The sequence below is a fragment of the Ochotona curzoniae genome, unplaced genomic scaffold (genome assembly GCF_017591425.1).
Source record: "Ochotona curzoniae isolate NIBS_2020 unplaced genomic scaffold, NIBS_Ocur_1.0 contig_66, whole genome shotgun sequence".
Classification (NCBI taxonomy): Eukaryota; Metazoa; Chordata; class Mammalia; order Lagomorpha; family Ochotonidae; genus Ochotona; species Ochotona curzoniae.
The window spans coordinates 6819887-6960400 of NW_024466512.1; the positions used below are offsets into that span (position 1 = coordinate 6819887).

Genomic DNA, 140514 nt, shown 5'->3' on the forward strand with positions numbered 1-140514 from the left:
GGGCCGAGCACGCAGGGAAGCTATGAGACCTAAGTCATGATTGGTGTGCTTGCCACATGATGTGAGGAGCTGTGTATGGATTGGTTTGTGTAATGTAAAAAGGTCTGGGTGAAAAATAGTTAAAGGAGAAGATTCCACCGGGTGTGCTGCTAGAGCTAGAGCTATCACTTCAAGGCTATTGCTAGCTAGCACTAGGCTGCTTTTGCTTTACTGTAATAAATCTTGCAAGTGCTGTAACTGCTTTCACTTTGCCACAACTCTTGAAGTCTTATCCAATAAACATTTCAAAGAATCTTTACAGTATCGGGGTCTTGCTCGCGGGACGAGGGACCCCAATACGTGGAGAAGGCGCACTGCTGTTCAGGAAGCTGGCATGCAGTGTGCTGCAGACTGGCTGGGGAGAGTGGGCCCGAGTCCTGTCTTTCATGGGGCTCACCACAATGCGAGTCAGAGGCTCTGGGCAGGCAAGCCTCTCTGGTTCTCGTCTCCTTGGCCCCAGGTCACAGCAGAATGGAAAGTTCACAAACCCACCACTACCACACTGCAGCCCCATGCACAGTAAGTGGTCGATGACATGAGAATGGGGATTCAGGAAAAATCACCCTCTGCCTTAGAGAGAATCACGCGTGTGGAGCCACAGCTGTTTAAATACGAACACGCCAGGAAGGCGCAGTGTGACACTCTTACAAACATGTCATGGAGGATGGCAGTGACAATGGCAAGCAAGGGAACAGGCCTAGGAAAAACAGATGCTGATAGCCCTGGCCGGGTGAGCCCACGGCTGCTCTGGCTGGGCCAAGCTGCACGAAGGCACAGGGCTCAGACCTCAGAGCTGAGGGCACACACACCTGTAGGTGAGATTTGCAAAGCTGTCAGAGTGAAGGACACACTGGGCTACTCCAAAAGAACAACCCGGTGTTTCTACTCGTCGGTTGGAAGTCTGAAATAATAGACTCCACCGAAAGCACAAAATTACTGACAGAGAAACAAGTGGTGAAATTATTCAAGGTAAACATAAGAATAGAAGCTGAGATGGCGGTAGGTTGGAGACAACAGTTATGGGGAACAAAGGGGACTCAGAATAATGATGGGCTGGTGTCTCTGAATTAGGGATCCGACAAATGAAATGGGGGAAAAAATGTGCTCAGAGAAAGAGACCGTGAAAAGTGAAGTACAAATCTTTAGGTCACGAGCGCATCAGAAAAAAAAAACAAAAACAACAATGATATGTAAGGGCTGACATTAAGCTGTATCCTGGTTAAGATATTGAACTTGGAAGATAAACAAAGGCTCCTTCAGAATGCAGGCAGAGAAAGCCTGCGAGGGAAAAGGGTCGGGTGTCCGGGGGTTGGGGAACAGGGGACAATGGAGCAATGTCTAGAATGTTCCAAAGGAGAGAAAGCAAAAAGCAAATCTATTGCACTGACATGAGCTGTCACAGAGGCAGAACACAGGATGCCAGCACCCCAAGGCTCTGGGCAAGGGCCCCCCCGCCAAGCCCAGAGAGGAACTGGAACCCAACTGGGGAAACCCTGCAGCGAGCAAGCGAAAAGGCTTAGGCGGGGTGGGGGAGTGAGTGCGAATTTTCTTTTTGTATTTAAGAGGAAGAAATAGAAAATTGGAAAAAGCATCTGACACAGTTTAATGGCTTCAATTACTGGCTTTTAGTCTGGGGATACTTGATAAACACTTAATTTTGGTGGGGGGGAGTAAATACATACTAGAAGTTTAGAAATATCTTTATCTTTTACACGTTCTGAAGAAAGTTGGCCAAAGTTCTGATTCTAGTAGAGCATTGTGGTAGGGTAGTGTTCAACTCAATCATTCTGCAAATATTTGCCGAATCTTTGGTGTGCCAGACTGTGTTCTGGGCCCAAAGACACGGGGAGGAAGTTATGTCAGAGTGAAAGTGTCAGAGTGAAATTATTCCCACCCCTCCGTCTCTGAGTGATGCTCAGTGGCTGATAATGGTGTGTCTTTGAACATACTGATGATAAAATGCATATGCAGCACTCTCCAATTAAAAACGGTTGTAGGCTTTAATGAATTGGAACCTGGAAAAGGATTTCTTTTCATGTATTCACCTTTCGACTCAAAATGACTGGGGGTGCTGAGTGTTTTTCCCGTATTGGAGAGTCTGTTATGTCATTTTCCACCTGCTTGTGTACTAGCATCTGCCGTCTCCCGTTGGTTTCTTCCTTGCTGCAAGTGTTCTGCCCCGTCGTGTTGATTACACTAATGCTGCCAAAACATCAGATAATATAAATAGAAGAAAAGATTTTATAGAACAGTCGCACAGCCCCTCTATTCAGAGACACGTCCATGAACGCCGAGAGCCCTCACGTCCAGTGCCCGCCTGTCTGAATGCCGCTGGACACCTCGCCGGCTGGGAACAACTCCGTGCTATTAAATGTCTGCCCAACGTTTGGTGTCTGTGTGCTGTCTCATTGTTCGTTCCTTGTAGTTAATTTGCCGTTGGGTGTGTAGATGGCTTCCTGCTAGAATCCTTAATTTGGTGAATGTGTTGTATATGTGACATTTTTTGCCAACCCCGACTGCTTCCCACAGGACAGACCCTAACGTTGCCGAAAGGAGGCTCACGGGTGTGGAAATCTGCCATCTCGGAGCTGATGGGATTTCAGTCCCACAGAAGCAAATGGGTGTTTGTGTCTGTAGTTTGTTGGGGAAACACCCCTTCAGTTTTGTAAGCCTTCTGCTAGGTGAAAAATTGTGTCTGAAAGTTGATTTTGTGTGAAATTCTTTGATTACTAGAGAGCTGGGCTAGCATATCAATCATTCCTTTTCCTTTTGCTTCTCTCATTTAGTTATTTACTACAAGAATAACTGGGCCTCTCTTTTCTCTTACTTGGGATTATTTAGCAAAGATGGTAATCCTTCATTATGTATTTTATAAATTATTTTTCCTGGTTTGATATCATTTAGATCATTAATTTTTAAAAAAATTGTATTTGGAAGGCAGAAGAAGAGAGAGAGAGAGAGAGAATCTATGTGTTGGTTACTCCCCAGATGGCCACAGCAGCCAGGGCTGGGCTGGGCTGGAGCCAGGAGCCCAGAACTCCATCCTAGCTGGCCATGGATGGAAGTGGAGAGGCCAAGGGTCCCATCACTCACTCTGAAATGGGACCACACACTCTAAGGTGTAATGCAGCCATCCCAAGCATGACTTCAGCACCATGCCATATGCTTGCCCCTGTGCTCTTTGTATAGGAGTTTTATTTTATTGTGTCTGCTCTCAAGTTTGTCAAAAGCTTCCAAAGAAGCACTGAGGAAGTACCTAGTGCAACAGGTAAAATTTTCTCCTTCATTGCAATGGCAGTAGAAAAGCCGGGGCCTCTGACTTCCTTCCCACCAAGACCAAATCTGGTCCCCACACACCACTCCACCTGCAGAGGCTTCTGGTCCTCTGATTCCCCTGTGGGTGCTGGCATCTCTTCCTGGTGCCATGCTGTGACCCGTCATAACTCAGTCTTCTTCAGGGGTAGCTGCCACTCACCGTGCTTTGTAGAGGGAGGCCCAGCTCTGAGGGTGAGGGGTGAGGTTCCTGGGTTGTAAACCAGGTTGGCAGAGCTGCCCCTAGGTACAAACAGAAATCCTCCTGCTGGCAGGTGTACACATAGGGATGGCTGTTTGGGCCTGCCCCCTCCCTACCGCTCCCCAACCCCCCAGGAAGCCCCAGGGGACCGAGGCCTCGATCAGTCAGTTCCTGTGGGAACTGGGGAGACCCCAGGTACTGCTGGACCAAGGGCACGAACCAAGTCCTCTATTAACGATGACTGTTAAGTCTGCTCATCACTAGGAACAAAGTGACTTCCCAGGTGCCCAAGCCAGGGGCTAGTGCCCATGAAGGACCCTGAGAGCTTTGCCCAAGAGCTGCTGGTCCTGCAGGCATTTCCCACCCTTGATTTCTCCCTCTGCAGACTCGAAGCTGTCTCCTCCCTTCTAGGAGCCTCCAGCACTTTGCCTTCTATTCTTGGGCCCCCAGAACCCCCGCACCACGCTGGCTTGCAGTTCTACAGAACAAATGCCCCTGCCTGCAGATGGAACAAATGACTCCCTGGCCACTGAAACGGCCAGAGTAGCAGCAGTTGCCACCCTGTTCCCAGTCATCCCTCAGAAGTGTGCTGCGTAGATTACATGACTCACCAGAGTTGGAAATCACGATTAACCAAGATCACTAAAATATACACAGCAGGTGCGTTTGAGCTGAGGCCTGGGTGAGCTATTGGGTTCTCGCTACAGGGTCACACTCAGAAGATTATTTCAAAGCCACAGAAGCCAAGTGGGACCACAGGGGTACATGTGTGCCCCATTCTGAATGTGTTACAGCTTTCCAGCTCCTGCCCTGGGGGGGCTGTGGTCAGGAAGCTGTGGGCCTACCCACAGGACCCCTAGGAAAGGCAGAAATTCCTCTGAGTCTGCCAGTCTCCGTGTCCAGCTTTTGAAAGATGCTGTTGCAAGCAAGTCCAAATTATTTCTTTTCCTGCCCAGAAGAGGCCCTGCTTGCCCTTGACGCTGGCCTTGTCTAAAGCTGCCAGCTGCCAGAAAGCCTTCCAAAGGCGGAGTGTCCACCACGCTGTGCTAACGTGGGGAGCCTGTGGGTCCCCTGTCCCATGGTCCCCCTGCAGCATGAACCTGAGCAAAAGCCCACGTGAGCAGGTGTCGACTGGGGAGAAGAAAGCCTGACCATACAGCCAAGCTGTGAGGAAGGCAGGAGTGGTGTTGTCTGCTCTTCTCCTGCATGTGTCGCACAAGCGTGGGGCAGGTCACCCCTATAAGATGACCACAGGTCCTGGTGAAGAGAGAGGGTAAAGCTGACTGTTCACAGTTGGCCCTGTTTGTTGGACTTGACCGATGGAGGACAGCTGAATACTTGACATTCTTCTAAAGCAGAGATGCTGATGTGCTGCCAACCCTGTCTCTGGGTTAGGGAGCTGGTAACGCTCTGCCTGGTCTGTCCTCCAGGCGCAGGGGAAGCAGCTGACCCACATCCCCAGCTTGGGGCCCCGGTCAGGAACAACACTGCCCTAGGCTGAGCCGGGGCGTGCACACCCGGCTCCTGGTGTGAGCATGGCTACTCTGCCGCAACGTGCCTGTGGCATTGCCAAGAAGCAGAGATGACCAGACTTACCTGGGGGAAAACCTTTCCTTTAGGGAAAGCTTTGCTTTATTTGAAAGGCAGAGTTACAGAGACGGAAAGAGAGGCATCTTCTATTTGTCGGCTCCCTTCCCAATGGCTATACCAGCCAGATGTGGGCACGGCTCAAGTCAGGAGCCTAGAACTCCATCCGGGTCTCCCACATGGACACAGGGGCACAAGCCCTGGGGCCGTCTGCTGCTCTCTCAGGTGTATTAGCAGGGAGCTGGATCCGAAGCGGAGCTGTCGGGACTGGACGTGGTGGTGCTCGGATGGGGTGCTGGCCTCACAGGTGCTGACTTAACCAGCTGGGCCACAACACGGAAGCCCTGGGGGAAAATCCTTAGTTCAGGGGCTGTGAACAGCAGCCCGCGAGCCAGACCCAGCCCACCGTGTGCCCCCGAGACAGGAGAGGTTCTCACATTTTCAAATCATTAAAAAAAAAATCAAAGAATATTTTATGACATGCAAAACTTACATATGACATCTTAAATTATGCTAAGGTGCCATAAGCTAGACACAGGAGGATCCTTGTGCATGATTCCACTTGCACGAGTTACCTAGGATGGTGAAGGTCAAGGGGATGGTTCCCAGGCACTGGGGGCAGGAGAGGGCTGTATACATTTCACAGGTTAGTTTCAGTTTGGGAAGCCCACAGAGTTCTGGAACTGACGACAGTGACAGCTGCAAAGTGGCGTGGGTGTGCTTACCCCCACAAGCTGTGCACTGGAGGCCGCTGGCGTGGTAACGGCGTGGGAGTGTGTATTTTTGCCCTAATAGAAACAGTGACATGAAATTCAAATTTCAGTGTCCATAAATCACGCTTGATAGGGCTGGCTTGCTAACATACTCAGTCTGTGGTTGTTGTTGTGGGAGCTGTTGTGACAGAGACCACGTGGCCCCACGGAGTCTGAACAGTTCCTGTTGCCTTTTGCAAAAGCAGCTAGCCAAACCCGAGCTTACAGTCCTAGCTTAGGGTCCTAGCATGCTTTATGCCAGGGGGCGAGGTGGGGTTGGCATTGTGGAGCACTGGGATAAGCCACCACCTGTAATCTTGGCATCCTATATGAGTGTCAGTAGGAGTTTGGGAAGCTCGGCTTCTGACCCAGCTCCCTGCTGATGTGCCTCGGAAGGCAGACAATGATGGCACCACGTGCCTGGATCCCTGCCACTCATGTGGGAGACTTGGAAGAGTTCTGGGATTCGGGCTTCAGCCTGGTCCAGCCCTGGCCTTTGTGGCTAATTGGGGGAATGAGCCAGTGAATGGGAAATCCCTCTGTGTCTCACCCTCTCTCTCTTTGTAACTCTGCCTTTCAATTAAATGAAATAAATCCATTATTTTTTAAATAAACATGTGAAATGTGCTTAGAACTACACCTGGTATGCAGTAAGCACTCCATAATTATAAGCCATCTTTGCCATAAAGACGGGAACTAGCTGGCGCTCATGACGGAGGGGTCTGCATTTCCTTGGCGCTCCTGAGGCCATCCCATGGCCGATCGCATTGCACACACACCAATTCCTGAAGGCGTTTACCTGCTCCTGCCTGCTGCCAGAGGACTGCTGGCAGCGACAAGCAGGGGAGACTCTGAGGGTGCTGGCTGCCTGGGCTTGCTTCTTCACCTAGGTGTCCAGGAGGTTGAAACACGCCTGCTAGCCCCAGTGGTTCCCTGGGGGATGCCGAGGTAGACCCGATAAGAAGCCATCGGCAGCACGAGGCAGAGCCTGCCCTACGGTAAACTGAGGGAAGCGGTAACTGCCCAGGCCCTGGCTTGACTTCCTTCAGGGCTGGGAGAAAACAGTTTCCATTAGAGAGGATGGTGCCCATTACTGCTGTGTAATTAATTGTCTTAAAATGCCAAGGGATGACGGCTGGCTGCTGGGCTCCAAGGGCTGAGGCACAGAGCAGTGGCTGGCTTGTCTCTGTGGCCCAGCTCAACAGCTTGTCAGCAGTGTGAACTCTAGCTGGATCTTTGTAGGATAGCTGGGTCTCCATCACACGTGTGTGATGCTGTGCCATCAATACACGCAGGCAGACAGCCGTGGCCCATGAGGCATTTACATATCATACATGACCAACCCAGGATCTTGACTTACCGCTGACAGGCTCCTGGTCGACCATCGCACACTCAGACTTGCAAGCAACCTTTTGGGATACATGGAACAGATGCCAGGATTTGCGGTTATAGTCAAGGGCACCTCCTAGCAGAGGCTTCTCACGCTCTTGTAGTGGCTCTTTCGACCCCTGAGTGGTTGGGAGCATCTTGCTGTGTTTACTGCTGTCCGTCCCTGAGCAGGGCACACCACATGCTTGATTGAGTGAGCATCTTGACCGGTCATGCACATATGTTCAGACAATCATTCCTTAGCAAATGCTTTGATGCCCTCCCAGACATGCTTCTCGGGAAGTGGGACCCTCTGTCACTTCATGGCTTTATTCTATTTGGGTTTAAATTTTCTTCGGGAGCATCTTGCAAGAGGAAGTGGAAAAGAAAGTGAAAACAGCTGACTGGCTGCCCCATTAATCAGCACGGTAACCAGAAATGCCTGAATGTGGTGTTGATCCGGCTCCGCGTGAGGGCAGTTTTCACGTAGCTCACTGGAGAGGCATCCGTGGAGATTGCCAACACCCACGCCCGTCCCCGTGCTTGCCCAGTGAATTGGTAGAATTCACCAGTCTAAGGTGTGTGGGGTCCAGCCTGGAAGTCTCTGCCTGGGTAGAGATGTTGCAGTTGGAGTTGCTACCCATGAAAGCAGGTAGGAATGAGTGAAGTGAGTTACAGGACAGACACAAGTGTGTCTCTTTCCTGCTGGTTCTGGGTGGGAGGAGCTGGGATGTGCTGCTGCTGAGCGGTAGAAAGCCCCAGATGAGGCCCTTCCTGTCATGTGCTAGATGAGATCTGGGCCAGCTCCTGCTCCCCTGGGTGGGAGCCCACTGAAGGCAGGTGCCGTGTTGCTCTTGATGTGCGTCTGGTGAGGACCAAGAGCTAGGCTGGGCCCCAAGTGAATGCATGTATGAATGAATGGTAGCTGCCTGTGGGAAAGCCCTGTGTGAACTGGCACCTTGGAAGGCATGCGGCCTCAGCCCTGGGATCGGTGGACTCTCCCAACCCACGTTCCGGAAGCACATCTTGCTCTTCCTTGAGGACAGGGGCCGAAAGAGACGGAAGATGCCTGAGAGCCACAGTGAAGAGACGATTCTGGCTGAAAAACCTGGGGCTGCCTCTTCTAGGCTCAGCTGCCCGCACCTGCCTTAGCCCGAGGCAGCAGATGCTGGCAGCATCTCCTGGGTCACCTGCAAAGTCACAGGGCTTTGTCACCAGGCTTGTCCCCCCACTGACATGACACGGAGCCCTTCCTGCGTGCAGGCTGGGAAGAGGGGCCTCCCAACCAGCAGGCTTATGCAGCAAGGAGGGGAGGGGGAGCTTGGGCCAAGGCTGAGCGCCTAGGAGGACGCTCTGGTCGCACACCACGCAGCTGTTTATTTCTTCTACATTTCTGGGTGAATGTATATTTCTGCATGTTTAGAGATTGGCAGCCCTGCAGAATGTGGTTTATTTATGCACTAGACCCACACCCTCTGAGCAGCCGCCTGCAGCCTGCCCTCCCTGTGGCTGCCGCCCTTGGTGCTGACCTGTGGGGCTGTGTGCTCTGCAACGGAGGGGTGGCTCCCTGGCCCAGGGCTTGGCTGGAGCCTGTGGGAGGTGGACAGCCTGCTTCTGGGAGCTGGGGGCGGGGTGGGGTGCAGAAGCAGCCTGGGTTTTAAGTGAGAGTGGCTTCTAGAACCTTCTCTGGTGAACTCAACTCATTTTGTTTTTCTGTCTATTTCACAAAGCATGGCCAAGCTTTCCCGGACCTGGTGATGTCATGGTGGTCAGACTGTCCCCTGGGAGAGAGCCTCAAAGGGTGGTATCCGAGGGGGGAACACTGACTGCCTTCTGGGGAGCCTTCCCACCCAAAACCATCCTTTGTCGTCCCAGTGGGGACAGCTGTCGCTCTTCCTCAAAGCACTGTTCCCATCTGCCCCCGCGAAGACAAGGTAAGGCTGTTTCTTTCTGGAAAGAGGGGGAGAGGTGATGAGAATGGTAAGGTGTTTGAAATGGCCCTCGGCCCTCCCCTGAACTCCACCTGTGGCTGCAGTCTGCTCTCTGCCTGTGATCCAGGGAGCTAACCATGGTGGTCCTAACCAGAGAGGGGGCTTTCTGCACTGCTGATGGAATGTCTCAGGCCTGTCAAGCAGGACACATGCCAGAAATAAAGTGTGCTCCTCAGCCGACACCCAGGTCAGTGGGAAACAGGACCCTTGGGGTCGCGGCCCCTGGACGGCCAATGTGGCAGGAGCGTTCAAATGCCATCGCTCCTGTTCATGCAGGGGATTGCCAACAGACAGGGATTGGCAAAGGCTCCGTTCCTCACTTGAAAACTTGCTGTTCTGAACCTATCAGCTGGTGAGTTAGCACTCGGCTTTATCTGTGTTTTTCCCTGTCTTTCCTCTGGAGCAGGTGCTCGGTGGTCAGCACCCGCTTGGCCAGCCCAAGCTCCCCGTGACCCACCGTGAACACCTCCTCTGTCATAGCGGCAGCACATGAGGGCCTCCTGGAGCAGGTCCACCCAAGCGGTGGTCAGACTGTGGCTCTGCAGGCCATGGAGGAAGGCAAGGACAGCGGAGGCAGGGTCCCAGGCTGAGGTCAGGCTGAGCCCAAGAAGCAACATGGACTTACCGTCCATTCTCTGCCACCCCAGTCCAGCCTACAAGGCCGCCATTGTAGCCTCTCCCAGGTCCTCTGCTGACCCAAGGCAGGGAGGAAGAAGCAGGGTGGCTCCTGGGTGACACAGCTAGGCTTCCTAATAGAAACAGTTGCCAGAGTCCAGTGGTCCAGTGGGTGGACTGCTCTGTCTGGCTCCTGGTGGGATTAGTTGGTGCTTTCATGGAGTCTCAGTAAGACTGTCCATGGCTCTGAGGCACCAGAGGCTGTGACGTCCCTCAACAGGAGGCCTGCGTTTGGAGCAAACAGTGACAATGATGGCTGAGTTTTCAACCAGCTGTCAATGTGGACCCAAGTGGCTTTGGGGACAAACCCCAAAGCAAACAAGGTAGGGCTTCAGGTCAGGCCTGGCCACCTCCGGTTGGGTGTTCTCTCTCTCTTTCGAATAAATAAACATTTAACATAGTTTTGAAAAATGCAGAAGACTTAGAATGAGTTTCAAATCAGTAATGAATAATTTTAAGTATATGTGCCATGCAATACTTTTTCCTATAATATTGAGTGCAAATTCATATTAAAGCTTACTTGTTTATCTGACAGTCAGGTTTAACCGGACATCCTGTATTCTTATTAGTCACATTTGTCACCTTGAATACTAAGTGTTTGGAATTGGTATCTCACCTTGTGCGGAGATGAGGCTAACGACGGTCTCTTTTTCCCTCTAAATATTTATGTGTGTAGTTATGTACATATGCATTATTGATTTGAAAAGCAGAATTACACAGAGACAGAGAGATTGTCCATCCACTGACTCACTCCCCAAATGGCTGCAACAGCTGGGGCTGGGCCAGGCTGAAGCCAGGAGCTTCACCCAGGTCTCCCATGCGGGTGCCTTAGCCATCTTCTGTTGCTTTCCCAGATAATGGTTTAATTCTCTATGCCACAACGCCAGCCCAGGACTATGATGCTAATTCCTGCCTTGCACACAGAGGATTTTTATAAAAATGAAGAGACTTTTTGCTGATCCACCTAGACATGAAGGCAAGCAGGCATGAAGGCTGCCAGCCCTGGAAGGAATCTGCCTTGAGCAGCAGCCCTACCCTGGGCAGCCTGCGTGGCTGCTGCGACCCACAGCATCCGAGGTGAGCCTGAGCAGGGTCATGGTTGAGTCGCTCACAGCTCAGGAGGGAGGAGGAACCTGCCCAACGTCACACAGCAAAGAACACAGCAGAAAGAAGACCAGGGCGGGACAGGACTGCCGAGACGGTGGTCTGGGGGTAGCATCAGTGCATCGGTCACAGGAAGTCTCCTTGGCCTTCTGCAAGCAGGTGTCCACTGTCCTGACATCCCAGGACCCGGAGAGTGTGCCCAAATCCTGGAAGGCCCAAGTCCCCTTCGGTAAGTGGAGGAGTAGTGTGCGCATGGGACCTACACACGTCTCCTACACTTTAAATCGTCTCTGGAGGACAAACGCCACAGAACTGCTACAAGAAGAGTCAATTTGTGTCGGTTATAAAGTGGTGAGGACCCAGTGTGATGGCATGCAAGCCTCTGCTTGCTCCATTTTCAATCCAGCCCCCTGCCAATGTGCCTGGAAAAGCAACAGAGGATGGCCCAAGTACTTGAGGCCCTGAACCCTCATGGGAGACCCAGACGAAGCCCCAGGCTTTAGTCTGACCCAACCCTGGCTGCTGTGGCCATGTGGGGAGTGAACCAGCTGATGGGAGGCCTCTGTCTCTCCCTCCCTTCCTCTCTATATCTCTAACTTTCAAACAAATACATCTTCTTAAAAAGAAAGCAACGAAAAGTCTGTGCTTGGTCAGTACATATAACTAGCCACATGTTTTCAGCTGTGGGGAGTAGGGTGGATGCTGGGAGGGTAGGGAAGACCCTGGGCAGTGGTTGGTGGAGCTGCTCAGTGACTAGATGTCACTGGTCAGATTCCCAGTTGTGGACTGGGGGCAGAGGGCCTGGGTGCGTGCAGGCCACAGCCTCGCTGTCCACTGTGCCCAGGGTCTTCCCTACCCTCCCAGAGTCCCTGTGCGCCTCCCCTGGGTGAGCTCAGCCAGACTGGTAAGCGGGGTTTCGTTGAAGCCCACTGCATGGGTGCTTGGGACTCACCCTGTGCTCGGGCAGAAGAGGCCTGTGTCCATACTGCGCTTCCAAGGACAGAGCTACAGGTGAGAAAACAGCCCGCCCCGCGGGGAGTGGTGCCCTGGGGTGCCCGAGCTGAGGAGGTATACCATGGCAGGAGGCTGGGAGGTAGTGGCCAACCTTCCGGTGCTGCTGCTACGGGCACAGGTGGACGCTGAACCTGACCTCTCACCGCCCCCCACCCGGTCTGTCGCGGAGGATGCCGCAGAGGTGGTCTCGGCTTGGTTGTTGATCCAGGTGGGGAAACGCCACCGTAAGCTGGAAGCGTGGGAGGCCTCCAGGAGAGAGGAAGCCTGAGATCGCGACAACCAGGCTCGAGCGGAGGCGCGCCTGGCTGCGGGACTAGTAGGGGGTCGGGGGCACCCTGGGGACGCCCCCTCCTCCTCGCAGCCCCACACCTGCCCGCCCGCCCTTTGCGCATCGGGGCGGCCGCGGCCACACGAGGGCGCTGTCGCCCGCCGCGCGCCTCCCGCACAGCCCGAGAACAAAGGGCCCCGCGCCTGGCTCACCTGGAGCCACCTGCTGCCCGGTGCGCCTAGGGCGCCGCGCTCCCATGCTCTGTGTGCGGCTTCCCCAGGCCCCCAGCTCTGCATCCTGTCCCCTTCCCACCCTCCCGGCTTTTGCGGAACGCCAGCCGCTTCGTGTCGCTTTCCTGTGGCTCATTATAGTGAGGTGTCCTCGTGAAGACCAAGTCGGTCGCCCCCGCACCTTGTGCAAGAAATCCTGCCAACAGCCAGGAAGAAGTGCGATGGCCACGCACGTGGAAGCTGGGAGACAGTGGGGCACGAGAGCCCTTGCAGGGTCTGCCCTAGCGAATCCAGCCCCGAAGGCTGCCTCCGGTCAGTCCAGGCCGGCTTTGTTGGGGACCTCCACGGAACCCCAATGCCAAGCACTGCTGCTTGACTTCTGCCCCGGGCATCTGGGCTTGTAGTGTGGAGGGCACTGCCAGGAGTGGCTGAGTGTGAGAGGGAGCAGGGGTACTCACGGCTTTGGAAGCCCCTCTGTAGAACCAGCAGGGGCAGTGGTACCCAAACCAAAAGTCCTGTCCAAGCCTCCTTGTAAGGATTGGAACCCCACAGGTAATGCAAGATACCCCCAGGACCACGGCCTGGGAGCAGTCAGGGGAAGGCCAGCATAGGGACCTGAGGCAGGCAGCGGCCACTCCTAGGGCCCTGCTGATGAAGGAAGACTTCTTGGAGGAGGAGGTGGGCTGCAAGGATGCTGTCCAGCACAGTCCTACATGGCATACACGGAGGCTGCCCTGTGTGGCCGTGGAGCCCTGGCAATGAGGCTTCAGTTACACCAAACCACAGTGTCACGTTACAGGTACACAGGGCTCCTCACAGCCCAACGGGACAGCACAGCCCTGGGCAGTGATGCAGGCGGCCAGGGTGCATGGGGACGGGGCGGGCAGCAGCTGTCAGCTCGTCCACACCTGGCTACAGTTCCCTGCCCGCCACTTGGAGGCGCTGTGGTAGTGAGCTGGTCCCGACGCGTGGACGGTGGCGGGTGACAGAGGGCAGGGCTTTGCTGCCCAGCAGTGACGCACCGTGAGTCACCCTCCTACAGCAGCAGGCCGGGATTAGAGGATTTTTCTAGCAGACACTTGTGGCTGACAGAGGGCTGGGGGGGGTCTACAGCAGGGAGCCTAGACGGAGGCTAAAGCAGTCTTCAGGGTGGCCGTGGGAGCCTTCCGCATGAGGGATACCTGGAGGTGGGCTGCAGGTGGCAGATAAATGATCTCATCTGGGCGAGAAGGGAGCAGCTCGGCTGTGCAATAGAGAGTGAGGCCAAGGGCAGGGCTGGCAGAACCCCTTTCCCAGAATTCCAGTCAGCCCTGCACCGGGCTGAGGTAAAACAAAACACCGGGTCTTGGATGCCGTCCAGATTCCTGGGGACTTTGGGCATTGTTGACATTACTGCTGGCTGGTCCGAGCATGCCGGGGCATCTTCCTTCCTCTGATGAGGTGGGCAGAGGCTGGAGCCGAGAGGGGGATCTGCCCGTGGCCACAGGGCTGTGGTGCTGAGGCCAGGGCAGCAGGTCTGCTTCTGCAGTTCCCCCCACTTTGTAGTTTGAAATCATTCAAACTTTCGGGATGGTGCTGTAGCCTCGCAGGCTGAGTGGCTGCCAGGGAGTGCCCTGGCCTCCAGTCTTGTCTCTGCTGCCGATCCAGGTTCTCACGAATGCACTGATGATGAACCAGGGCCTTGGGTTTCTGCCACCTCCCATGGGAGCCCCAGGTGGAGTTCCTGGCTGCTGGCTTCGGCTGGCCCAGCCCTGGCTGACACAGGCATTTGGGGAAATGAAGCAGTGGATGGAAGATGCTCTGTCACCTTGCTTTCCAAATATATGAACAAGTCTTTAAGAAAAGACTACATCTTGACACTGTTGCTGTGTCTATGCCTGCTTCTTCCCCAGAGCCATTTGAAAGGAAGTTCCAGAATCAAGACAATTAAGCCCTTCAGCCGGGCATCTATTTCCTAAGAACACAGCAACTTTCCTCCAAAACCAGGCTGTTCTAATCTTTCCTAAACAAATGAACAATCCATACTGTTGCCTTCCATCCAAAGCAAAATGAGAAGTCCCAGTTATTCCTCCACCTGATTGTTATCCATCCTTATTTTGAGACACAATGTTGCTAAGATTCACAAATTGCTCTCTGTTGCATTTTGGGCAACAGACCCAATTTCCTGTGTGTAAATGATAAACGGGTGGCAGATTTTTATAGCTGTGCTCCCATAAACACAAGCTTTAGTAATTCTTAAACCTTCTTAAAAATCATCCGTTTACATTTGTTCTCACACTAATGATCAGAACCATCCAAAGAAACGCAGACAGGGTCCGAGTTCCGTCCCTGTTTCGAAGACAGTGCAAATGTCACTCTCGCTGCTGACCACAGGTGACAGTGGCCTGAAAAAGGACGTGGACTTGAGGCTGCTTGCGATAGCAACTCTAGGCAAGTCCTCTCAGAGCGTTTGGGGAAAGCGAAGCGAGCGGTGGCTGGACAACTCTTCCCTGGGTAGCGTGCTCCTCCCAGTCTGTGCCACCAGACCGCCCTGTCCCACGGCTGCAGCAGGGATCAGCACGCCGTCCATCGCCGAGCCAATGGGAAGGTCAGAACATTCAAGCAGCTGACCCCCAGACCTGTGGCTGGCCAGTGGAGCCTCTGCTGCCCTGCTACCCCGCTTCCAGTGCCTCTGTGTGCAGCCACGTGCCCTCCAGGACAAGCTGCACGGGTTTGCAGGGAGCCTGGGTCCACGTGGGGAGGCCAGCGGTTTTCATTTATTTTGCTTTTTCTTTTCTCCTTAAGATTTATTTACTTTTAATTGAAAGGCAGATTTGCAGAGGTAAGAAGAGACAGTGAGAGACCTCCCATCTCTGGTTCACTCCCCAGATGGCCACGACCACCGGAGCTGAACCAATCTGAAGCCAAGAGCTTCTTCTGGAACTGCCATGTGGGTGCTGGGGCCCCGAAAAACCCAAGCCATCCTCTGCTGCCTTAGGCCATATGCAGGGGGCTGGACTGGAAGTGAAGCAGCCGGGACACGAACTGGTGTTCATCCGGGATGCCGGCGCCAAAGGCAAAGGATTGGCGAGTCACGCCACCATGCTGGCTCCTCATGCCGCTTTTCTGGAGCGAGAGGAGCAGCTGCCAGCCACACAACAAGTGAGGAGCAAGGAGACCCCTGGGCTTTAGAGGAGAGCGGCCGGGGGCCTCTGTCTGCCCACCAGGGTCAGGAACGGCCTTCCTCCTCCTCCTCCTCTTGGATGTATCATTTCTCCAATAAGAAAGAAAAAAAAAAAAAAATAGAAGGGCGTCTCGAGGGCTTTGGGAGAAAAGGGGGCCCGGCGGGGGGCGCGGGGCGGTGAAGGTGGCCTTGTGTGGCCGCGCTCCCGGGCAGCTCAAGCCGCCACCTTTAGTTCTTGCTGGCTTTTCTGCCCTGTCCCAGAACCTCCGCAGAAGGCGCCGTATTCACCTATTCACACCCGGGCCAGGGAGGTGCATTTAAGGGCTGATTAGCAACACCATTCACGTGGGGCCACTGACAAAAGCAGTTCCAGCCACTTGAAGAGGGAGAGGGGAGGGGGCTGGCCGGGACATTATTTTCTCATTCAGAAGCCTGGCTGCTCTCAGCCTTGCCGGACCCGTCTGAGGTCACTCGAATCCTCAATCTGATGACAGAATTGATTTTTTTTTCCCCCAAACATGCTTTCACTGGGGAGTGTGCGGGTGCGGGTGCGGGCTTCCCTGGCCGTCTGGGGAAGCAGCGGCTGCAGCCGCGTGGGCACAGCAGAGGGGGTGTGTTGCTATTTGCCACTTTCAGGCCTGTTTTGCTTCCCATTCAGGGCCCAGTGCTGAATGGCAGGTGGGGGCGGTAAAGACGGGGCCAGTAAAGACGGGCAGGGACTTGAGAGCCACCGCAGTTGTCCTCGGGTGGGAAGCATCCACCCAGCCGCTCCGCCACATCCTCCGTCCCGGCAGGGATGTCTGGAGTGCAGAATATGAAAACCCACGGTCCGACCCGAGTGGCTCTCGGGGTGCCTTGGCTGGGTGTCACCTGCCTGAGGTGTCTGCTAATTAAAAGGCTCAGGGACTTCATCAAATGCTTACCGCCTCCACCCCTGCCTCTCCACAGACCCTGTAGCTCTCGCTTCTGCCAGCAGACTCCCCAGATGCAAATGCGGAGCAGTTTGTCCCTGGCCTTAGAGAGGCACGCGGTGCCCCCGGGCTGGAAGCTGCGTGCACACAGATTTTCTAGGCTGCCGCATGAGTGAGTCTCCCAACGAAAAATTACGAAGGGTTTTTATCATCTTGAGATGGCCCTGGAATTGTCTGGACCTGCAGGGACAGAGGGTCAGGGTTAAGGTTAGAGATGTGAAAAACAAATTGCCCAGGTATAGCCAAGTGCAAACCCCCCAGCCGCAGCGTGGGGTTCAGCGTGGAAACGGATTGCAAGGGTGTGAGGTTCGAGGGAAGCTGTTCACCTATGCACGGCCTAGAGCTCTCTGGCAAGGTTAAGTCTTTGGGCTCTTGCCAACTGCTTGTTATGTATGACTCCTGGTATTGGTAGATGACCAAATAACGCACTTGTTGTTGCTGCGCAGTTTGGGGGCCTTTTCTAAAAGGACCTGCTGTGTGACCCTGAGCCAACGCTCAACCTCTCCGAGCCTCAGATACTTTCCGGAGCCTATTACGGGTTTCCCTTCTATTCCTTTCCTGGAAGGTCAGCAAAACCCAGGATGTTCTGCCAAACATTTGCAAGCTGCTTTTCCCGTCGTCCAAACGCGTTGCTCAACGTGCGTTTCCCTGCCTCACGCGGTGTAGACTCGGCTTTACAGCCCCTCTCTCTTTTCTTTGGAGGGGGGCACAGCCATTTGTTTTCCAACTCGACCGGAGGCAGCGTCAGGCCAGCCGGGGCCAAGCTCTCCCCGGACGGGCGGGCTGGGCGGGAGGCGGCGGCGCGGGCCGCGGGAGCAGGCCTTATTCGGAGCACCCGGCTCGCAGCCCCGCCGGGCCCGGGGCGTCGCGGGCGCCTCGCAGGCGTCGGGAGCCGCTCGGGGCGGCCCGGGCGCGCGGCGCTGATTGGCAGAGCGGGCGCCACCGTCCAGGAAGCGGCTCGGGTTTCAGCGGGGGCGTGACCCGCCGCGAGGAGGCGGCGGCGGCGCAGCGGAGAGCGCCGCGGAGAGCCGAGCGAGCGGGCGGCCGGCCGGAGGCTGCGGAGCTGGGCGAGCCAGCGCGCGCGGCCGCCACAAAGCTCGGGCGCCCGGGGAGCGGCGGCGTGCCTTGGCCCCGCGCGGTGACTGCTCTCCGGGGCTGGCGGGGGTGGGGAGCCGTCCGCGCGCCCCGGGGAGCCCCGAGGCCGCGGCTCTCTCTCTCTCTCTCTCTCTGGCGCGCGCGCGCTCCGGGCGCCTGCAACTTGCAAGCGAAGTTTTGGCGGAGCGAACGATCGCCGAGCTCCGGAGTCCTTTCTTCCCCCGCGCTCCTCGGATCCCAGGGCGGCGGGCGGGCGTGATGCCCGCGCGCCTCCGCAGCCGGCCGTGCGCGTGAAGCCGCGGAGCCTCGGCGCCCGCCAGCACCCCTGGACCGCCGGTCCTTGGTTTTGAAATCTGCCACCCGCATCCCGAGCCACGCCACGCCGTCCGCGGAGACTGCCCGGAGCGCGGAGCGGCGTTGCCATTCAAGGTAATCGGCGCGCCTGGCGTTTCGGGGAGGTGAGGGCGCGGGCATCGGACGCTCCCGGTTCTCCCACCTGGGCCGGGAAGGGAATGGGGGAACAGGGCGCGAGCTGGCGCCTCAGGAGTTTGGCTCCTACCACCCATTCTGGGTGCTGACGCTGCTTCTGGCGCTGCCACCTCTTCGCTGTCAAACGCTGGCGGGCACAACCCCCGCAGGCCGGGGTTCTGGAGGCGCATCCTCGGGGTTTCTTGTCCTTGGGCCCGTCCCATCCAGGTCTTCCCCGGGAGGGAGCCCCTGAAGCAGTGTGTGAGTGTGTGCATTAGGGGTGGTGGTGGTGGCAAGCAACCTCTCTTAGGGGTGTCGCCTTGAGGGGCGGTGTCTGGGGTCTCCTGATTTTGTTGCGGGGTACCCCTGGCCACGGCTGGCGCTGGGCAAACTCAGCGATCCTGGGGCTAGGGGGCGGACTGAACCCACATTTCTCCTCCGCCCGCCTGCTCGGCTGCGGATGTCGACTGCGAGGCGAGTTCCGACCTGCGCGTCCATTCCAGCAGCCTGGACCCGGGACGCCGCCGAGGGCGCTGCGCTGTGCCACCCCCGATCACCGCGGCCCCGGGCGCTCATGAGCTGGTGCCCGGCGAGCCTTCCACGTTAGCTCCCAACTCCGGGAGACCTGCCTTTGGAGAGACCTGCTACCCTGCTAGGGGCTCCCCGTGCGCGTTTGGTGTGAAATGGCATCAACATTTAAAACTCCATTGTCCCCCGAGTCCCAAATCCGGGTAAATCTTCCCCGGGGTCTTGAACTCATTTTTATCTGAAAAGCCTGTTTAGTTTGAATAGAAAATCAATCAGGCGCCTCTCTCCCTCTCCCTGGAATGTCAATTAAAATGCAGATTTCCCTGAGCTCTTTAGCGCCCCGAATTGGGGGGAGAGAAAAACAGGATATTCCAGGCAAACTAATGAAAGAAGCACTACAATGAAAGAGGGAGGCGGTGGGAGCGCGCCTGGCATTGCAGGCGCTGGCAGGGCAGGGAGCGGCCGGTGGGCTGGGGCTGCAACTGCTGGGATTTCCACGTCCTGAGGTCTCCTTCCCATACTGGACCTGGACCTCCGCTCTCCTGTGTTCCGGGGTGAAGCTGGAAGGCTGTGAGCAAGGGTGTGGGTCTGCCCTTGGCACTGCTGACTTTAGTGCGTGAAGTCTTCTCGGGCACGGAGTGTCAGATGCCCTGCGTGGGAGAGCCGGCGGGCCGCCAAGGCTGCTCTTTAGGCAGACGCCTCGTGGGGTGGCCCCTCCTGCGGCTTCTTGGAGCTTGTGGGCTTGGGGATGCTGTGGCCAGTGGCTTAGACTAGCGCGGGAGCGGTCCCTCCCCGGCTGGGCTGCTTCTGCTGGTCGGAGAGCCACCTCTTGGGGATGGGGGAGGGCAGGCTTGTGCCTCGGTGTGTGTGTGTGTGTGTGTGTGTGTGGAGGGGTGACCGAGAAACGCCATCTATCAGAAGGCGGGTTGACAGCTCCTCCGCGCGCAGGCTGAGCCGGAGTTCCCTTTCAAGGGGAAAAATAAACACGCCTGGGCTTTCACTGGGGCTCCAACTGCAGGAAGGATTACGGTCTTGAAGGCAGGAAGCCGGGATTGTGGCCGCCAGCGGCATGCTGGGTCTGTGTTCCCAACACGGAGCCTCGGGACCTAATTATCCCGCCCAGGAGGTCGCGTCGGACCTTTGTCCACTCCGGGGCAGGAGCTGTGCGGACCTGCCGCCCGCAGGCCTTTGCGCAGATCAGAGATCTGGGGCAGGGGCCCCGCCGTGGGGCTTGAACCTGGAAATGGCTGAAATTCAGGTTTCCCCTGGGAAGCAAGAATGGGGCTCCGTGTGCCTTTCCGCGGCCTGCGGCTAAGGAGGCCCCTCCGGGCAGGGACAGGTGGGTGAAGTGGCTAGGACAGAAGCCTGGGGTCACAGGCTGCTGCCCGGGACGTGAGGTTGCTCAGGCCTGTTGCAGACGGAGAATTCCCCTACATTCTGCGGATGCCTAGGGTTGTTCTTGCGCTGCCCTCCCACATGTATGTAGAAATAGATACAGAATTATCTTAGGAGCTCTGCACTATAAGAGGAAGGAAAGAGAGTCCCTGAGCGATGCAACTCGTGCGCGCGCACACGCGCGCACACACACACACACACACACACACACACCCTTTCCCCACTTCACCCTTTGGATGTAGGCGTTCTCTGCTTGCCCCCGATTTTAATCTTCAGGTGGGACTTAAAGGAGCTATTTTTTTTTAATGGTAGAACTTTGGGGAGGCCCCAGTGCTGTTGAAATCCTGTGTCATAAAGTTGGCACAAGTGCGGGTTGGAGTTTTTGTATGAGAGGTCTCCCCGCCCCCCCACCCTTTGCGAAGTGCCTGCCGGGGGTCGGAAGGGAAGGCTGGGCGTGCTTGCACCCTTTCCTGCGATTGCTTCCAGCAGGTTCCCTGGAGCATGGTCACCGGCTCTGTGAGTGCATCTCAAGTTTTTTGGAATATTTTAAACTTGTTGGGGAAGGTCTTTTTTCCACGGGTGACTAGTGCTTGCTGTGCCTGTGTCCCGGCTAGAGCCCCCTGGCTGTTGGGAGCCTCAGGCTCCCGACTTCCGCTTGCTGCTGCCGCAGCGCCTGGAAGGCAGTGCAGATGGCTCCTGTGATTAGGTCCCTGCACCCATGGGGACACCTGGATGCATTCCTGGCCGCTGGCTTCTGCGGGCTTTGTGGGTATCTGGGAGGAGTGAGGTGAGCAACGAATGGGAGTTCTCATTGCTCTGTCTCTTCTCTGCCTGTCTCTCTCTAAACTACTTTAAAAATAAATAGGTTATTGGCCTGGCCAGCATATTACTATCATTTATGCCATGGGTTGAAGACATTTAGCCATGCGGTCAGGGCCCAGGGGCGCTGGTCTTGGCCCCCTGTGTGCGTTGCTGCCCCGGATGCCTTCCAGCTCTCTTCGTGGCTGCCTGGGGAATGATGGAAATCTGCTTCCGTGTTTGCAGATGAATCCTGACAAGTGGAAAGTGGGGGGAATTTTCTGGTAGCTTTTCTGGGATCCTTTGGATTTCACTGGGTCCCTCCCACTGTGAGAGTGGGAAGCAGCCAGCTCCGCCGGACTGGTCGCGTAAGCAGATGCTGCCTTCCGGCCGCCCGGCCAGTTTTCCACAGGATGGGGAGAACCTAAGAGCATGAGCCCACCGGCCAAGCCGACCGGCTTGTTTTCCTGGTCGTCCGTGAAGCTGAGGTCAGGTTGCTCCTGCCTGAAGGGTGGTGGAGGCCATGGGTGATGGGTCACAGAGAGCTTACTTCGCTGCACTCAAGTGGCCACGCCTGAGTCCTGTAGCTGCTGCTTTCCCTCTCGCTTTGTGTTTCTTGAAAGGATGGCTTTTCGGAGGTTAGCCTCACACCTTTGTGGACGGGTCTGGAGGACACGCCTAGTGGTGGGCAGATAATGAAAAATGCTCGTTGTGCACGTTGGGCATCTGGAACTTTAAGTGAGAGGTACCGGGTGGAAGACAGCACTAACTCGCCTTGATCTCCTTTTTGTGGCAGTGGTAGCGACGGAGCAGCAGCGGTGGCTAGACCAGCTTCGGCCCAGCAGCACCCTGGTTCCCGAGAACCCCCCTCCAGGCTGAAGGCATTGCAGGCAGTCCATGCTCCCCGGGGACGTGTGCAGATGGGATTAACGTCCACATGGAGATACGGACAAGGACCGGGGATTGGCACCGGAGCCATGGTCAGCTGGGGCCGCTTCCTCTGCCTGGTCATGGTGACCATGGCAACTGTGTGCCTGGCCCGGCCCTCCTTCAATTTAGTTGAGGATACCACCTTGGAGCCGGAAGGTAAGGGGTGTCGTTTCCCTTTCGTTGGGGGTGCCGAGTTTGTTTTGGGGGATTTGGGTGTGGGCGAAGTGGCACTCACTGGAAGGCCTGTTGAGTTTGGAAAGGAGTCTTGGAGAGGAGGTGGAGACCTTGTGAGGGGGCCTTTCCGAGGAGCCCTGCGGGCAGCAGGGTGCCTTGCTTGGTGGTCCCTGGCTGAGTGTGTCCCTCTCTGTGCTGGGTGAGGGGAGGGTTGCGCCAGAGCCGAGGGGAGCCGGGGGGAGCCAGGGAGAGCCGTGGTGGCCCGTGCTGTGTCTTGGCACCCTCGCTCCCAGGATGGATTCCTACCCTGTAAAGGATTGCTGGTTTTAAGAAAAGGAGCTGGGAAGGGACGTTGGCTTCTGTGTGAAATGCTGAAGTTTTCATAGTTTAAGGACGAAAGATTCTGAAAGTGAACATGGAAACAATTGACTTCCTAGGGGTTCTTATTTTTATTTTCATTAAAGTTTTTTTGTTTCATGCTGCTGTAGTCATCTGACCTTGTAAGCCACGTGCCGTGGAGTGGCATTCTAGTTCAGGTCACCTTGCATGTGACTCCACTAGGGGTCTGCCCGCTCCGTGAGAACTTCCAGATCCTGTGGGGCCGTGCTGCTCTGGAGACTTCCTTGTAAAGGCATCGGGCCACTTGCGAGGCCTTGACGAGGCTCAAGTTTTCCACTGATTTGGACCCTGTCTCCCCAGGTTCTTCCGAGACAGTGTGAGCCAAGCGCCTGCTTGGTACAGCCCCGAGACCTGTCATCAGCAGGGAATATTGGTAGCCGAGTTAGTTTGCGAGTGGTAATCTGAGACTAGCATGCCAGATCCCAACACTCATCACTACTTAATGAACCTGCTTGCTGAGAGCCCACCTGGTGCCTGCCTGGCTCTGGGGGAGCCTGCGCCATCCTTGGTGGCATCTGGGATTAGCTGAGCTGCTGTGCAAGTGCGTGGGGAGCCCAGGCCCTGGGTTCACTCTGTTGGGCTGGGTGGCTGGGTGGGGACAGGGAGCCGACCCAAGAGGGGTCCCGGGTAGTGCCTTCACGCTAAGGGTCTCTGTGTACTTGATGAGAGAGGGTAAGCCCCTGGGTACAGAGCACCAGAAGTGTGCTGGGGAGCTTGGGGAACTTTCTGTTACACAGAAATGTGACCGCTTTGTCATGAGCAGGTGTGGTGACATCCCCGTGACGATGGCATCCCGAGGAAGGGAGTCTGGGTGTCTGTGTGAGTGAGTGTGTGTGTGTTGCGGGCAGGGGTGTGGGTGTGTGTGTCTGTAGCTTGTACAGTCTGCACCTACAGATGGCTTCTGGCATTGCCTCGTGGTGCCTCATGTTGTGACATCAAGATGGAAGTGATTGGCAGTGGGAAGGCGGTGGGGGGTTGGGTGGGAGGGAGGAGGTTCCAGGTTTCTGAAAGTTGGGACTGCGCTTCTTTAATTTTGCTAATAATTAAAATGGATGTTCCCGTAATTGTCGGTTTTCCCTTGAGTGCACGGCTCAGCGCGGAGCGGGCAAGCCGAGCCGGGAGTTCCTACCGAGAGGTTAGGAGCAATCTGCCGTTTTGCATTTGGATTTTCCGGGCGGCCTGGTTGTGACTTGATTTCAGTGTGGAGTGGTCCTGGAGGGCTCCTTGAACCTTTTTTAATTACTGAAGGAAGGGTAGGATGCTGTGGGTACCTGCGCAGTGGGACCGGGCAGCGGCGTAGGAAGGCATTGAGTGCCCCACACTGTTCCCTGGGTGGGAATTGCCATTGGAGGACGTGGGTGTGGTTGACAGCTGGTCTTCCCACGCGGGGATGTGGGGATGTCCTGGGAGGAAATCTGAGAAGTCTGGCTTTACCGGTGTGTGTGTGTGTGTGTGTGTGTGTGTCTGGGATCATTAATTTGCCTCTAGAATCCCAGGACATTGGAGTAAGGCAGCTTGGAGCCCTGGGCCTCCTGGGGTTCCGTGCCTGTCTGTCTTCAGGGTCTCTTTATGGATACCCAATGGATGTTCATGCCCCCTGCCTAGCTGCTTCTAAAGGTTGAGGTGGGCGTAAAGGCCAGGCAGTACGCCTGTGGGCACCGGCCCACAGAATGGCCGCCGGTGGGCACCACTGTGCCAGCTGTTACCAGTGTCCCTGGGCAGGCTGTACCCGTTCCCACAGTGTCTGGCTTTTGGGAGAGGGGCAGTGTAAAATGCTGCCTGTGGAAGGAGGAGGCCCCTCCCCCACTCCAGGTCTTGAGGGGTTGCCCACCTCCCTCTCTGCTACCCCACCCCCCAATACCAGCCACCTGAGAGCAGATCTTTCCTAGGGGGGAGTTTGGTGATAAGGAAGGGATCGGGCTGGGGCTGTTTGTCTATCTGAGGTTAGGATAAGCGCAGCTGTCTTCCTGTATAACTCTAGCTCGCTTCCCCTAGCAGTTAAGGTCTGCTTTGACTTTCTAAAGCCTTATCTTGGAAGACTTTTGGTTTGCTAATAGGGAAGTTCAGTTTAGATCCTGTGTGGTTGGATCCTCCTGACAAAAGGGTCACGGAGGAGAAGCCCCCCGCCCCACCCCAAAGCCCTTTCGTTTTGGCCCTTCCGGAGCTTGGGGCTAGCCCCTGGATGGCCTTGGCTTTGTGGCTGGCAGAGTGGATGTGGCTTGCTAGCCCAGGTCTGTCTTTCAGGGACCCTGTGCCTGCAGGCGGGGGCTGGATTCGGCTCACATGCTGCTGCTCTTTGGTCCTCATGGCAGGGATGCAGAAGGCCTGGGGTTGATTGAGACTGGAGTAGGCCGCAGTGCCATCCTCTGTGGATGAGTATTGTGAGCAGTCAAACACGCCCTCCTCCCCATCTTAGCCTGGTCGCCTCTGAGTGGGGGACTCTTGCTTTCAAACTCCTTGTGCTGTTTGCACCTCAGGTGGCTAACAGCCACGGGTGCCCTTACCATCATCTTGGTTTACCCCAGCCCAGTAGGAGCTGGGATAAAAGGGCATTCCCAGCCCCAAAGCCATAGTGACTTGCCCACCCTCCACAACCTGTGATTCCCGGCCTGTAACAAGGCAGGCAGCGGGGAGAGGTTTGCCTGTCTTCCTTAAACTGATTTGGGGAGCAGTCTGGCTGGCCAAAAATTCGATGACAGAGAAGAGGAGTGGGGTTCTTCGTGGGTACCCCCTCAGTCGGATTTTTCCACTAGCCCTTTGTTGGAAGTGTTGTGAATGTCATATCGGCCATATGCATTTAATTGCAAGTGAAAAGAAAAACAGAACATCTCCACATACCGAGAGTGGATGCTTTAAACTAATCTTCTGTTTTATATTATCTGCATCTTTCCCGCTCAATATGGGTGTTAATATTTAAGAGTTGACTGTAATTTGATCGTAAGCTTAGGAACGAGGACTTATTCTTGGCCAATTAAACCAAATGCAGGCTTATGCAGTTAAATACACAATGAAGTACACATTCTTTATTAGTATATAAAGTATTTCACAATTCATGCACAAAGAGCTGTGTTTAATATTACTTCTGGAGCTCAAATCTGGCAAGCCCAGAGAACTGGTATTTGTATACTTTCTATACTGGCTGCCTCTAATCCGACTTTGGATTGTGTGTTTGTGTGTGTGTGTGTGTGTGTGTACACGCGTGTGTGCACTTATTTGAGCCAGTTGAGCACTGAGCGTCCACGCAGCCCAAAGCTCCCCGTCCATCGTCTTCCCCCGCAGGCCAGAACTAGAGATGTGCTCCCTTTGAGTCTTTTGACTCAGTCGAGGGTGAGAATTCCAATAAGTAGGGCGATCGTACTTGAGAAGTTTCTGAAGGGAGACTCAATGAGTAATTACAGGGTTAGGAAATAGCTGGGGTGGTGTTCAAACAGGAAGAGTTTTGTTTAATATTCACATTCTTAATAAAATCTGCCCCACAGCCCTCCAGTACAGACTACTGGTTGGTCGTGGGGGGGCGGGCGGTGAGAGCCCTCCTCCCCCTCTATCAGCGTCAGGCCCTCCCACCTTTCCCTTCCAGCTATTTTTGTCCCTGCTGGAGGCGGCAGGGAATCGATTTTTTGGGTGCTGGCGTGTGGGTAGGTGGGAAATCTCGAGGCTGCTGCTGGATTCCCCCCTCCGACACCCGGACTTCATTCTTGGCGGGGTGACCTGCTGCGTGCGAAGTGGTTCTGGAGTCGTTTCTGGGGCGTTCTCATCAGGCGATCCCCAGAGAATTCTGAGCAGGTGCTTTCGAGGGCCGCCCTCTGGTTCCCTAGGTCTTGGTGGTGGTGGTGCCATCCCTGCCCCGTGTCCCGAAGTCTCCTTCCTGGCATCGGAAGGCTGGGCATTGTTCCAGGCCCAGCCCTTTGTTCCTCGATTTGTCTTCTCAGTGTTGCTGCCTTTTTTTTTTTCTTTTGAAGATTCCTTGGAATATGAGGGGGTATAAGAGGGGCTCAAGTTCTGTCCCTCCCTGCTCTGATTCGTCACTGCCTCCTTTTAGGGGACACAATAGAAAAATGCAAAATGGTGTTTCCTCATCGCTGGAGGCTGGAGATGATCCTGTGATGGTGGATACACTTGAAGCTTTCACCATCTAGCTGTCCCTACGGGGTGTTATTAACCCCTGGGGAAGCCAGTGGCGCACCTGGAAGAGTCGATGTCAAGGTCAGGGCACCCTGCAGCTTTCACTCATTTGGTTTTGGGAGACTTGTCTCCCCAGGGATTGTGAGGGTGCGGAATGTGGCCTTGGCGCTGCTGTGGAATATGCCCATTGTGGCCTGGGAATATCAAACATCCCTGATTTTTTCTTTTTCTTTTGACTGGACTGAGTTAGGGACCTGAACTGTGGCGTATATTCTCCTTGCCTTTTAATGCCTGTCTGACCCAGGGTGGTGAATTTCAAGTCCCTCGTGAATGGAATGTTCTCATATAGAATTTCAGGCTATGGTGAGCGTGTTTTATGAGGTTAAAAATAGCTTATAAGGCAAATGCTGATAGGTCCAGCAAGGAGAACAAGAGAGCCCTTTATTTGTGTGATTTATGCTTCACTTTTCCTTAAACAACTTCATTTTGAACTCTAACAGTAGTAAAGTTAACATCTGTGTAAATTGTTGTGATACATACATATATATATATATTTTTTTTCCACTCAGAACTCTCATGTGACTTTACCTGATCTATTTTTATACTTGATAGTTTGCCATGAAGTTTTTAAATATGTGACCAATTGTAGTGATTTGAAAGTTTTCAGACATGGAGCAAGGCCAGCTTTGGGTTGGCGGTGTCTGTGTGTGTGTGTGTACGTGTTTTGCTGGGGTGTTACGAAGTTGAATATAAAGATTTTGGGTCATGGGTGGAGCTGAGTCTAAGCTCCCCTGCGTCTTGGGCACCGAGGGGTTGCCCTGTAGGATTGCTCCCAGCGGCCTCCTCCTCCTGACCCTGCTAAGCCTGGATTTCCACTAGGATTGCTAAAATGTTCTGGGTGTTGTCAATCCAATCAAGAATCACCAACTACACAGTGAATCCAAATTCTGCCTAAGACATTTATTTTTAGAATGGAAGTGAGTCAAAGAAAAGAGAAGTAGATCAAGTTGTCTTGGATGGCCTGTGCTGCAGGAAGTCTGAGGGACCTTGGCCTGGGAAGCTGGGTTCCCTTTGCAGGATCTGCTGGGCTGTGTGATCTTAGACCAGTTAGATAACCTATCTGAGCCTGAGTTTCTCTATCTGGAGATTTAATGCAAATGGCCAGCCAAGCCTCTGTCTGCTTTCTGACCCAAGAAGGGTACTTAGAAAATGCTAATTTCTTCCCCCGCCCCACCCTGCTTGTCAAACTAAATTTAAAACCAATATTTTGCAGACTGATAAGATGTTTGTCCTTCAGTGTACACAGGAAGTCTTCTGATGAGAGAGGTGAGATTTTTTTCTTGTGTGTGTGTGTTTTTTTTTTTTTTACTATCCTGGGCTTTTGCAAGCATCCTGGGTTGTAGAAATGTGATCGTCTTTCTGCTTGCGGTTCAGATGGCTCAGGATTGATATTTTTTCCCCTCTTTTGTTAAAAAAAAAAAAAAACAAACTCAGTTGTAGATGTGCTATAGCTGTGGGATGCATATGTCATGAAACACAGCAGGTTTTGGCAAGGATGTTTTCTGTTTGAGGTTTCCAGGGCTGGGGTGGGGTGCCATTAGGCCCTGATTAGAATGGTAATGGGGCTCCCAGGTGATTGCTCTTGCCTCCGTGGCTTGTAATGACCCAGCCTGCTGCATGTTCCAGGTACAAAGGGAGGGGGCTGCCTGGCAGGGAGCGCGAGCTGTGGGGCCTGTGGGAGTGAAGAGGGGAGGAGCCGACCTGTGTGGTCCTGTGGCGGTTATGGGATGGGACAGATGGGGCTGGGATGAGCTCACCTTCCTGGCCAGTGGGGAGCCTCGGGAGGAATGAGGTCAGGTGCCCTTCACCCATTCCTTGAGGTTGTGATGGTGACGACGGCTACCGTGTATGAAGTTCCTGCGTTGTGTTGGGTACTTAGATGGATTGTCTTGAATCCTGTAATCCAGAGGGTTCATGTGTTCCTGTTGTTGTGATATGACAAGGCAACCGTGCCTCTTGGGGACAAAGTCACTCTTTGGCTGTGTCACATGGACCCAGCTCCTCTGGAGAAGTTTTTGGAGCTAAAATGATTTGTCACTTGATTGCTTCTGCTTGCTGAGCAGGCCATCCTGGGGCAATGCCCCGCCCCTGGCATGGCGTCCTTATTCCTCCTAAATCTGTCATTGACCCTGGCGGATTCTGTGATCACTGCTTCTTCCTCTGTCTCTTCCCGTCACACCCATACTTGTCCACAAACCTGTGTCTTGTTGGTTAAGATTCTTGGGGTGGTGTGGCAGCCGCGGTCTGCTCTGGTGCTGGCATCCATATGGGTGCCGGTGTGTGTCGTTGATGTTCCGCTCCTGACCCAGCTCCCCACCTTTGGCCTTGGAGGAGCAGCAGAGGATGGCCCAAGTACCTGGGGCCTGGAGCCCACACGGGAGACCCGGCCTGAGCCCCCTGGCCGTGGCCTGGCCCCGTGCTGGCCATCATGGCCATCTGGGGAGTGAGCCAGCAGGTGGGTCACTCACTCTGTCTTTTCTGCCTCTCTCTTTTTTTTCCTTCCTCCCCTTTCCTTCTCTGTAACTCTGACTTTGAAAACCAATGGATAAAGCTTTGAAAAAAATAACAAGAAGCCAATTCTGCCTTAGGAGACCCGTGGGGCGTGCTGCCCTGGGTCCCAGCGGTGACTTAAACCACAGGTGGGTTCTGAGGAGGCAGAGGGCTGGCCCAGCATGCAACCACCTGAGCTGGGCTGGCTGCCCCCACACCTTGTCTGTTCCAGACGCCAGCTCTGGAGGTTTGCCCCGGCTGGTACCGAGCAGTGGCCGCTTTGAGAGTCGCTTCAACCCTTTGCAGCATTTCTGACTTGCGAGGGGGTGAGAAATCAAGCTCCTCGCCACTGCCCCGACACCCCTGCGGCAAGGCCTCCCGTGTCCTTCTAGGGTCACTTCTCAGCAGAGTGCAGGAGCAGACTTGGAAAGCTGGGAAAGAGAACAGGTCCAAGACGGAAGGGCAGAAGCAGACACACCCAGTCTCCCGTCCGCCGTCTGGGGGAATGGAGCCCACTGCTAAACAAAAGTATAGTTCAGTTTGGTGGTGTTTTTTATTTAAGGTGATCTCTGATCCCAGCAGCTGCAGGGATGCTTGGGGTCAGGCTTGGTCACTAACCTTTGCTCTGGTGCCCCATATGGGGTCACCCAGGGGTTGGACATGACAGCTCAGTGTGGGAGGAAGTTGTAGAAATCTCAGCTGGAAGGAGACACCGTCACTCCCCTCCGAAGCTTGCAGTCCTGGGTGAGACGCGCACCCTCGGAGCTCGGCAGAGGGGCCGTGGGCCTTGGCAGATGCTCTTAGCATTCCCAGGGACACGGCTTTGACTCCTTAGGCTGGCTCTGCTCATTTGTCCCTCGCCCCCTTGGTTATTTCTAAGACCCCGGCTCTGGGCAGGTTGTGTGAGGGATAGAAGATGGGGTGTGGGACACGTAGAGCAGGGTGTGTCTCAGAGGGGAGCCCGAGCTGGAGGCACCTGCACCCTCAGGGTGTTCCAAGGACATGGGCTAGGTTGTCCCTGGTCCAGTGATGGAGGTGGCCCCAGTCACAGGGCGAGAGTGTGCAGCCCACTTCTGCTGCTGGGCGCTGCCCCTTGAGGGACCCCTCCCCGGCCCGCCAACAGCTACTAGCCTGTGCTTGAGCTGGGTCCATTTCAGCTGGCTCCTTACTGTCACTTCCAGCACTACCTCCAGGGAGCAGACTTCTTGCCAGGCTGATCTGGAGGCGGGGAGAGGGGCTAAGTGTGCAGGCATCCTGCAGGGCAGTGACAACGGGTCTGTGGGTGGGTAGCCAAGATGCTTGGGAACTTTGCCCAGCCTCTCTAAGATCAGATGGTTGTTTGAAAAAGGGCTCTGCCGGGAAGAGAAGACCCTCGTGGGTGGGTGGGTGGTCGGTCCGAGGTTTTACCTCTGTGCATGTGGGCAGGGTTGGGCAGGGTGAAGGTTTCAGCGTGGTGGCGCCTACGTTTAATTTGGAATTTCCTGAATTGATGTGGGTTTCACTCCCCTGGCACGGGATCCCAAAAGGGGGGAGGTTTGGTGTTCTCTGCACAAAATTGGAGAAAAGTGATCCCTGGGGTCCTGGCTGACTGATTCTGGGTCCTGTGGGGGCCGAAGGAGCTGGGTCAGCAGCATGCCTGCCCCAGGCTCCCGCCCCTCCTCCACAGGACTCTGGGCTGGCCTTCCAGCCCCTTGTTGCATCCTCCTCTGGCCAGGAAGCAGTGCCAGAGCAGGATGTACGATCCAGCCTTGCCCGTTTGCCGCGGCTGACCGGGCTGACCGGGCTGGCCGACGGGGCTCACGGAGCCGACCACATTGGGAGGAGGAGGAGGGCTGGAGGAAAGCCATCTCTGAACCAGCTTGGAGCTGGGGTCCTGCTGAGAGGAGCAAGGCCCCAGGCCTTTGTATAGACTTGCTGGAACAATGCTCCTCCCAGATCCTCACCCCTGCCCTCTTGGGAAAATTCTGCCAACCCCCCCCCACCCCGCCCCACTTCCACTTAAAAAGTTTTTCTCTATTCAGAAAGTACTATGGCCTGGGGAAAATGTCAACCAATGTTTAGACATTGATCCGACCTTTAATGGGACTTAAAGGGCAAAAGCGCCCACTTGAGGCTGCATCATTCATGAAGCGTTTGTGTCAGGCTCCTGTGCAGCTTCTGGGGCCACAGGTGATGGGATGTTCGGCAGGGTGGCTGTCCTTGAAATCTTGCTCCTGGAATGCATGTCTGTCTCTGCAGCCCACGGGAAGGCACGTCTCCGGCTTGGGGACCCTGGGAGGCACGACGCCAGCCCCCAGTTCCACCTTGCTCTGTTTTGGTGTCTGTGAGGCCATTCCCAGCATGCTTTGGGGGCTGTCATTCTTTGTCCATGCCCCTCTGTCCGAGTCTTAGGAATTCTGTGGGGTCTCTGCACAGTGAAGCTGTGAGGTCCTGAGAGTTTGTGGGAAATGGAATGGAAAAATAGGTTTGTTCTGGGGCCGAAAGAATTTTGAAATCCATGAATATGAGGGATTACCAAAATGTTATGAAAAATATGGCTTGGAATTGATAGTTTTTTTGCACCATCTTTGAATTCTGTTTTTGTAGAACTGGTTTTTCCTAAGTCCCAGGCCACACCCCTCACTAATTACCCAGGTGGGTGGGGTCTGTGGGCGCTGATAATGCCACTTCCCCATCTTTAGGTCTTCAGTTCCCTTTGGGAGTGTTTCTAAAAGTCCCCCACCTCCTTGGGTAACCGACAGAAATGTGCTGTGGCAGGTTGGTTCCTTTGAAAGAAAATCCGGTTTTGAAGTCAGGAATGCGAATCGAGGTTCTCCTGGGGTTGGGAAAGCAGTGTGGTGACTTCAAGCATCTGTGTTGGCACCACCACCTGCCAGCAGGGACCTAGGGGAGCCCTGGGGCCAGGGCTGAGCCGCAGGGCCACCTCCTTCCCTGGGTGAGAGGGTTTTTGCTCAGAGGTGACCCTTCATTTAAGGTACACGCAGAGGCCTTCTGGGGTAGCTTCTGCTGTTGTCCTTGCTGTGACCTTGAGGGCTGTGTGTTCCATGGACCGCAACTTGGGCCAGGCACGTGCAGTGTGTTCCTGGCTGAAGCGGCTTTGAAACACTGCCTCCTGGCCACCAGAGGTGAAGGTCTGCCAGCAGGACCTCGGGCTAGCACTAGATAGACACTTGCTAACTCCGGAGTGTGCTGGTCATTGTGCCCAGGGACGCCCATGGGAAGCAGGATGTACAGACTTCAGCTCTGCAGAGACTGGAGGGGCACACAGAGCTGCGCTGGGCAGAGGCAGCGGTGCCCAGGGATGCCCATGGGAAGCAGGATGTACAGACTTCAGCTCTGCAGAGACTGGAGGGGCACACAGAGCCAGCGGTGCAGGCGGAGAGCGGTGAGCCTGGCTGTGGAACCTGGGCAGGAGCTTGCCAGGCAGGGGAATAGGGCAGGTGTGCTGGTGGGTGGGGGGAGGCAGGAGGGAGCAGCCAAGTGTCTGTGTCCGCTGCTCTTTGGGTTTTATTTGGAGCATTGTGAAGTCCAGGGGTGGACAGCTGGCTAGCAGAGGTCCAGGAGCAGCTGTGTTCTCAGGGGCATCGGAGTGGGCTTCGTAGGAAGGGATGCAGAGGTACCCAGAGGGGCATCGGGTGAATGGGGAGCTTGGGCTCCTGGATGCTGCCAACAGCAGCGGGAGGCGGCGGCCGGTCCCTGGCTGGTTCTGCACAGGGCCTTGTGAGCTGTCCGGGGACACTTCCCTTGGTTAGGAGTGGGAGTGGCTGGGGCTTGGAGAGTAGGGTGCACCCATGGGTACAGGAGGGGCGTGGAAGGAGACATTTCTAGAAAGGCAGGAGGTTCTCTGTTTAAAAAAAATATGGATTTAAAAAAAAAAGCTTTATTTTTATTACAAAGTCAGATGTACAGAGAGGAGGAGAGACAAAAGAGGAAGATCTTCTATCTGATGATTCACTTCCCAAGTGACCACAACGGCTGGTGCTGCGCTGATCTGAAGCCAGGAGCCTGGAACTTCCTCTAGGTTTCCCACGCGGGTGCAGGAACCCAAGGCTTTAGGCCATCCTCGACTTCCTTCCTAGGCTACAAGCAGAGAGCTGGATGGGAAGTACAGCTGCCGGGATTAGAACCGGCGTCCATATGGGTTCCTGGTGTGTTCAAGGCAAAGACTTTAGCCACTAGGCCACTGCGCTGGGCTCAAGGATTTATTTTTATTTTTTACTTGAAAGAGTTATGGAGAGAAATGGGGAGAGGTAGAAAGATATTCCATCTACTGCTTCATTCTCCAAATGGCCACAATGGCCAGAGCTTCGTCCATCTGAAGCCAGGAGCCATGGATCATAAGCAGGGAGCTGGGTCGTAAGAGGAGCAGCTAGAACTAGAACTTGCACCCCATGGGATGGCGGTACTGCAGATGGAGGATTAGCTGGCTAAGCCACTGTGCCAGCCCCGAGAAGACCTCCTTGACAGGTGGAAGGCAAGCCAGTAGCTGAAGGTGCCTCGTCTCTCTGCTGGCAGCTCCTGGGCTCTTCTCACTGGCCCACTGCTTCTGCGTGATGATGATGATGGTGGTGTTGATGATCTGGCCTGTCATGTGGCCATGCAGGTGTGCTGTGAGCCATGGGTCCCTGTGCAGGTTGGTGATGGGGTCTGAGTGTTCACCAGGTGCCCAGTGTTGTGTGGGTACGGTCCGTGTGCTCCTGTTTGGTGCGGGGAAGAGGCATGGCAAATGTGGGCGCTGGGCCCAGTGTCATGTGACTTGTAGGTGGCAGGCAGGACTCGGCTCCCTGCTGTGATTTTATCCAGAGGAGAGTGACCCGGGGAGGGACACACCTCGGCAAGGCCACTCGCATCCTTCAGGACTGGGCATGGCCTGTTGAATGTCCACCTGGTGCTTGGTTGTGCTGTCATGTGGGGCAGGAGTGGCCCAGAGCGTGAGCCCTGACAGGCCCTGGAGGGCTTGAGATGTCCTCTGCTGCGTGTGGCAGGCGTGTTTCCAGGGGCGGCAGGAGGCTGCGTTCCGGGGCCACCTGACGGCCGCGCACACAATCCCTCTTTGTGTGTGGGAGCTGTGGAGTGCGGGCCCGTTGACATACTTGCTGCGCAAGTTTCTGCATCCCGGGCACGCTATAATCTACTTGTCTGTCTCTTGGGGGAAATGCCTTTGGAACAAAGGGCTCGATTCTGGAGTTGTTGTGTGAGCAGAGTGGCCAGTATTGAGGGATTTTGTGCAAAGGGTGCTTAGTCCCTTCATCTTACTGGTGAGGTGGGAGGTTTTTGCTTTAAGTTATTTATTTTCATTTTATTTGAAAGACAGCATGAGTTCTTCCCATGCACCAACTTACTCCCCAAATGCCCATAGCACTCTGGGCTGGGCCAGGCCAAAGGCAGGAGCCAGCAACTGCATTCTTGTCTTACCTGGGCACAGGGGCCCAAGGACCTGAATCGCCACTAGGGCCTTCGAGGACATGCCCCGAGGCAGGGGCGTCCCAGCTGGCACTTTAACTGTTCTGCTCCCCGAAAGGTCACCTTCCCCCCCTCTCCCCAGTGGGAGTTTTGTCCTTGTGAATCTGAGAGTTGAATGTGGCCATGTGACCAGGGAGAGAGGTGTGCTCCACTCCTGCTCCATGATGTCCCTGTCATTAACAGCCTGGGACTAAAACTTTGGGCTGGAGGCAGAAAACACTGGGAAGGCAGGTTTGCATTTTGAATCCCCGCACTGGGTGATCTGGGCAACTCAGTCACAAACGTTCGTGTTCTTAGATGCTTTTCCAACATTTATATTCTCTTGGGCGCCACAGTATGATTTCTCTACCCTGTGGAGAGGTGCACCCCGCCGTCCTCCAGGACAGCCCTGAGTTCTGTGGAGGGTGTCGTTGGTCATGGCTCCCATCTTAGAAGTATTGACCCTGAGCCTCTGGGTGAGGAGAAAGGGGAGGCAGGAGGGCAGGCAGGCTCTAAGAGGTGGCTCTTAGGGCTGTGAGCCGTAGAACAGCTGGGCACTCAACTGGAGACGCAGCTGCAGCTCCTGCGCCTGCCCACTTAGCTTGATTTCTGTCTGTCCCCTGCTTTCCCATGGGCAGTTTTCCTTGAGGTCTGGAGCGTACGTACGTCCTTGCGTCGTGCTGTAACCCATGCCCCCAAGGACAGATAGACCCCGTGCCTTCATAGGCCTGTGTGTGGCTGTAGTAGGTGATGGTGGCGTGGCCACTGTGGGATGGCTGGGGCAGGCCAGTGGGCACCGGGAGAGGCCCTGCCACCTTTCTGCCATGTTTTCCGTGTGGCTCAGCAGGAACATCTACCTCTGGCTTCTCTTCCGCCAGGAAACTTGATCCACCCTTGCTGCATGTGGAAGCCTGGGATGTGGCCCTGAGACCCACCTGCTGTCCTTGTCCGTCACCTCCTGCCTGCTCTTCCCTGTTTCTGCACCCCCCCCACCCCCGCCCTGTCTTTTCTCTCCTGTTTTTTCAGACGAATCCATCTGGGTTCTGTCTCCCTGGAGGAGTGTGTCCAGGGCTGCCCTCGGTGGGGAGTGTCCAGGGACCACCTCTCTGCATGCCCGGACCCAGGTGTGGTCTGCGCCATTACAAAGGCCCTGGCTTTCCTTGCGAGAGGAGCTCAGTTAGATTCCACCCCCACCCACCCCAGCGCGGCCTGCCTCCTGGCTCTGCAGCTTGAATCTGTCGTCCGTTCTCCCCCGAAACGATCAGATGGGGCAAGACGTGGGTTCCCCATCTGTTCTCTGTTTGCGTTTGGGCTCCATTTCAAAAACCACACGGGAAAGGTTTATAGGCAAACATTATAAAAAATGACAGGCTGAAGTGCTGCTATCGCTGGTTTGGCAGCGTCCAGCGTTACCTGAAATAGCTGACCGTTCCCAGCCCTTCCGACGACACTGGCGTGGCGGGGAGCTGGGCGTGCCCAGCAGGTTGAGGTGTCCCCATGGTGTTTATTTACAGAGGGATCACCTGTAGTTCTGGGGTGACATCATCATCTGTGTGATGTCACGGTGAGGTCATGGGCTCCAGCCTGACCTGCCGAGGGGAAGGGAGGTCCGGATAGCCCCTGCCTTTGTTTCCATCTCTCTCTGGCTCGAGAACCCTTAGCGGTTTGTGTAAGATCGATCTGTTTCTGCAGTAGCCAGAGAAGGATTGGGTGGAAGCTGGGAGAGCAGAAACTGAATCCGGGTCTCCCACGTGGCTGGCAGACACCCAGGTGCTTGAGCCATCATGGCTGCTTCTCAGGGTGCGTGTCAGCAGACCCAGGCCCTGCCTGGGAGCCAAGACCTCCCCCCCATCTTTTTTTTTTTTTTAAAGATTTATTTGTTTTTATTGGAAAGTCAGATATATATAGCAGAAGGAAAGAGAGGAAGATCTTCTATCTGACCATTTACTCCCCAAGTGACTGCAACTGCGCTGATCCAAAGCCAGGAGCCAGGAGCCTCTTCCAGGTCTCCCACACAGGCACAGTGTCCCAAGGCTTTGGGCCATCCTTGACTTCCTTCCCAGGCTACAAGCAGGGAGCTGGATGGGAAGTGGAGCTGGATAGGAAGTGGAGCTGCGGGATTAGAACCGGCGTCCATTTGGGATCCCAGCATGTTGAAGGCGGGCACTTTAGCTGCTAGGCCACTGTGCCGGGCCCCTAAATTTGTTTTTAAATTATTATTATTTTGCAGTAAAATGATCTTTTAATTCTGTTCTCATTGAACTTAAGGAAGTACCCTGGTGCCTGCTGGGAAGTCACAGCCTGGTGAGGTTGGACAAAGGCCTAGGTTTCCAGCAGGGAACTGCTGTTGTTCATGCCACAGTCCTCTTTCTCAGCTTTCAGATATCAGAGCTGTCAGTTTATTCTGATAGAATATCGGGCCCAGCACTGCTGAAGGCTCTGAAACCTCTGGGAGTCCTTCCTGCCCTGGGCTTGTGGGTGTGGCTACGGCAGGCAGCACCCAGCCTGCTGGACCCTCCCAGAAAGTCAACGGGTCCCCTTGTTTGTCTGGCACTTTGCAGGAACGGTGACTAGGGCTGTGCAGTGCCCGTGTGTCAGTCTGCCTCGCTGCTGGCCGACTTCTGTTTGGATTTGAGTCTGCGTCGTGATCAGCATGGACAAACTTACCTTGTGTCTGTGCAGGCCTCTGCAGGAATGTCTGGGCCTTAGCGAAGAGCATCTGGAAGCTTCTCCTGTTCTTTTGGCGGGATCAGAGGAGGAGCTGCGGAAGGAGGCTGCTGTGGCTGTGGAGGACTAAACTCCTATAAAAGGGATTGTTTGGATTTCCCAGGCAGTTCTGTGCCCTGTGTCAACTGCCCTGTCAGAGCAGCCCGCACGGCCTGCTGGAGGCAGAGGGAGGGAGTGGTGGGGCCAGGACAAGGGGCCCAGGCAGGGCGGCAGGTGTCACAGTGGGGCCAGTGCAGTACCCCTGGAGATAGTCCTGCGAAGTGGCCAGGGTCCCAGCACGGGTGGTCCCCAGAGCAGGCAGCACGGCTTCCCTGAGGCACCTGTGCAGAAGTGCAGGGCAGGGGAAGAGAGGTCACCATGGAGCTGGCATCCTGGCCTGGGTATCCCTCTAAGCTGGGGACACGGGGTAGCCCTGGGGGCTGAGAGGGGCTGCCTTGTGATCATGTCTCTCCCAATCTCTCTTACATCTGTCCCTAGCTATTATTCCTCTGAATTTCTCTTTATTTTAGAGAAACTTGCCCTGTGCTTAAGGTCTTCCTAGGAGGATCTGGGATGTGGCTGCACTGCCTGGAAGGGACCACTTTCCCGAGGGAGGAGGCCCCCACGCTCTGGGTTCCCGGGGCAGTGGTTACAGGGTGGAGACTTGGTGTTACACACACACTGTTGCCTCGTTGTTGTGTGTCCAGGTGATGTTTTGCCATCCTTGAAGCTTATCATCACTGGGAAATGCACAGACAGTTCTGACTGTGCTCACTGGAAATAAAAACCACCGTTACTACATCTGGTCATGTCATTGTCCGTTAGATGGGAGCCCATCAGGGAAATGTTTATGTGTGTGTTGCACTCCACAGATGGCCACAATGCTGGGACCGAGCCAGGCTGAGGCCAAGAGCAATGAACTGCACCCACGTGGGTGCAGGGGCCTAGACACTTGGGCCATCGGCCATTGCTTTTTCAGATGCCTTAGCAGAGAGCTGGATCAGATGTGGAGCAAGTGGGACTTGAACTGGTACCCATTTGGGCTTTCATTTTTGCAGGTGGTAGCTTAACCCATTATGCTATGCCACCAGCTCCTGGTTTTGTGTCTTGAAGAGACAAGTCCGCTGACTGGCTTGTTAGCCACTGGACGTGGGGTCCCCCTAGGCTGGTGATGCTTGCTGTGTTGTGAAGTCACAGCGACAGTGCCTATCACGAGCTCAGGACACTGTTCTGGAATGATCAGGATCACGTTGCAGCCTCGTGGAGCACCCTGGGGTGTCTGGGTGGCTGGTGTGCAGGAGTGGGCAGGGCTTGGGTGCTGCCCATTCACCAAGCTGTTCTCCTGCTGCACCTGGCAGGCAGGTGCAGCCCAGCAGCCAGATGGCCCTGATTTCAACCAGGCCTTGTGGTGTGCCCATTTCAGGGAGGGGCAGGATTTTCAGTGCAAACACTTGGTTCTGCAAATGGAGAGAGCAGAGCTTTTCCCAGTGCAGACTGGGGGCGTCGCCTGCCTGGAGGAAGGACCCGCCTCTCCTCCTCGCACGGTGGGGCAGAGCGGGCCTGTTGCTGCCTTCTGTGCCCCGCCTTGTCTCTGCTCTGGCTTGGAGGAAGGCAGATTCCATCACATTCTCTGTGACTTGCGGACCATGCGGCATGCATAGTCATAGTATGAACTGATTGTTTTATGACCCTGGGCCAATGCAGTGTAAACTCATTGTGAGTTCTGGGTGTTGTTTTGTAACTAGCTGTTGAAGGTGTGTGTGTGTGTGTGTGTGTGTGTGTGTGCGTCTGTGTCTGTGTGTGTCTGTGTCTGTGTGTGTGTGTGTGTGGTGTTGGATGGTGGGCGGCGGGGGGAGTGAGATTGGACTGAAAGACACCAGCCTCTGGCTTTCATTGGTTGCTCGAGAGCAGGTGGCTTTGTAGGCTCTGTCCAGGCTGATGCTGAGTGACCTCTGACCTTGGGATGCTGCAAGTGGGACCACTTCCACTCTTCCTGTGTTTCTTCCTTTCCCTTTCTTTTTCTTTTAAAATTTTTTTTAAAAAAGATTTATTTAAGAGAGATCTTCCATTCACTAATTCACTCACCAAATGGCCACAGCAGCCAGAGCCGAGTCAGGCCAAAGCCAGGCACCAGGAGCTTTTTCTGGGTCTCCCACATGGGTGGCAGGGTTCCAAGGCCTTGGTTCTTCCTCCACTGCTGGGAGCTGGATGGGAAGTGGAGCAGTAGGGACATGAATCCATGCCCACATGGCAGCTTTACTGACTACCACAGCACCAGCCTCTTGGTCTCCTATTCTGTTGCTGATGCAGAGTTCTGAGTGTTTCTTAGCCATTCAGTCTGGTCCTATTAGGACTTGAATAACTGTGAGTATCCTGGCCTGAGCCCCTTGCAAACTGAGTCCCCTGCGTCTCTCACCGCCCTGCCTGCTCTCAGGAGAGGCCCTTCCCTGGTCAGCCCTACAACAGGACTCACACAGCTCTATGTGAAGGCGGCACTGTCAGAGTGGCCGGCTCTGCGGGCCCGAAGGCTCTGCCACCGCGGCGCAGCTCTGTCCTGCATTGCAAGGGCAGCCCTGGATGTAAACAGCGGTGTGTGGCCCGCTTGCTGGGATGCTTGTTTACCCAGAAGCGGATCTGGCCCAGGGGCTGCAGTCGCCCGTCCTTTCTGTGGGTGCTGCGCTCTCTGCGCCGTCCTAATCCTGCGTTGTAGATTTTCTGTGTGTCCTGCTTCCACTGCGTAGAAGCTGCGCCGGTGCAGGGCCTCCGTGTCTTCTCCCCTGCTTCCTGAATGCTCAGAACAAAGCAGATGCTCAAGGAATGCCTGCTCAGTGAGATCAGCCCACCTGAGACATGCGGCCTGCCTCTTGGAGGGGACTTGCACCTGTCGCGTGAAGCATGACTTCGGCCATCTCCTGTGGATGTGGGTTTTTCTGGTTGGCACCTGTGCTGTTCCCTGTTTGTGTGCCCTGGGAGGGAGCCCCTTGTCATGGTGCCGGGAGCCTTCCCTGTTGGCTGCTGATGGTGGTTGTTGGGGACCTCACTGCTCTGTTAACAGCAGGGCTGGAGCAAGAACTGACTTTGTCCTGTGTCCTGTGCGGCCCTTGTTGTGAATGGAGCCTGGCCAGGACACTTGCCTTGTGATGCTGCCCGAACTGGATGCTGTCCCAGCACTGAGCAGGGTCTTGGGACTTTGTGTCCCATTCACAGTGCACCACAGGGGGTGGAAGCGGCCGCTGCGTGGCTCCTGGGGCCGCCCTGGCCCGCGGCACAGATCGTGCTGCTCCACAGCCAGGGCTTTGTGCTGTTCTTGGAGGGGCTGCGGGGGCTGGAGCCCCTGATGATGGTCACCGTGTTCAGCTGGGCTGTGCCAGCTGAGGGTGGCCCCAGTGTATAGGTGGCAAGGCGGTGGTGGGGAGTACAGAGATGGCAGGCAGGCAAGCTTTGTTATTTAGAAATGTGGTCCACATGCTGGGGACACGGGCAGCGGCGTGAGGCTGGGCAGTGTGAGCCTGGAAGGAGGATTTGGAGTATTCAGGGAAGAGAGGGAGGAAGGCTGAGAGACCTCAGGCCTGAATGGCAGGCAGGATCAGGCCCTGTAACGGAGTGAGGGTGCGTTTTACCTGGCAGCTCTGGTTCAGCGCCATGGAGACGGCTCTCAGCTGCTGTGCCGTTTATGGTCTTGGGGTTGAGGCCTCCAGGTTTTTAGCATTTTGGGGAAAGCAGTGTGTCCCAGCTCCCCCAGCACAGAATGAAGTCTTTAGGTCTGGTTCTGAGAGCTCCTGACAGCCGCAGGGGGGTGAGCAGCTTTGCTGAGGCACCACTGGTTTCCCTTGGGTTGGAGCCGACTCAGCTTAAGAAACTTGACTTTCTTAGGGGAAGGCCAAGCTTAACACAGGGGAAGGACTGATAGAGAAGTGACACACAGTCATGCTCGGGGACCACATCTGAAAAATGCAACATTGTTGCAAGTCAGAGGTGCGGCTGTAACGGTTCCCAGGTGCTCAGCAAGCAGGCTTTGGGTTGGCAATGGACTTCAGTGTTGCTTGGGGGAAAATAATTTCCCACACTGGGTTTTGTTTTTAAAACCCTGCCAAGGTGGAAACTGAGGCCGGGCTGCCTTGCTGGGTGTTTCCTACGGTTGCTGTTTCTGGTGCTTAGACTGTTCTTGGGGAGCTGGGCAACCAGGGACCTTCCTGGAGCCAGTTGCAAAACCAGAGCAGCTTCCAGTGTGGACCCCCGGGCCTCCAGTGGCCTTCGTGGGGCCTTCTCTTCTCTCCCTCCTTCCCATCTGTCTCTGTCTTCTCTCTCCCGCCTTTCTGCAGAGCCACCAACCAAATACCAAATCTCCCAAGCGGAAGTTTCTGTGGTCGCGCCAGGGGAGTCGCTAGAGTTGCGCTGCCTGTTGAAAGATGCCGCCGCGATCGGTTGGACTAAGGATGGGGTGCACTTGGGGCCCAACAATAGGACAGTGCTTATTGGGGAGTACTTACAGATAAGAGGTGCCACGCCTCGAGACTCCGGCCTCTATGCTTGTACTGCTGCTGGCACTGTAGGCAGTGACTCTTGGTACTTCATGGTGAATGTAACAGGTGAGTTGGCCCCGACCCCGGCGGGACACACTCTTTGTAGCCACTTCCCAGTTAAAATGTTTGCAGAAAAGTGCATTCCTGCTGAGATGTTGGCCTGCAGCTTTCTCGCACCTATGGGTCTGTTTGACACTTCCCCATGGGCCCTGGTGCCACCCGGCCACTGACAATGACGGAGACCTGTGCACTGAGTAGCGCGTTTCTTTTTTGAGACGGCAAACTCTACAAGTCCTAACAGACCCTCCCCTGCTACCCTCAAAGCGACCCTGACAGCCTTGGCATTTTAGACTGCGGGATTGAAAGGCGCATGCTCGAGACGGAGGGTTCTTTCCTTAAAATTTGAGATTCTCTGCTGGGTTTTCCTCCCATGACGTGAGTGGCTCTGAGCTTTGAGGAGGCTGAGCAATCAGCAGGGCCACGTGGGGACTCCGTGTTGATAGGGGTTCATTCCTTTATTGAAATGAGCCCCGAATGCCAAGGTTATGTCGGGCAAAGGGCTTTGGATGTTAAACAAGCGGTAAATTTATCACACACTTGAATACTGCTTGATGCGTTCCCGATGGTTGTAGTCATGTTTAAATCCCACAAAAGCAGAAAATCCTGAGATTCATCCCACGGACTGCCCATTGGCTAGGAGAGAGACTACTTAAGCCGTGAAGACTGTATGAACTTGACACGTCTCTCACGCTAAATGCGAGGGCTCCTGGGTTGTAGGATTTGCAGTGTTGCCCATCGCAGCTTCTGGCCTTGCAACAGCGTACCCACGGGTCTGTTCTTTCCAATACAGATGCCATCTCATCCGGGGATGACGAGGACGACACGGATGGCGCTGAGGACTTTGTCAGTGAGAACAGTAACAGCAAGAGTAAGTAACCGCCCGCCTCGGAAGGTCCCGAGAGGCCGAGAGCAAGCGTGCATCGCGTGGAGGGAGCCCCTGCCTGCACCTGTCTGCCTGGCGACTCCTCAGCGCCCTGTGTGCCCTGTGGCCCCTGCCCCTCCTAACTTGCAGACCTGACAATAAACTAGTGTTCTGTGCACCCTGCTCTTCTACTTGTCTTTTCTTCTCGTGTCAGCTGCCACTCTGGTTTCAAAGCACCTGCTTCTCTTGCTCCTCCACTCCTTTGCCCTGTGGTTTCTCACTGTTGGAAGGTATACAAACAGCAGACCGCGGCGTCCATCCTAACCACACTTGTGTTAAGACAGGGTGTGGTTGCCAGGCCTGCCCCCTGGGACACTGCTGCTGTTGGGTGGTCCTGAGCAGGGGGTGGGGATTGTGGTGTCTCAGGGGTTCTGCTGTTTAACCCCTCAGCAGTGCCCAGTCCCAGAGCAGCCTGGCCTCACGTGCCGTGAATGCTGAGGGCAAGGGAAGCCTGCCTTGCTGTAGATGGGGCCTCAGTGTTGGTTGGGTGCTTATTAAAAGGCGGTCAATGCTGAGTACCCCCACACTGGAGGTTGTTAGCGTGGTGCACAGGGACTTGGCGGGGCCCCTGTGGCCTGGCAGTGAGTCTGGGCCCTGCCCCATCACTTCTCTGAGTTGTTAAGTGAACACAGTACACATCCGGGCCTCAGTCTCTTCAGCTGGAAAGCAGTGCAAACGAGAACACAGAGGTGGTGTTGGGACCCGGAGAGGTGACGGTGGGCAGTGCTGCAAAGAGCGAGTGCTGGTGAATGTTTGCGGATGAAAGCCTTCCTTACGGACACAGCTGGAATTTGCCCAGAGTGACAACATGACAATCGTTGGGTTCCTGGTGTGTGTGTGGGGGACATATTCTTTATTTTCTCAAGTGGATTTTCATCAATTTTAGAACTTTTAAGGCAGCCCAAGCAAGGCAGTTATTGAAGTGCAAAGCCTTAAAAAAAGGGGAGGGCACCTTTTAGGGCATTTTAAAGTTCATGGTAAAAGTGGGGGGCCGGTGGTTTCTGGGTTTCTGGTCAGTGCCCAGCCCTGACGCGTGGCTGTCATCCTGAAGGATGCTGCCTCGATACCTTGTCACTCGAAGTCCGTGGTCTCTGTTAGGGTTTGTTACTGGAGTCGCACCTTGAGTGTATGCATTGCAACAAAGGTGTAATGAGCTGCTTGCACCATTCCGGCATCGCAGAGCGTGGTCCTGCTCCCGGGCTGTCTGCCAGCAGCCGTAGCAGCCGTGGGGGACAGCCCCTGTCGCCTCGCTCGCTCGCCAGCATTCGCGGTTGGCAGCCTTCAGGGACTGGCCCGTTCTGAGGAGCGTGTGGTGATATCTTACTCCGAATTTGCTTCACGACGGATCAAGTGCACGCTTCAGTGGTGCCTGGGTACCTATGCTGCTCTGAAATTGGGTGGGTTGTTTTCTCATGGTTGGAGTTGAAGAGGTTTTGGACAACAGTTCGGTGCCGCCTGTGTCAGCTGCATAGCCCAGTGTGCAGCTTGTCCCGTCGGTGTCTCTGACACAACAGAAAGCCTTACTTCTCAGGATGTCTAGTTTGTCAATTCTTTCATTGATTAATAACGCAAACCTGATGCTGTTTCTAAGAAAGAAAAAGTCGTCACACCCGAGCTTATATGTAGGTTTTCTTGGTCTTCTTGTGTTGAGAGTTTGAAAGATAGTTGGGGGCAGAGCAGGGGAGAGGGGCTCATGGATCTTGCACCTGCTGGTTTGCTCCGCTCTGTGCCTGGGACTGGACCACGCCGAAGCAGGAATCAGAAAGTCCTTCTGAGTTTCCCTCATGGGTGGCAGGGACCCGAGTACTTGGGCCACCCTCTGCTGCCCTGCCAGGGGCATTAAGGAAGCTGACTCCAAAACAGAAGAGCTGGGACTTGAACCAGCCCTCCTATAGGTGAACCCAGGCTCACAGTGGGAGGTTAATCTGCTGTGTCCCACCAAGGACCCCCCCCCCCCACACACACACCGTGTTGTTTTCTAAGAGTGTGTAACAGTTTTATTGTTTGCTTTAGGATCTGGAATATATTTTAAGACAGTTTTTGTGAAGTGTGCAAGGTTTGCGTTTACACGAATTTGTGTGTGTATGTGTATATAGTTGTCCCAGCACCATCTGTTGAAAAAATGTTTCAGGCCAGAGCTTTCGTTTCTTTTAAGGGAAGAAGAGCAAGTAGGTACTGCTGGGTGCCTGGGATCAGTATGTCCCCGAGTGGAGATTCGACCTGAAGGCTCCCAGCGGCTTGGGCAAAAAGGGAACAACTTTGGTTTATGTGGTCCTTGCTTTGTATTGGGAGGAAGTTGAGGACAGTGGTCCTCAAAGTGCAGTTCCTGGACCCCTGGTGTCAGCACCTCTGGGTTGGGGGGACCACCATCTCCTTGGAGCCCTGGGGTGCTTGTGAAAACCACTGGCCGAGGGGCTGCCCGCTGAGCTCTGCATTGGGCGGGAGCTTACCAGGAGTGACTGCATGGTGGACGGGCCACGCTGGGCACGCTCTGTGTTGATGCTGGTTCCGCACCACCCCTGACCCGATGTGCTGGAGAGAAGGAGGTGTTCTTACTGTATTGATCTAGAAATCATAGTGCAGGTTCAGAGCTGTTGTTCAGCCGTGGGCCTGTTGCCTATGGGCATCTCAGGGTGGGGTGGGAAGACTGGAAATGCCACAGCGTAGTTTGTAGCTCTTCAGGGTGACCTGCGAGTAGGAGTTGCTCTGCCTGATGGGGACACTGGGTTCTACTGGTTTGGTTTGGTTGGTGTGACCTGCCACTTGGTTGTGGTGGTCGAGCGCCCTGCTGTGTGCTGTGTGAGCCTGAACATGGGGAAGTAGGAAGATACATCCCCGAGGTGTAAGTTAGGTCACCAGCAGGCCCAGCAGATGCTGCTTCTTCGATGGTTCAGGAAGCTTGCCTGCTGTGCAGTGCTCCCGGGTGGACCATGTGGCCGCTAGCCTGACCACCCAGGGCCCGCTGCAAAGGGCTGGCCAGGAAGGCACTCTGTTTTGTGAATGCCAGCCAGTAGTTCACTTGCCATGCCTTCTTCACCTTGCAAGCAGGGCTTTTGTAATTAGCTCTCGAATGACACCAACTGTGCCCCCCAGTGGGTGCTGTGAGGTGATTATGGGCTGGTGGGGATCCTGCTGCTGGGAGGGACCTCTGCCTGTGAAACGTTAGATGCTATTTAAAGTGATAGCAGTTCTTAGCTGCCTACTTGGCCTCTGCCATCTGTTGGTGTGATTAGGCTGTTCTGATTCACAGGTGCAGCCCGGGGTGGCTGAGATTAAGCAGCTGTGGCCTGTGTGGACAGAGGAATGCCAAAGCTGGGGCAATTGGCAACGCGGGAAAGGGGATGTTGCTATTGAAACAATTTCTTGCCACTCCAAGTGTCAAATACCTGACCTGATTTAATAGGGAAAATTGCAGAAGCACCACATTCTTTGCATTTTCCACCACCCTGGAAAACCCCCACATGTCTGAATTGATTTCTTTGGGGCCTTCCGAGGGTCTGGAGCGTCGGTGGGCGGATTGGATGTTCTCTTGAGTAGCTAACCATTGGCACTCTCGTGGTCCTGTGCTGATGCCAGTCATATGTGGGGGCTTCTCGGGGGAGCTTTCATCCCTTTTTGAGTGGTGACCTTGCAGGTTGACTCTCTTGTCGCTGTCCTGCAGCGACGGACTTGGTGCACGGAGCTGATAATAACACGTGTGGACCCTGACTGATGGTCAAAGCCGAAGTTTATTAGGGGCATCAGACTTTATACACTGAGAGTCCGTACTGTTTTCCTCTCTTGATTGGAATTCCTTTTGTTTTGTGTATTACACCAGGTGTTCTCATTTACATGCTGTTTATACCAAAGGTAGCCATTTGGTTGTTGTCATGCAAATACTGTCCAATGAACTGCAAACCTGTGCTCGCTGACCTTCCAGGCTCACACTGTCCTCCTACAGCTTTCATCTTCTGGCTCAAAGGTTGTCCCTGCCCTGGGTGTGCTGGTTTCTTGTTGATCTAATTCTGGGAGTTGAATATAAGAAGGCAAGCTTATGTGTCCAGTAGAGTCGTTCTTAGGGTATGAACTCAGGTCCAGAATCACAGCAGCGAAATGTGATGGAAAGAGCAAGCCAGAGTGAAGGTGGGTCGGCTGGAGCTCGTGTTCGTAAACGTGTTTCTTGATTTTGAGAGAAGTGTTCTACCTTCTTCAGGGCGCAGTGGAGACTTGCCACGTCCACATGGGTGGTGGGCTCCTCTGAGTGTCACATGTTGAGTTTTGCTGCCTTACACATGCAGGGCGGCCCTGTGGCTCAGCGCGAACTAACCTAGTCTTCACTTACATCTTTCATGAATTTGTTTAAGAAGGACTGTAGTGTTCAGGTCTGGTCTTTAGCAAGCTCTTGTTTTCCTGAAAATATTTTTTGGAGTCCTGGTCTAGAATAAAGTTCTGCCTACAGCAGCTTGTATTCCAAGGTGAATCTGACCCTGTCTTGGAAACTTCCAGCACCCTCTCAGCATCATGCAAGCTCTGAGATCTTACACAGTAGAACATCTGCTCACTGTGTGCTGCTGCAAGCTTGCTCAGCAGAAGATCCCTTTGAAAAGACAGTGTCCAGCAGCCTCCTATTGCATGGGCTCTGAACAGCCCGGCCAGGGGCCGCTTTGATGGCCTGCGTAGCGTCGCACGTTCTTGCGTCACTGGTGTGGAGGGCATTCTCTGATTGTGTTTTAGCACAATCAGACCAGATGATGACCTTCTATTTCACCCAAGGCACAATCCTGTGATGTCATTGCAAGCCCAACCGCCAGGAACTACTGCCACTAAATGCATGTGTTCAGAAAATGGCAGTTGCAGATGCTAATGTTTGAATTAGGTTCTGGTTGAAGGTTTGGAAAAGTTCAGATTTTGTGCTTGAGTATAAGAAAGTATAACTGAATGGGTCCTTGCTTTCTGTAGGAACCTGGTGTCTTAGTGGTCATCCGGGAGCAAGCAAGACAATGTGTGTGTCTGTTTGTAAGATTGCCCTTACCTGGAGCTTGTGTTGAAGAAGTTAGTGTTGAAGTGTGAGATGTATCGCCTGGGACAGCAAGTTTACATTCTTTGAGAGGGAAAAGGAAAGGGATTTGTTGGATAGCAAGAAGGGAAAATAAAGGGGCTCGGCTGAAGATTGCGGTGAGCCTGCCGATAACGGCAGTTCTCCATCACCTCTGTTCTCGTTGGAGGTTTGATTTGGTAGAGATTATATCCGAGCTGCAAAATGGAGATTTTTCAGTTGTATTGAAGTTTCCAGGAAATGAGGAGAACAAAACAAGAGCAACAAAAGCTACAACAAAAACACAGAAGTTTTCTTAAGTTTGGAAATGTCTGTAATCAAAAGCTCATCAGCAGGTTGGTTTGGGTTTTGGGGTATTGGTGTTCCATCGAGACCTTCCTTTTCTCTGCCTACCCCCTGGTCAAGCAGCTGAGCTGGCAGCTGGAGGATTTTCTTGGAAGGCAGCTCCTGGGCGTTCCTGCAGGGTTCCTGGTCTCCCAGCAGGACCCATCATTTCACTGGGGGGTAACTTGCCTGGTTCCTAAAGCTGTATTTTGGATCAAACATCTCACTGGACAAGTGAGTTGTGGTTTTTATGAGATTTCCCACGCCCCTGCCTCAGTTCACCCTTCCTTGCATCTCCGTATTTTGGTGGGTTTGTTTTCTCTTGCGTGATGCCGGAGACAGACGAACCGCAGCCTACTGCAAGGATTGTGGGCAGCTCGCAGAGACGCCACTCCTCCCATCAGGGGTCAGAACATTCAAATGTTCTGATTAGTGATATTTTTAAAAGCCCTAATTATAGACTTAAGGCAGGCCTTAGTGGGGCTTTAGGGAGTTTGGGAGACTTAATCTAGAAGCTGAAATAGGCTGTGTGCATGTGTGTCTGTGTGTTTTTATTTTTGCATCAATAAAAATACAGTTGGCAGTCATCAGCATCCACCACGCACATAAATCTTGAACTTTTGACTTAATTACCATGGGAGAGTTCAAAGGGCAGTTTGGAGTGGTTGAAAGAGTACTGCTCAGGGGGCTGGAGACATGGGGTTGGCCTGAGCCTGGCCTCTGGCTGCGTGACCTTGATCAGATCACTTAACCTTTCTGGGTGACGTTGATCACATCAGCCGTTGGGCCAGATGGTCACCAAGGTCTCCTCTGGTGCAGCACTGTAATTGGATCCCGTGTTTTTCCTTTAAACCACTGGGCCGTGTTCTCTGTGTTGGATCTAAAGAGAGAGAGAGAGAGAGAGAGAGAGAGAGAGAGAGAGAGAGAGAGAAGGACCATAAACCTTAGATGCCAGTGTTGGGATATGTAAGCGTTGCCATGGGGACAGACTTAGCAGCCTATGTTTTCTCTTAAGTTTAAATGGATGAGGTCAAAGAAGCCCTATAATTCTACCATTTGTTGATGTAATCAATAGCTGCCAGCTCATGGATACCTGGACTCAATGGACTAGGAGGGACCTTATTAGGGCAGTCCCTTATTTCATAAGCTGAAGCTTTCGGCAGTTGTCAGTCTGTCTGCCCATCCGTCCCTCCATCTGTGTTGATCCATCCAGGCAGCGTTGGAGTGCCTGCTCTAGCTGGTCAGCTCCAGCTGCGTCCTTGGGCCAGCACCCTAGGCAGACATCGAAGGGGCTATTTTGCAGTGCACGTGCTAGAAGTACACGCCAGTGTAAGTGGCCCAGAGGAAGAATGAGGGAACTTCACCAAGGGCTCAGGATGGCAAGGAAAGTCTGCGTTGGAGGACTTTGGGGGATTTTGAAGGGTTATAAATCTTTCTTTAACCAGCCACATCTAAAGAGACTTCTGTTGTGTTAAAGTAACGTTCTTGCTTACTTAGTATTGTCACTGATGTGCAGCAACTGTTCCAGTATAGGAAATCAGTGCTGGAATTTCATTTGTCAGTTGATGTACTGATTGTGGCCAGGTTCTGATACTCACTCTTCTGCCCATCATTAATAGTTAGAGATTAGGAAAAGATTGCCCTGTTGCTACAGGCTCCATCTGAAGGCCCACTCATGTCAGGGTTGAAGGGACCCGGCCTGTCACTGGGATCAGCTTGAATACGATGCCATTGGAGACCTCTGTCACATTTCTGCTCCTCCACCACCTCCATGTCTGTTCCAGCAAAGAGGCATTACATGGATGCTCAAACCCTTGAGTTCAAACAACCTGATGTGAACTTGGTTTGTATCTTGAACAAGGCTGTTGAAGAGTATTCATATTGAACACCTGCTGTGTACAGAGGTCATCTCTGCATGTGTAGTGATTTAAAGATTTGAAACCAATTCCTTCTCCAAATGGGAGCTGTTCAAGGTGTTCACTCTCTCGTAGGAAAGGAGGCCTCCTTAGTGGCAGGGGAGGTTGGCGAAGGTGTGTGGCCCATGATGCTCTCTGGCTGTGTTGTGGATTCCATGTCTTTGGTGGGAGACGTGGAGGAGAGGAAGGGTGTGAGGTGGGCAAGAAGGCCCTGCTGAAGCTCATGAAGCTGGGCTGCTCTGGGCAGTATCATCTTTTAGATATTGCAGTGTTGGATAGAGCTGGCTTCTTTCAAGAAAAACCAATGTCAAGTAATAGTTTCTCACCTCTGACTTTGCCCGCATTGTAAAAGCTGGCACCAACGGACATCTGGTGTGATAGGAGCAAATCAGCACAGGGTTTGGACAGAGTTGAGAGTGGCCATTCAGGACGACATGGGGAGCCCCGAGCAGCCTGTCTCCAGGGAACGTGAAATCCAGGATTCCAGGCCTGGCTGTGTGGGTGACCTGGTCCTGCTTTGCTGATTGGCTGTGCGGGTGACCTGGTCCTGCTTTGCTGATCGGCTGTGTAGGGTCCCCACTACCCACTGTGGCTCTCTGAGATGTCAGTGAGGTGTGCCCACGCCTTGCCACGTGCCAACGGTTGCACACCCGCAGATTTTACAGATGTAGTTTTGTAGCCTGAAACTTTGTCCCCTTGAGAAGTGGCTGTCTGTCAGACATTCCAGCAAAATTCTTCCACCTTTGACAAGGTTCTGGTTGCCAGTGTGTGTCTGCGCAGACCAGGGCTGCACAGGTGCACGTGAGCGGGGCCGTTCCGTTGCTGGTGGCAGGCCACCACTGGCTTAGCACAGAGAGCTAGGGAAAGAACAGCATTCCTGTTCCCTAAGCTGAACTCCGCTTCTGACGCTTTAGGGAACATACAAATCATGCCTAATGGTACATAACTCACATACCTGTTGTTTTCTTTTCTGTAAAAAAGTAAGGGCATTCCAGGGGACCAGCTCAGTGGTAATTGATGCTATCTGAAAGAGTTACTACATTAATATTTAGCTAATGCCAATGAATAGGCTATTGTGTTTACTTAAACAAATGACATGAGCCCAGACACCTGACAGCATGAGGTATGCTTTTCATTTAGGTCAGATTTGTGAAAGTCTTTGTGTAGCGACAAAGCTCATTATTTATGTTGTGCTCTCAATGGCCTCTTTTTAGTGACCGGGGATGTGGATGGATTTTTCTAAGTAGGAGCTTTTAAAATGAAAGATGATTGAAGCCGTTTCAGTATATGCCAGGCCCTGGGAGCAGCGTGGTAAATAGGAATCAAGTTCTCCCTCCTGAATCTTGAAAAGAAGAGTTGTTTATGGGCATTTGACACCCAAAGTCAAATGGCTCGCTGGTTTGCCTGCCTGCCACTAAGACACCGGTGAGGAGAGAAGGCCCCCCGTGCCGTTGGCTTGGCCCCCCTCCCTGCCGTCTTTCCTGCTGCCCTAGACCATGCCCAGCTGGAGTTTTTGCTCCTCTCTGCACTGTCTTGTCTGTGCACTGCCTTGACATTTAGCTGCTCAAGGATAAAGACGATAAGAGCGCCCTTATGAAGAAAGCTCAGCTCCACTCTTCATCACAGTTCCAAGAACAAGCACGAGGCCAAGGGGTGTGTGTGTGTGTGTGTGTGTGTGTGTGTGTTTTGGATGCAATTACTCTCCTTCCTGATTGTACTAAGAGAGTTCCAGTGTTCAATGGAGGGGCTGCTGCCCCCAGAAGCTTGGTTCACACCCCTTCTCAGCACCCCACAGTAGGGATGCTGTTGAAATATGCATTGGGGATGCAGCCCCTCTGGAAGCCTTGTGGGCTGCGGGCTGCGGGGTATGTGTGTGTGTGCAAGCGAGCACCATCTCTCATGTCTTACCCTCATCAGAAAGCAGTCCAGTTACGACTTGTCCTTCTAGAATGTTCAGAGCCCTGCTGGTGAATACTATACAGGGAGCACAGCTTTTGGTGACCAGTTGGCTATGATGCAAGCATTCCTGTGTTCAGTTTAATTGCTGTGTGTGTGTGTGTGTGTGTGTGTGTGTGTGTGTGTGTGCGCGCGCGCGCCTTTGGCCCAGGCTGGCCTGGCCTCTAGTTTTGCACAATCAGGCTGGTTAAGGTATGGGATCCACCCCCCTGGGGAAGCTGCTTCCTTCCAGCAGTGCACAGGAGGCGTGGGGACAGCAGTGTGCTCTGGCGCCAGACCCGGCTTGGCCCCACTCTGGCTGCACCCCTTTCCAGCGTCGTGGCTTTTGGCAGACTTCTCGGTTTCTCTGCGGCCCAGCCTCCCTACCTGTAAATAGGGATTATAATAGTGCCTTTCTCAGGACATTGTCGTGAGGATTAATGTGTTGGGCATGTAAAAGCTCTTAGCACGGTGCTTGGCAAACACAGCTTGCTCCGTCAACAGCGGTCATTAGCCATTATGTGCAGAGGTGAAGGATTCACAGCAGTGTTGGGATGGAGGCCTGGGCGCTCCTGCAGATAAAATGCACCTGACTTGGCGAGTTAAAAAGCTCCCTGCCTGCAGCTTAGAAACAATCTCTTGTGTTTATGACTTTGAGGATCATACTGTTCCACTGGTTGGCTCTTGCTGTCAGCTCACACGTGCTGGCAAGATTATGGCGTTTCCAATCACCATTGGAGAGAACAATATTTTATTTTAAAAATTAAGATCTGTTTACAGAGTTTTTCACCTGTCTCACGAAGTACAGGGAGATGATACCTCCCTAGACTGTTTTTCTCATATGAGGATGGTCATTTATATGGCTCATCGCCCTTTAAAAGAAAGCTGTGATGGTTTCCTTGCTGTGGCTTCGGGGGCCAGCTTGTTTTTGCTGGTGTGCCTCCGTGCCGTTGCTTCATGGGCATGGTGATCGGAAAGATTAAGATTTTGGAAAACTTAGCCGTCCTTGCCATGTGTCACTGAGAGCTTCAAGTAGTGTTTTAAAAACATGCTTTGACATGAAATGATTCCTTGGCACCAAGAACAAGAGAGAGAAGGTGTTTTAAATACCTTTTTTTTCCTGTTCATAGGCATAAACCAATGAGCAGCTCTTCCCCAGGGACCTTCTGTTAGGCCAGCTGGATAAGACTTCTGAAAACATTTTCCTAATGTAAATATTTTCCAGGGATTTGAAACACATCGAGTCTTTTTTCCTATAAAATAGTGATCCTACCTGCGTGGAGCCTACTGGCGGAGGGGAGGCAGTCTGCAACACGTGCTTTAATGTTAATTTCCCAAAACAGGAGCGCCCTACTGGACCAACACGGAGAAGATGGAGAAGCGGCTGCACGCCGTCCCCGCCGCCAACACGGTCAAGTTCCGCTGCCCGGCAGGGGGGAGCCCGACCCCGACCATGCGATGGCTGAAGAACGGGAAGGAATTCAAGCAGGAACATCGCATCGGAGGCTATAAGGTAGGGTGAAGCATCCAGAAAGGGGCTGTTAAACTTGGGCATATTTACAGTTCTTGAAAGTTACTGGGAGCTAGCCACCAGCCGCGTCCTTGCCTGCTGTTTTCCAACAACAGCCCTGGACTTGGACGTCATTTTCAAGTTCAGGCTCCATTTGTGCTGTTCGTTACACGAGGAGGGTTCAGTTGCAGAAAGGGTCGAAAGTTGAGCGTCTGTTTTCTATATGCTTTACGGTCTGTAAAACTTAAAACTGGTGCAGCGTTTGAGTCATCAGTGCGGTTGCCTGTGGGAACAAGACTGGACCGGAGCCTGGAGTGTGAGATATTTATTACTTGTTAGCCGAGAGTGTGCAAGGGCCCTGCGTCCTTCTGTCTCCGCGGATTCTGCAGGCTGTATCACCGAGGACCATGAAGCCGAGACTCGTCCGTCTAGGGAATGTGGAATGGGCCAGCTGGTTCCCTAGACGCACCTGCACAGGCTCCCAAAGCCCTGGGTTCAGCCCCTCAGCAAACACGGGTGCACATTTCTGTGCTGGTAGTGTGGTTTTCCATGATTGTAATTAAGTACCCAGGGCAGGCTAACTGTATATGGAAACATAGTTAATTTTGGTTACAAGTTTTGAAATGAGCTGTCTGGTTGGTTGCACCTCTGGTGAGGAAGGAGGCAAGGGTGTGGTGGTGGTGGTGTGTGTGTGTATGAGAGAGAGAGAGAGAGAGAGAGAGAGAGAGAGAGAGAGAGAGAGAGAGAGGCTGCAGGCAGAGATTGACCCCGCAGTGGGATTCGCTTACAACAGCTATCCCTCTTGGGAGTTAACTCCGGCCCCAGGGCTAACCTTAGCCCCTCCTGAGAGGTGGCACTGAGAGTTCCCCGGAAGTGTCTGCCCCACCTCTTCATTCTAGCATCACTATGTTGAAGAGCAAGTTCCCAGCATGTTAACTCCCCGGTGGGTGCCCTGCCGCCATTCCCAATCCTCTTTCTTCTGTGCCAAGCACTGTCCTGGGCTCTGAGCAAGCCAAGGAGAGCAGGGCATGGACCCAGCTTGGAGGGGCTCTTGTCTGGAGCAAAGGGAGACCCGACAGCATGCTGCTGTCCACAAGGAGAGGTGGTGCTTGGAGGAGAAAGATGAGGGTGGTCGGGAGGTGGTGGGTGGGACTGGGAGGGAGGAGGTTTCAGGTGCGAGGTGGGACATCCGGATTATTCAGCGTGGAAGGGAAAGCATCAAGAATTCGGCATATGAAGGGGACTTAGAACAGGCTTATTACGGAGCTCTGGGTGCATCTGGAATATTTATACCTATTGCTATGGAATGTATTGCCCCAAGATACAAAGACTATACAGCTACATTTGTTATCTCACAGTTTGTGTGAGTCAGGGCTGCAGGCTTGGCTTAGTTTGGCTGGTCCTCTCCCAGGACTGTAACCTGGCGAGCCCCGAGGCCCAGGCTCTCATCAGGGGGCTACTGGGGAAGGCATTGGTCTTGGGGCTGCTGTCGGGGTTCACCTCTTGGCAGGTGGGTGGGCTGAGGACGTGCCTCGCTCCTTCCGTGCTGGAAGCACCCGCGCTTCCTTCCATGTGCGCTTGGCAGCCTGGTAGCTGCCTCTGTTAGGGGAGTGAGCAGGGAGCCCGAGAGAGAGGAGGAACACAGGGCAGTTTCTCCTAGCTCGTCCTGGGAGTGATGTCCCTGCTAGTCAGCAAGCTACTAGGAAGGAGGTGACGCCCCGAGGACTGCCAGGAGGTGAAGAACTTGCTAGGACCATGTGAGAAACCCACACTGAGGGTCAAAGAGGATGCTTCCGCTCAGACAGTAGCTGCTTTGGAGTCAGGAGCAGTCAGGACCAGGTCAGTTCTTGGCAGCAGGGGGAGGTCTGGGAGTGCTCCCCCTGCTCCGTGAGACACTAGTGTCACCCCACCTCTGCCGCTGGGTGCCACCTCCGGCCTGGAACTCTTTGTTGGCCTTCCACACACAGCTATTGATCTGCAGGCGATTATTTGCTTCTGCAAAAGCTTTTGCCTTTATTATTATTATTATTATTATTATTATTATTATTATTATTACCATTTCAAAATGAAAATGAATCTGGAGGCCCAGATTGAGGGAAGAATGGAAACTGCCTGGGAGTGTGTGGAGCGCAGGTTAGTGTGGCCCAGGATCTAAGCCACATCTGCTTGGTGGAACTACACGGCAGATGCCTCCAGGAGCCTGCTCGCCGGGGAAGCCAGAGGCAGGCGTGACTTGTCCTTTGCTCCTTGGTCAGCTCCTCTGCCAGATGCAGTGAGGTTGGAGAGTTGCCCCATGGACAGAAGAGGGGTGGGCGTTGTGTGGTACAGTGGGTTAAAGTGTCCCTGGAGATTCCTGCGTTCCATTTTGGAGTGCATTGGCTGAGTCCTGCCTCTCCTTCTCGTGCAGTTCTTTTTCTAATACATTCCCTGGGAAACAACAGGTGATGGTTTAAGTGGTGGAATCTTACCGCATAGGAGGGTGGCAAACCCAGATGGAGTCCCAGGCTCCTCAGCCGGCCTGGACCAGTCCTGGCTGTTGTGGTGTGTGTGGAGTGAACTGGCAGGTGGAAGGTAGTGTAAGGGCTGACTCTGTCTCCAAGAAATAAAGATAAATAGACACCTATTAAGAAATAACGAATAGTTGAGGATTTGTGCAGGTGGTGCTGCTGAGAAAGAGTTAACCAATGAAATTGGCCCTTAGTGATATTTTCTCCAGCAAATGTTCTCTGGAAACTCATGTAATTGATGTTGTTCCAGTGGTTTGTTTAAATATAAGTTGAGCGTAAGCATGGTGGTCAAAATCCTGGTGATCAACTAATTTCGTTGATGAAGGCAGCCTTGAAAAGAAGTACAAAGAGAACTGACAGGCCTCCAGGGACTCCTGGTCTCAAAATAAATGCGACCAGCATCAGATCGGCATCATCATTATGGGCACGGAGCTTTTTGCACATTTGATTCTGTGATTATGAATATGCTGGGAGTCTGAGGGTGCCTAATGAGGAGACGCTGCTTGATTTTTAACAGGTGCAGCTCAGTTCTAATGAGGCATGACAACATTCCACCAAGTTGGGGAGCTTCTGTGTTCTGCGGGCAGAAGGGGACCTCTTGGCCAAATGCTTTAGCTTGCCACTGGGCATTGTGGATGGCTGGAGCGGTGTTCAGGCAGGGGGTTATGTTTGATTTGCTCCTGGATGGAAAAAGAAGTGGAATTTGAGTGTGTGGACCCCCCCCCCCCCAAATGTAACAAAAGGAAGCATAGTGTATCTTTGCAGTGCGAGGTCCTGGTTGGCGAGTGGCCGCTCCTGCTTCCTGTCCTTCTGGACTATCTGGTGGAGGCTGTGGCTGCAAGAGGCCAGCCGTCCAGTGCAGGGGTCAAGGAGGGGATTCTTGCAGTGTCCCTTTTAGGGAATGATGGGAACTTGGAAATCCCACCAGCTCTAGGTCCTGGGAGACCCAAAAGAGGCTCGAGGCTCCTGGCTTTGGATTGGCATAGCTCCAACCCTTGCAGCCACTTGGGGAGTGAGTCAACATACAGAAGATCTTCCCCTCTGTCTCTCCTTCTTTCTGTTTATCTGAGTTTCCAATAGAAATAAATAAATCTTAAAAAAAAAAATAATTTGGGCGGAAAAGGCTGTGAGATCCATGCCTAGGTTTTTTGGAATGTTCACTTTCCATGAACATTTCTACGAACACTTGTACAGTCTGTAGATTGCATTCCTTGGCACTTCTGCACAATGAGACAGAGGTTTTGACTGTCACATGGGGAGCCCAACATCGCAGGAACCCCATTCCTGCCCCCAGACACTTGTTCAGTGAAGCAGCAAAGTGTCAACATTTCTAAGATGTATTTTTTTCCAGAAAGCAGAGGTCGGAAAGACTCCGCCAACAAATGTTTGTTATTTCTGCCACATTTCTCCCTCTGTGTGTCTGGGCGTGTGTGCTGGCCCTGCCTGCTGCCCTGCTGGCTTTTCCACCTGCTGATGGGCAGGCACCCTGGCCCTCATCCATCCTGTGACAGTTGCTTTGAAATGGTGGTTGTGGCCAGGTGAGGGAGAAGGCCCAGAGAGGAACCCATACAAAATCAGACAGAGCTCATCATCCTTGACATGGCCAGGAGAACCGCTAGGTGTTCCAAAGACATTTTGATATAGATGTTCTGCTTGCCCCGCACGTGTGTTTGGAGTTATTGATGAACTTAGAGTGTACTGGGGATTTCTCGGTTGATACCATTGAACTTGGCTCCCAGATCCAGCAGCCAGGGATGAAGTAGCAGGTATGTGTGGATGTAAGCCAACGATATTGGCTGCTCACCCATGCCTGTGATGTCACTCGGTCACGTATGTCCCGGGTGCTTTGTCGCTCAGGCCTTCCACTCTCAGAGCAGCAGCCATGGACTTTTGGGCCCTTTGGCCCAGGATGGCTGTGTGCCCCTCGGCTGGCAGAGCTGCCATTGAGATCAGGTAGTTTTGCGCAGAGCCTGTGGCCTTGCTCACCTGTTTCCCCCACACATGGTTCTAGGGGTCTGTTACCATGGCAACCATGACCCAAGCAAGGAAGGGCCCCAGAAGCCTGGAGAGATGGCTCAGCCCAGCGTTGGCTGGGAGTCTGACTGTCTCCTCCCAACCTCTGAGTGTCCCGAATTGGTTATTGTTATTACGGTAAAATGGACATGAGCTGCAGCTTAGCGTTTAAGGACCGTTAATGTCACTGCGTTAATGACATCCGTGCTGTGTGCAGTCAGCACTAGGCTCCGTTTCCAACACTTGGTCGCCTTAACTGGTGTCTCCCCCGCCCCCACCTCCGTAGCCACCACGTTCTGTGCATTCAGCTCTTGTAGGGCCCCGTGTAAGTGGAATCTTGGGATAGCCATCCCTTCGTGCCTGCTGCTTTTCCCTTACCATAGGTGCTCAAGGCTCCCCCGTGGGTCTGAGGCAGCGACACCCTGCTCCTGTGGATGACAGGGTCATTAAGGACTGAGACTATTCTGTCCACTGCAGCGTTCGATGGACACTTGGGTTGTTTCTATCTTTTGGCTGTTGAGAGGAATGTCGCTGTGTGCAAGGGTCTGTTCCGGCCCCTGCATTCGGAAGTCTAAGTGGAATGCCTGGGTCAGGTGGCGGTTCTGCTTCGCTTTTCCAGGACTATCATGAGGCTATCACTGCACTACCTTCAGAGGCAGTCTGCACCTGCAGGCCAGTGCTGAGAGCGCCAGGCACCCTCTGTGGCCTCTGACCGAGCAAAGAGCCGTTGTCGCTGGTCCCAGGGGCTCGCATGGCCCAGCGCTGCTCTCTGGACACCTTCTGAAAAGCAGATTTCTTCTATTGAAGCTGCAGCTGGAGCATGACCAGGTGTCGGCCTCCACATCTGCGTGATGACCGCAACAGCCAGGCCACGGTGTCCGGCACGCGAAGCTCAGTGTGTGCAAACACGCTTGGGAAGTCTGGTTGGAGTCCCTAGGAGCCTGGAAGGTGGCGAGGAGATAGAAGGATTTTTTGTGTGCCTTAAAAACAGCTGTAGGTGGGGCAGGGAGCAGGCTCCTGAAGGCCAGGGTTAACAAGGCGTTGCTGTCTTTGGACAAATTAACTCAACTGGCAGAAGAAAGTCTTGGGTGTGATTTCTTGTCACATGGGCACAGCATGCGAGCTGGCAGGGAGACCAGTTTCTGGCTGTTTACTCCACTTGTTATTGAACACCTGGGTATTTGGAAATTCTCTCTCTCTCTGCAATGTGGAAACCAAATATCCAGTGAGAGCCTTAGTTTTTGACCTGTGTGACCTGTGACCTGTGACCTAGGCGGTTTGGTGTCTTAAAAAAAGAAGTTTACATTCCCAGTTGTCATCCAAAAGTAGCTGGGATTGAATGGGCTCCTTGGGAGATTTAGATTAAGAGGAGGGAAAAAAAAAATCCAAGGAGGCTACTTTTTGTATTTGCATTTCCAAGGTTAGAGTCAGGATGTTCGTGGAATATGCTCCTGGTACTTCAGGCAAGTTCAGGTTGTTGTCAGGTGCCATCTGCTTTGCTTCCGTATTGGACCATTTCTTAAGAAGTCTGCAATGAACCTTGTTTCGAAGCCCTGTGCTCTTTCATTTGTTACCTGGCAGCTGAAAAATAATGAGAAATTCCACCACAGTTTGGATGTGGACAGGGACGAAAATGAAGATGCGTGTGTTGTTAGCTGGTGGAGGGCCCCCCGACTCCCCGCTGGCTGCTGGGTTTGCTGTGCCAGTCATAGGTGCCATGGTCCTGAAGCCTGGCATCCAGCACCAAGTGGGCTTCCAAAAACTGGTCCTTGTTGACTTGTGATGTGTGTAGGAAGAGTTTTGTTTCTATTTGAAGAGTGAGAAGAAAAAAAAAATTAAGTGTGACATTCATAGTCCCTCCACTTAAAATCTAAAGTGTTTTGCCAACCACTTGGTGTACTTTCTTTCTGATTGAAGCTCCCTTCAGGCGGTCATGCTGTGTGCACGTACAGCGTGGCGTGCCTGTGTGTGGTTTGTGTAGAATGGGCTCATGGCCATCCTGGCATCCGGTCTCTTTTAAACTTAGTTGTATGTGATCTCTTTTTGTAGACAGTGCATTTGACGGCATGAATGCCTCTCTCCTTGGTGGAGGAGCTCAGTCAAGGGCTCAAGCAGCTATTTCGTTCTTGTGCCTTGAGATCATGTGTGTGTATGCATGTGTTTTAAGATCTGTTTATTTGAAAGGCAGAAAGAAAGGTGTAGGAAGAGAGATCTTCCATCTGCTGGTTCACTATACAAATGGTCACAGTGGGTTGGTCCCATTGTGCCAGGTCAAACCAGGAGCCAGGAGCTTCTTGGTGTTCTGAGTGGGTGTAGGGATCTTGAACTTGAACGATTCTCTGTTGTTTTCCAGTGTGTGAGCAGGGAGTGGAGCAGTTAGGACTCAAGTCGGTGCCCACGTGGGATGCTGGCATCACAAATGGTGGCTTCATTACGCCGCAATGCCAGACCCTGTGATGTTTTTGTTTTTTATTGCTTTTTTTTTTTAAAGATTTATTTATTTATTGCAAAGTCAGATATACAGAGAGGAGGAGAGACAGACAGGAAGATCTTCCATCCGATGATTCACTCCCCAAGTGAGCGCAATGGCCGATACTATGCCGGTCCGAAGCCAGGATCCAGGAACTTCTTCCGGGTATCCCACACAGGTGCAGGGACCCAAAGCTTTGGGCTGTCCTCGACTGCTTTCCCAGGCCACAAGCAGGGAGCTGGATGGGAATTGGAGCTGCCGGGATTAGAACCGGTGCCCATATGGGATCCCGGCACATTCAAGGCGAGGACTTTAGCTGCTAGGCCACGCCGCTGGGCCCAATGTGTTTTTGTTTTTCAATATAGCTTAAACTATTTGTTTGAAAGGCAGAGTGACACAGTGGAAGAGAGTGGTTTTCCATCTGCTCATGCCTACGGCAGCTGGGGAGGCCAGGGAAAGTCTGAGAGCCACCTAGGTTTCCCAGATGGATACCAGGATCCAAGTACTTCAGCCGTGACCTGCCGCTCCCAGGTGTGTTGGCAGAGTGCTGCAGTAGAAGGAACAGGGCCTGGCATCCCATTAGGTGCTGTGGATGTCCCGGGCGACGGCCTAACCAGTTACGCCTTAACACCAGCTCCTGTTGCCTAAATGTTTAGAAATGAAATTAGCTGGATCTAAAAACAAAATGTGCATTGCTGTCCTTAATGGATGTCACGAGATTGTGTGCAGAAAGGGTTGTTTTTTTTTTTTTAAATTTTTGTCCCATTCGCACTTTGTGTCTCCTTTGCTTCGCACTCGCCTGGTGCTGAATGACATTGATCATTCTAATTTTTGTTAATCAGCCAGTGAATAACAGTGTCTCATTATTGTTGTGATTTGCATCTCCCTGATTGTTAATGAGGTTAAGCGTCTTTTCATATGTTTATTGGGTATTTACATCTCATCTTTTGGGAAAGCAAGAATGGTGTCTTTGACTTAAGTGCCAAGATAATCTGTGGCAATGAAAATCTGAGGGATGGGGAAAGACAGTTTGAAGGGCACATCACAGTTCGGGCTGGAAGAGTAGGCCCCATTACATGACACTGAAGCTTAGCATGGAAACAGGCTGATTTAAAACAAACAAGAAAAACCCAACCGTGACCGAGGCTTTGTGCCTTGGTTTCCCGCTTGTGAGAGCTGCTAATGCAGCCACTCAGCTGTTTAGCAGCCGCTAATTAATGGCAGGATGTCCCCTACAAAAGTGTCCCCACTCCCAGTGTCTGCAGCTTCTAACCGCATCTTCCATTTGGAAGATACCATTACTCATAAACTTGGGGGCGAGAGATATGTTCAGAAAGTAAATGCAGAAGTGATGGTGGAAGAAAATAAATATTAACAGCCCTTCATGGTGCAATGTTGATCAGTGCTGAAGCTTCTGGAAGGGCAGAACCAGCCTGCTTGCTCAATGTGCTGCTTACTGTCAAAGCGTTGTGGGAAAGCTGGCCCGCTCCTGCGCGTGGTGCAGTGCTGGGGAGTAACTATTTGGGGAGCACGTGCCCCCGCTGAGGGATCTAACGTGGAATGCCACAGCCCTAGCGAGAGATTCCAGCTGACCATGTGCCTTGGCTGAAGAGCAAACAGTGGCATCCTGAACTGCTGGTGCCAAGACTTAATGTCTTGGGGCCGAGGCAGGCGGTGACCCCTTCCCCACGCCATTCAGGTTCAGTTCCATTTGGAATCCGCCATGTGCCAGGTCTGGATCTGGTCACAGATGCTGACAGTTTGGATGGGTTCCAGAGACGGGCACTCAGCGTGATTAAGGGCTTACGGGCGTGACATCTGAGCGGGGGACTCAAAGACGCGGGTCTTTACAACAGATCTCAGTGCTGGATTACATGACTCGATGATGGAGGGGCCTGTGGCTGCAGCCCCAGTTACCCTCCTCGTGACTGGCTCTTCAGAAGCAAGGAACTAACCCTTTCTGGTACCCTGGAGGGCTTGTGGGTGAGGGAACGTCTTCTTGGGGGCCCATCTGCCTCAAACTCAGCCAAAGAGCTAGAACTTGCTGCTCCCGTGAGCTTAACATTGCTGCTGTGGTGTAGCATCTGAAAGCCATGGTTTACACGTGACTTCTTGCCCTGGGAACTTGAGCAGCCAGGTCTGCCCCTCCAGCAGGTGTCTGCCTCTCAAGGTGCAGTTACTCCCTAAGGGGAGACTGCACTTCTTGATTTGCTTTTCCTCTAAGCGCATGGCCCAGCCAAAAGCAGAAAGGGGGTGTTTTTTGGATGTGGGTTGCAGATGATCTCAAGTGCGTGCCCAACAGGGACAAGCAATTTCCCACTGCCAGCTCTGTGGTGTCAGACTCTGAAACAGCCCCATCGCCACGCAGGGGAGTCGGTGACAGCCAAGCAAGGGAGCTGCACCAGCCTCAAGTTGCTGCGTGTATGCAACCTCCACACCTGTGCTCTTTGCCAGCCTGGCAGTGATGAGTAGCACTTTTGTGTTGGAACTCAACAACAGAAATGACTCGACAGGCATAGCTTGTGTCAAGTTGAGCAGTCACAGTGAGGTGCTGGTGCTGCGGCAGCCCTCGTGATCTACCTGGGGATTGCGCTGGCTCTGCTGGGTGTGTGGGGCCACTGGCTCTGCTGGGGATGTGGGGCAGCTGGCTCTGCTGGGCATGTGGGGCCGCTGGCTCTGCTGGGGGTGTGTGGCCACTGGCTCTACTAGGGGGCAGTGGGGCAGCTGGCTCTGCTGGGGGGTGTGGGGTGCTGACTCTGCCGGGGATATGGCGCCGCTGGCTCTGTTGGGGGGTGTGGGGCCGCTGGCTCTGCTGGGGGGTGTGGGGCAGCTGGCTCTGCTGGGGGGTGTGGGGCAGTGCTGCACTTTCCTGTCTGATTTGGAGGTGGTTCTCACTCTGTGGTTTAGTTGTTGCTTCAGCGTGTAGGTGATGAAGATCCAGGGTCACTAAGGGACGTTGAGTGACATTCCTAAACAGAGGATTAAGATTCGTGGGCCTTAGCTTGCTGTTTTTTTCCTTTCTGGTTCTTTAGAAGGCCCGCTCAGAATACCTATAAAGAGTGGTTTGGATTCGGAGAGAAATGCAATAGCCTGGAGCCATAAAAATGCAGGAATTTGCATTTGTCCTGGGAAAGGAAAGCTCCTGCTTGTTTTCCATGTGAGCCTAGTGAAATGTTTTGTTAAGCGATGTGAGAACAGTGGAATCAAGTCTGTGTGCACACTGACAGCTCTGTGGCTAGGGCCCAGGGTAGCTTATTTTCACGTGTGCTACTCTTTGAAAAGTCTTAAAAGAGTCTCTAAGCAGAAGGGTGTAGAACTTCAGTTGTGTAAGGATTCATTGCTCCCATATTTGGAATTCTGGGTCTGTCTGTGAGAAACATCTATTTAGCCACAGCTGGAGCTAGGATTTCCCAGCTGATAACCACTTGAGGGTCTGGGACAAGAAAGAGCAGCTTTGCCAGCACCCACCTCCGCGGCTCCTTGGGAGAACTGAAGAGCTAATCCCAGAGGCCGAGCTCAGAGCAGTGCCTAGTATGCAGTGGGCACCTGCTGGTGTTGGCTCTTGATGGCTCACCTGCCCATAGCATGGGTCCTCTGGAGGCACCTCCTCCACCCACCCTGCCCCTTGGCTCCTCCTGGGGGGACTCCGATTGGAGGCAGCAGGATACCCCCTCTGCATCCTGGGCCCCTACGCTATCTAGTTGTGCTGTCTGCTTCATGCTCGGTCATGATGATGGTAATGAGGGTTGTTTTTTCACCAACTGAATACTAATTAGGAAGGAAGTTTGGCATTCAGATCGTTCCCAACCTTTCCCCCTCCTCCAGCTGCTCTTTTTAGTTGTTTTTTTTTTTTTTTTTTAAAGACTTTAGTTGAAAGGCACAGCAACAGATGCTGGCCCTTCCCTAAAAATCCACCGCAACCAAGGCAGGAGCCGGGGGCCTGGAACTCCACCGTGGCCCCTCGGTGCAGGGGCCCAAGCGCTTGGGCCAGCCTCTGCTGCTTTTCTAGGTGCATTTGCGGGGAGCTGGATTGGAAGCGGAGCAGTCAAGATTTAAACTGGCTTAAGCTGTTGTGTCGCAACACTGGCTCGCCCCGACCCCCCTTCGTAACTTCTTTTTAAATCCAGAATGCAAAGCACTTGGTGTTCTGTGCTAAGATCGCTTCGATTTTTTTTTAGGTACGAAACCAGCACTGGAGCCTTATTATGGAGAGCGTGGTCCCGTCTGACAAAGGAAATTACACCTGCGTGGTGGAGAATGAGTATGGATCCATCAACCACACGTACCACCTCGACGTTGTGGGTGAGTCTCTGGTCCTGCCCTGTGTGAGTGGGCCTGCTTCTGCCCCAGTGAGGCAGAGGACTTGATCTGCTCTTCCTACACGCAGGCCGTCTGTCTCTGGGACAGCCTACTTCCGCGGTAGCTGGGTACCAGGGCTTCTGCACAGTTCTGATGTGCTGTCTCATGTAAGGTGATGTGGTCTGAGATGACTGAGATTGTAGGAGGTGAGACTGCTCTAGAATATGTTAGTGTGTGCAGGGAAAAGGGTGCTGATTATACTTTATGAAGACTTTGTGGTTTCTTTTTTTTTTTTTTAAAGAAAATCTGTTGATCTTCTGTTTGCCAGTCGCTTACCAGATGTATGCAACAGAGTCAGGGCTAGGCCATGCTGAAGCCAGGAGTCCCTGGTGGGTCTCCCCACGTGGGTGGCAGGGATCCAGGTGCTTGAGGCACCGTTTGCTGTCACTCAGATAGCTGGGATGGAGAGCAGAGCTGGAGCTCAAGCCCAGACACTTCAGTAAAAGAGGCAGGCGTCCAAAGCAGCGTATCATTGCTGTGTCAAGCACTTTGTTTTTATTTTACTTTAAACAAGATCTGCTCATTAATTTGGGACAGAAGGAGATCTGGAAGAGAGAGAGAACCACCGTTTAGTGGTTCTCTCTCCAGATGCCCACCCCCGCCAGGGCTGGGTGAGAACAAAGCCGAGAGTCTGGAACCCCTGCTGAGTTTCTCATGTGGAAGGCGGGAACCCACATACTTGGGCTATCATCTGCTGCCTCTCAAGGGACATTAACAGGAAGCTGGATCTGAAGTGGAGTGGCCAGAACTCAGATTCAGTACGTGCGCACCCATGTGGTGACTTACAGGCCGAGTGCGTGAGGCTGGCTGCAGGGCGGCGAGGGGCGGGGAGGACACTGGCTGAAAATCATAGCCAGCTGGAAACAGGTTAGTGTTAAATGTACTTGCTTCAGCAGGTCAATATCTGTTCCTGGAGGCCTTTTCTTTGTGGAAAGGGAATGACATATATGAGCTTATAAATAGGAATGTCTTTGCCAGGGTGCACAGATAAGTAGGCCATCTCAATGAAGCATTTTAAGACCACGTAGGCTATTGTCATGGAAACTCAAATTCTTTCTAAGTCTTGCCTGCGGGTGTTGGGGTTCGGGGGAGATTCTTTGTTGTCCATGATGAGGACAGGGTGTTGTCTCGTTGGAGGGTCCCTGACACTGTCCTATTGTGTACTGTATTCCAGCTCTTGGACACTGGGACTCTGAGATGCCTCATTGGTGCGAGGAGGAGGAGGAGTGGAGCCCTGTGCTGCTTGGGGCCCATCTCTTCAATGTCTTGTTAGGCAGCCTGGCTCAGCCGGGCCTCCTGTTTTGGGCCCTGCCTTGGGTTGCCTGGTTGTCCACCCGCTCTCCGTGCAGGTGGCTGGCTTCTGGGAGACTCAAGGCTCACACTGATCCATTTTGCTTTCACGTTGATAACTCCACAAACACAAGTCCACCACTGTAAACAAGGTCTCCTACGTCATTTCCTATTTGTGTTCCCCTGTGATATTTCCTATGTATTTAATCTATTCCAAAGAGGTACAAACTCCTTCAAGAGTGAGAAATGTCATTGTTATTAGAATTACCTAAAAAGCCATTTAAAAAAGTTCCATAAATTTGATTAACCAAATTGCTTAGATTTGGTTAATTGAAGATTGAAGTTAATGAAAAATTAAACAGTAACCCATTTTGGTATCTTAACCAGCCAAATGAAATGAAATCTATGAAACATTCTGCCTTAGAAAATATTATACCGTCTCTACTTCCATTTCTGTATAAACATTCAGTGAAACTGGTGTTTATTTGAACATTCTAGTTATTCAGGAGTCTTAATGTGAGATCTGACAGGTCTTTGTATGACGGTCCTCTGGACATTCATGAAAAGTGACTTTTGGAACTCTTTCTTCTCGTAGAGATATTTGTAGTATATTTCTAACTGAAATAGGAGAGCAGAATGGCTAAGGTTTACTTTGGCGTTGATGTGCCCTGAACCCACCGATCAAAGAGCAGGTGACTTGGAAATTTACTTTGGGCCTGACCTACACTGAATTTGACTGGAAAGAATTTCCATTTAAGGAAAGTTAGATTGCAGGCTAACAGTTCTAAATAACCCAATTTTAACATGAAGTAACTTATTGTGAGTAAAAAAAAATTATGGTGGTATAGCAGTCCTGTGAGGTTGTGGCTTTACTTAGGCCAACAGATGGGTGAGATTGGTTGGAGCCGTTCCAGGAACTCCGGCCTCGGGACTCCGCCACTCCAGCTCTGGGCTGCTGCTGAAGGCAGGCCTGAAGTTGAGTTGTTATGTAAAACATCCCAGAGCCCCCTGCCCCGCCTCCCCTTCCCACTGGCTGGCAGCCCCTCTGTGAGGAGCCCTGGGCTCTCGCTCTGAGTTCAGGGTCGAGATTGAATCGGTTGCTGAATAATGGAATTGTGCTGTCTAATGTTAATCCCCTGGCAATCGGTCTTGTTGAAAAGAGTGTATGATTCAGTGGTGTAGTGTGGAGGGAGCGTGAGTGTATGGAGTAATACAGAGAGAGGCCTGATTATGTCACACACTTGGGAGCTCGCCCAGCACAGCGCGGGCCAATAATGACACAATGCTGTTTGGGAATATCCATTAAAGCTCAACTCCAATAATTTTCCAAGCCTTGAACCTTCATTATAAATAGAAGCCAAGAGTCAGTGGTGTAGAGGCATTTTCAGTGAAGATGGAGGTGTGAAACACTCCCCCCATCTTTGCGCAAAACCCTGGTCACTGCCTTGGGAGGCACCAGTGGGATGGGAATGGAATTGGCTGATGAGCCTGGCAGGCTGACCCGGTTGGCGGTGATGCTGGGCATCTCAGTGATGAGTGGAACCAGAAAGGAAGTGAGTTCCTGGTCACCTCTAGAACCCAGATTCAATGTCACTGCGTGATAACAGTTTACAGACTCCTCTCTGGTCCGCAGAAAATCCAAAACTCCTTTCCCAGGGAGCAGTAGGCCAGCAGGCCCGGCTCTCATCCGCGAGGTTGTATTTTGGTTGCTATGAGACATGAATTTGTGGTGGAGATACTGCGAAGCCTCAGAAGGAGTACGATCTTTTTATTGAAATTCCTCCTTGGAAAGGCATTCCCATAAGCACTCAAACATAAGAACCATGTCATTTAAGTGACGGCCTTGTGTTCTGGAAGTCAGCCGTGAGTGATTGTGTGTCTGAGAGCAAAATGCCTGGTCTCTGGGAACCCTTTTAGGGCTTTGCTTGATCCTCAGTAAAATGGACACTATGACTTGGTAGCTTGTGGGCCGCGAGGGAGAAACAAGGGTGAAGCCCTTGTGGTAAATAACTGGCTCCCCTGCCATCGCTGGGTCTGCTGGTGCTTCACCCCATCCCTGCCCTGGCCCTGCCCCACCCCTTGGGGCTGAGTTTCCTGGTCCCGCTCCTTGGGAGCAGCAGCCAGGAGGAGCCTAACACTCTTGTTTCCCTTGTATCTGAAGTCAGAGGAGCTGGGACTTGGCAAGGGTTAGCATCGCAAGCAACCTGGGATTTTTGTGGGAAGAAAGAGTAGCAGGTGCCCAGCTGACACACTTGGGGCACAAATGAATGAGGTCAAGTTATTTAATTTTTTTTAAAGGTGTTTGTTTATTGAGCCAGAGATCAATCAATCTACTAGTTCACTCCCCCCATGGCCGTAATGACTAGGGCTGGGCCAGCCAAAGCCAGGAACCAGAAACTCCATCCAGGAATCCCATGTGGGTGGTGGGACCCAAGCCCTTGGGCCATCATCTGTTGGCATCCCAGGCACATTAGCAGGGAGCTTGGATCACACGCAGAGCAGCCAAGACTCTAACCAGTGTGTCGATATAGGATGCTGGTGTCACCTGCCACGGCTCAACCCTCATTCTTAATGTGATTTTGGGGAAGATTTATTGATTGGTTTAAAAGGTAGCATTTTCAGAAGACTTGGCTTTCCCGACCCTTTTTATCCTCAGTATAGTCGGAGCGATGGTACTTGCTCTCTCCTGTGAGGCCGATATTAGCTTCCTGGAGCTCCCCTAACAAATCACAGCCAACTGGTCGGCTTGGAGCCGCAGCAGCTTATTCTCTTGCATTTGGGAGCCTGAGAGTGCAAGGTCAAGGTACTGGCAGGTTCCACATTCCCTCCCGCCTCTGGTGCCTTCCACAGTGCGTGGCGCTCCTGGGCGTGGGGACTTGGTGACTCCCATCTCTCCCTCTGTACCGCTATGTCCTCTGTGCTTTCCTTTTGCTTTTCTCTTTCTCTTGCAGGAGCACCTGTTGTTTTGTTCATGGCCCCACCCTAAATCCGGATGCCTACTTTTGGTTGTGACTCAATTACACCTCAACCACCCCACCCCCCACCCCCTGAAGACCACATCTACAGGTTCCAGGGAGGGCCTGGGGTGTGGGCTTAGCTTCTGGGACTCGCAACTCACCCACCACAGTGGTTATGTGGCGTCAGCGGGGTTAGGGCACATGGCAGATTGGCTACCCCTCTTGCATCTTGGGTCGCTTCCATTAGGTCCAATCAGAAGTTTTAGTTAATGGCCTGAATGCCATTGTATTAGCTGCTGGGATTTTCCCCCTGGGTGTGTGCTGCCCTCATGGCTGTCCAGGGACAGCTTTGGCTGCTGCAAGAAGAGGTGATGGAGCCAAGTGCTTGGTGTTCCCCGAGTAGCTGCTTTCACCCCACACCTCTGTGTCTCTCCCCACTGTGTGTGGAGGAGGCGGATGTGCTGGTGAACTTGAGGGAGGCACTGGACTAATGGGGGTTTCTTGCCATCATCATGGGAATAGACTAGCACTGACCATCGGAGCCTGACTCCAAGAAGATCCTGCTCTGTCCCCACCTTGTGTCAGCTCGTTGCCACACAAAACAAAACCTTCACACACACACACACGGGGAGAGAGAGAGAGAGAGAGAGAGAGAGAGAGAGAGAGAGAGACCCAGAGACCCAGTACAGTTGGTCTCCTTCACCTGAGGTCACTTTGGCTTTGCTTTGATAAGGTCTGCTCCTCTTGGCCAATCCAGTTCTATCTCCTGGGAGACCACTGATGATTTGTGAACTCTACTGAGCTGGCAGAGCACAGTGGATGTGGAGGTGGCCTTTGGTTTGCTGATGCCAGCTGGGTGCCCTCTCTACTGAAGAGTTCACCGCTCCCCTAGAGCGAGAGCCAGAGGCAATGGGCAGTGACAGTGATGGAGGTGTGCGGACGGTGGAGATGGGCGGTACCACCGACCAGCCCTGACTTGTCTGTCGGCAGGCTGGAATGGGCACCACGGTCCAGCCCTTCTCAGGCATCTGCTGGGCCTCTGTTCCGGGCATGATGGGACACAGCCCCGCAGCAGCAGGAATCTGCCCCAGTACTGGCTCCTCTCACGTGTGTGTTTGGGAGGGGGATTTGGGGATTTTTACACCCAGCACTGACTGGCAGCCCCAACGTTGGAGTGGACCCCTGGCCCTGGGCTCCTGGCAGTCTGTCCCTTGTGGTAGAAGGGAGATATTGTGTAAACTCTTTATTGCTGAGGGCAGCCTCTGCCTCCGAAGACAAAGGCCCAGTGTGATCTCTGAGAGGCAAAGGGACCGAGATGAGCCAGAGCCTGTCCCCTCCTTCCCCGGCCTATGGAGGGCATTTGGGGCTCTGGGGGGCTTTTTGAGCCCAGTAGGGTATAAGTAAATCAAGGTGTGTTGGCCTTCTCTGCTAACTGACTACGTTGTTATCAAAGTTTGGGGAACTGCTCCCGGGCCCCTGATCAATGGGCACATCTCAGTCCTGGTCTCCATCATACTTGGCACCTGGACAGAACTGCCTCTGGTGGTGATGTTTCCAGAGCATGATGAACACGTGAGCCTGTGACATTGTGAAGCCTGCTTCCCCCATGCCCTCCCCAGCACTCGGGAGGCCTCAGCCCCTTGTGGAGCTCAGTGGGTTTCTAAACTCAAAGCCTCTTGACCCAGAAGCTTCCGAGACAAGCCTCATTTAGTTCACTTGATTCTTTGGGGTTCTTGATCTTGCTGCCAATTCATTCTTCATTTCATGCTCTGGGGTGAAGATATGAGGCTTTCTCCTGGTCCTGGCACTTGCCTGCCAGCTCCAGGGCTGTGAAATCCTGCTGGAGTGAGGGAGGAAGTGCATCTGTTGAGAAGGGCTTTGTGGAGGCATTGCCAGGTCGCAGCAAGGCCTATGGAGTTAGCATGGATTGAGTGGGTAACAGTTCCTGTAGCTTCTTTGTGGTCATGGCTGCCTCATTTCTTTCCTTGCAAACCTTCACTGCGTCAGCACACCCTCAAGGAGCCCTGCCAGCCAGGTCCTATCCAATCACGCAGCAGAGGCAGGATAGTCCGGGGTCAAGTTCTGTTTCCGTTCTTTGGCTGCTTGATAGTCCTGGAAAAGTCACAGAACCTTTGAGCCTCAGTCCCCTTGTCTGTAGAATGGGGGTGATGACCCACTTTCCTGGCAACACCACTTGGAAGATGAGATGGCTGGAACTGTACGTGAGATAATTAGGGCTCTGTGACTGCTCATTTGCCCTGTCAAGTAGCTCCTCCCACTCCCCATATCTCCAGGCAGAGACACAGGCTCAGCCCAGCTCTGATCAAGAAAATGGCCACGTTTATCCCTTCCCCCCAGGACTGAGGTTTCAAAACATCCTTGGGAAGCTAGCTACTGTTTAATGAGCCCTGGAATGCCCCACGGTGGCTTTTCACTCCTGTTTCACAACTGGAATTCCTGGGGGCAAAGGCTGGCCAGGAAGCAGTTGGATGATGGCAAATAAATAGTTCCCTGCAGGTGGGATGCCAGAGAGAGAGAGAGAGAGAGAGAGAGAGAGAGAAAGAAAGACTGATCTATCCATAGGTTCACGCCACAAATGCCTGCAACAGCCAGGGCCAGGCTGAAGCCCAGAACCATGAACTCTGTATCTGGTCTCTCACATGTATGGTCAGGGCCCAAACACCAGGGCCATCTTCCACTGCCTTCTCAGGCTTACTAGCAGAAACCTGGATCGGAAATAGAGTTGAGGCTTGGACTGGTGCCATAATAGGGGATGCTAGCTTCCTAAGAGGCAGCTGGACCCATCGCACTGCAACGCCAGCCGTCATCTGCCCTTTGCCCCACTGTTGAGGATGGAAGGGTTATTGATCATTTCGGTTCTGACAGGGCCTCCCTGGGGTTGCTGGCAAGAAGGCTAATATTTGGTCTGTTGTCTGATCTTTGGCATTGACCCTGTGGTACAGGCAAAGAGGATGTGGAAGTGTTGTGTTTGAGTTAATGGCTTACCATTTTAAGGAAAAGGTCTCCGTATCACACTTGCATGCAGCTGCGGACAGGCAGAGAGAAGGCAAGCTTAGTGTGAAGCTGCACAGTTGTGTGGGATCGCCACGATGTGCAGCAAGGCCGCAGTGTGGCCAGGTTCCTCTCAGTCTGTGCTGAACTGAAATGCAGACTGAAATGCCCCAACTCCACATGTTAAAATGATGGGGTTGGCATTGTGGCTCAGTGCCTTCACCTACCACCTACAAAGCCCTCATCCCATATGGTTCAAATCCTGGCTGCTCCACTTTCAGATTAGGGATGCTTATCTGGAAGTCTCTGCAGGTACTCCCAAAGCCCCAGAACTCCAGTATCTGAAGCACGTTTGGTCTTAAGATTTCAGATCTATAATAAATTACAAGCTACATCTTGTAGCTTTAAGGTATCAGTTCTGGAGCAAGAGCTCAACAGTTCCTCTCTAAACACACACGGCTCAATCACAAGCTGTCAGAATAAACCCAAGGGCCCTTGAAGAGTTTTGTGAGCGTTGCCATCTTCATACGTGTACATACTGGCTTTCACGACACTTCGTACCTTACAACACCTCACTGCTGTGTTCATGGTCTTCACACGCAGGTTGTTCTCATGGGCCCGCGGGAAGGGAGGATGTGCTGCTAAGTTTGACTGGGAGAGTGCCTGAGTTTTCTCACTGGCAGCCCAGGTGCAGTTGGCCTTGGAGGCAAGACGGTTGTGAGTTCTGTTGTTGCTATGGGAGGCTTTTCTGTTCTCCTTTCTAAGAAGGCAGAATGGAGCAGTGAGAACCTCGTTGCCCTTTTTTTGGGAGATAGCCAGGGTCCTGTGTGCTTGATGTGTCATCATGAAGAATCCTGGTTGCCTGCAGAGCACAGAATGCCTGTGGAGTTGCACTTGGCCGACAGGTGCCAGTTACTGGGAGGCAGAGCTTTCTTGGAGTCCCATTGGAGGGTTATTTCAAACAAATCTTACAGGAATTCTGACCTTTCCAAAATAGGTGTCCAACTCGGCATACAGCACCCAGTGCATCGGTGGGGGGCGGGGGTTTGTGAGAGATAGGCATTGGCTGTTATTCTAGAAGGATCTTCTGCTTTATTTGAAAAGGGGAGCTCTCACTGTTTCTGTATAGGCTTTGAGCTGAAACTCAAAGGACTTAGCCCTGGAACTTTGACCTGTGGTCAGAAGAACCTGAACCATCACTAATGGGGGGTAGGCCGCTTCAGAGCTCTGTGCTTCAGTGCTGCTGGTGAGGGGTGGAGTTGGGATCTGAGCCCCTTTTGTGACCTGCATGTCTGTTTTAAATCTTCTCAAAGGTGATGCTTGCACTAAGGAGCGTCCAGACCTACGCTTAATTTTCAGGGTCTGAAATCTGTCTCCAAAAAAACAGGTGGGGTTTATAGTTCAGCTTCTTGGGGGTGTGTTCCAAAGGGGGCACTTCCTGTTTGCTCAGATGGGCTGAAGGCGTGCATGGCTGCTGGGCTCGCGGCAGGAGCAGGATGAGGCCCTGGAGAGATGAACATGTAGACTTCCTGAAAAAAACGTGGCTTTTTAGGTGGGGAAAGTTGTGGAGCCTGTTCATGTTTGTACACTTGATGTCGTTCTGTGTCTGTATGCGTATGGCTACTCCATTCTTACCAGTGGTCCCTACGCTGTTTTCTCATGCGTCCGGTAGACTTTAGCAAGTCCCATTTATGTCATACACATCTTCTATTTTCTGATGACACGACCTGGTACAGCAGCACCCCATTTTTGGGTACCGGTGTGAAATTTTGTCGTGTTCTAGAGGTAGGGTAATTAGGTCCTTTTTAGACCCAAGTGGCTGCATTTGAGCAGCGCTGTCTTCGACTGGGTTTCCTTGGTGGTTTGGTTTTTGAGGACCTTCACAGACTTGGGAGAAGATACCCTCATTGCGAGTGGAGCCTTGATAACAAAGGGTGTCTTTAATTCCGGAACACTCTCACCTTCTCTCGCCTTGCTCTTCCTATGCAGGAAGCCCAGCTATGCAGATCCCAGCTGGTTAACTCACATTCCTGAGCTGGGGCACCCTGGCCCCCCAGGCTCCAAGCAGGCCCCTGCAGGCTGGCCCTCAGCTGTGTTTATCCCTGAGCCTCAGGAGGGCTCCGGGGAAGGCTGACGTCTGAGCTTTACATCAGAGTCAACATGTAGAGAGGGACCACGTGCTAAGAGAGAGAAAAGCTGTCGTTTAGTAAACGGGACAAGATAAATACACTCCACTAATCGGCGGGTCAGCTTTCCTTGGCCCTGGAAATAGATCCTGTTCTCTGGCGTGGGGACACCTCTGCCATGTGTCCTTTTGAACACATGTGCCTCAAAGATAAAAGACCAGATGGATCGTCTTAGCCAGCTTGGAGAGTATCGGGGTCAGGGGCGTTAAGTACCTTGACATCGCGTGACCAGAACAGAATTCTGGCTCCAAAAACTCTTTCACCACTGCCAAGTCAAGGCTGCTTTTCACAAAAGGAGCCATGCCTTCTTACCTAACTGTGGCTTGCCTCTGTGGCCACTAGAGTCTAGGGTTCTGTTTACTGCTGTGAAGGCACAGAGCCCTAGGGAACCCTGAGCATCTGGGGTTCCAATGACACTCTGGTCTGTACTGGTAATTTACCCAAGAAGATCCAAATTGACACCCAGCTGGTGGGACCCACTGGTGGTTAATGAGGGAAGGTGTTTTGTGCCCACCTGCCTCGATCTTCCCAGGCTGAAGCCCCAACCGGCTGTGCACGGTGCTTCTCCACAGCAGTGAGCACGAAGGGCGTGCTGCTGGTTTACACTGCACAGCCTCCACAAGTCGCTTTGTGACTTCAGAGCTGCAGGGGCAGCACTCGGCTTTCCCCGAACCAGCTGATTCTGCAGACATCCCTGTTGGACAGGAAGCTGAATCCCCCCCGGCAGGCAGAGCAGGCACCTGGACTGCTGGACGGCAGTGGAGAACAAAGAGTACTCCGAGAAAGCAGCGGAGCAGTCCCACTTTCTCCAAAAAATCAAATAAAAGGTGCAAAAGTTAAAAATCTTGTCAGTTCGTCAAAGTAACTGAAAGTGCCCAGTGGCCCGGGGCACTTGCTGGCAGTGGGCACCAGGAATCTTCTTTCCGTTTCTGTGCTGGCCCCCATAGTTGGAGAAGGCTTAGGGACAACAAAAGAAAGCTCCGTGTCCACCTCAACAGACCAGCTGGGTTTGAATGGTCTGAGTACATTGGGCGGAGTCTTCACGAAGCAGTGAACTGGTTCTACTAATTGTAATTAGTGTGAGGCCTTTACCAAGTCCTTGTGCCCCTCCAACTTGGCAGAGCTTTGATCAGCTCCCTCCTGCTGATCACCAGGCCCCTTGCTAACTAGTTTAGTGCATTTTGCTTCTTCTTTTTTTGCCCCTCCGTAACAAAAGCAACCGCCACCTCCTCTTTGGAAAGGAGCTAGGCTGGGCTTTGCAAAGTGCAGCAGCTTCGTGGTTTGCGCTTATACTGTGTGCTCTGTGCTCAGCACCTGGGGGTTGCTAAGAAGCTGCCATTTTGGAGGAAGGGTAATTAAATCTTGATGTTAATTTGAAGACAGCACGTGCACGCTCCTTAAGGGAATGGCAGTGCCGGAGCCCAGGGACAGGATGTCCCCAGCTCAGCCCTGGGACTTTGGGTGGTTGCAGCCTGTGCTTGGCTGCTGTGCGGAATGGCCTTGCTATGGGTTGTTGGTGGCAAGTGTGCCCCAAGTTTGGGAGAGAAATACACAGGAGACCGGGGCATGCTGGGAAAGCAGATGGTTCTGAACTTGATGAGCTTATAGGTGTCATCTACCAGCCTGCTTCTTCTCTGATCCCTGGCGTGCCTGCTCACTGGGGCTGCAGACGCTCTACTCAGTGGACTTTTTACAGCCTTTGTGACCTGTACTTTCCCACAGGGAGAAGAACCGGAGCCAGCACCGAGCTTTGGTCTGCTGACCATGGCTCTGCTCCACGGACAGGTCCCTCTGCACGTTGGCCGCTGTGGAAGGTTGTGTACGCGGGGGTTTTGGTTTGGTTTGCCAGGGCCTTGCCGAGGCTGTGGGCCGTGCCTCTGTGGCCATTGTCCCCCTGGCCTCCACCTTCTTCCTGGGTGCCTCCTGGGAAGCCCAGGAGGGCTGCCCGTTCTGCCCAGCCAAGCTTGCTCGTCAGCCGTTCGCTTCAGCCCTTTCACCCTGGCTTCTCGGCAGTTAGAACAGGAGTACCAGCAGAGTAACCTGGGCTCTGGGAACATGCAGGGAAGAAGCGCCATGGCGAAAACCGCCAACGGCAGCCATGGGCGTCTGGGACCCTCTCCCGCAGCCGTGGGCATCTGGCACCCTCTCCCGCAGCCGTGGGCTCTGGGACCCTCTCCCGCAGCCGTGGGCTCTGGGACCCTCTCCCGCAGCCATGGGCGCCTGGGACCCTCTCCAAAAAGTGTGGGCCTCCTCCCCTCCGACTGGTGTGAGGGCTGAGCGTAAGGTTGCAAAGGAAGTCGAAACACGAGGCCTGCCGACTTTTAAGAAACATTTTTAAATAACATGCTCTAAGGTTTCACCGTATGCCGAAGGCAGCTGTAAGAAGTTTTGGAAGGCGGTGTACGGTTTCTCTGAGCAGCGATCTCACTTGCAGTTTCTGTACCCAAAGTGAGAAACGGCTGGGGGGAGGTGGGGGCGGGGGGCTAAGAGGTTATTCTAGTTAAGGTGAGACTGTCTGATCGTACGCCTTGAAGCCTGCACGTGGGGCACGTGGGGCGTGCTGTCATTTGCACATGCAATAACATTTAGCCGGTGCAGAGGTTTTCAGCCCCCACCCCTTCTGTGAAAACAGCCAGATAGCGATGGAATAACTTAATAGCTAGAGCTCCACGGCAGTGTGGCCACAAATAAAACAAGACTGCGGCTCTGTGCGGGGCCCTGGCAGTGTTACCCCAGTGGCTGCACTCCCTGCTCAAGGCTGGCGCAGGCCAGCGCCGGCCGGCCGAATGAATGCACTCCTTGTTTAGGGGCGTCGTTATTTGGTATTACATGTACAATGTTTGCTTGTGAAACCATTTATTAGAAACCAGTGTGTTTAAGAAAGTCGACTTGGTTTGAAATTCTGTTCATCTGGCCTACGACATTTCAGGTTTTATAGTGCTTTTGTTGCTGTGACAAGACCTCTAGATCCGCTGTAAATATTTATCTTTGCACACGTGTACACACACACACACACACACACACACACACACACACACACACACACACACACTGAGTAGCCCACATACACACATGAGTATAAAACTGGGAAACCAAGCCAGGGAAGGAATTGATACCTAAAGGCTGTTTTGTTTTACTTTCTGCGGGAAGAAGTGAGCTTCTCTACTTGAGATGCGAAAGAGTGTATTTTGTGGACTTGGCTGGCGGTGTTGGCCTAAAGGCCAGCTTCCTCTCATGCTGCTAGGATTCTTGGTAGGAGGCCTGGGGAGGAGAGGGGAGGAGATGGGCATTAACTCTGTCCTGCCCATGTGGATGGACCAGTGGGGAGCAGCCTGGAGTGTGCTCACTGCCCGCAGCACACTGAGCACCTGTGGACACGTAGGCCTCACCAGGATGCTCGCTGTGGTCACCTTTGAGACAGCGTCACAACCAAAGAACCAAGACTTCAGTTGATGATGGGAAGGACCCAGCTTTGAGGTGCTTCTGCCCACAGCAGGAAGTCTTGTGGGTTCTTGCCCCAGCATCCGTGGGTGATATTGGGGCTAATAAATGACTTCTTTGGGGGCTCTGAAATCCTTATCACCATAACACGGAAAGGCAGGTGTCCGAAGCACCGGGAGACTCCAGAGTGTGGCGTGCTAAGAGAAGCCATCAGTGCTTTTTCTTTCTTTGAAAGGCCAGCAGCAGGCTTGTGCAGTAAAATCAATTTGCACATGGTCTGGCTCTTGTCCAGCACATTCCACTCAATGATATTTTAATCTGAAAGACCAATAGAGAAGGGCTCAGCTAGCTGTCGGGGTGTGTGCTGTTTCCAGGCCAGTGGGCCTCCCCCCAGGTGCAAAGTGGACACATCCTGGGTGTGTCGGGCTGGCTGGGCTCACCTCCTTTTGCTTCACTATTTTTTAGATGGAAGCTAAAAGCAGCGGTACCCCTACAGTGGGGAGGAAGCGAGACAGAATGGCTGGCACTCTCAGGCATTCGGAATGAAACTGTGAATGGCCTGATGGTTGGCTTTGGGTAGCTCTTGACAGAAATGTAAGAAGGTTCCAGTAAGTTTGTAATTATCTGCCAACGTGTACGGCAGGTTAAGCTGTCGCCTCCAATTCCAGCATCCCAGATGAACGCCAGTCACCTTGATCCCTGGCTGTTCTCATCCACCTGTGTACTGACATGTCTGGGAAAGCAGCAGAATATGGCCCAAGTGCTTGGGCACCTGCCTGCCCCTTGGGAGATCCTGATGGAGGCTCCTGGCTCCTGCCTGGCCCAGCCCCAGCCTTTGCAACCATTTGGGGAGTGAACCAACAGATGGAATCTCCTCCCCCAGCCTGCTCTGTGTGTGTGTATACATGTGCGTGTGCATGTGTGTGTATGTTGTAACCCTGCCATCTTTCAGATAAATAAATCTTAAAAAAAAAAAAACAAACAAACCCCTCACTGTGTAAGTATCATGCTTCTGAGGACCAGATTGCGTGACAGTATGGTCTGCTACTTAAATTTTGTTACTTACACTATGTTTTCTTTTGTTTGACTATTGTAAGCACCCTTGACACAAGATCCTTGCTGAGATGTTGGGGTGTGACCATGCTGATGGGGGCTGTGGGCAGGCGCACAGCACTCTAGGGCTTGATTACCTTGCATGACCAAAACTCCATGCCCTTGACCAGCGCCCTTCTAGTCTCCCCTTTGCCAGCCCCTGGAAGCTACCATTCCACTTCGATTCTCTGAGTTTGCCTGATGCAGGCACCCTGTGCAGTGCTCGTCTCTCCATTTTACTTAGCATAATGTCCTCCAGGCTCACCTGTGTGCAAGATGGCCCTCCCCTTGAAAGCTGACTGTGTCTCTTCACGTGGATCTACCACACAAGAACAGGTGGTGCTTCCTCTTGTCCAATCATCCTTATCTTAGGTATTGTGGCAAATGCTGTGATGACATGGAAGTGCTGATAGCTCCGATCTGATTTCAGCTTTTTTGGATCAGTACCTAGAGGTGCTAGGTACTGAATCCTGCAGTGGTTGTGTTTTTAATGTTTGAAGAAACCTCCATATTGCTTTTCATAGTGACTGTGCCATTTGGTATTCTCACCAAGGGTTTGCAGGGCTTCAGTGTCTCCCACCCTTGCCAACCCTTTATTTATCAATTGATTGATTGATGAGTTGATTTGTAATTGTTTATTTGAAAGGCAGAGCCACAGAGAAGAAGAGAAAGGGTGGGGGAGAGATAGAGAGAGAGAGATCTTCCGTCACTGGTTTACTTCCCGGTGACCACAGGTGCAGGGGCTTGGGCTGGTTGAACCCAGGTGCCTGGACTCCAGCTGAGTGTCCCTCATGAGTGACAGAGGTTCTCTGCTACTGGGTTCCAACCAGCGCTCCAGGATGGGATGGCAGCATCACAGGCGGGCAGTTAAAGCCATTGTACCACCACATCCACTCCCATGTTTCCTTGTAAAATAGCTTACCTGGACAGGTGCTGGTAGCTATGGGTCCTCTCTCGTGGTTTTGATTTGCATTTCCTTGCAAAATTCATGCTTGGTGGTGTTGAACATCTTTTCCGCTCGCTGTAGGCTGTTTGTGTGTTACAGAATCGCTCAGCCCGGTCTTTAGCTGGATGTGACTTAACGCCTGGGGAGGCTTGTGTGGCACTGTTAGGTTGACTCGATTGCCTGTGCACAATTGCTTCAGGGGGCAGGCCAGCATTGGGGTACCCAGGGTTAGGCCTCAGAGCCTGAGGTGCCAACATCCCATATAGACCATGCTGGTCTGAGTCCTGGATGCTTTATTTCCCATCTAGCTCCCTGCTAATGGCCTAGGAAAGCAGAGGAGGGTGGCCGCTGCACCCATGTGGGAGACCCAGAAGAAGCTCCTGCCTCCTGGTTTCAGACCCGCCCAACTCCAGCCATTGCAGCCACTTGGGGAGTGAACCAGAGGATGAAAGAGCTCTTCCTCTATTTCTCCATGACTCTTCCTTGCAAAAAAAAAAAATTCTTAGACGAGAGAGATGCTACAGAGACCACCTCTTAACAGAGAGGAACCTCTTCAGGCTGAAAATGCTGAGAGCTGTACTGTGCAGAGAATTCTTTTTCCTAGAGGGAAAGGCAGGATGGTGGTGGCTGTAGGGGAGCTCGGAGCACTCCTGCGAGGCTCCTCCACGAAGTCCGGGTGTGGGCACTGCCCTGCTGTACCCCCTAAGGACTGGGAATGGTGACGCTTGATACTTGTCGGAAAAATCAAGGGGCTCTGGAGGAGTGAATGAGTGGGATAAATTCCACAATGAAAACGTGAATCCAGTTGTTAATTTGGTCTGTGACACTGGGCTTTGGCTTTCAATTGCATCTGCATTTGGGGACCTCAGTGTGTTACTGCCCGTGACAGTAAGGCAAAGGCAAAGTGAAGAGTGCCTGGCCACCCCCCTCACCTCACCATTCTAGATCATCAGAATCTTTTCCTTTGCTTGTCTGCTGGCTGTGGATGAGCACTAGCTCGGCATGTAGTAAATTCTGTTCCAGATTTTCCAAGTAGGTCTTGTTTTCGCAAGGGTTGCGCGTCAGAGGTCTCCTTTGAAGTTGCTCTTGTTCTGTCCGGGGCCTCCGTGTTATCCTAAAGGAGTCCTCCTGCGGACCGGAGGCCTTCTGGGCTTGAGTTCATGGACCGTCTTCTAAATGCCACAGCTTATTTATCGGTGTCTCCTCCTCCCTGCCCCTGCCCCTCCTTTCTTCCCTCTCTCTCTGCAGAGCGATCACCGCACCGGCCCATCCTCCAGGCAGGACTGCCTGCCAACGCCTCCACGGTGGTGGGGGGTGACGTGGAGTTTGTCTGCAAGGTGTACAGTGACGCACAGCCCCACATCCAGTGGATCAAACACGTGGAACAGAATGGCAGCAGATACGGTCCTGATGGGGCGCCCTACCTCAAGGTGCTCAAGGTGAGGCCCTTCTGGACCTGGAGGTGCCCAGTGGCCGGGGTGGGGGTAAGAGGGGAGTAGAATGGGCATGGCCACCAACGGGTGCTTTAATTTCCTGTTGCATCCTGCAGGGGATGACTCTCCTTCGGCCAATAGGCAGTTGAGGAAGCAAGATCTTGTGCTTGCCAATGGGGTTCCAGAAGGGAATTGTGGGTTGGGTGGAGAATGACTCAGCTTGGAGTCAGACAGCTCAGCTCTCGCTCAGCCTATGCTCTTAGACTTGTGGGCTTAGCTGCCCCTCTGTAAAAGCTGGGAGTCATGGTGCTACCCCCCGTGCAGGGCAGCTGCTGGAGAAAATGCAGCAGAGTCTGTGGGGAAAGCTTTGAAAGCTCTAGGCCCCCGGGCCCGGGTGCATTGTGCCCGTGCTTGCTGTGAGCACTGTGTTAGGCTCAGATATTAGTAGCTGAAGGATTTTTTCCTCAAAGATCTCTGCCTCTTTGGAATCTCTCTGCAAGGCGGGCCATAAACCTTAGGAACTGTGTCTGCACTAGCCCGATGTTGAGCAAGGAACGTTTTATTCCTGCTGTGTCTGGTTCCTTGCAGCTCCCGCTTTGACAGCATCAGTGCCTTTCCTTTTCAGTCTTAAATTTTTTTTTTTTTTTTGGTTGTTGTTAAAGGCAGAGTTACTGAGCGAGCAAGAAAAGCACTTCCAAATGGTCACCACCGCCATGGCTGGGCCAGGTAGACACCAAGAACCCAGACTGTGTCCACGTCTGCCCTATGGGTGGCAGAGGCCCAAGGACTTGCACCTTTCTCTCTGCCTTTTCCAGGCACATGAACAGGAGCTGGATTGGAAGAGACCAGCTGAGACAAGAACTGGTGCTCATAGGAGGTGCTGGCGTCACAGGCAGTTGTTTAACCTGCTATGCTGTGATGCCAGGCCCAGCTTCTCTCCTTGTGTGACCTGACGTGCTGTCCAGAATATTAGCAAGGGACAGTGGGCTCTGTACATGCGGTTCTTGGCCTACTTGCTCCTTTGCTTGCTTGCTCACTTGTTCATAGAGAATGTTCTTAGAAAGGACATTCCCCCCGGGCTTGCAGGAGACTCGTCTAGGAGCTCCTAGCCAATGCCAGCATGGTCCTCTCCGCAGCTGAACATTCCCAAGGCCCAAAGAGCTGGGAGAGGGTGACGCACCCGGGGAGGCCTGACTTAGGCCCTAGCCAGTAATCGCATCCTCCCTGCTCATGTCCATTGCCCACCACTGGCTTCCTTTGTCCCTCTGGAATCTGAGGCCCTTGAGTGCCGCTGTGTAGACATAACGGAGTTTGTTTTCTTGTGGTGTGTTGGTGGTGGGACCATAGGCAGTGCTACGTCCTTCCTGGTTGGCCGTTATATTGTTCTCCTGTGTCTGTTCTAGCACTCGGGGATAAATAGTTCCAATGCAGAAGTGCTGGCTCTGTTCAATGTGACTGAGGCGGACGCTGGGGAATATATATGTAAGGTCTCCAATTATATAGGGCAGGCCAACCAGTCGGCCTGGCTCACTGTCCTGCCCAAGCAGCAAGGTAACAACGTTTTTGTTTTTTGTTTTTGTTTTTAAAACGGAAGCTGGATGTAGGCGCCGGAAAGACTTTGGTGCTTTGGGAAGCTGCAGGCAGCTTATAGGACAACTCTTGTGGTCTTGGTATATCAATGATAATCTTCCTTCGGTGTTGCAGCTGGTGTGGGGCCAGCAGCCATGGAAAAATGCCCACGACGTTCAGAGTGCTTGCTCCGACTGCTCCACCATCGCCCCATTTTGAACTTGGCTCTTCTGGTTGGCTTTGTCTAGGCTGCATATTTCCCACCGTGACTACGTGCTAACATCATCTGAAACCCCCACCCCAACACACATACCTGCATGCCTGTTGAGCCCGTGGCAGCAGAATTCACATCTTCAAATTTTTAGGGCAACATTGCCCCTGCTAGACCGTATCCAGCAAGGCATAATTTCCTTGGTTGCAGTTTTGAAGTGAGTTCCTTTTGCATTGCTGGATGCTGCTGAAAGCAGAAGGCTGACTTTCTTAGTTGGCGTGATCACAGATGTTGATACTAAAAAACACAAAAGCCCGGTTTTCCTATTACCAAGGACATACGCTCTTCCAGGGCTACAGAACCCAAGATGCTTTTGCAGAAACAAAAGTGGTCCGAGCCGGGTAACCATGACAACCTTCTACCCTGGTCGGATCCCACAGGACTAGGTGGTCATGTGAGGTGTCCACCTGGGCTCCGCTGCCGTGTTTGGCTTGATGACCCAGCTGCGTGGATGGAACCCTCTTATTCTCAAGGGTGGGAGTCTGCAGCCAGCAGGACCAGAATGCGGCTCGCCTAGCCTTCTGGGCACCACCAGACTGGGCAAAGCACCTCTCAATCCGAACCAAAGCAAAGGCCAAGGAGCGTGGAGCTGTGTGGGTTGATTTTTCCATGTGTTTGGTTGCATGCATGTCTAGGTGGTGACGGGCCTGCACAGGTGAGCTGGCCGGTGGCGCTCAGTGTCTCTTGGTTGTGGGCTCTGTGGATGGGCTGCAGTCGGAGGCTGTTGGCGGCCAGCGCCTCCTGGGGCCGCCGGCGCGATGCCTCCTGGTTCCACGCCCCCTCCGCAACCATCCCTGTGTCGTCTAGCCTTTTGTCTTGCTTCCCTTGTTTTCTAGGCTGCCGGTGTTAACACCACGGACAAAGAAATTGAGGTTCTCTATATTCGGAATGTAACTTTTGAGGATGCTGGGGAGTATACGTGCTTGGCGGGTAATTCTATTGGGATATCCTTTCACTCTGCATGGTTGACAGTTCTGCCAGGTACATACTGCTCTTTCTCTCCGTGGGTTTTTCCCTTTTCTTGGTTGATTGCTATAAAATTAACACAGCTTCTGTTCTCAGAAATGGCCCCTTTTATCCTTGCATAAAGATAAAAGTAAAATGATGCCCCCCCATAAGAGATAGTACCCTTGGAGTGAGATCTCACACTCTCATTCATGAGGCAGTAAAATTTCATCCTTCAAACTTGAAGGGATCCTGTGTTTGTAGTGAAGCCAATGTAGAAATGGCCAAGTCCCCTCCCCCCACTTCTTCTCTCGATGAAATCCAAATTACTTTGTGAAATTCAAAGTAATTTTTTTCCCCATTGTGTATCCCCTCTATGCCGCAATCCCATATGTGTCTTTATTACTTTGGGCCCACTATGGATTTTTGCCGAGATGTAAATGAATGGGTGTGCCCTGCGGGGCCGAGGGAGAAGCACCCGTGAAGGTGGCAGTACAGAAGCAGTGTGCACGACCTGGGACTTGGTGGCTTGTGCATGTGGCCGTAGAAGGGACTCTCCGGTTGCCTTTTCTGCGAAGCATGCTTGTGCCATCTCCGGCTTGATGCTGTTTCTGCCCTCCACAGAAACAAGCATCAGCGAAGCCCTGTGGCCTTCACCTTGCTGCTGCATCTTTGCCTCCCTTCTGGTCCAACTCTCTTGGTGACCACTGCCTGCTGAGAGGCACCTGCCTGCTTATGCGTCATTTGCTTTGTAAACCTGCTTAGACTGTGGTGTGTCGGCTCCTGACCTGCCACTCCAGTTATTAACTCCATGTCGTTAGAGTACAGTGCTGACCTGCATGCTTTAGTTTATAGAGTGTAAAATAGAAACTGATCAATTCATTGTGTGCTGTGCTGCTGATAAGTATTGACTGTCTTGCAAGTATTTTTCTGATTGAAATGTATCTGCTTGAAATAATACCATTGCATCCATTTTTCTTTGGTTGTGAATCTGCTCTGTGAATACGTGCTTTGAACCTGTTGAGTTGCCTCCTGCATCGGGCTTGCTTGTACTTGCAGTGCTGCATTTTGCCAGTGCCCATTCGGCACTGCTTAACCGACTGGCCTGACAGTACTGGCACATTAACTGTTGGAGAGAAAGATAATTTGGAAACACTGCTTGTAGATTGACCACTGATGGCTAAGGGACAAACACCCAATGTTCACAATTGACAGGAAGAAAGCATGTGAAACTGATTATGCGTGTTCATATGTGGTCATGTTTATGTTTTGCCTTTAAGAGGAAACTGTAGTGACAGAATAACCAGATACACACACGTTGGATTTTTTTTTTTTATTGTATCTCATGGTCACCGTGATGTGGTATTGTTCAGTCTTTCTATTAAGTGCACTGATTTGTGAAATGGAATAACTGCACGGTGTTCAAAGAGCTCAGTGAAACGCATAGTCTGATCTACCTAATGAATATTCATTTCCGAGGTGCACCTGGGCACAGCCACCACTGTGGCGCCTCTCCCTTCGGAAGGGCCTGCCCTGGTCCACGTCATGTTAGAAACGTACCGTGCGCATCCGTTTCTGCAGGGGTTTTTAATTTGAGAGACGGGACTTATGCCATGCATGCAGCTGGTTGTCCTCTGATGCCCAGATGTGCCACCCAGGGAGGCCTAGTAGCCTGTCTTTTGGGATGCAGTGGCAGCTCCTCTCACTGGGTTGCAGATGCCCACGGAGGCCAGAGACTCCCCAGGTTATTGGGTTACTGTTTTGGGGACAGCTACGGGCAAGAGGCAGAGGCGCAGGAAAGGCCACTGCCTTGAAAGTGGATGTTACTGTGGATTCCTCCGCTGAAGCCAAGCTGGAGTGCTAACTGTGTGGCCTGCTTATCTGTTCTCCTCCTTGTGATCGACGACCCAGCGCCCATAAGAGAAAAGGAGATTACAGCCTCCCCAGACTACCTGGAGATAGCCATTTACTGCATAGGGGTCTTCCTTATCGTCTGCATGGTGGTCACCGTCATCGTGTGTCGCATGAAGACCACCACCAAGAAGCCAGACTTCAGCAGCCAGCCGGCCGTGCACAAGCTGACCAAGCGTATCCCCCTGCGGAGACAGGTAACAGAAAGTAGATAAAGAGTTTAAAGAAACTTACTGCCCCCAACCCCAGCCTGAGAGCCAGCCAGCTCATGGGTCCCCGCCCTGCTTGAATGCCTTTGACTGTGAGGAGTGGGCAGTCTACATGGTGAGCCTCCACTTCCTGTGTGGAGCTCAGAGGATTGGTTTGCAGTGCACAGCTTGGGTTCAGTGAACAGGGTCTGGTCCCAAGAAGGGACAAGAATGTAAGAAGCAGCAAGACTCATCAGCAAGATAGGGCATCACTCCAGAGGCCCTGTGCCCCCCGTGCAGGCTGCTTGGGACCTCAGCACAGCATCTCTTCCAAGCCTCTGCCATCGCGGCCCTTCTGGTCTCTCCCATGAGCATTTATTTGTTTTAAAGATACGAATGAATACTCAGAGGAGTCTTACACTACTGATAGGAAAGAGACTCGAGTTCTCTTTGACTTTAAGTCGATCAGAAACCTATCCCCGTAAGGTGCATCCAAGCCAGGATGTGGCTTAAACTGCCTCTGGTGTCCTTCTAAGCAGTTTGTGATGCCAAACTGTTAAAGTAGTGTTGTATGTAAATGTTACTGTTTGTAGTTCACAGGTGTGACTGTGGACTTAGTACTAGAGCGGTGGTTAAGTGGCAGCGGTGACCAGTTTGCTTTTAGCCTCTGGCTTGGTCTTTGTGGCGACTTGCGGCTTGGATTTGTCTCCTGCAGGGTTTGATTTTGCTTCAGCGAGGGTGCAGTGGGGCGGGGAGATGATGCCCACCACCAAAGCTTGGCCTAGGCAGGAAGAGTTGACTGTCCTGTTGCTCTGGGAGATAGAAGGGGCGGGCAGGTGTGCACACTCGGTGTTTACAGGAATGTTTGGAACTTGGTTCCATCGGAGGTACTTTTTGCAAATAACAAGCAAAGCAGTTAACGGGCTGGCTGCCTCTGTGTATTTTAGTAGAATTTATGAGGCGCTTGTTAAAATTGCAAGTGCCTTTGTGTCAGCCCCAGAGGTTCTGGGGCACTAGCTCCTGGACAAGGCCAGAGATGAGCATTTCAAACACATCCCCAGATGCTTCTGAAAGGTGTGCTTGAGCTGCTCGGGGTTCGGCGCAGCCCTGCCTCCCCTGGGGTTTGAGTAGCAGTGGCATTCTCTGGCTGAGGCCTGCGGGAGGAGTGGGAAGCAGTTGGTCAGCAGTGGTCTTGGCAAGGGCCGGAGTTTTCTCAGCCCAGCTCCAGACTCCAGGCTCAATGAGCCCTTGTTCACAGCTTTGGAGCCAGGCTTCAGGCAGGCCTTTTTCTGCTGAGGTGGAGCACGGGCTATGGAGCTTGTTGAGTCAGACCAGGGACCGGGTTGTGCTGAGAGCAGAGACGCAGAGTGGCCTGTTGGGGCACTTCTGCCACCAAGAGTGCGACTGTGGTTTTGGGTGACATCACTGTCATTTGTGAGCCTGCTTGAGGCGACTGCTGTGGTCCTCTGGTCCTCTGGCTGGAAACCCCCGCTCCCGAGGCCCCTTAGCGGTCACCTCTGGGCTGTTCTCAGAGCCACCCGCCCAAGAATCTGGCTTCAGGAATGGAAAAGGGAATGGGCTTCTGTTTATGCTTTATTTATTGACTTATTTACTTTTCTGGCAGGAAAAAATGGTGTGTGCTGGAGGAAGCGTGTGACCAGGCCTCGCGGGGCCTTGGCTTGCTAGTGAATTGTTTCATCATTTTGCTCTGCACCTGTGAGGGGCTCTTCTTGTTTTCTCCTACGAAAGAGGGAGGTGTGCATGACCCCTCTCACCCAGCCACGGCCACCTTTCCCTGCTGCCTGCTGAGCTGGCCGCTGGCCGCCTGCTCCAGGGAGTACGCGTGAGAGTTCCTGACTCTTCTCTCTGTTCCTTTCTTCTAGTTTTTTTTTTTTTTTTTTTAAGATTTTACTGATGTTTTTATTGGGAAGTCAGATATACAGAGAAGAAAGAGAGGAAGATCTGTCCGCTGATTTACTCCCCAAGTGGCTGTAATGGCTGTAATTGAGCCGATCAGAAACCAGGAGCCAGGAGACTCTTCCTGGTCTCTCACAGGGGTGCAGGGTCCAAAGACTTTGGGTCTCCCTCTACTGCTTTTCCCAGGCCACAAGCAGGGAGCTGGATGGGAAATGGGGCTGCCAGGATACGAACCGGTGCCCATATGGGATCCTGGCATGTGCAAGGCGAGGACTTTAGCCACTACACTGTTGTGTCTGGCTCTGCGCCTTCCTTCTAGACACCACCATTTACCCAAGGTGTGGTGTAAGCTGGGTTCTGTGTGAGGCTCAGCCTGTCACACTTGCCTCTGGCTCCACAGTTGTTTGGGGGCTCTTGCAGGTACCTGATGCTTGCATAAGGTCGTGGAGTGTAAGAGGCAGCGGATGATGGACAGGTGCTGTCTCCATGGAAACGCCCATCTCTCTGGGGAGGGTGTTACTGGAGCTCAGTTGGTCATGCAGGTCAAGGCGGGGTGCATCACCGGTCACTCACAAAGAGTGTTTGCTCAGTCAGCCTCACCCCCTCTGCTGGAGGCGAATGCCTATGGGGGTGGGGGTGTGGATACAAGATGGTTATTGGACTGCAGCTGGAGCTCACAGCCCCAGAAAGGTGCAGGGACATGTTGATGATCGAGTGAACATCACAGGAATGCCACACATGCCTTCACCTGGTGACAGGTGAGCCTGTGAGCAGGTGTCTGCAGGATGGGTTGTTCCCAGGCACTCAGGAGGCCACTCGAGGTGGCCCGCCTCTGCTGTGATTCAGCGTAGGTCCCTGTCCCTCCCCTGCCACGTGCACGCAGCGTCTCACTCAGTCTGCCATTGCTTTCGTCTGGAACAAACGGTTGCTTTTCTTTTTTTATCCTCTGGTGAGTTTTCGCTCCCTGACATTTACTGTCTACCCTGGACTTGTGGATGTAAGGCAGGCCTTTCCATGTAGGGGTTTTCTTTTTTTGCAGACAGAAAGGTTTTTCCTCCCGCACTAAAGAAGTGAGTCTTTGTGGTCATTTTCCAGTCACTGTGACTGGGGGAGGGGGAGGTTTTTATGTGCTGGAGTGCTCAGGTGGGGGTGCACAGGGGTTGTGGCATATCCCTTGGCAGGGACTGGTGCAGGCTTCCTTTGCTCCCTGTGTCATGCCGTGTTGGCACTGGGCCTAGTAACCCCCACCCTGGAGGGAAGCTTGGTGGGCCTGTTGGTGCTCATCCAGTCCCTGGCGCTCCTTTTCCACACCTGTGTATTGAAGGCGGAGGGCTTCACTCCTGTCTCTTACACGGACCGGTTGGGGCTTGTTCTGGAGGCGGGTCACAGAGCAAGTGTCAGATCCTTCCCCTGCGGCTTGTGGCTCCCAGAAGGCTCCACTGGCTCAAGCTGGGCCCTGGCCAAACATACCTCCTGCTTTGTGGCTCACATCTTCCCCATTGGCCCCATCAGGGCTGCTCAGAGTCAGCTGCTGATGTAGGTAGGTCAGATACCAGAGAGGAACCAGGGTCTCTCAAGGGCATCTCTTGTAATGATGCTGGAAGGCACCTGGAGTGCTGCTGGGGCGTGGAGGGGCAGGGATGCAGGGCTTGGGAGCTAGTGCTCCAGGACATCAGACATAGCACATTCCATTGACAGGCTTCCAGAAGCTGCTGTGTGCCTCACAGCTGAAGGAATAGCTGTGTGCTGTGGCTGCTCAAGTGGTCTAAGAAACGGCTGCTGCCCGAGACCTTCGGGTGATCTGAGTGGGCACAGCTGACTTCCCTGGAAGCCCCTTGCCCTTCCTGCTTCCCTGGGCCACCCTCTGCTCGTGGGCCCAGGAAGGTGAGGCAGCCTGCCTGGGAACCGACCTGGGTCTGGCATGCCATTGCTTTCATAGCTCTTTTCCTGGGGTCCCAGAGAAAGATTTCGGGGAGACAGGGGCTTCTTCATCAGAAAGGAGAGTGGCAAATGGCTTTGTCTGACTTTCCAATTTTTGTTACGGAGTTGTGGGAGAGATTCGCCTTTTGAGAATTTGTTTCATCCTGGTTTGAGATGGATGGTGCGGAGCTTGCCGCCCTTGGCCGTGGGGAACGAGAGACCTGGGCTCCCGTAGAGGGTGTGAGCTTGGGGCTATGTGCTCTGGTTTGGGAAGTGGGTCCACAGCGCAGGAAGCAAAGGGTTCAGTTGCCAGGCTTGGGTTCAAGGGCTTCCTGCCAGCATCTGGCCTGTGCTGTTGCCATCCCTTCAGGAGCTGGCTCTAACCTGGTATGAACAGAGGATCCTGTGTCTGTAAGAGACATGGCCCTTTAAGGCAAGAAGGACAACACAGCGTCCTCTCAAGTCTCCCGCTAGACACAGAGCACATTTAGTTAAGAGCTTGATTTATGGCACTTGGCAAAGAGACTCCAGGATGCCAAGGTGGAGGCTGTGAAAATACAGACTCGGGGTGGGGGAGGGAGGAATGGGCCAGGCCTGGGCAGTGGGGAAAGCAGGTTAATACCGAAGTTAGCCCTCCCTGCGGGTAAGGCGCAAACCGTAGGAACGGAATAGGGAGACGGTGGGTGCAGCCGAAGAAAGTGATTGAGGGTGTGTAGGAGAGGGGGTGGCGGGGTGGGAGCCGAGGGGTGTGACTCGAGGCCACGAGCCCCTGAGCCATGGGGTCTCGGGGGGCAGCAGCTGTCAGCACCGCCCCCCCCCCCAGCCTCAGAACAGGGTCTCTTTCAGAGGCAGCACGAGTGGAGAGAAAGCAGTGCTGTTTCACAGCTCCCGCGGGGATTTTAAAAGTGTGGCGAAAATGCATGGAGGTAAAATTAAGATGTACCTCGGCCACGGCGCCCTCGGATTCCCTGCTGGCTTCCTCTACTGCTGCTCTTTCTTACCTGTTTCCCTGTGTTTTTATGGGAGCCATTTCTGGGTTGATGCATTGAACAGAATCCCTCCGAGCATCCTTTTTGTAAACACGATCCCTGGGGCTAAGGTCTGAGACAGCACCCCGCTTTCCAATGGTTTTTACATATTTGGTTTGAAGGTTTCCCGTTTCTATGGTGTTGTCAGCCCTCAGCTGGGAGATGTGTGTGGCTTGGTGCTCGCTGTGTGGGCTGCTGGTGGCCTTGAGCAGGTGGGCTGCAGAGCAGTTGCTGAAGTCTGCTCTATGCCCACTCAGGTGTCTGCCCTGGAGCTGTCCCCTCACTCCTGGGGATACATCCCAGGTAGCAGTGATGCCCCGAAGCCCTGGTGGGTGGCAAAAGGAAGGCGTGGCGACTTTACTGTCCCATGCTCTTGTCAGTCACTTCACTTCAAGCTGTGCCCTTCGTTTTTTTTCCCCTGTTCGTGCCTTGGTTCAAATTACACACACACAATATTGTGTAGTTCTGTTAAAATGCATCTATCTGGTAATAAAGTCCCAATGGTCCAGAAAGTTTTGGAGGAAGATACTTCCTGCTGCCTCCCCAGACCATGATCCCTCTCCACAGTGATGGCCAATGTCCTTCCGACAACTTTGACCCTGCCCATGTCCTCACACCCTCTCCTGGGAGCCTGGCTGACCAGAGCTGTGAATGCAGAGCACGGCCTGGAACTTGAACCTGTCTCCGTGCTCGGGGTGTGAGCCTTATCCTGAGACCGTGACTCGTAGCCCATGATCGCTCAAGCCGGTTCCCCTCCGTGATCGGAGCATGCCGCACACCCTGGGAGGGGCATTGCTCATGGAGGGGTGTGGTGTTCTGACCGCAGCATCCCCCAGACCTGGGCAGCATGGTACCTGTGTGCCGGCTCTTCTGGCTTGGCTCTAGATTCCTCATCCTTGTGAATTTCAAGTAGGAGTTCTCCCTGCACAGAGTGGCGAGGTGGTCTGCTTGGGAGGAAGAACACTCCGGAAACTTTTTTTTTCCTTCTGTTTTTGAAACACCTGGCTCCTTTTGCATTCACAGCATGCCGGTGCCAAATAAGTTGGGTGGATAGAAAGATGAGGGGAAACACCCTTGAGCAAACAGGTTCCTGAATCTTTGTGGGGTGGAACTCGGGTGTTTGTGTGGTCGGTACAAACTGGAAGCCTTGATGTTCTCTGAGGGTTCCTGCGGATACAGCCGGCTCCCAGCAGTGACGTCGGACACCTGGGACCGGGGGAGCCATGTGCCTGGCCTGGTTGTGGTGTGTTCACTGGGCAGTGGTGAGTTCACCGCACTCACACGGTTGCCTTCTTGCCTTTCCCTGCCTGCTCCTGTCACTTGGCTGTGCAGCCTGGGCAGTTGGGTGTGAAGCTTTCTGATCCAAAATGAAGGATTCTCCAGTTACTCCTTTTTAATTAGAAAAGAATTTTTTTTTTAAACTATGCCAGAGGTCAGCATTATACCATAGCAGATTAAACCGCCACCTGGGACACCAGCATTCCAGCTGTTCTAATTCCAATTTAGCTCACTGCAGAGAAGGTATAGAAAGATAGCCCAGGTACATGGACAGTGCCACCAGTGTGGGAGACCTGGATGGAATTCCAGACTCCTGGCTTCAGCCTGGCCCTGTCCTGCCTGATGTGGCCGTTAGGAGGAATGAACCAATAGAATGGAGATTTTTCTTTCTCTTTCTGTCACCGTCTATCTTGCAGTAACTCTGCCTTTCAAATAAATAAATAAATAACAAATCAATAACACAATGAATAGATTGCTCCTACATGTTGAAATTTAGTAGTGGTTGTCTGAAAGACTGCTCAGAAGGCTTATAAATGTACACGTTAAAAAACCTGATGGGAATTTTATTACCTAATACTTGATTTTATTTTGTTTATTTTTTAAAGTTTTATTTGTTTGAAAGGGAGACATATATGAAAGAAAGAGGAAAGAGAGGGAGCTTGGTCTTCCAAGTGCTGGTTCCCTCCCCAGATGTCTGACAGCTGAGTCTAGGCCAAGCCACAGCCAGGAACCCAACACTCCAGCCTGGCTCTCACAGGCCCGAGTCCTCGAGCCATTTTCCTCTGCCTTCCCAGTAGCAGGGAGCTGGATGAGTCAGAGGATCCAGGACTCAAATGATGCACTGATACGGGGTCCTGGCTTTGCGAATGGTGGCCCAACCTGCTACACCACCAGATTGGCCTCTGCTATTGATTTTTATTGCTAGAAACAGCTTCCTTTTCCTGTAACTGTCAATCCCCCCAGGCTATTCTTGGGCATCTTCTCTAGTTTACCAAGGGAGAGGAAGCTGTTGCATCCTAGTGCTGTGTTCCCTGTGAGGTGAGACCAGAGTCTGTCTTGTGAAAGTTGATCCCAGCAGGGTTTGTTGTTGTGGATTCCATTTTCGCCAGCTTGACTGACAAGGTGCCTGCAAGTGCCCCTGGGGAATTGTGTGGACAGGGAAAGCCACAATCCCAGATGGACAGGTCACGTTGAACCTCATGATCCGAATCTTAGGGGTCTCAGTCCGGTGCTCGGTTCCGAATAAGGTGGTACCAAACAGGTGCATGCTGTGTGGTGTCCTTGGGTGGCTTTGGTGCAATCACACTGAGCTTCCTTTCCCAGAGGAGGCTGTACTGAAGACCTGTTCGTTTATCGGACGCTGCCTGAAGCCAATCAGGGTGGACGAGAAACTCACTGGGGGGTGGGGTCAGGGGACAGACAGACTTGGGGACTAGGTGGGGGACGAGCAGCCCAGCGTGACTGTGAATTGGGTTTTGTGCTTCTTTCCCTCCCTTCTTCATGCTCTATTGGAGCCGAGGCTGGCACAAGGCAGCCCAACTTGCACCGAATGCTCTGGGCACCAGCAAGTGTCCAGGAAGACTGGGGTGGACCAGAGAGTGGGCCCCAGGGCCTGATTTGGGGTGACTCTGAATAAAAGAGCTGGGGGCTACTGGGAAATTTCATACCCGGATCCTAGGACTCTTTCCTTAGGATAGCCCACTTTATATTATGAAAGATGGGAAATCGGAAGTTTTCTGAAAGTTTCTGCGAGGTATGCCAAGCACATCAGTGACCCAGAATTTGAGTAGGTGCCTGGGGCGCCAGTGCAGGTGTAGGCAAAGTGCAGTAGTGGCTCAAGTGACGTCTGTCTACACAGCGTCCAGTGGTTCTCCCCAAGAGGTAGGACAACAAGGAGACTTGTGTGTCCATCAAACACCGCACAGCATTTCCACTTGAAAGCCGGGTCTTTGGAAACCCAGGACCACATAGCAGGGAGGGCAGGGGAGGAGGCGTCCTGGTTTTCCTTTCGGCCAGTCCCACCTCCTCGCTCTCCATGAAGCAGTCTTCTGGCTGGCTGGGCTCTGGCTGACTTCCAGCCTTCCCTTCTGAGGTGGAGCCAAGATTACACCTGCGTCTTTGCGTTTTGTATCCAGGTTTCTGCTGAGTCGAGCTCCTCCATGAACTCCAACACCCCACTGGTGAGGATCACCACCCGCCTGTCCTCCGCGGCCGACACCCCCATGCTGGCGGGCGTCTCTGAGTATGAACTTCCAGAGGACCCCAAGTGGGAGTTTCCCAGAGACAAGTGAGTTCTTCCCCTGGACGTGTCCCTCCCTGCGTGCAGGCGCGAGACGTGAGACGTTCCTGGGGTATTGCTTTGATGGTTTCTCTTTCATTGCAACGGTCTTGGTCTGGCAATGTCAACAGGACTGAGATTCTATTTCTAAACAACCAGCTCCTGGAAAAAAGAATGGATTTTTTTTTCCACCAGAGCTATTAAGTGCCGGTTGCTCCCCAAACATGATGGCGTCTGGTTATTTTTTAAATTTCTGGACAACTCAAAGCCAGTCACATGGAATCACAGTAGAAATATCCAATCTGTGAGACAGATCTGATTCCAGCTTCTGGCCACCAGACCATGACTGTTCTGTAGTTGGGTTGTTTGGAGAAATTAAATGCAGAATATAAATTGTCCTAAAACTCTTTGCCCAGTGTTGCTGTTTTCCATGGTTATTAATGTAATTGGGAGCTGAAAAGCTTCAGAGGTGACGCTTCACATTGAATTTCTGTGGGGCCTGTTATCTGTCTGACTGTAGAGGTGTTCGGAGAGGCAGCCAGGGAAAGCACGCCCAGCCCAAGGCCCTGCTGAGAGCTGCAACTCTGCTTGTCTACCTTAAAGTCCGTGTGCTTTGGGCTCCCTGGGCCTGAATTTGATCTCGGCTCCACCAGGCAAGGGCCAGGTGATCCTGTGAGTCACATGATCCGTGAGCTGCATCCCTGGAGCAAGAGCAGCCAGGGGCAGAAATCAGGAATGCCGCCCACTGTGCAGGGGGCCGGCCAGCCCCGCGAGCACCTCTTCAGAAAGTAGAGTTTGACCAGCTTGACAGCGAGGCAGGATGGACACCCTGAGTCTGTGCATCAGACACCCCAGAGCAAGCTCTCGGCTTGTCCGCGGAGGCCCTGTTGGCATGGTGTTGATGGTGTGTCCCTGTGATGCTTGGCGCTTAATGTCCACTCACTGAGAGACATCAGGGGAACCAACTGTCTTTGGAAGGGGGGCTGGCAGCCCAGGCAGCCCTCGGGGGTTCCATTCACACGGCTGCCCATCAGTGTTGCCTCCCAGTGCCCAGCGCTCATGTGAGCCTAGGCTAGGACTCCCGGTACGGTACAGTGCTCGCCGAAGTCAGTCTCAAGTGAAAAGACCATTCATGCATTCATTCAAACATCATTCACATGTGCCTTTTGGACCTTCACTAGAGAGGCCCCAGAAAAAGCACCCAAAAAGAGACTTTTCTGGCTGAAGTGTGTGGAGATAGGAAGGCGTGCTTGTTTCTTGTTAAGCCCTGCTAGTCCCCTGGTGTGTGTGCTTCCAGAAGGAGGGGGTCCCGTACACATTCCCATGTGCCAGGGCATCTGTGATCCTGGGCTAGGAAAGTGTAACTTTCAGGGTCAGTCCCTGCTTCTGGCCACCTGCGACACCACAGTCAACAGTGGGTGTCTGTATGTGCCCAACTGTTAGCCCGCACCCAGGGGGACCGAGGGTGTGGAAAATCTGAGTACTGTGCATTTCAAAATAGCGTGGAGAACCAACGTGGGTGGAGCAGATTGCCAATGAATGAAGGCCCTTTGGAAGCAGTTTCATTAGATGGAGTCAGAAGTCACACAAAGGCAGGCCTGTTAGGCTTGTAGTAGCAGGGGCAGGAGGACATAAATTAGCCATTTTTCCAATGCAAATGTTTATTTTCGGCCAAGATGTGAAATTTAATTTTAGATCTGGATAGAAAGAGAATGACCTCAGCCTAACACACAGTACTCTCTGTTGTCCTGCACTCTTGCCAGCTCTGTGTACCTACTATGATACCAGGGGCAGTGAATTCCTCAAATCTGAAGACCCCTCTGTTGGGTTGCTTTCCGGAATGGACAAGGACTGGCTCATTGTGTAATGGATGCAGAGTGTCTGAAGCTGGGGTGGGCAGCATCCCTCGGAATCATTTGGGTCCGGTCCTGCCAAGACACCTGGAGGCAGGACTCGGAATTCTGTAAATCGATAGCAGGCCGATTTTCAAGTTGATAATTTTATACAGTCTCTGAAGGCTGTTGTTTAAATATCCAAATGGCTCTTGGCAGGAAAAAGGCTCCCCAGCCTTGATCTAGAGCTTAGAAATGTAATTTGTGATGTTCATTTTGGATTTGTTGTTAATTTCGGGTAGTCATAAGGTTCTCTAAACTTCACATTGTTTTTTAAGTGCTTCCCCTGATTTTTTGAATTTTCTTTTTCCTTCAGTGAAAAATGAGAGATTCCCTGAGATGCATTTAAGAGCCATCCCGTAACTTGGCAAGGAATGCGACCATAAAATCCGATGGTATTTGGATAATAGTGATTTTAAAGCCACCCCTTTACAGGGACCAAAAACTAAGACCAGCTTCAATGTTTTTCTTTGAGACATTCTGAAATTCAAATATTTAATTGGCTCCAGATCAAAAGCTCCTCGTTGTTGGCACTTAGGAAAGCTGACCACCTCGCGAGCAAGGATCCCTTCCATAAAGAAAATAAATCGCGAATACAAATGTGAAATCTAATAGCTGTTCCACCCGTAATTGACATTCTCGAAACGTCACTAAGAAAATACTCGAGTGCGTGTGTACCCCAGTCTCATTAGTTCCATATGATAAGCGCTCCATGGTTTTGCAAGCTGCTGAAAGATTTTTATATTTAGTTCTGGAATTTCCCGCACTACACCCCTCGGCCATATGCTGTATGCTAATCCTCTCTTTACACATCTAGGTTGACACTGGGCAAACCCCTGGGGGAAGGTTGCTTTGGGCAAGTAGTCATGGCCGAAGCGGTGGGGATCGACAAAGACAAGCCCAAGGAGGCAGTCACCGTGGCAGTGAAGATGTTGAAAGGTGAGTGGGAAGGCAGGAGGGTGGGGGCAGGGCCGGCTCTTATCAAGAATGTTCGCTTTGTGGCATGTGACCTCCTTCATGGCAGGGGTCAGAGAGCACATAGTTGACCCAGAGGTTGAAGAGTTTTCAGGATAAATCAGCATCTCGGACAGACTATTTATCTTGCGCTTCTAAAAAAGAGAGGCCAGGTCTGTTGGAAAGTGGTCGCATCCTAGGTTAGAGTTACTGAGTCTTTTTCAGCCCCTCCGTGTTTCCCCGACCTTTAGCTAAGGGGAGGGGTACACTGCGTTTGGGGTATGAAGGGAAATTGGCCCCAGGATCTAGAGGGGAAGGAGGCACAAACAGTCTGGGCTTGGGTACTAGAGCCCCGGGGTCAAAGAAGTGAGCAGTGGCCCCAGTATGTGGATATGGCCGCCACGGAGGGCTGAAATTTGCACCAACCACAGGCAGAACTTTCACTCATTAACCCCTTCCTCTTGAAGAATTCTTGTAGAGGAAGCGTTGTGGGCAGGGTCACGCCGCCCACTCAGCTGTGGGGCGCACACAGAGGACTGCGTGTGGCCCACGTTTGCGGTAGAGAGCTCTGTCCTTGGGCTGTGGGGGTGCCTGGCTCCTGACTGGGGCTTTTGCTTCCCTTTGGGGCCTGGACGTCACTTCCCTCCTGGGGAAAGAAAGGGACAGCCGATACTAGTCGCAAAGACGTTGGTCTTCTTATGCTATTGGTCTGAGTGGCTTCCAAGGACACTGGGGATGTTTGTGGAATGTCCCCCCAAACCCATTAGGCATCCTGCTGTGTCTCCCTACTCTGGGTGTCTCGACATCACCCATGTTGGCTCTGGACCTGGGACAGGCGCGAGGAGAAGCCCAGCTTTCTATCTGTAGAACTTGCAGTACTTGCGATTTTGTTGATGGGGCTACTGAGGGCGGCCTGGTTATGCCAGACCTGGCAGACATTCCTTTTTGCACATTCCAGTAGTCCTGGAACCCTTGTTGTGGAAAGTCCTTGTCACAGCTGGTGGGTGGCTGAAATCCTGGAGAGACAGGGAGCCCATCCCGAGCTGTGTACTCGCAGGTGCAACTCGCTCTGTGTGGCGGGAGGCCCCCCTCCTCCATGGCTGTCAGTGTAGAGTTTGCACACACACGCCATTTCATTTGCAAGCTGAAAAGCATGTTGTTGCGATGCAGTTTCATGGAAAACTTATCCCAGGAGACCCTCAAGGAGAATCTTGTCACTTAAAGTGAGCTGAGCCCATGTGGATCCCATCCTTGCTCAGATTAGAGCAAAGATTTGTAAACTTGCTGGACAGGCCTTGCAACCGTTTAGAGTGGCCAGTGGCAGATGTTGGTCTTTGACTAGCCAAGTACAGTTGCACACACACACACACACACACACACACACACACACAGGTGTAGTCAAGGGGTCTCCCCAACCACATCTGAATGTCCAAGGGGTGTGTTGGGTCTGTAGCGAGCGGAGTGTCTACCCACGTCCTCTAGCCGGTTGTCTTGAGTTGTTCTCAGGTACCATGAAGTTTGCGGCGAGAGTATTTCAACATTGGTGAAAATGCATTTGTAAGGCTAGCTGGAAAAGAATTGGCCTTAGGGACAGAGGCCTGGGTTCTGACTCTGTCCACCTCACTGACCCCAGCGAGGAGCAGTTTCCTGTCTGGGTCTTTCGTGCTTCCTTGGTGTGACAGTGGAGCTGGTTTGCAAAGCCTCGTGTTTCTTTGAGATGCAGTGTCACGCTGTTTACGCTGCGTGTTTATCAGCCTTCAGTGACAGCTGATGAGACGAGAAGGGAACCCTTTTGTGATTGACTTGATGTTCACAGATGATGCCACAGAGAAGGACCTCTCGGATCTGGTGTCAGAGATGGAGATGATGAAGATGATTGGGAAGCACAAAAACATTATCAATCTCCTTGGCGCCTGTACACAGGATGGTGAGTAGGAGGGAAACATGCTTTCATCCAAGGACTCTGAGCTTGCATGTTAGAATGGGTTTTAGAAACGACTGGGCTTATGGATCCTGCTTCAGGCGCACTCCAGTGCATGGTTAAGGAACTTGTAAAATACCCTTAGGAAAGCTGTCCTTGCCCCCAAACAGCTCCAGATGTGTACCTGTGACTGGGGCAAGGTGGCTGGGGGATGACCAGGCTCCAGACGTGTACCCGTGGCTGGGGCAAGGTGGCTGGGGGATAACCAGGCTCCAGACGTGTACCCGTGGCTGGGGGATGACCAGGCTCCAGAAGTGTACCCGTGGCTGGGGACGGTGGCTGGGGGATGACCAGGCTCCAGACGTGTACCCGTGGCTGGGGGATGACCAGGCTCCAGATGCGTACCTGTGGTTGGGGAAGGTGGCTGGGGGATGACCAGGCTCCAGACGTGTACTTGTGGCTGGGGCAAGGTGGCTGGGGGATGAGCAGGCATGCGAGCCCTCAGGTCGTGACCTGCAGAGTATGTTGGGAAAGGCTGGCCCCTTGGGTTTTTGTTTTGTATGTGCTGTGTTTTGGTTGAGATGTTCTTCCCTTGAAATGAGGATGGAGGAAGGCACGTGATACTTTGGGTGGCAGGTGGCTGGGTTGCTGAGGAGAGCTTGGGAGAGGAAAAAGCGGTGTGAAGGTGACAGAGTTTACCTGGCAGGAGACCGAGGCTCCTTCACTGTAGGGCTGCTGCACTTGGGGGATAAACTTGACAGTCATCAACACATTTGGGAATGCCTGTCTTTAACCTAGCAGCAGACCTTCTCTATGAAGCACAGAGGTGGACATCTTAGGACCTTCAGGGTCTTTGTCACAAAGTCCTTGTCACTGCCCCTGCAATGCAGACACAGCCATCACAGGACTCAGTGATTGGCTGTGTTATCCGTGTGGGCACTGGGCAGGATTTGGCCTGTAGGCAGTGGTTTGCCAACTCCTTGATCTGTGCCATGGAGAAATCATGTGGCATGCGCAAGAGGAAACCTGGGAAGGAGAGTTCATTCATTCCTGTTTGTTCTGGCCAAAACCCAGAAGAAACCTCAAAGTGCAGGAGCCCTGGGGGATGGCTCAAGTGGGCTGTATGTGTGTGAAAATTGTATGTAGCTGCGAAAAGTCTGGAACCAACTGGGTTCCTCGAGGATAGTGTAGGGGAAAGGTTTCAAACCCCTCTCTTTGGCCCTTTAACCTAGTGGGTAAGAGACCTACGAGGACTAGTGCTGTGACACAGTGCATCAGGCTACCACCCGCCATGCTGGAACCCCACGGGGGCACCATTCTCGTCCTGGCACTGTGCTGCTCACCGAGTTCCTTGATACTGTACATGGGGAAGCAATCCAAATCCTTGGGGCTGCATCCATGTGGGAGATCCGGGTAGAATTCCAGGCTCCTGGCTTCCGCCTGGCCTATCCTCAACTGTTGGCCTCTGTTTGGGGAGTAAGTCAGCAGATGCAAGGTCTGTCAGTCCCTCTGTCTCTGTGTGTGTGTGTGTGTGTCTCTCTCTCTAACTCTGCCTTTCAAATAAAATCAACATTTTTTTAGAAAGAGAGACACCCACATTCTGCATCAGGGTGTCCGGGTTCACTTCCTGACTGCAGTCTCCCCCGTCATGTTGACCTAGCTCGGCAGTGCTAGACTAGGTAGTTTGACATCCCTGCCACTTGTGTGGGAGACTTGGGTAGGTTTTCCAGCTCTTGCCTCTGCCCCATCTCCAACTGCTGTGCCATTTGGGGAGCAGATGAATGGATGGAAACCTGTTCTCTCTGTCTCTCAAAAATGTTTAAGTTGTATCATTGTTATTCATTCATGTGATTAAAAATAGTATGTGCTTTGTTGAGGCTGGCATACATGTAGGATGCATTTATCCCTGGTCTCTGTCAAGGAGTGGTTTTGGGGTCCCCTCCCCAGCAGACATCACAGTCTATAGAGATGCCCATGTCTCTTGGGAAAAAACTGCATAGCTTTGTGTAGAAGCCCTGCACATCCTGCTGTGGATTTTCAATCCCTAGATAAATTATTATGAATATTAAAACATAAATGGCTTCTTGCCATATTGTCTAGGGGCTAGCCAAACGAGAAGTCTGTCTGTGTTCAGTACACATATAGGGTTTTCTCTAATTAGTTTCCATCTGGGAGTGACTGGGTCCAAGCGTGGGGAGCGCCTCTGGGGGCAGAGGGCTGCTTCCTCCGTGCCACGTCCTGTTTCGTGTGGCTTTGGGAGAGTCGAGGGAGCAGATGCTTAGTTTTGTGTGTGCTTTTCTGAGTGTTAAGACATCAGGAACAGAAAGCACTGGGCTGGAACAGCTAAAAGGCCCTGCTGGGGTATCCCCGGCAGGTTCGGGGGTCAGCGGCTCAGGCGACTCCTCTTTTCTGTCTGCAGGTCCACTCTACGTCATTGTCGAGTACGCCTCCAAGGGGAACCTCCGGGAGTACCTGCGAGCCCGCAGGCCGCCCGGCATGGAGTACTCCTATGACATCAACCGTGTCCCCGAGGAGCAGATGACCTTCAAGGACTTGGTGTCATGTACCTACCAGCTGGCCCGGGGCATGGAGTACCTGGCTTCTCAGAAAGTGAGTTCTTTATGTTCTGCTTGGAGGGCCGGAAGCCACTTACAAATGGCTTTGAACAGGCATTTCAGAGGTGCTCACTGGCAAGCTCAAGCCCTCGCCTACCCTGTTAGACCTTGGAAAATGCTTTCTGTATTATTCATCTTCGGATGGAAAGGCGGGGCAGCCTCACAAACCCAGAGCTGCTCCTTGTGGGTGAGCGGCAGCTTGGCTGGGTGGGCAACAGGCATGTTGCAGAATATGCGCTGTTGTTCTGATAGGGTTTTGTTGTTTTTGTTGTTGCTTTTTGAAGGTTGGTTAGTGTTTTTGTACTGAGTTTCGAGACACTGCCCCTGGGTGTTGTGTTTTGGGGTTTGACTTTGATAGGATGTTCAGTAGTGTAAGCATCGGATCCTACAGAAGGGTCTCGCAGAACTTAGGGTACTTTGTCTCCCTTGGTGGATGACGCTGTGGCGAGAAGGCGGCCAGGTCCCCCGAGGTGAATTGCCGGCATTCCAGGCATGCCGCTTCCTGGGGAACTTGAAGTATTCCAGTTATTCTGAAAACAGTTACACAGGTGTCTGGATGACCCCTTCCCAGCCCTGCACTGACCTCCTGGGGTGGAGGTGGGCCCTGCTGCTACCTGCAGTGCAGCTAAATGCAGCATCAGGAGCCCCTCCCACAGGTGAGGGCCTCTGGCCGGCACGGGCCGCCTGCGCCAGGCCAGCCACGTGAGCAAGTGCGCAAGGCAGTGCCTGTGCGTGCTGAGCATCCTTGGGTGTGTGCCTGTGTGTTCTTGTGTGTGCTTGTATGCATATGCATGGAGCGACCAGCCCTGCCAAGCAGGTCAGGCAAGCCTACAGAGAGGCATGGCGGCACCTGGAAGGGCAGGCTGTCCTCTGTGCCTCTGTGATCCTCTGCTCTGGGTCCCTTTGTGGCTGCCTGGTGGAAGATGGAGGAAGATGATGATGATGATGATGATGATGATAATGATGATGATTTTGTACACAGCATGGAGCTGCTACTAATTCAAAAGAGATGGGAACTGGGCTTCACCATCCATTAAATCATGCAACAAAAATGGCTTTGCAACCCCGATGCGCATGCCTGCATGCCTTGGTCAGGCCCTCCAGTGGGGTGGACAGACCAGGAATAGTCCCTGACCTCTTGGAGCAGGCACCATAGATGACAGTAGGGGAGACTGACAGCAAATGTGGGAATGACAAGTGGATAAACCAAGAAACGGGCAGTGGAGGAACCTGGGGTGGGCACAGCTCAGGCTGGGTCTTGCTGACCCAGACAAGAGTCCTAAACTTGGCTGTTGGCGCTGGGTGCCGCTGAGGACAGTCGTAAAAGCAGGTCATTGCTCCCAGGGTTTGAGCTGCTCTGTCCCAATGAAAGCGATGGGATTTAGAACCAGTGCTGACACCGAGAGAAGTCAGGAGGTAGATCTCAGATGGTCAGTGCAGTTTACAGATGAAGGATTTTTGTGGGAAAGAGCCATTTAGGGCAACTGCTGGAATCCCAGCTTGAGAAGTCATTTGGAAGTTGGTGTGGCTCCCACCAGGTGGTGAAGACTTAAGAATCCAGTGGGTCCATGGCTGGATTTCAGTGGAAAATCCTGAGCCCATTTGACGTGTCTGGGAGGTGGGTGTCAGGAGGATCGGCAGTGAGGCCTGCCTGGACCAGTGGGAGCAGACAGGGCCTAGAGTCAGGCCCTGAGACTGCTCTCAGAGATTGGCCAATATACAGAACATGGCAGGGAATCAGAGAAGGCCCGTCTGTGAGGTCAGAGGGAGCCGTGGTGTAGCTTCCAGAAGGACAGAGGTCAGGAGGGCCTTGTCCTGCTCAGACCATGGAGAAGCAGCAGACAGGCCAGGCTCACAGGCAGTGGTGACCCCGGCGCAGCCCCTGCCTGAAGGCCTGTGGATACTGGGGCTGCTCAGGGCTGTAACCTGAGACCCGAGTTGGTCGGCTGTGGTGAGTGGAGCAGGTTCTAGGGTGGAAGGGTCCTTACTGTTGTGGCAAGAAGAGCTGCGGCTGCTCCTGCTCACCGCTCTGCAGCCATGGCAACAAGTGTATGCTGTGCGGCATCCTGCATGAGCCCGTCCCCCCAAGGACTCGGATGGAGTTGGAGTCCATCCCTTGCTCGGGGTGTCAGTGCCTGGTAAGCTGGGCCCACGTGTGGCCGTGTCCCTGTGCTCCCTTGGACATGCAGGTCCTTGGAGTGAGGAGGATGGTTCCAGGCCTCTATCTCCTGGTCGTCAAGCACCCTCTCCCACGCTCTGCCCGCTCCCTGGCCTGCAGTGTGGCCCAGTGAGGCTCTCGGCCTGGGTGTTGCTGGAAAGTCTGGGTCAAGGGGGCCAGTGTTGTCTCTTTCAGGCACTGCCTGGTTCCACAGCACCTTGGCATTGATGACCTCAAGTAAGTTTGAAGCTGGTGAGAGACGGAGAGGCCAGGAATGAGGCTCTTGGGAGCAGTGTGCTTTTAAACATAGCACATGCTTCTGAAGGTGTGATTGTGAGGTTGGCTCAGTCAACATGATACGTGTACAAACACAGCAGTACAGATGGTAGCAGATTAGTTAAGCCTTACACAACTTAATAAAAACTTACGCTGTTTTAATCCAAAGCATGCTCTTTTTTATTTTTTATTTTTTAGTTTTTTTTTTTTTGTTTTTGTTTTTTTTTTTACCAGTTCTCCATTCCTGTTAAACCTCCTGAGCAGGCTGGTTGTTTTAAAAGCAAACCTTGGCTTCCCCATCTGTGAAATGGGCATACTCGTGTGTGTTGCAGTGGCAGTGGAATGCAGTTCACTGTACAGAGGCACCCACAGGGGCGTTCGCCCACCTGCCCTCAGCAACCACTGACCTTCACCTCCAGTCAAATGGGATGCTAAATGCTTATCGGAAACAGCCAGCTCTCTGTGTGGACGATGGGAGTCTGGCTGGCCTTTACTCTGTGTTGTTTTGGGTGTGAGTTCCAAGTCTCCTGCTGCTGAGCCCCGGCAGGGAGGGGGATCTGGGGGGTCCCCGCACCCCAGGAAGGTGGTCGCGGCAGCCATCAGCAGCATGTGTCTGAGCGGCGCCCAGATGATGATGTGTGGTCTGAGCCGAGTGGTGGGGAAGCCAGATTCCCTGACCACACAGCTTGCCAAGCACACAGCGCGCACGGTGGCGGGAGCACAGCACCGGGAGAGCTTGGCCGGGAGCTTGGAAGTTCAATTTGAAGAGGCCTCCAAGACCGAGAACGCGCTCCAGCCCAGACGGCTCTCAGGGAGGCTAGGAGCTCTCAGGTTTCCTGCCCCCCCCGCCTGACCAGGGACAGGCAGCCTTGGGTGGCTTTGCTGCTTCCCCGGTTCTGATGCTAGCCCGTCCACGTGCGGCAGAGCAGCGAACACACTCAGGAAATGGTTGGGGGTGGGAGAGGTGAGAGTAATTCCTTATTGATATTTCAGAGGGAGCGTGAGCTGCTTTTGAGCGAGTCCCGACTCGCTGAGCCGGATGCAGAGAGCTGTGCTTTGTGCTGTAATGAGGCCACGCTAGGAACATTGGAGCAGGGCTCGAGGGTGTTGTTGGGCTGCTTCATCCAGAAACGGGACCCTGGTCAGCATGTATCATCATGTTGGTACCTCAGAATATTTTTTTTTTCAAGATTTATTTATTTGAAAAGAGTTACAGAAAGAGAGATCTTTCATCTACTGGTTCACCCCTCAAGTGGCCACAGTGGCCAGGCTGGAGGCAGAAGTCAGGAGATTTTTTTGGGTTTCTGACGTGCGTGCAGGAGCCCAAGCACCTGGGCCATCTTCTGCAGCTTTCCTAGGTGGATTAAGTGGAACAACTGGGACTCGAACCAGCACCTAAATGGAATGCTGGCGTCACAGAGGATGGCTTTGTGTGCTGTGGGGCCACAGCGCTGGCCCCGGGATCAGAATGTGAAAGTACAGCTAGGATGTTAGCAGCAGCTTACACAGGTAGACATCCTTGGTGGAAAGACTCTGCCAGCTGAGTCATCTGCTGCCTTGGAGCAGGGACTGGGGTGCTTTGTCCCTGTGTCCTGGGTAGAGACAGCTTGTAGCTTGTGCCCTTTGCGTGGGCTAGAAACGGGATGAACTGGACCCTGGGCTGGTTGGCATTGGCTGTGAGATGGCCCAGTTAAGGTTTGATTGGCTCTTTGAGACAAGAGTCGTGGGAGGTGTGGAAGCTGCAGTGAGGCTTCATGGCAATGGGACAAGGCAGCCTGGCGACGGGGCAGGCTGTGGGACTGGAGGGGTCACGGTGGGAGGCCACTGGTGGTGGGAAGGAGTGGAGAGGTTATTGGAGTTGAGACATCCAGGCCTTGGAGGAGGTGTGAAGAATGCTGGTGTCCACCTCTGATCAAAAGAGGCAACGAATGAGGGGACAGGGAACTTTGAATTTGCAGCAAGAAGGGGACCGCACTGTGAAAATGTCCCATCCTCTGATGGAAACAAGGTCAGGGCTCTCAGGGTCGGAACGGAGATGGGGATTTGTGCCCATGGCTTGCTCGTCCAAGAGTTGACATCACAAGGACACGTGGGCGTGCACAAGCCACACGGGGCAGCTTCTCACTTCGAGGGCCAGAGGAGAGATTTCAGCCAAGATGCTTCGGTAAGGGAATGAGCCAGCACAGGTGCTCAGGGAGCATGCCACACTGGGACCCTTTCCACAACTGAGCGAGAAGTCAGCCATGGCCTGAGCTACCGAGGAGCTTCGCTCAGGGAGCAAGAAGAGGTGATGTGGACGGACAGAGGCTGGACTGGCTGGTGATGACTGGCCAGTGAGCTGAGGTGAGAGTCTTGTCGCCTCAGCTGAGGGTTTGACAGTGAGTATGGAAAGCAAGGATGTCAGGCTGCATCATCATGGGAGTCCCCGTGTCGCTGGACACGGCTGCAGATACGGGAACGGGGGTTGCATTGAAGGTAATTGCTTCTGTCTCTCTTCATTTTAGTGCATTCATCGAGACTTAGCAGCCAGAAACGTTTTGGTCACAGAAAACAATGTGATGAAAATAGCAGACTTTGGCCTGGCCAGGGATATCAACAATATCGACTATTACAAAAAAACCACCAATGTAAGTCCATGGCCGTGAAGTGGTGAGAAGGGCTGGGGCGCAGGACGGTCCCTAACGAAGGTGCCTGGCTCATCCAGAGCTGAAGAGATTGGGGTGTTTGGCAGCTCCTCCTTGCTGTTCTGTGGCCTCACCCTCTGTCTATTCTTGGGAGGCACAGGGAGGCCACCAGTTAACATCAGTGACTCTAAGAGACTGTTCTGTGCAGAAGAGTCAGCGGCCTGGGGCAGTGTTGTGCAGTGGTTAAGGCTGCATCCCCTAGCAGAGTGCTGGTTGGAGTCCCAGCTGCCGGCTTCCCCTCCAGTGCTGAAGTGCCTGGGAAAGCAGTGGCTCAGCAGTGGCTCACGGCCTGAGTGCTTGGGCCCCTCCCACCCATTTGGGATCTCGAAATAGTTTCCAGTCCTCTGGTTTTGGCAGAGAAAGAAGTGATTTGCTGGTTCACCCTTGAAATGGTGGCAACCGCTGAGGCTGGGCCAGGCCAAAGCCGGGAATCAAGAGCCTCATATGGATTTAGCATATAGGTACTGTGGCCTAAGGACTTTGGTCATCCTCCGATGCCCTCCCAGAAGCATTAGCAGGGAGTTGGATCAGAAGTGGAACAGGGCCTGACGTGATAGCCTAGTGGCTAAATCTTTGCTTTGCATGCCCGGAATCCCATGAGAGTCCCAGCTGCTCCACTTCCCATCCAGCTCCCTGCTTGTGGTCTGGGAAAGCAGTCAAGAATGGCCCAAAGCCTTGGGACCCTGCACTCATGTAGGAGACCCGGAGGAGACTCCTAGCTCCTGGCTCCTGGGTTTGGATCGGCTCAGCTGCAGCTATTGCGGCCACTGGGGAGTGAGCCAGCAGACAGAAGATCTTTTTCTCGGTTTCTCCTTCTCTGTGTAAATTTGCTTCTTATACAAATGAATAAATCTTAAAAGAAAAGGAAAAAAGAAAAAGAAGTGGAGCAGCCAGGACTCGAACTGGGCACTTCGGTACTCATGCAAGATGCTTGCATTGTAGGTGCCCAACCTATTATGCCACAATGTCAACCCCAATAAATTCTTCCATAGAAAAGAATGGGGTTTGAAGAGTGTTCGTTTTTGCCTGTAAGCTGGCCGGGGGCTGTGTTTGTGCTACAGAGAGAGAAAGGATATTTAGCACCCAAGGGGATGGTCTTTATTATTGAGCCCATGTTTGTCCAACTCACACAGCCAGTGTAGCTTATTTCTGCCCCAGTGGCTGACCAGTAAAAACCATTAAAATGCCAACCCCAAAAATGGGCACAGCCCTGCTGAGCTAGCTAAAGTGAACCTGTCTTAATCTGTTGGCTTGTGTGCTCTTTCCCACGTCTGCAGGGGCGGCTTCCGGTCAAGTGGATGGCTCCAGAAGCCCTGTTTGATCGGGTGTACACGCACCAGAGCGATGTGTGAGTAACCCCTCTGCCTGGCTTTTGCACAGAGCTGTGAAGCTCACTCGTGTCCTCCCCGTCGTCCTTCCTCGCAGAGTCGGCCTGGGGGAGGGCGGATTTCATGGTAGGCTGGTAACCAATGCTGTGTTACTAATCTGCCTGGCTTCAAAGAGCGAGGGGGTGGGACTGCTGCCTCCTCCCGCCAGGGCGGAAGTCCCTCCCGGAACAGTCACGGATGACGCCTACAAAGCTGCCGCGGAGTTCGCCATGCTCTTGGTGTAGTCTCCCTGGGAGCAGGCATCCCGAAACCTTCCCTCTTAGCTTGATTGGCTGGCTGTCTTCTCGCCTGGCTCTGTCCTTGAGTGGGATATGATCGTCCCCATGGGTTTCATTCCACACACCTCCCGGCATGTCTGAGCATCCTTTGTAACCTTCTCGCATGGGAGTAGAAATGCTGTCATTTTAAACACTGACAGCTCCAGGCTCCCACTGCCGCTTGGGGTTTGGACATGGACTTGAGTGTTGTGACCGCTGGGAGAAGCCAGGGAAGGGCTGGCTCTGCAGGCTGCTGTGAGTTGGTACTGACTCGAGAGGAGCCGGTGTTCTCTAGGGGCGAGCGAGCCTACTCTCTGTGCCTCCGCAGCTGCCCCTCTGTCCGTCCTGGAAGGAAGCAGTCAGGAGTCCCCAGTGCACAGGGAGCACGTGGGTGCACGCAGGTGTTTCTGTGTCCTGGGAGAGACCCAAGAGATACTCGGCCCCCTTTCTCCGAGCAACCCATCCGTGTGCCCGCATGCCCCTTGGCTCCCTCCCTTCTTTGTCTCCCTCAGTCTCAGGGCCTTTGCCACTGGCCCTCCGTGCCACTGAGAGAACTTGTAACCTCGCAGGCATGGCCCTTGCGCCTCCTGCCGGTGCCCACCCTGGCAGATCACAATTCTGGAAGCCAGCTCCCAGGAAACCGCACAGGGGGCCTTGGCGCTTAGAAGTTGAGACCCTCGCTTTGCTGCCACCATGTTGAAATGAACCCATTTATCAGAGGGATGTCAGCCACCTTGTTGGTGGTGGGTAGTAAATTCCATCTGCTTAACTCCGGTCTGGTGTCCGCAGCACCTGGGGCAGGGGAGGGCAGGGAGGTGTGCCTTGCAGGAAGCCTACCTTGTCTCACTGTCAGGCCCCAGGGCAGTGTTAACTTCCTCAAGTGGACCATGCATGTTCCTGCCATAGCAATGGGTTGGTGATGCTGTGTTTCCTTTTTTTTGCAGCTGGTCTTTCGGGGTGTTGATGTGGGAAATCTTCACGCTAGGGGGCTCGCCCTACCCAGGGATTCCCGTGGAGGAACTCTTCAAGCTGCTGAAGGAAGGACACAGGATGGACAAGCCGGCCAATTGCACCAATGAGCTGTAAGCCCCCCCAACACACCCTGCCAGAGCCTGGGATGCACAGAAAGGCACCCCAAGACATGGATCAGCTTTTTGGGGGACCCCCAGTTTTCTCAGCACCCAGAGGAGGAGAGGTGCTGGCCCCACTGGGCTGCACCTCAATACTGACAACCATTCCTTGTGCCAAAGCCCACTTGTTCTTTCCAAGGTGGAGCAAGTGGATATAAGTCACAGGGCCACCAGAGCTGGTCTCCCTGGACCACTGGCTTGTGCTGGCTGCTGGCTGCCCTTGGAGTGACAGGAGTGACCCATGGGGTAGATGACGGGCTAGGACACTGGGGGCTGCCTTGTAGAGTGGGGTTGAGACCCTGTGCCATGCCTGGCCCCAGTGTGGTGGCAGGAGAAGGGGGCTTTTCAGAGCTGTGTCCTCAGGGTGCACACACATACTGGGGTCTGATTATCTGCTTGGTATCCCCATGTAAGCACAGAAAATTAGACCTGTGTCGTAGTATCTTTTTCAGGGTAGTAGGGCTGGCTTGTGCATGTTCTGCAGGATTGTGCTGTGTTAGTAGCCCGTGTCCTGGGCAGTGATCGGTGCTTGGAGCAGGAGCCGCCTGCCTTGGCCCCAGGATTAGCCGGCAGAGGGGCTGAGTCTGTGTGCGGGGCACTTCCCAGGGATTTGCCCGTCTGTTGGCTCCCAACTGCTTTTCGGTGCACGGTGGGCAGGAGGTGAGCTGCCGAATGAAGGCACTGATTGTGCTCCTGTGGCTTTTTCTGACACAGAGGGTCTGTCGAAACCCGTCATCAAGATAAGGCCCTGGAAGTGAGGCCTATCTGAGAATTAATCAGGAAGTCAGCGAGCAGCCCTGTGGCAGCGGATTAACGCACCAAAACTGACCTGAAAGTCCCAACGTTCAAACTGGGGTTTTTTTTTGTTGTTGTTTTTTGTTTTTTTAAGCCAAGGCACCTTTGTCAGTTGCAAGTCTTTAGAACAAAGCCAGAGCAACAGGTCCGTCATGGTGCAGCTGCTTTTGTGTGGGCAGGGGTGTTTGAGGAAGAAAGACTGGGACCAGCTTGCAAACAGGTTCCTTCTGTGGCCTCCAGAAGCCCCTTACAAATTCAATGCCATGGTAGCATGTCATGCTGGCCACACGGCAGCCAATAAAAGCACACAGACATGTCGTTGTGGAGGGCCCAGCTGCCTTCGTGGGCATCAGGGGTCAAGGTGATGTCCTTGTACGTCATTGGGCATTTTCAAGTCTTCGGGGAAGGTGGCCATTCCTGGTACATGTTGGTGCTGTAGGCACTCTCCCTGGCAGCAAGCCTGCAGCCAGCACCCACGGAATTGACTGCAAAGGAGATCCGTCTCTTCCAGGTACATGATGATGAGGGACTGCTGGCACGCGGTGCCTTCCCAGAGGCCGACGTTCAAGCAGTTGGTGGAAGACTTGGATCGAATTCTCACTCTCACCACCAACGAGGTAGGGAAGCCCTCCTGCCTGAGCCTGGCCTGGGAGAGGCGCCTTGCTGCGTGCAGGCTGCACCGTCGGAGGCGGCCGTCTCCTCATGGTTTATCGCGGTGGCTGGAGGTCCATTGTGTGTTCTCCAGTGTGGCTTGTTCTCAGAACTACAGTTTCTGTTTTCTGACTCATGAAACCAGAGACGGAGGGAGGAAGGTAGGGCTCTCAGGCTACCCTAGGGTGGCTGGCCTGGGGGGCACATAGGGAGGGGAAGGGGTGGTCCCCAGCAATAGTTTGGGGAGCATGGGAAAGAGCCTGGAGCCTGCTCGCTCGCTCGCTGGTGCTGTGTTGCCACTCAGGTTGACTGGAGCAGTGAGGGTTCGGTTCTAGCTTATACTTTTCCCAGCCCTGTTCTGGGTGGCCATGGCGCGGGGCCTTCAGTCGCTGTCTGCATGTGAACACACAGTTTCCCCTGGTGAATGACTTATTTGATGTCTAAGTGAAAAGGGGTTCAAGTTGAGCTTCCCTAATCCAAAAACCCAAAGTACTCCAAAATGAAAAACTCGGTGAGCACTGCTTGGACACCAAACGTGAAAATTCTACAGCTGACTGGGGCTCAGCAGGAGTGCAGGTGTGCTCAAAATGTTTTCATGACAAATTACCGTTAAGCTATGAATGCAAGATGTGTGTGACACATAAGTGAATTTTATATTCAGGCCTGGGTCCCATCCTCAAGATACATCATTCCAAAATGTAAATCCTAAATGTGAAATACTTCTGGTCCCAGACATTTTGGATAAGAAATCTACTCTTTGGCAAAAAATACTGGCTCTCCATAAAATACTTAAACAAATCTGGGCAAACCATAGCAGTGCCCTGCTGTCTCACAGTGGCTCCTTCAGCGGATAGCTCCGCCAGCCTTGGGGAGCCCGGCCAGGACAGCCCCGCAACAGAGTGAGAACCGTCCGTGACCAAGTGTCCGGCTTTTGGTCTGGGCCGGGGGACAGGGGAAGCATCTCTGGACGCACAGTATCCCAAGTCACTCAGTTGTTTGGACCCCAACAGAAAGTTAGGGAAACTCCCAAAGGTTGTGGAAGGAGAACAATGCACTTAATCGCAGAGAGAAAGCAGAGATTTCGGCTGTATGAAGCCAGTGTTGTCTTGGACACAGCTCGGTGCTGGAGGAAGGCGGAGACTGCATTTAAATGAACACAGCTGACCTTCATAAGTTGAAAGCAAAGGAACAGTTCAAGGGGAAAACACAACTTTCTTCTGCTGCCAAAAGTGTTGTTTCTAGCCCGAGCTCCCTTCGCACCAGCCCTGGAGTGCACCGATGCCCCTGGGTTTTCTCCTATCAGATCTGCGAGTTTATGGCTTCATTTAGAAACTGGGCAGAAGGACCAGTGTTCCCTGTTAATGAGCCCACGTCTGTGCTCACCACTTTTGTATTTATGTGTTTACACCGAATGTGGGTTCATTCCGACCAAAATTGATGTCTAGTACCCTTAAAAAAAAAAGCAGCACGCCATGTTGTCTAACGGATATAAAACTCAAAGTTGCTTTCCTCCTGAAAATCATTCCCAGCTGCTGGAGAAAAATGGTTCCATTTAGAACGAAATTTCATTTTTATCTTTGTAAGCAAAAAGTTTTCTTTTGAAGTGGTGGGCGTGGCGGTTTCTGGTCGTGTGGTTCAGGCTGATGTTGTTGGAACTGACACGTCCCCCTTCCCGGGGCGGGGACCGTCTCCCGCCAGTCCCGGCGATGGATTGCAGTGGGGTTAAGATGCCCAGCCACCGGCAATCCCAGTTAGCCCTCGCAAACACAGAGCTGCTTGTGCTAGGAGCTGTGCTCCGGGCACCCGCCCCCAGCCTCAGAAAAACCACACGCACACGTCATCGCTGGCTTCTGAGTGGGGGAGCCCAGCCCCCCACCCCACCCGTGTTTCTGTGCTCAGGGCACGTCCCATCTGGGAGCTCTCCTCAGAGCTTCACAGCAGGGACCAGCAAACACTCTCCGGAAAGGCCTGAGCGAATGTTTAATTTATTTGAAAGGCAGAATGACAGAGAGATCTTCCATCTGCTGGCTCACTCCCCAAATGCTGCTGTGGTTGGGGTTGGGCCAGGCCGGAGGCAGGAACCTGCAGCTCCACCTGTGTTTTCCACATGGGTGGTAGGGGCCCAGATACTCAGGCCGTCTTCCCCTGTTTTCCCAGGCACTGTTAGGGAGTGCGGCTCAGCTTGGATGCCTGTGTTGCAAGTGGTGACTTAGCGTGCTGTGCTACAGTGCAGGTGCTGAGTGTTTTGACTTTGAGGCCATGTGGACGCTGCCGTAACTCAGTGCTGCGGCCTGCATGCGAACCTGTGCTGCTACAGTGCTGGAGACACTCGCCTTGGAATTTGACATGATCCTACCTGGATTTTCTGACTCTGGCTTTCACAGTTCAGTGCCAGAAAACTGACTTTTTGGAACCGTGTGCAAATGTTCCAAGGCGTTCTGGACTTAGGGCCATCCAGATGAGGCAGGGGGCTCTGGTCCTGTCTTCAGCCAGGGAAGCACTGGTGGCCTAGTGGCCCTTTGGGGAGCAGACTCTGACACCTCTGCTCCCCTAGCCTTGCCTTGAAGAGCCCATGTTGGATGTAGCGTGCTCGATGCCCAGGCCTTCCCTGAGCCTGGTTACGTTTTCAGCTGGAAGAGTAATGAGTGCCAGCTGGACAGTTACCGCCTCAGTGCGGGAGTATTCCTCTTGCACGAGCTGCAGTAGTGCAGTGTCATTCGGCATCTGGGGACCCCCAGCCTGGGCTGTGTTTTTGGGGCCGGGGCTTGATTTTGAACTTGCTCTCATGTGAAGGGCTCAGCAAGGGGCCCGTGGGAGTGGCGGTGACCTCCTGTGGCACCTGCTGCTCAGCCGGGTTTGTGGTTCGATGCTGGCCGCGTGGTCTTCCTGATGACAGTGAATGAACACCCCGGTGCGGCCTCCCGGTCCCTGAATTGGGGTCTGGGGAAGCCTCTGGCAGTCTGCGCCGTTGGGGGGAGGGTGCACCCCAGGTCAGTGTCAAGTTTCAGCATCTCAAGACCTTGTGTTTGAAATCCAACTCTTCTCTTCCCTTCTTGCAGGACTACTTGGACCTCAGTCAGCCTCTCGAGCCGTATTCACCCAGTTACCCTGACTCAAGATGAAATAAAAACGTCTCTCTTCCCTTCTTGCAGGACTACTTGGACCTCAGCCAGCCTCTCGAGCAGTATTCACCCAGTTACCCTGACACAAGGAGTTCTTGTTCTTCAGATGACTCTGTGTTTTCTCCGGACCCCATGCCTTACGAACCATGCCTTCCTCAGTATCCACATGGAAACAGCACTGTTAACACATGAACCGAGCCGGCCGCCTGTCCCCATGCGGGGGCAGCGCCGGCATCCTGCCCGCCCCGAGCAGGGAGGCCATGCCTCCCCGAGCTTGCTGTCTCTGCTTGTCTGTGGATCCGAGGAGTGAGTCATTGTAAACGCAGTCGGCACGCATGGAAAGCCGCGGAGGCCTGGAAACACGTGATCTTTGCTGCCAGCGTGTCTTTGGGGCCACGCACAGCCATGCAGAGCCTCTGACCTGCGTGGTACTGGCTGAGGACCACTGGGGACTTGAGGCAGACCCATGTTCTGCCATCCTTGTTAATTTTGTAATAATTGGGGAAAATATATGTCAGCACACACTTACAGAGCACAAATGCAGTATATATAGGTGCTGGATGTATGTACATATATTCAAATTATGTATAAATATATATTATATATTTACGAGGAATTATTTTTTGTATTGATTTTAAATGGATATCCCAGTGCACCTAGAAAATTGGTCTCTCCTTGTTTTTTTTTTTTAAAAATAGCTATTTGCTCAATACTGTTCTTACAGAGAATTTCTTAAATTTCACCGAGCAGAGGTGGAAAAATACTTTTGCTTTCAGGGAAAATGGTATAACATTAATTTATTAATGAATTGGTAATATACAAAACGATTAATCATTTATAGTTTTTTTTGTAATTTAAGTGGCATTCCTATGCAGACAGTGCAGCAGAATGGTTCATCTGTTGCGTGGACTTGACTGGTCATTAGAACCTTTGGAAAGAGAAGTATTTACAATATATGACTAATTTGGAGAAAGTGAAGCGGGGAGTTATTTGTGTTTCAACTCTGCTGTCCGATGCTTGTACGACCCAAATGCCTGGATTTAAAGAACGCGTCCCTGAGAAGTTGTTTTGAGGGCCAACGCGCCATCTCACTGGACTTCCCGAGGCGGATGGTACCAGCATCCTATCCAAACGATGCCTTAATCCATTCCTGGGGACAGCCTTTGCGTGAAAGGACAGCACCCGGGGCCTTTTCCTGGTGGCCACCATCTGCCCCTGAGTCACACCTGAGGCCAGCCCATGTTATCCTCAGCAAATTGGTGGCTCACAGATTCTGTGGCCTTGAAGAGGCCCTTTTAGGATCTTCACTGTCACCCTGGAGACTCAGCTCTGTTCTGCCGATGGCTTGGGGGACACTTCCAGCTTCTTAAGAGGTGGCTTACTGTCTGCTGCTCGCAGGACCCCGCTGGCAGACCCGGCCCCGTGCCGACGTCATTGCTTGTGTAGTAAAGGCTCGGGTCTTGCTTCTCAAACACACACTCACTCTGCTGCAGCCATGCATCGAGAATGCAGATTACACTGATTTTACGTGTGACAGAATTGGAGAAAGTATTTAATAAAACCTGTTAATTTTTATACTGACAATAAAAATGTTTCTACAGATATTAATGTTAACAAGACAAAATAAATGTCACGCAGCTTATTTTTTTAATCCTCGTGTGTCTTAGCAAATGGTTTCATGTGCTCAGAAGTGTAGGCCAAGTCCTGTCTGTGGTTGAATGCGCGAAAGATGGAGCTGGAAGGGGTGTTTGCTGGCTGCAAGTGGAGGTCACTCGTAGAGGTGTCGGCGGAGAGCGGTAGAAGCAGGGCAGGTGGAGCTGGTGGGAAAGCTGAGGTTTGATTCAAGCCCCTACTCCTTGGCTTTGTGAGGCCATGCCAAGTCCTTCGTTGGTCCTCCGTGAGTCCTGCCTGCTCCCTGGGAGGGCCAGCGAGGAAGAGCCTGGAGCAGAGCTGTGTAGATGGGGAGGCAGTGGGAGGATGGGGGTGCAACATGGATGTAGAGAGATACACACTGTGTGGGTACCTGGGGGCACCTCGATGGCTTGTGGACTGGTTTCCTTGTGATGCAAGTAGAACTTGCTTTGTGTTTTCCTACAGCAAACTTGGGACACGTTTTAAAAACAAATATTTCTTTGAGTGCCTTTGAGAGTAACAAGCGAACCCCGCTTGTTGGTGAACACATGTGATTCTGTGGCTCTTTATGTTCCACGAACTCCGCTTCTCTGCCTCAGCCCTGCCACACACAGCCAGCCTCTCCCCAATCTGCCTTCCTCTGAGGACTTTCCAAGGTCATTGGCACCTGACGAGATCTGCCTGTGCGGGCTCATCTGTGTGATGCTTGTGACTCTAGAGAACGGACTCGCTGAGGCTGCAGGTGGATTTCGGGCAAGGCTCAGCATCCATGCAGGTTCTCTGTAGTGAGGATAAATGTGTTCGTTCCAGGTGTTTGAGATGGATGGGGTGCTGGATGGCTTTGACCATGGGGATTATAATGGAAGGGAAATTTGCTATGTTTCTTGCCCATTTCGGGAAAAGCAGAAGGCAAGAATACTAAGCTAGCTGTTGGCCATTTATCTCTTGGAAAAAGACTTGTTTATTGGAATTGGCTCAGTCCAGCCAGAGCTGGGCCAGGCCGAGGCCAGGAAATAGGAACTGCCTCTCGGCTTCCCAGCAGGGTGGCAGGACCCTAAGAACTTATGTGTCTGCTAGATGCGTTAGAACACTGAACTGGAAGAGTGAAGGAAGCCAGGAACCAGCTCTTCTGCGTGATGTGTGAGTGTGCCACAGCACCACTCCTGGAATTATTTTTATCACAAGGAGTGAGCAGGGCGATCTATGGCAAGGTTGGGAATGTTCCGAATTAGCCCAGAAGCAAGCCTTGGTGAGTATCCTGCAGCTGAGGACTTACCCCTAGGCCTAAGGAGAAGCGGGGATTTGTTAGCTGTGACTGTCGCAGTCACGAGATGCTTTGTGCGACAAGGTGAAGGGTTGCAGATGTCTTGGCTGGGTGTGCCTCTTGTTCCAGAGCATTCCTGTTATTCTGTGAAGAGTGAAAAGATCCATGAGCAGTCACTTCTCAACTCCCCTCCTGGTCCCCGACAGCCTCCAGTCTGCCCTCTGCCCGTGGATCTGCCTGTAGATGTTTCATATAAGCCAAGCCGTATACAGGGGGCCTTTGCACTTCGTGTTTTCAAGGTTCACCCACCTTGCAACCTAAGCCAGAACCTCATGCCTCTTATTATTTATTGTACTTGTTTGAGCTGCAGTCAGCCATACAGCTCCCATCTGTTGGTCCACTCCCCAACTGCCTGCTACTGGCCAGGGCTTGGGTCAGGCCAGTGGGTGCTGAGAACCCAATCCAGGTCTGTTGTGTGGGTGGCAGGGACCCAGCTACACTGGGGCTGCCATCTTGGGGTGCGCATTAGCAGGAAGCTGGCTGTGGGAGTGGAGCTGGGACGTGAGCCTAAGAACTCCAATATGCAGTGCAACAATCCCAGGCCGGTGTCGGATGCCTGGCCAGAAACCAGCTTCTCTGTCGGCTTTATTGCTAAACTGTAGTTTGTTATGTGTGTATATGACATTTTCGTCGATCCATTCAGCCATTAACGGCATGTGGGTTGTTTTTACTTTCTGGCCACTATGTGCACGTTTATGGGCCGTCACGTATTTTCATCTTTCTAGGTGATACCTCAGAGTAAATTGCTAGTTCATATGGCAACTGTATTTTGTTTAAAAAGATGCTTTTGTTTTGGTTTGGTTTGGTTTTGCCATAGGATTTTTATTTTATTTTCAATTGAAAGGCATAGCGAGATCTTCCAGCTCTGATTCATTTACCTAGACGGCTGTAATACCTGGGACTGGACCAGACAGAATGCTGGAGCCAGGGGTTCCTCTCGGGTTTCCCACTTGGCGGCAGGGATGCTGGTATTTGAACTGAGTCCCAGTGGGTGCCTTAGGAGGAAGCTGATAGTGAAAGCAGAGGCAAAACTTAGGCCAGGCACCGTGATGGGAAATGCAGCCATTCCAAACGGTGGCTTAGCTTCTGCACCACACACCTGCCCCTGGCGTCTTCCTGCTTTCTGGTCGGCACTGTCCAACTCCTCCAGAGCCACCTGCTGTTTTACATTTCCATTAGCAATCCTTTGATGGTTCTCAAAGCTTCTCCTCCTAGCCAGTGCTTCTCATCCTTTTCATCATGGCCTTCCTGATGAGGGTGAAGTGTCTCCTCCTGAGAGGGTGATACGCAAGCAGGCCCCACTCAGATCAGGGATCCATGACACCAGGTCTTCCAGAAGGAAAAGGATGTCAGTGAGTCAACTTCACACTTTCCAAACGGCCACGAGGACCAAGAGCCCTCTGGGTTCTCCAGGGATGCAAGTGCCGAGAAATGTGGCGCCCCACCTCTTAGCCCTTGAGATAAGAATGAAGAGCTGTCGTGTGCTGCCGGTGGTGGAGATCCTGGCCGCAGTCCTGGAGCGCCCCACACCTCCTGCTCCGCTTGACACCAGATGAGGCCTACCGGGCTGGAGCCATCCACCAGGTCAATGCGCCATAACTTATGTATGCATGCTGGAGGCCTTAGCCCAGCCTGGGTTTTGATGTTTATTTCTTTTCTTTCTTTCTTTCTTTCTTTTTTTTTTTTTTTTTTTTTGATGTTTTTGGAGATGAAAGCAAAGTCTGTCTTCTCTCACATTTCATCCCCAGGGAGACTTGAAGCGACTGGGCTGTCTCCCTGGGCAGGGCCAGCTGAAAGCCTTCGTCTGAGTGACCTTCTGGGCTGGCGCCCCTCCACGTCCTTGTTCTTTGGGGCTTCCAGGGAGTTTGAATGGGTTCCCTAAAGTGCTCTGCAGACCCGATGCAGAGTCCCATGGAGAGTTGTAGAAGACAGTGGGCAGAGAGGACGCTGGGAATCCATCCCTGGGCCGCCTTGTCCTCTCGAGGCCATCAACATCAAAGACGTTAGCGCCCCAGGACAGTGACAGATGGGCTGTAAGGGACGCTTGCTCCCGTGTCTCACATCACTGCCTCTCTGGGGGTGGTGTCCTTTTCATCTAAGTCTTTCGCTAAGGGCACCTAGTGAAGTCTGTATCCCTTCCAAGTCCAAAGGACACTGACACACACATTGAAATTAAAGAGACTTTAGCCATTAGGCTACTGCGCCAGGCCCTTGAAATTAGGGAGAAAAGTCTACTTGGTCTGTAAACAGACTGACAAATGAAGCCCAGCTCAGGTGATTGCTGAATTAAATGAGACGTTACGTGGAAAATGCCAAATGATGACTGCTGGGTAGTACTCAAATGTTAGTCGATCTATCCACTACCTGCCCTGTGTGTAGATCGAGCCAGATGCAGGCATGGAGAGAGAGACATCAGAGCTGTCGTTATAACGCACTGGGGAGATTGCTAGTACACTGTGAATGCTGCCAGGGCCATGTCCCTCTCCACCTGCTTGCTTCCTTCTCATCTGCTTTCTTTGCACTTGAAAGGTTGATTGACACAGACAGCCCAGTGCTGCAATAGCCGGGGGCGGGCCAGACGAAAGCCAGGAGCACAGAGCCAGCCCAGGTCTTCCATGTGGCTGTCAGGGACCCACCGAGCGGAGTCATCAGGAGGAAGCTGCACTGGAAGTGGAGCCAGAACTCAAGACTAGGCGCTCCCACCCCGGACGCAGACACCGCAAACACCATCACCAACTTACAGCCACACTCAACTCATCTCCATGTTTTATTAGATATACATAGAGGAGGAGGAGAGAGAGAGAGGAAGATCTTCTGCCTGCTGTTTCACTCCCTAAGTAACACAATGGCTGGAGCTACACCAATCTGAAGCCAGGAGCCCGGAACCTCTTCTGGGTCTCCCATGCAGCCACATGGTTCCAAGGCTTTGGGCCTTTCTCTACTGCTTTTCCTAGGTGACAAGCAGGGAGGTAGATGGGAAACAGGGCTGCCAAAAATAGCACCAGCACCCATATGGGATCCTGACACGTGCAAGGCAAGGACATAAGCCGCTAGGCTACCATGCCAGGCCCAGGCTCCTTTTTTTAAAACAGGCATTCACTCTATATAACACTAACCAGGTCATAACCACCCTGTGTGACAAGTGTACAATGCCATGCTTTAAGAACTGCACAGCAGACCAAGCTGGTGAATGGTCTAAGTAATGTGGTCCCAGTGGCAGACTAGAACAGAAGCGAGCTTTTACAAGGGCAGCCATGTGTGGCTCCAGACATGAAGTTATTACAAGAAAATCTAAATAGGTCCCTCCCCTGACCAAGGGAAACACCCCAGGGCATAGAACTAAGGCGGCTTGACGCAGTTCCTCCTAGGGTCCAGTCGTGTATCGTGCAGGGACTGCCCTGCTGCATCTTCAGCGTTCAGCATGGGTCACTCAGATGACGAGGCTGAAATAAACCGTGAGCTTGCACGGTCATCAGAGTCCAGTTCATTTCATTGCCGTTGGTCTGGACTGCACGGGTGTGAGCGGAAGCAGTGGGCTGGGGCGTTTGCTCAGGTTCGGGGTTGTGCTGTCCAATTGTGCGGTGACCAGTTGCTGCATTTTCTGCACACCAACAGCAGGACAGGAAATTAGAAACCTCAGCTGCTTCCTGCCATGGTCTTCAGCCCCAGGGGCGCCAGCCCGTCCGTGGCCTCTTGCTGGGCCTTGGCTTAACCAAAACGCAGAAGGTCCTGATCCATGCTGGCCATCGCCCAGGGGCAGTCGGAGCTGTGAGGGAAAATAGCAAAGTCAACATACAAAGCCACAGACCCGACAGTGATACCGCAGGGGTGTGGGCAGTGGGAGAGCTTGTTCAAAAAATTGTGGCCATGGCCAAGTCCAGCTCACTCAAGGCCCATGCTGCCTGAGAGCTAAAAAGCATTTGAAAGGTCTACTCTGCTATGCATAAATTATATAAAACTTCAGTTTTGGCGTCCTTAAGTAAAGTTCATTGAAACTCAGCAGGGTCCATTTACAAATGTCTGCAGTGTTTGCACCACAAGAGCAAAGTTGTATAGTTGTGACAGAGATGGCTCACAAAAGAGTAAATATTTACTATCTATCGCTTTTTACACAACTGTTTGCCAGCCTCTGGCTTAGGTAGCCAGGTACTAGTCCACGTGCCAGGCCCATGCAGGTGGCTCATGGGCATGGGCAGCCGCTCACAGCCAGATTCTGAAATCAGGAGATGCTTTTAAGGACAGGGTCTGCTCGGAAGACAGGCCTGCTGTGGCCAAGAGGGCATCTCCTAGCCACAAGAGGTGTTTTGGCTGAGATGCTGTGTCTCATCCACCCTCCAGGCATGGGCTCTGCCCTGGTACCAGGTAGCTGCATGGCACAGCTCTTCCCAACAAGCTTGCCACAGAGATCTACAGACCAAAGGCTAAACAAATGCCGCGGTCCCTCTTGAAAGAGGGTGACGTGTGGGTTTGACCAATGCTTGTTCTCAGAAAGGGAAGCAGGTCTGGGAGCAACGTGTTCCCAGCACTCCATCTTCTACGCAGGGCTGGGCTAGGTGGCAGGGGGCATGTACCCAGGCTTGCCTTCTCCTTACTCATGTTTTGGTCTGTGGTAGGGGCTCCACACCCCAGAAGACAGGTGCACCTGCCCTTCTTGACTCACACAGAGCCAATCCCGAGACAGCCTCCACTGTGAAGTGGAGTTGCCTTGGTTTACCTGGGTGAGTTAACCAGGCGTGACTCCTTTCTGCTTCTCCATGAGTGGAGTTGAAAAATGTTTCCCAAGCTCCGACTGCTGACAGAGCCTCTTGCCCCACAAATCAGCCCGCGACTCCCCCATGTAAATAGATCTGGGGGGGGAGAAAAACCAATCTACATATGCTGTAAATGTGTACAGGCAATGGAGACAGCTAATAAAACTGGCAGGATCTGGTTTCAGCTTTTCCCTTGTTTTCTAAACGAGGTTGAAAGCAAATCAAGCCCTAAGCCCTTATTTTTCTGACCTCAAAGCAGGTGCATTTAGTCAAGTGCAGGAGACATGAGGGGCACGGGGGACCCTGGGTGAAGGAATCCAGAGTGTGAGTAGCTGCTTTGGGGAGGCTATGCCCCAGGCGATCCCCAGGCTGAAAGCCTAGACCCCTTCTGAAGACCCCAGGCTGGAGGCGGGGCTGTGAAGGCACACCTCGTTAGGCTGCCCTGATGCACCTGTAGACCCTGTGAGAACCTGAGAAGCGATGTTTGGAGTTGCATGATGCTTGGGCACATACCGCCTTGTAGACTAAGCTTTCACAGCTTTCTAGAACAATGGAAGCATTGAAGGTCTCCGCAACACAGGCCGTTGGTTCTTTCAGATCTCCGTGGTGACCCCAGTGCAGGGCAGCAGGAAAGCTCTACAGGAAAGCACAACAGCTAGGGAGGGAGCAGGATGGTGGGTCAGGGGAGGTGGGGACAGTTGCAGAATCTGTTTAGGGATGAGCTGAGGGTCCGAAGCTGGCGTGGAAGGGGCTTGGGGGATTAGGGATGTGACTCAGAGCAGCTCTTGTAGCAAACACACAGTCTTGATTATGCAAATCAAGTGGTTTCCTTGGTTGAACTGGAAGGGGCTGGAGATGGAGCAGAGAGCGTCCCAGGTGCCCAACCACCCCACCACACTTTCTCAAGGCTCTAATTAGCCCAAGTAGTGGCATTTCCAAGCCCTTCTCTCAAGCAATCTGCCAGACCGACGTTCCCACCACTCCAGTCCACCCCTGCTCCCACAAGAAGGAAGGAACACAGGGGATCCTCATCCTCACCATCCTGAGCCCCTTCGAGAACCTTCCTCATTGAGCTGCTTGGAGAAGCTGGCTGACAGATACAGCCCCAGCCACGAACACAGATCTGCATCTGTCTCAGTTCAGAGATGGCGTTGGAAGTGTTTGGCTCAGCTCCCGTGCGGCCAAGCTGTGACACCTGGCAGAGGCAGGGCTCCTGAAGCATCCTGGAGATGCTTGGCCACACCCTGTTCCAGGGCTGCACAGGCTGTTGGGGTAGAGGTGGCATTGGATCAGGAGAAGTGGGGTGGTGTTGGGAGAGAGGGCTCTTGGTGTCTGTTGCAGCAGGTCTGCGATGTTGTGCGTCTGCCACAGTTCTGGGGTTCATTCTTTCCCTCCCCGGTAGCCGGCAAGACACTGTGGGCCTGGTCTGGCACCAGAGATGGGAAATTGTATTAGTTATGGATCATTCTTGAAATAGTCCTGAGGGGCGCTGCATTCTTAGGCTATTCTAAGAAATTGCTGTAAACGAAGTGGCCTGAAATGACAGAAATTCATTCTATTGCATGTCTGGAAGCCAGAATCGCCAAGTCATGGCACTGCAGGCTTCCCCTCCTGCCGAGTGCTGGAGGGGCACACCCCCCTGGCCTCCTCTAGCTTCCTGGGGCTGCAGGTGCTCCTGCACTTGCTTGGCTCCAGCCTGTTTCTCCCTTCATGGGGTTTCCTCTGCTTCCCTGGGTGTGTCTCTCTGTCCTCTAGGACACTTTGGGACTTGGGAATGCTTCCCCATAATCCAGGATGATCTCCCGAGATCCTGAATTCTATCTGCAAACAGCCCGTTTCCCAAAAGGCTCCAAAAGAGGAGGGTGGGAGAATTGAAGCCTCATGGCCCTCCTAAGCGATGCCACTGAGAGCAAGGCTGCCACGCATGAACTGATTTGTGGGGGAGCCTCTGCTTCCACCATCTTTCCCAGATGAGATGGGTAAGCACATTCCCTACCCAACCCTGATGGGCAGGGAGCTCAGCCAGGATGAGCCTTTCTGGCACCTGCTCTCATTTGCAACCCTCAGCGCTGCAGCAATTACGTGCTCGCCGGGTTGGAGGACTGGGATACAGACCCAGCTTAGTCCAATTCTAGGTCTGAGGGTTTCTGTTCACACCTGCCCTGGTGACAACACTCTTGCTTTCACGTGTGAGCTTCAAGGGAAAAGGCCCGCCCCTGTGAGCTTCTTGTAGTCTAGAACTGGCTTGGGAAGGTGGAAGAGGACTCAGGCCAGGGGAAGGCTGGAAGCGCCTTACAGCCACAGACTGGGGAGATGATGAGAGGGAGGCAACGTTAAGTCCTTAAGGGAAATGTGGTTTTCCCTGAACTGAGAAGTGCAGACTGATTCTGGGTCTCCATGGAATGGAAGAAGGGTCCCTGTGGCTGGGGGCTGGGGAGTGACTCTGAGAGCTGCCCACTGGGAGTCTGCTTTTCTTCCTTAACCAAGCGTCACGCACTGGGTGGCTTCAGTAGCATCGAGTTATTTTCTTCTAGCACTGGAGGGTGGAAATCCAGGACTGAGGTGCTGGTACGGGTGGGTTCCCACTGGGCCATCCCTGGGTGTAAGTGCATGGAGAGTATGCTTTCTGGCCTCCTCTTGTTTTAAACCACTGGTCCTGTTGGGTTGGAATTCTGTCCTTAGACCCTCGTTCAAACCTAGTTACCTATAAGCCTTACCATCAAATACAATCACGCTGGCGATGTATGTTTCGCAGGAATGTGACTTTAGTCCTGAAGAGCGCCTTTCATCCTTCCCTCTGCCTGCCCATCCCCTCTTCTGTCCTAGCCTCACGTTCAACCTGCACACATGACCATTGGGCATACAGGGCTGCTCCTCCACAGGCCACTACGGACATAGAACCATTCCTTTCCAGGCTGGGGTAGGAGGACACATCTGTGTGGCCTTTGGTTTCCAAACCAGCACCAGGGCCCCACTGACCTATCCCACTGTGGGGACCACAGAGAGCCGCTCACATTCAAGTACAGGTGGAAGGGGCCACAGCCTGACTGGCCGGCTTAGCCCAGGTTCATCCTGGAGCTGGACTTCCAATCCAGGTCAGCTGCAGCCAGAAGGCCTTGGGCCCTCCCCGAGTCTCACTGGGCCACAGGTTTCTCATTTCGAGCACAAGGACACTGTTGTAGCTGCCTCTCCAGCGACACTGTGTCTGTGTTGGGTCACTTTTGGAGAGCCAATGGCAGACACGGCATGGATCTGCAAGTTGACTTCAAGTAGGTGCAAATGAGAATTGGCTGGCTCCAGGCCACGAGGGGTGTCTCCCTAAGTCAGGTTCATGTATGAGCTTCAGTCCCAGGGCCCAGTCCTGGAATGCGGTGTACCTGCTGTGGGTAGCCAGGGCTTTCAGAGTGCCCTTTTGCAGAGACAGTTCTGCTGGCTGATGTTAGGCGGCCCCAGGCACGAGGCTGGCCCTGTAAGTCTGCCTCCCAGAGTCCTCAAGTGCTACATCTTCAGGAAGAAAACAACTGCCGAAGAGAAAGGAGATGCATGTGGTTTGTTTTCCAGCTGGATTGTGTGGAAGATGTCTCTTGCTCAGGGAACGGCTTGAATAAGGGTGCTTGGCTGGTGTGTCCAGGCTCCGGTGATAAAGGGAAGAGCTAGGAAGAGGACTGGAGAGGACCAGGAGTGTTCCAACGTTGCAGGAGGTTCCTCCTCGTGTCTTGTTGCATTTCTGCCTTGGTAAGGGATGGAAGGAACGAGCACAGAGCTCCGTCGGTGCCAGAAGGCTCTGCTTTGTTTGGCCTGTGTTGGGTCAGAAATATTTTGGAATTGGTTCACAATACTAAAATGTAGAAGATTCTGCAGGAGCATGCATATTTCTAGGGCGTCTTTTGGAAATGCAGAAGGTGTGACAGTGGCCCGCATCCGCACATGGCCACAGTCCCTGTGGGTGGATCAGCCCTTGTTTTCTTTAGATGAGGCACACTAGCCTACCTAGCAGGCATCTCTCAGCCCTCGGACTCCAAGGCTGCCCAGGACCTGGAAAAGCCCCGGTTGAAGCGTCAACACATCTAAGCTACATCTGGCCTCCATTTTGGCCATCACCATCCCTCCCTAACCAGTTTGCCAGACTTCAGGTAACAGGGGAGATGTCCCCTTCCACAATGGCGTCTGTTGAAAACGGCGAACTTTCCAGAAGCGGTTCTTACTTCCCCTGCTGGTTGACCTAATTGCAAGGGAAAATCTTGTTTTCTTCAAGAGCTGAGGTCTTGTCGGTGTGGTTCGTGAAGAGGCTGCTCAGCGTTTCCATTAGGAACACTTTCCTGGGTTTGAAAACCCAGCCGGGAAGATGTTTTGTGGAGGAAAATTGGTCCTGCCCCAGCTGAACCTGAGAATCTTTATTCCAAGGCCTCTTTGAAAAGATCTTTGACTCTTGATGTGCAAATATGTGTGGTTTGCGGCTCACTAGGCCCTGCTTGGGGTTTGGGATTTTGCTGCATGACATTTTTCCAACCATTAATTTTAAAGCCATCATCTCCTATATTTATTTCCATGGTTAAGGTTGGTATTTCCCCCCTTTTTTTCTTGCTATGGGGAGAGGGTTGCATCAAAGGGGGCTTTGTCTAAAGTCTGCAGTGGGGGTGCAGACAGCCTGCACCCTTGGCAGAAACCTGTGGGGCATATCTCTGAAGGGTGCTAATTTATATCAGCCAAGAAGAGTCAGTGGACACAATTCCATTAGCAGTTAGAGTCTGTGTTTCCAGCAGAAAGAGAGAGAGAGTGTGTATGTGGAGGGAGGGGGCAGTTTTGGTGTTGGCCTGGCTGCTACAGGTATTAGTAATTATCTGGATTGCCTTAATGATCAGAAAACCAAGTTCAATGTGATTCTCAGGGGGAAATTTTTGAAAATCTATTCTCTGGCTTCTGTTTCCTAGGATTGCCAGACACCGCAAGCCTGCCATTACCCATCCTCCAGACTGACTCACTTGCAGTCTGTCCATTTGTCTTGCCCAGGCCTACCTGCTGCAGGCTGTTGCTGTCCCTCTATTTCCCAACCTGATCATGGTCACCCAGCCAGTCTCTCAAGTGAGGATCCCTCGCCCCCCAAACCTGGCCTACGTTCTTCCCTCCTCCTTCTGTAATATTCACTTGGCCAGCACATCCTACCCATTGCCCCATCTGAAGTCTCTTGATCTGTCCCCTCCTTCCAGTCCCCACTGCCATAGCCTGGCCAGCGTCGTCCTCATCTTTGGCTTAGAATAAGCCGTCTAACAGGGCTGAAAGTCTTGGTTTCCCCTCCACCCAAGCCATTCTTGGCACCACTTTTGGCCGTAAAGTCATATCTCATTCCATTCCATTATCTGCTGGAAACACTTCTGTCAGTTGCTTCTGCTTCAGGTTCAATCCTTGCTGCAGCCTGACATCCTAGCTGACTTCGCACACCTGTCCTAGCTCACTGTCCCTCAAGGACCTGAGTCCCCGTGTCTTTGCCATCATCACTCCACGGTCCCTCGAGCCTTTGTGTGCTCCGGATTGAGAATGGCTTTCCTCAGGCAACCTTTCATTTACGAACTCATCCAAGACCCAAGTCAAATGCTAGGGCCTTCCGGAGGCTTTCCTGGTCAGTTTGAGATGGAGGCTGGCACTAGATTGGAAGATTGGGATGAGCACTTGTCACGATGCATGGTGGCTTATCCTGCCTTGGGCCTTGTCTTCCCTTAAGCTGTGGTCACTTCAGAAGGAAAGTTTCTAGGTCTTTGTTGCTCTGGACTTCTGACACCCAGTGCAGTGGCTGTCCTAGGGAGGCTGCTCTGTCAATGTTCTCTCTACTGAGTGGTCATCATGAATATTTACCAAGTGCTCCTCAGGCATCAGACATGATTTCAAGGGCTTGACATGTTGTAATTGCCTTACAATTCCACTTGTTAATGAGAAAACAGAGGTGCAGCATCCATGGGGCCTGGGTCAGGCCTGCCTCAGCATACAACTCTGTTTCCTTGCAGAGTCCCAAGGCCAGGGCGCTGATCATCTCCTGATAGATTTCAAGTGAAAGTTCTAGCAGGGACTTGAACCAGCATTCAGTCCTGGCCCTGAGAGTGCCAGCTCAGACCGGGAGCACCAGAAGTTCAGTCTCTGTGTCCTGATTCTCCTCCTCCGTCACTTGGCCTGTGAGGAGCTCGGGAGGGGAGGTGACCACATTCCTGACCTGCTTTGGGGAGCAAACCGTTCAGGACCTGGAATCCTGCCCACCCAGAGCACCCCTGTGGGTCTCAAAGCCTCAGGACCAAGGTCTTGGCAGGGGCTGCTGTTTCATTGCCATCAGCATCCCCGTCAACATCTCACACCTTCACTAGAGGTTGGAAAGAGACTCGGTGTCAGTCTGCACAGCCAGGGTTGGGGACTAGTTTTCTGACCATCTGTCACAGGGCACAGGTTTGTACATGAACAACCCTGGTCAGCGAAAGTGTGACTACAATTGCTACAGGGACATGAGTCAGGGGAACCCAGGCAATGGCCTCCTTCGAGAAGCATTGGCTGGAATGGCTCAGGTGCCATCTTCCTTAGGGGTGGGGACCTAAATGAGGACTCTTACAAGATGTTTTCCTCCCGGCCCCTGAACCTGGGTCTAGCAAGCAGCCAGGGTGTGCTGGAGTGGACAGGGTATGGGCACAGGCCTTGCTGGCTCCATTGTTGGCCCTGCCACCAGGATGGGCCGTTGTTGCTGGTCTGCGGTCATCATCCCTTGCTTCGACTCTCTAACAGCCCCCACTCCCTGTCTGACGACCCATATGGTTCTGTAGGGGCTGGTTGACCTCTTGATTCCAGGAATGGAAGCCGGACTCGGGCCTGGCCATCAGCACATAGGTCAGGAGGAGGCCTTGTGACTCAGGGAGGGCCAATCAGAGGATATTGGCTGGGTATGCAGCACAGTAAGATTTCTCCTTCTGTACCCCAAATCCTGCAGCTCAAGGATCTTAGGCCACACCTGCTGAATCAGAACCTCTGAGCCAGGGTCCAGGAAACAGTCCATCAGGTGAGTCTGAGGAAGGTTCGAGTTTGAGGTCCACTTCCCCACCCCCTTCCACTTCACTGACTCCCAGGTGAAGCAAAGCAGGTGCAATGGAGCGAGGTGATATACCCACCTCGTAGTTCCAGGGCAGCCTATGACCAGGAGGCTTTGCTTCCCAGGCACTTTTCAAGAACCACCCCCTTGTGTTTCACTGAGTTGTGGAATAGAGAACTGACCTTTTCAAGTTCCTCCCCGACGCCAACCCTCTTCTCCAGGACTGAGAATAAATGTCCCGTCCCTCGCTCTGAGGTCACGTGGGGTGAAGACTCCCCATCTCTCCCAGGCTGCTGGGCCTTATCACAGGTTCGGCATTCACAGGAAAGCTTGGAGCCAGCAAAGCCTGTACAGGCTTGCAGAGGCAGGCCCCCAGGTGACCTAGGACCCAGGGCGGCACACTGGGCAAAGGCTGGCTGCTGTCGTTCCACGGGTTCAGCTGCTGGGGGTCTCAGCTGACTCCTGGCAATGTGATCTGAGCTCCGGTTATGGTTTGCCCACCCCAAGGCTCAGCTCGGTGTGTGCGGGAGACATCTGGCTCCCGGCCAGCGTCGCGGCTCCAGTCTGGAAGTCCAGGCATACCTAAGTCGGCTCGCGTGGCTCCCCAGTGCCTTATTAGGCTGCCCCCTCCGGAGGGCGGAATCTCTGACTCATCCCCCCTCCCGCAGTCCCCCAACTCCTGCCAGTTTGCGCCAAGATTAGAATTCCCTCAAATCCGTGGGTTCTAAGGTTTATGTGCTGTTTCAGTTTGGCAAAAGACTTCTTGTTTCAAGTTGGAAAAAGTAGCCCTCACCCCAGGCTGGCTCAGGGAGGCTTCTTGTGGCCACTTGATGTTTTATACGCCCCCAAGCAGCACAGTGACGTCGGTGCCCCAAGCCAGCAAGGAGCCCACAGTGACCTTCGATGCATGTAGCTTGGGTTTCAAAGATGTCACACAGTTTCCCATGAGAGTGACGATGTGGCAGTAACAACTGTCCTTGCTTGGGTGTCCTGCAACCCTGTCTCAGACACTCTGTGTACTTTGCTAACCCACATCTCAGACCCACCCAACAGGCAGACTCTCCCATTCTACAGATGCGCAAACTGAGGTTCTAAGAAGTCTGCCTGAAGAGGTGGTATTGGGCTGGCTTGTGATTGTGCCACAGTCATAGTCCTGACTCCCAGGAGGGTATACGGGCTCGGCAGGAAGAAGCTGGAGGCGTGGGGTGTCCACGCTGGTGCCCTGGGATTTGGGAGATGAATAAGTTAAGATTGTGAGCAACGGTTATTTAAACCTCCAGCGCCTCCTGGCAGCTGGTGGGTCTCAGGACGGGGCGTCTCATGCCTGGATCCCGGACAGCCGCCATGTGCTGAGCTGTCCCCGGGCCTGCTGGTTCCGGGGGCCGCTTCCTTCGGGGTGAGTAGACCGAGGGGGAGGCCTCCGGGACTGGGCAGGCCCGGCACCCACCCGCCGCCCTCATGGGGCGGTGAATGGGATTTGGGAGGGGCGCGACCTTGGGCCTGGGTTATTTAAACCTCCAGCGCCTCCTGGCAGCTGGTGGGTCTCAGGACGGGGCGTCTCATGCCTGGATCCCGGACAGCCGCCATGTGCTGAGCTGTCCCCGGGTGGCCAGTGCGCCATTTGGTGCCAGGCTCTGCCTGCTGGCCGCCCGGCCAGGGAGCTCTGGGGATTTGGTTCTTTGAGTTGCTGCTTAATTCCCTCCAGTTTGAACCCATTGTGCTTCTTGGACCTGAAACAGGCAGTAACTCTTCCTTAGCAAAACTTTAAATCACTAATAATTCTGAGTACCAAATACCAGTCATGCAGAAGCTAGGGCTTGGGGCCTGTCTTGCAAAAGTAGCTCCAACAGTTGGCCAATGTGTCAACTGGTAATGGAACAGAGTAGATTAGGCACGACTGAACAAACCTTAGCCCACAAGTAAAACTAGAAACCAGGAGGGAGCAGAGGTCTTGCCGAGCTAGGTTCTTGTACCTGCTGGTCTGTGGGAGCCAGGGACGCTAAGCCACAGTGTCTAAGGCAGAGGTCGGGACAGGTGAGGAGCTGTGCCAAGCTGAGTCAGAGCATCCATTGGCAGGCAAGTGATCTATGGCTGGGAACAGACCCGGTTGGGGAGCAAAGGGGACAACCCTAGCTGGGCTGAGGTTCCCACCAAGAGGCACATGGCCTGGAAGGGGAGCTGCGTTCTGATCTGGAAACAGTTGTAGTCTCCCTTGGCACAAGTGTGGACTGGGATTGGATGCACCGAACCGGGCCGGACCCCGACTCCCCCTGGTGTTCTGGAGGACCAGGGCAGATGTGGGATGGACCAGGCAGGGTCTCAAACCCCTACTGAGCCATGTGTGAGCCAAATGTGGGTGTAGACAAACCATGGCTGGGCTGGAACATCCAACAGCAAGAACCAGATTGGGTGGAAGGCCAGACAGGAAAAGCCACAGTTCCTGTTATTACAGGAGGTGGACTGAGTAGGGTTGGCTCATGGACCCACTGGTAAGCGTGAAACCTGGCATTGGGAGAGGTTCTGATGGAGGAGCCTGGGCAACTCCTCTGGCAGGACACAGACCAGGCAGGTAAACGCAAGAAACATGATAGGAAACAGCCCAGAAAAGGCCATGGAAAGCTACCCACTGGCATACAATTGGCTGATGTGGGGGCAAGACCAGGCTGAATCTGTCCACATTATCCACTGGCAAATCCAGGCACCAGTGTGGGTCGACCTAGGGTTGGTCGCAACAAAGACTAGTGCACATTATGGAATGCCGAGGTGAGGTTGCCTGTACCGGAAGGGACCGCAGCGCCCTACCAGCCTGAGAACAAGAAAGGAAGTGGGCAGAGCCGGCAGGGGAATAAGGGAGGGTTCCTTTGCAGGACAGCTACTTCCGCAGGAGAGCATGGGCTGGGATGGGGGCAGACCAGACTAGGCAGAGCTACCACACCTGTGCGCCTCATGCGGACCAGATCAGGGAAAAGCCGGGCTGGGCGGATTATTCCTACTGGTGCAAGCAAAATTAAAGTGGGCAAGGGGTGTTTGGGCTTAGACGCAGCATCAACTGGAATCTGGGAGTGGGAGAGGCCTGGGAGGGAAATAGTGGGCTCATCCCTCTTGGGTTACCACTTTCACAGGACATAAAACTAAGATAACTAAGATAGCGGCTGGGGTGGAATGGGGTGTGGGACAGACTGGATTACTGCTACACTTATTGGCAAACCAGGGTAGGGAGTGGGCCTGGTGGGGGTTATTGTGGGTCGCTCCAACCTAGGCTGCAGCTCCCGCTGGTTTATGTGAGGACCAAGTATGTGCTGGGCAGAACCAGGCTGGACTGCAACACCCATTGGTTCCAGTGGAAGTCGGGAGTGAAAACAGAACCAACCCAGCAACTGCAACCACCAGCTGATTGGAGCGATAGACGGTGCCAGGCCCTGTACTTGTTAGCACATACAAGAAGTTTCTTTGGAGATCTTCCTAATCTAAATGCTGGACTCAGAACCCTAACGAAGAAAAGAGAGAAGACAGAACAGGTCAACCAACCATCTCAGCTATGATGGACTATGTCAATCAGTTGATTTTTCAAAGATCTCATAGTGCTTGGAGTGGCAAGATTGACAGCGATTCATGACTGTGGCAATATCAAAACCACTTGAGCAAGAACCTCAGAGCATGCCCTACATCTGGGACCTGGGGAGGGTGGGAAATTGGGTGGGCCTTCTCCCTTAAATAACCCCCTTTAAACATGAAGGTAACAATATGGAAAACATACTAGTATTATCCACTTTCATGTAGCCCTTGAACCTTCTTACCCTAATTAACTATGTTAAAAATGTCAAAAAAAAAAAAAAAAAAAAAAAAAGATTGTGAGCAACAATATAGGAAACTGACAACGAGGCAGCAGGCGGAACAACCAGAAAGACAGGGCGCTGCAGCAATACATCCCGACTGCTCCGACACTCCGTGGGAGACGTCTCTTCTTGGTGCTGCTGGCACAAGTGACGTATACTACTCTCTGGCCACTGTGCCAAGGCTGCAGGGAAAAGTGCATGTAGTTGGTTCTGCCGGACTCAGGGTTCTGGCTTGTGCTTGGGGCGGCAGGAGGACAGGGCCTCATGAAAGACATGGGGGGAACCCAGCTGTTCTGTGCTCTCACGGGCATTAATGTGCCAACGGTGCTCGCTCTAGTGGCATTGCTCTATTGGGGCTGACCAGCTGCCGTGGACCCGTAGTGATCATGGGCCAGTGGACGGAGACCATGACAAGCTCTGCTTCCCTCTTTAGGCCTCTCAGCCTTGCTCCCCCACAACCTAGGGATCAGCAGGACCAGTGTGTGTGTGTTGGGGGGCAGGGCGGGTAGGAGATGGGGAGCCATTCACAGCCACTAGGAGAACTGCTCTGCTTAGAAGCTCTGGAGCAGAAAAGGCCAGCAGGTGATGAACTGGGCTGTGCTCTGCCCACTAAGGACCACTGTTGAGATGCGGAGGGATAAGCAAGCCCCGAGAGTCTCAGGGCTGAGCTGAACACGTCGACCCATGCCAGTTGACTGAGTGGGAAGCTAAGGCTGGAGAAGGAGAGGTAGGACCCAAGGGTGCACCATTAACTAACGATGGAATGGGGACGGGGGAGGGGAGAGGACCAGTGGCTTCCACACTTCCTGGCCTGCCCCAGTGTGTGCTACCAAGGGACTAGGGGTTCCTGCCCTTGCTCTGCCACTCACCCTTCCGTTTAGTCTGGCAGCCGTCATTGATTAGGCACTTACTGGATGCATTGCTCTGCAGATACATTAGGACTCATGAAACTTAGCCCTTATCCTCCCAAACTTTATGACTCTTGCGGGGAAGAAATGAGGAAACAAATAGCCATGATTAAAAGCTACAGACGAAGGATTGTACTTGGGGGACTCGGGTACCTTTTTTTTTTTCCAGTTTTGGAAGGAGCTTAATGCTTGTATCTGCATCCTCAGAGTCGGAGATGAAACGGAAGCTGCAAGAAGGGCTGCAGGAAGTAGGCGTGTGTGTACGGGGGTATGCAGGCGAGTGTGCAGGCGTGCTTTACAGCCACACGCACGTGCAGGTGAGTGTATGCATGTGTGAGCGCAGGTGCATGTGCAGGCATGGCACAGCTCTGACAGCAGAGCTTTCGTCCTCTCTGTCGGGTGCGACCGGAGCGTGGCCAGGGCTGGTGATGCTGGGGCAGGGTGGATGCTCCTGGCACATGGCTGCAGTTGCTAAGAATGAGGAGTTGAAGCATCCTGCCTGGGCCTTGGCTTTCTCTCTGGCCAGCACCTTCCTTCACACGCACCCTAACCATCGTCTCCCTGCCCACACTTCTCCTTTTGGAGCCTTCCCGTCCTCCAGCCCTGCGGTCCTGTCTTTGTAGATAGAGGGCAAAGTGCCCACAGTCAGCTCAGGGGTTTGGTGTATCAACAAGGGGCCCCTTTGCATGCAGCCAGGACCTAGCAAACACCGAGTGAGGGGGACCCACGGGACCCAGGCCTGTCTGCCTTCCCTCTGTCACTGACTCTCAGAGAGCAGCTCATGCACCTGCTATGCAAACACCTCGGTTCTGCCCTAGAGTCACAAAGTCATCCAAAGTGGATTCATACACTTTGTTCAAGGGGGTCATGGCAGGCACGTGGTGGCAATGGCAGCATGGTAGGCTTGACCTTGATGTGTAAGCCACAACTCACTCCTTTAAAGCGTGTGCAACCCTAGACCAGCTATTGCCCTCCTCGAGCCTTGGCCTACGGGTTCCAGGGTATAGGATACGGACGGCCATCTCACTGGAAGGCTGTGAGAACGAAGCAGGTGGCTGTGAAAGCTCCAGGGAAGCAAATGCTAAGTTATTGATTCCATGGCTCTGTGACCTGATCCATTTGAAAATTAAAAAATTCAGGATAATTCAAATTTTAGAGCCTGGGCCTAATTTACTTGGTAAAGAGGAAAAGAAAAAAAGAAAGAAATTGAGTAGCTTGTGGCTGTTTTCTCTTAAAAGGGAAGATACAATCATGACGAAAGTCCTGGGCAATGTCAGTGAGGTTAGCGCTGCTCACCCTTCAGGCCAGACAAAGCCATGCTGGTGTCTCCAGGTGACTTCCCCAGCTGGCCACTGAGGGCTGTGGGGGATGTCCCCTCGGGAGAGCCTGGCCACTAAGGGGTGGGGGGAATGTTACCTGCACAGCATGGTGGCTGCCGGGGAAGTGGCAAAACCATCGGCTCCAGAACAGGGGCAGGAAGTGCCAGGACCTCTGCCTCCCTTTAAATAAGCTGAAGCCAGTGTGGTGGCACATAGGGTTAGGCCCACACCAGCATGGCATCGCACATGGGCACAAATCTGAGTCCTGGCTGCTCTCCTTCCAGTCCAGTTCCCTGCTAATGGGCTAGGAAAGTAGAGGAGGAAGGCCCAGGTGCTCAGGTTCCCTGCACCCACGTGGGAGACCCGGAAGAAGCACCTGGATTTCGGCTTTGACCTCCCCTTCGGCCACTGAAGCCTTTTGGGGAGTGACCCTGCAGACGGGCACTCTCTCTCCCCCTTCTTTTTGTAACTTGGCCTTTCCAATAAATAAACGAATCTTACAAGGAATGAGAGCAAAACATTCCTGCTTTCCTGGAGCAGGAAGGAGCATTAAAAAGCTGGCCCTGCCTGATCCTTCTCCAGAGAACTTGTTGAAGTTTTCACATCTGGAAGAGAGTCCCTCCAGGTCTCTCTGGACGAAAGAGGGGCAACAATTCTGGGGAGACTAAGGACCCAAAGTTAGGAATAACTTGTGGTGGGTGGTTTAGCCTGCATCCCTAGAGGTTCTAGGAGGAAGGATGGGAAAGCCCATGAAACGGGGTTTAGGGGAGGTTGCGGGCAATCACACTGGGGTCTTTAGTTTTCTTTAGATTTGAGCTTTGTGGTCTAAGTTCTAGCGACAGCTAATGAAGGTGCTCTGCTGCCCTGGAAATCCACCTGGGTGAGGGATATGGGCTCTTAGGAGCTCCGTTTTGAGCCTGAATTCCTCCCATAGGGGCCCTACACAAGTGACAATTACCAGTTGAAGGATGAATTGACGCTCAGAGTCCAGTGGCTACATAGATTGCATGTGTGCTCGGAGCACATAGCAGGAACTCAGAGCCAACATGGAGGTCATTAGGACACGGGACTAGGGCAACTGCACTTGGCCATGGGACTTGCTGAAGGAATGTATGGATATTGGATGTCTGGCAGTGTTCTCCTCCCCCTGCTGCAGTTAGGGTGACGTGTGGGTTACCCTGGGTCCTGAGTGACTTGCAGACCCAGACTGGAGAGACCCAAGCAGAATTCTCGCGAGGACCTGGGACCAGAATGGCTGGAGCCCAGCCTTCTGTAGGTTAGGCCTGGGTTTGTGTCCTGACTGGCCTCTTTCTAGAAAGTGACACCTGCTAGAACAGACGTTGGACTTCCCAGAGCCTTGCTGTCCCCATGTCACAGCTGCTGCTGGTTGCATCATGAGGGCTGGATGTCCCTCCAGCAAAGGCTTTGGCACAGCCTGGTCAGCCACAGCTGCCGTGCACAGGGACTCGTGGAAGGATTGCCAGGGGCCTTGTGGCTCATGGCCTCTGTTGGGCTCAGGCGAGGCGCGAGAACTGTTAGAATCCTCCCTGACATTTCTGAACGACTCTGCCATTCTCCACCTCTCGGCCCTACAGGCGAGATCTTCAAGAACACCAGCTGGGACCAGAGTGTGGGCTAAGTCTTCCTTCCATCCCTGTCCCTAACATCAGTCTCCCTGTGAGGTCATCCAGGCTGGTCTTACTACTTGGCCAAAGATCTTTGTTCTACTCCAGGTAGCCTTGGGACTTGAGGCTCCACTGAGGCCCAGTAGCTATATCCTCCTTTGCTGCATCAGAGCTGGGTTAACCCTGTGTTCCTACACTGTCCTGTGGTGGGTCTCACTCCACCCACAACATTCTGGAATTGTCTTGAGTACAAAACCTGTTTCCTGCTTAAGCATGCCTCCTACTACTAAAGATGGCTTCACACACAGGGTTCTCTGGGGCTGCTCTTACCACCCAACCCTGCTCCTGTCTGTCCTGCGTCATTGTAGGATGGCTTGTGTTTCCACTTATGTCACAGTTGAGCTCCTGCTTCGAGGTAGGGACTCAGTCCTGTCCTTGATGCCTGCCCATGGCCGACTGGAAGGCTCTCCTCTGGTTCCATGTCTGGAGCCTGAGAACACTTGTGTGCAGAACTTGGGGTGGAGTGTGGGATTGAGCTGGGCAGACAAGCATAGAGAATTTTGGTAGTGCTGTATTCCTAAGGTTGGGATGCACTGGGGTCCTGCCAATTATACTGTGATTGCACTGGGAGATTGGTTTTAGATGTGGTCACTTTCATGCGGAGATATGCATCCTGTCTAGTGTTGTGTGCATGGGCATGTGCGAGCAGGTGCATGACTAGGCTGGCAGGTCTGTTCTGTGAAAAGGCTCTGCTCGCTGCTACTTCTGCGCCTTCGCCCACACTGCCTGACATCTCAGAAAGCAGCAGGGGCATCCCCTTCCCTACCCTCATGGCAGTTGCTCCATCTTTCCAAGCCCACGGATTCGGTTCCAAACCACTGCCTGTGGCCCCTTTCATTGTTCACTGTTCTCATGTCCCACAGAATAACTCCATGGTGTGTATATTTTTGAGGAATGGGCACCAAGTTTGAAGGTCTGGCCTTCTTCCTCCTGATTACTGGCTACCTCACTGATGCCAGGGCCGTGCACCTGTGGTTGTCGCCATTGTGGGGTAAACATCCTCACACTGTCTGTAGATCGAGGGCATGGAGATTGTCGGGGAGCAGTCACTGGCGTGGTGGAACTGTGTCTGCCTGAATGCTTTCTTGAAGTCATTGATTGTCAAGGTCAGCAGTTCAAGATCTCAAGGATTCCAAGCTTTTGTATGTGGATTGTATCTGGTGACATTGATAACATTGTGCCTCCCACAGAGAACCACTTGCAAGTACTTCATGTCAAGTAGTAATGGTAAATCTATCACACATTAATATTCACATCACTTTTCAATTGGAGCTCTCTGTTTTCCAAAACAGCCAAAGTGGGAAGTGGCATTTTTGGTACATTGATTACCTGACTTTAGAGAAGGGAGCTGGGATTCCCCCATCTGCCTAGGCACTCATGTGCCATATAGATTCTGCAAAATTCCACTGTGCACTTTTTTTTTAAAGAAAGGTTCATTTTTATTAGAAAGGCAGATTTACACAGAGAAGGAAGGACAGAGAGAAAAGATCTGTCTGCTGGTTTATTCCCCAGGAGGCAGCAATATCTGGAACTGAGCCGATCCAAAACCAGGAGCCAAGAGCTTCTTCTGGGTCTCCCATGCAGGTTCAGGGTCCTGAGGCTTTGGGCTGTCCTCTATTGCTTTCCCAGACCACAAGCAGGGAGCAGGATGGGAAGTTGACCAGCCGGGACATGAATAGGCACCCATAGGGGATCCCAGTGCATGCAGGTTGAGGACTTAGTCACTGAGCCATCACACCAGTGCCCTCCACCACGCACTTTGGAGACACAGGAATGCCAAAGCAATTGCTATCCTCGGTCGCTGTGAAGACCACCTTGGAACCCCTGGTGGTACCAGGCCTCTCTGAGAGCCACTGTTGCTTTGCCCAGCTCAGTTCTACTTTGCTTGTTCCCAATCTGTTCCTCCCAGGGCTTCCTGTTTGTGCTCCCTGGGACACCTGTCCTATGTGTAGGGATGAGGCCATTGTATGTGGCATCCATCCTTTGCTGCCAGAGAAGAGTCCTGCTGGGCTTGACTCTGCTGCTGGTTCTGGAGGGAGGCTGCTGCTGGGTCCAGAGGGCACCCCACGTTTGCTACCCCATACAGGAGTCTCAGCAGGACTGGGTGTTCCTGGCGGGGCTCCTGGAGATGATGAACTCTGGTTGGTGATGGAACCATGACCTGAATCAACTCAGAGCATTTATAACTGGGGAGGGGGAGAGAGAGAGCTCTGTGTTTTTCTCAAACATAGGAAATACACATACGTCTCTGCCAGGCTGTTGGGCAGGAGAGATGAAGAGGTGTGCCCAGGGTGTCTTAGGGCAGTGAACTGATAAACACATACCAGCACACAAGCACCAATCCCATGCTAGGTACAGGGTCGAGAGTGTACCCCTATGGAGACGGCAGATTTGAGCTGAGGATTAGGGGTCCATGTTGGCACATCCGTTGTAATACCCTGCTCCCCATACCACTAATCCAAGGGTTAATAATGGAAACAAGGGCAAGTGTTTTGGGTCCCTTGTTTTGGGATTGTTTTTTCTAAGACAGCTCTAAAAACACTGCCATTTGAAAAGACACGCCTGCTGGTCTCAGCAGTAGCTGAAGGCCCTTGGTGTTTGTTGGCTGGGATGATTTCATGGCAACCCTATGGCAACACCCACTTGTGCCACCACACCTGGAACAATCCCCATTCACAAGTCATCCTTCCCAGACGAGGTGTCTTCTTGGGATCTTGCTCCCACTGCCTGTCGCCTGTCACTCCCTGGAGTCTGCAGTAGCATAAACTAGCATTTGGAGGATGTAATTCCAGGGGTGAGACCAGTCATTAGGGGATTATTTAATGACTGGGGGCCCTCAGTCCATCATCATGGGATAACAGGCCTCTAGCTCACAATGGAGCAGGAACAATGAATGCCATTTTTCCTGGCTGGCGAATCTGCCCATGGCACCTGCAGGGAGTCCTAGCTCTTCTGTAGGGCCACACGAGGCTTCCTCCCGCCAGGGACTCAGTAGGAAGGCATGTGATGGTGAGGAAAGGGCCAGAGGACGAAGCAGTTGGGGATGTGGACTGCCACCTGCTTGGCAGCTCAGGCGGACACACTCTGGCATGCTGGAACTTCTCCCCACCACAGCTGTGTTTTACACACAGCTAGGCTGGGGGAACGGAACCTGCCGTTGGCATTTGTGGAGATTGGGGAGCACGGGGTGGAGCTGAGAGGCACCTGGAATGTGTGTCTTAAAGGTGCTTAAAGGCTCGTGCAGGTACAAGTTGGCACCTGAGCACGACGGGGTCTGTGCACCCACGGTATGTCTCTCTCCTTGCCCCAGGTGTGCCCCACTCCTGGTCCTGTCGTACTGTATGCCTCACCTTGATAACTATTGTTTTCTGTCTGCTTGAGAGAGACAAAAGAGAAATGGTTTTCTTTGGTTCAGCCCCTAACTGCCTGCAACAGTGAGGGGGCCGGGCTAAGGCTGGAGCTAGGAGCCCAGGACTGAACCCAGATCTCCCATGTGGATGAAGTCTGCAGACCAGCTGCCCTTAGGGGCTGCAGCAGCAGGACGCTGGAGCCAGGAGCCGGAGCGGGAGTCCAGCTCAGGTACTCCCATGTGGGATGCGGCTATTTTAACCCGCGAGGAGCCGCTGCCCATCTTCGC

At 53.0% G+C, this 140514-nt stretch overlaps 1 protein-coding gene across 7 annotated transcripts; it reads left to right on the forward strand.

Moving 5' to 3' along the window:
* The first annotated feature begins 21805 nt into the window (after positions 1-21805).
* Positions 21806-115330, forward strand: FGFR2 (fibroblast growth factor receptor 2). Of its 7 annotated transcripts, none has more exons than XM_040991751.1 (17): positions 21806-22046; positions 41606-41872; positions 42657-42734; positions 53342-53511; positions 64677-64800; positions 81030-81220; positions 82618-82765; positions 85911-86107; positions 94377-94528; positions 97229-97350; positions 99182-99292; positions 101706-101896; positions 106840-106962; positions 108297-108367; positions 109609-109746; positions 111101-111206; positions 114393-114621. In XM_040991751.1, exons 1-17 carry the CDS (start codon positions 21881-21883, stop codon positions 114552-114554), a joined length of 2517 nt encoding a protein of 838 aa, XP_040847685.1. In that variant the 5' UTR covers positions 21806-21880; the 3' UTR covers positions 114555-114621. The 7 variants fall into 7 exon arrangements, with proteins under 7 accessions (XP_040847685.1, XP_040847686.1, XP_040847687.1 ...); XM_040991752.1 differs by lacking the exon at positions 82618-82765 and adding an exon at positions 83891-84035; XM_040991753.1 differs by lacking the exon at positions 41606-41872.
* Positions 115331-140514: the final 25184 nt, after the last annotated feature.

Coding starts and splice junctions, on each gene's coding strand:
- FGFR2 (XM_040991751.1), top strand. CDS start 21,881: ATGGGATTAACGTCCACATGGAGATACGGACAAGGACCGGGGATTGGC. Junction 82,766..85,910: donor TGTCCTGCCCAAGCAGCAAG/GTAACAACGTTT, acceptor TCGACGACCCAG/CGCCCATAAGAGAAAAGGAG. Junction 94,529..97,228: donor TGGGAGTTTCCCAGAGACAA/GTGAGTTCTTCC, acceptor TTACACATCTAG/GTTGACACTGGGCAAACCCC.